The sequence below is a fragment of the Thalassophryne amazonica genome, chromosome 14 (genome assembly GCF_902500255.1).
Source record: "Thalassophryne amazonica chromosome 14, fThaAma1.1, whole genome shotgun sequence".
Taxonomy (NCBI): domain Eukaryota; kingdom Metazoa; phylum Chordata; class Actinopteri; order Batrachoidiformes; family Batrachoididae; genus Thalassophryne; species Thalassophryne amazonica.
In genome coordinates, this window is record NC_047116.1 from 18,017,746 (window position 1) to 18,142,644 (window position 124,899).

The 124,899-nt window shown below is 40.8% G+C and overlaps 1 protein-coding gene and 1 pseudogene across 1 annotated transcript; both read left to right on the plus strand.

Annotated features, from left to right (window-relative positions):
• The first annotated feature begins 18,122 nt into the window (after window positions 1-18,122).
• LOC117524202 lies at window positions 18,123-87,273 on the plus strand (annotated as a pseudogene).
• Window positions 86,564-118,846, plus strand: LOC117525338 (cytoplasmic protein NCK2-like). The gene is made up of 4 exons (XM_034187176.1): window positions 86,564-86,619; window positions 91,896-92,113; window positions 111,378-112,147; window positions 116,004-118,846. Exons 1-4 carry the CDS (start codon window positions 86,564-86,566, stop codon window positions 116,196-116,198), a joined length of 1,239 nt encoding a protein of 412 aa, XP_034043067.1. The 3' UTR covers window positions 116,199-118,846.
• The last annotated feature ends 6,053 nt before the right edge of the window (window positions 118,847-124,899 follow it).

Here is a 124,899-nt window from a genome sequence, read left to right on the forward strand (position 1 = left end):
TCAGTTCAAATCCCTGCCAGATTGGAAAATCACTGAGGCCCCTTGGGCAAAGACTTTAAAACCCCAGTTGCTCCTGGTGTGCAGTTGTTGAGCACCTTACATGGCAACACCCTGACACTGGTGTGTATGGGTGAATGTGAGGCATCAATGTAAAGCACTTTGACATTCAGATGGAAAAGCACTATAGAAAAGCAGTCAATTTATTTATTATTATATTAACAAACACATGATTTTTCTGTGTATAATTAGCATTAAAAATTAAAATTATTTAAAAAACAAAAAGACTCATACTCTGTAAAAATACTGTATTTGTAAACCTATTCGGCTTTAAAGGGGAGTGACATCTGCTGATGCAGCAAATGTTTTTATTTCATGTTTTCTGTTTCTTCAGCTTTGCAAAACTTTGTAAAACTTTGTAACTGTTAGAATGGCCTAAGCAGTGGTTCACCCCTTTGAGTCTGGTCTGCTAGAGGTTTCTTCCTCAGCATCATCAGAGGGAGTTTTTCCTTACCACTGTCGCCTGTGTGCTTGCTCTAGGGGTTGGTAAGGTTAGACCTTACTCATGTGAAGCACCTTGAGGCAGCTGTGTTGTGGTTTGGCACTATATAAAATGAAATAAATTGGAATTGAGTGGCAAAACATCGTGGGCCAGGCCTGTTCGCCTCATCCGCTGACTCCAAGTCCATAGTTTGAATTTAATTCAGAAAGAGATCCAGATCTGGCAGACTGGTGCACGAAAGCCACACAAGCTGCTCATGCAAACCACATACGTACATTCACAGTTTATTATAGATACAGCTGAGTGTGGTTAAACGAATATTCTGGGTTCTCCTAATTTTCCCTGAAAGGTCCTGAAATGTTCCGCAGTGACCCACCAGATTGTAATACGAGAGCTTTGTAACTGGAAAAGGGGTGAGAGGATGAGTGGGATTTCATCAAGGGCGTGCAGAAGAACACTTCACACTGATACGTTTGCTACATCAAGGGATGACACACCAACGTTATCAACAGTGCAAACGTGACGGCTGAATTTAAGAGGGCTCGATGGAGTGTTGGAACAGTCTGAATGTCCTGCGGAATCTCAGTGATAGATGATTGCATTTCAATCAGACAGTTAATACTATTGGAATCTCCTGTCTGAGGGTTGAGAACATTCTGCATATAGAACTTGGAAAATCAAAGGGTTTGGCTCGGTCGGTGTCACATCTTCTGACCCCTGATTTAAACCAGACTTCTCAGGCAAAGGGGCAGTTTAATGAAAACAAGGTCCATGTGCAGGGAACACGATGGCCTCAGCTGTCGTGGATTACGATCTAAAGGTCCAAATCATAAACACTTTATCAGCTTACTTAGGCAGCTACACAATACTGTCAAGACCAAATATTCTGGAAGGCTCATGAAGGAGGTCTTGTTCCAGTTGGACAACACCCCAGCTCACAGGTTGCCATGGCTGCTGTGTGCAGCTGTGGCTTCCACCCAACGTACTCACTCCATCTGGCACGATCTGGACTTCTATCCCTTCCCACACGCAAAAGAAATCAGTGATGGTGCTGCAAACTCGTTTGACCTTCGGAATGAAGGTTGCACGCCAAAGGGATCTGAGCACTGCAGCCACTGCTTCCATGGGGGCCTGCGGCGGTCTCAATCAAACGGATGGTTTGATGTGACCGCTGAGAATACGACGGACACGGGGCTCAAATGGAAGACATCCTGGGTTTAGTCGTGTCACACACAGTGTTGAGGCTCCAGTTGGGTTATTATGTGTGGAAGCTTCATCATGTCAAAGTGAACACAACTCTTACAGAGATGTGCAAAATACACAATACTTTCAATTTATTTGCAATAACTAAACAAAAACAACATGCTAAACTCAAATTACTGAGCTTTTTGGAGCATGTGATCGAGATATTCAGATTAATTAAAAAGTCTGTGAAATTAACGGGTAAATCCGGTGAAATCACAACATAAAAATGATGAAAAGAAAACCAACAGAGTAATGTTTAATTTACAGCAATAATGTATAAAATGTGGAACGAAACTGAACTGTGAATTTAACAGTACAAATATGTTAAAATAATCATATACCATTGTGGAATTTACAAATGATTGTAGTTTAAACACAGAAAATACCAAAAACTGTACAATACAGTTAAACTTTACAGATGAGACGTTTCACAAATACAGTAAAATACTGATAATTAAGGGTTTGAAGAAAAGAGGTGATGTATCTGTTTAAACTACATTTTGGAAGCTTCATCATGTCAAAGTGAACACAACTCATATACAGAGATGTGCAAAATACACAATACTTTTATTTTATTTGCAATAATTAAAAAAAAAACATGCCAAATTCACATTACTGAGCTTTTTGGACCATGTGATTGAGATATTTAGATTAAAATCATTTTTCATTGTAACAGTACTGAAAAAAAAGTCTGTGAAATTAACAAGTAAATCCTGTGAAATCACTATATATATAAAAACTGTAAAAAGAAAACCATTAGAGTAGTGTTTAATTTACAACAGGAATGTGTAAATTGTGGAACGAAACTGAACTGTGAAATTAACAGTAAAAATATGTTAAAATCATCATATACCATTGTGGAATTTACAAATAATTGTAGTTTAAATACAGAAAAACTGGAATACCTAAAACTGTGCAATACAGATAGACTTTACAGATGAGACGTTTCACAAATACGGTAAAATACTGATAATTAAGGGTTTGAAAAAAAGATGATGTGTCTGTTTAAACTACATTTTGGAAGCTTTATCATGTCAAAGTGAACACAACTCATATACAGAGATGTGCGAAATACACAATACTTCCATTTTATCTGCAGTAATTAAAAAAAACATGCTAATTTCAAATTACTGAGCTTTTTGAACCATGTGATTGAGATATTCAGATTAAGATCATTTTTCAAAGTAACAGCACTGAAAAAAAGTCTGTGAAATTAATGAGCAAATCCTGTGAAATCACTATATATATATATATATATATATATATATATATATATATATATATATATAACTGTAAAAAGAAAACCAATAGAGTAATGTTTAATTTGCAACAGTAATATGTAAATTGTGGAACGAAACTGAACTGTGACTTTAACAGTAAAAATATGTTAAAATAATCATATACCATTGTGGCATTTACAAATAATTGTAGTTTAAATACAGAAAAACTGTAATACCAAAAACTGTACAATACAGATAGACTTTACAGATGAGACGTTTCACAAATATGGTAAAATACTGATAATTAAGGGTTTGAAAAAAGAGGTAATGTATCTGTTTAAACTACATTTTGGAAGCTTCATCATGTCAAAGTAAACACAACTCATACAGAGATGTGCGAAATACACAATACTTTCAATTTATTTGCAATAACTAAACAAAAACAACATGCTAAACTCAAATTACTGAGCTTTTTGGAGCATGTGATCGAGATATTCAGATGAAGATCATTTTTCATTATAACAGCACTGTAACAAAAAAAGGCTGTGAAATTAACGGGGAAATCCTGTGAATTCACAACATAAAAAACTGTAAAAAGACAACCAGTTGAGTACTGTTTAATTACAACAGTAATGTGTAAAATGTGGAACAAAACTGAACTGTGAATTTAACAGTACAAATATGTTAAAATAATCATATACCATTGTGGAATTTACAAATGACTGTAGTTGAAATACAGGAAAAACTGTAATACCAAAAACTGTACAGTATAGTTAGACTTTACAGATAAGACGTTTCACAAATACGGTAAAATGCTGATAATTAGGGGTTTGAAAAAAGAGATGATGTGTCTGTTTAAACTACATTTTGAGGATATTTTGCAGAGATTTTAATCTTCTAAATAAACAATAAAATCACAACAGATTTACACTGTAAAATTTATATATTTTCTGTCAAACCATTTGCATATTCACCGTAATTTTTACAGAATTCCCCTAGTAACCACAGCTGCCAGAATTTTTTCTGTAAAAACAAGGGATTTTTCTTTACAGTGAGTAATATACCACAAGAAAATAAAATCCACATGGAATCCCGTTTCCGCCACAGAAAAACAAATGCTGACAATTATGGAATGTGAAAAATAAATAAACAGAAAGTCAAAATGTTGTAATTTAAATTACCATTATAAGATAAAAGTCAAAATCCCAGGTTTTGCCTTAGTTAGTTAGTTAGTTAGTTAGTTAGTTAGTTTAGTTTTGTGTGGCAGAAACAGACTTCCATAAATCAGAATACTGGGCTTTAAATCAACAGATATCTTTCATTTCATCTGTCTCATTGGTGGCACCAGAGTAATTTATTGAAATGTAACAAGAACATTTCATGTTACAATGAAACAAAATTGATATAAAAGCCTGCTTCTACCACTGAACAACAGCAAGCACATTTAATGAATGGTGTGGGGAAAAATACACAAAGTTGAATTGTGGGAGACATTTTGACTTTTCAAGATATTATAAGGCAATAAGTGAATATTCCAGCATTTCTGATTAATTTCAGCATTGTACAGTAGGTGGCAGCAGAAATCGATTCTGTGTGGAAGCTTGTTTCTGCCACAACAAAACTCTCACCATTACAGAACGCTGTAATGCCTTTTTAAGCCATATAATTATGAGAATTAAAAAAAAAATCCCACATTCCACCTTTTAATTTGATTTATTGTATTTATTTATTTGGGAGCTAGTTAGTTAGTTAATTAGATGAGTTGTTTGTTTTGTGTGATTGATGAAGATTCCATAAATCACAGTGGTGGATTTAATATAAACCAATATACTGTCATTTCAGCATTGTACACTAGGTGGCAGCAGAGCACTTTTAAGAAAGGAAGAAGTGACTGAAACTTTGCCTTTCTTCCATTTGGATCAGGACAAATCTATCATTTGTGCAAGTTTTTCTCAGTGTTGTGTTGTTTGAATGCACCAATTAATTTCTGGCAAGTTGTTTTTATTTTATTTTTTCTGCAGCAGGTTTGAATCCCCTCATTTCGGCTCTTTTCAGGTAACTTTTGTCATGTGCAGTTAGTGACAACTAATTAAACTGATTTACCAGAGAAGGTCAAGTCTACTGAGTGGATGCAGAAAAAAAAAAAAAAAAAAGATTTCCAGGAGGTCATTTGAATATTCTGTCATCACAGAAAAGTTCCAGCAAAGACTAGAACTTGTGGCAACCCTGTAAGATGAACAATTAGTCACTCTTTATTTGCGTTTTTGTGATAAATATTCACATTTTGAGTTTGATATGTAGAATTTTGCATTCATAAAATTTATTGTCATAAATATGCTGCTATGAATCTGATCATATATTGTGATAAATATACAAACACTGTTACAATTACAGTGATGAAATGATTGATTAGTCAATCAATTATTACAATTTTACTATTTCTCACCGTTTATATACTAAATAGACCCAAACAACAGGCCATGCACTTGTGTGCAAATTAGTGCATTTCATGTTTTATAACAATAAATAACCGAAATAAATAAATAAACTTTAGGATTAAATTTATTTATTTATTCTGTAAGCTACCTTGAAAATGACAGTGTTATACCAAAGGGTATATTACTCTATTTAGTCCATTGTTTTCGTTTCTATTAATATTATTCTTATTAAATTTATGTAATGTTGGTGAAATTTCCTTTAAAGAGCATGATACTTTAAATTGTGTTTAAAATGCAATTTTTAAATTGTGATGTGACAGAAAAAAAAGTTAAATATGCTAATGAAGGAATGGAATTTTCGGGGGAGCCAAACTTTGACATAAAACACTTGTTTCAATGAGAGAAAACATAAATTGTTTTATTTAATAATTTCGATGTGCATGAAATAAATGAAAATGTATTATGAACCGCAGTGTAGGAACCACAAATGGACGCGAGGAGGCACTGTGGCACAAAGAACAAGTATGATATTAGTGGATTTTCCCAGTCAGGTGTCAAAATGATGAATATTACACAAGAAATACAAGATGAAAAAAAACAAAAACAAAAAAAACAAGAGTTTAGAGGGTTGAAAATGGTCAGACTTGTTTTTACAAGTCAGTTGGAGGAGGATGGGATCTGAAGGTGAAAAGATAAAATGTAAACAAAAAACTAGGAGGAGGTCATGAAATCCTGTCCTTGGGCTACTGCAGCTTTAACGGACAAACAGACATTAATGTCTGTAGCTAAAAACGTATCCAATTTGTAGCTACGGACTTTTATCTAGAGACAGACTTGAAAACAAACAAACAAAAAAACAACACCCCCACCACCACCAGTTTTCAGGTCTTATAGTAAAGTCAAATTTGTACAACGCCGTATCCATGCAGAGCCCTCTGTGTCATTTGGAACTCCCTCCGTGCCCCTTTCTGTGCCCTGAGGTGCACCTCCCAAAATTTGTAACTACACGTTGAGACGACGGAGACTCCACAGGCTGTGATTGGCCCTTTAACTGCATCATTTCCGGAATCTCACTTTTTCGGTTTCAGCCACATGGGGTGTGCAGCCAGTACATTCTGAGTGCCGGTCCCAAGCCCGGATAAATGAGGAGGGTTGCGTCAGGAAGGGCATCCGGCATAAAACAAGCCAACCCAACTATGCAGACTCAGAATCGAATTCCCATACCGGATCGGTCGCGGCCCGGGTTAACAACGTCCGCCATCGGTGCTATTGCCCAACAGGGTGCCGGTGGAAATTGGGCTACTGCTGGGCGAAGACGACGAAGAAGAGGAGGAAAACGTTGCCACAAACAGCGGGAGAAGAAGAAAACTAGAAGGGTGGAAATGAGAGTGGGGACTTTGAATGTTGGTAGTATGACTGGTAAAGGGAGAGAGCTGGCTGATATGATGGAGAGGAGAAAGGTAGACATATTGTGTGTGCAAGAGACCAAGTGGAAGGGAAGTAAGAGCAGGAGCATCGGCGGTGGGTACAAGTTGTTGTACCATGGTGAGGACAGGAAGAGAAATGGTGTTGGGGTCATTTTAAAGGAAGAGTATGTTAAAAGTGTGTTAGAGGTTAAGCGAGTGTCTGACAGGGTGATGAGTGTGAAGTTGGAAATTGAAGGGGTGATGATGAATATCATCAGTGCATATGCCCCACAGGTTGGTTGTGAGATGAAGGAGAAAGAAGATTTCTGGAGTGTGTTAGATGAGGTGGCGGAGAGTGTGCCCAAGCATGAAAGAGTGGTGATAGGAGCAGACTTCAATGGGCATGTTGGTGAAGGGAACAGAGGTGATGAGGAAGTAATGGGTAGATATGGTATCAAGGATAGGAATGGGGAAGGACAGATGGTAGTTGATTTTGCAAAAAGGATGGAAATGGCTGTGGTGAATACCTACTTTAAGAAAAGGAAGGAGCACAGGGTAACATATAAGAGTGGAGGAAGGTGTACACAGGTGGACTACATTCTTTATAGCAGATGCAAGCTAAAAGAAATCACAGACTGTAAGGTGGTAGCAGGAGAGAGTGTTACTAGACAGCATAGGATGGTTGTTTGTAGGATGACTTTAGAGATAAAGAAGAAGAAGAGAGTGAGAGCTCAACAAAGGATCAGATGGTGGAAGCTGAAGGAGGAAGACTGTTGTGTGAAATTTAGCGAGCAGGTGAGAGAAGCACTAGTTGGAGAGGAAGCAATTTTGGACAACTGGAAAAGTACTGCAGATGTGGTGAGGGAGACAGCTAGGGCAGTACTGGGTATGACATCTGGACAGTGGAAGGAAGACAAGGAGACTTGGTGGTGGAATGAAGAGGTCCAGGAAAGCATAAGGAGAAAGAGGTTGGTGAAAAAGTTTTGGGATAGTCGGAGAGATGAAGAAAGTAGACAGGAGTACAAGGAGATGCGGTGTAAGGCGAGAAGAGAAGTGGCAAAAGCAAAGGAAAAGGCATATTGCAAGCTGTACAAGAAGTTGAATAGTAAGGAAGGAGAAACGGACTTGTACCGATTGGCCAGACAAAGGGACAGAGCTGGAAAGGATGTGCAGCAGGTTAGGGTGGTAAAAGATCCACATGGTAATGTGCTGACAAGTGAGGAGTGTGTGCTGAGAAGGTGGAGGGAATATTTTGAAGAGTTGATGAATAAAGAAAATGAGCGAGAGTGTTGTGAAAGTGTAGGTACACGGACCCACAACAGGGGGCGCAATGAACGGACAATAGAGAAAGGTGAATAACAAGTTTTACTGTTGTGAACAGGGCACAACCAATACAACAATTAATACTTTAGAGTTGTAAGTCGAAATCTGCTGGTGTTGTGTGGGCAGGCTCGAAGGTAGGAGACGTCCGTCCCAGTCGAACCGGAACCACCCAGATTTCCTCTGCCACCGAAAACCAGGAGTACTGGAACCGCCAAGTCCCGAATTCCCAGGTGGCCACTGCCTTCGCTCGTCGGATCCGGTACTGCTGGCGGGAAAGAGCACAAACACACAGGTATGGATGCGACAGCACCCAGTAGACGGAGAGGGGAGAAGCCGCCTCCACCTCTTGTAATAATGAAGCAGGAAGGTGAGTACTTATCCGAGCAAGGTGCTTTCTGTAATCAGCTGTCCTGAAATGGTTTAGCAAGGTTTATCAGAGTCCTCAATATATATACTAGCAAAGAAGGTTACCTTAATCTCAAGGCGATATCTCGGCACTGAGGTGGAGACGCTGTCCTGCTGATATACTCCGTCCTGAGTGCAGTCAGCTGTGTCTAGTAATGGGTGACAGCTGTCACCCTGACAGCCTTCGTCGGCGGCAGCGCCCTCTGGTGCCTGGAGCCCGCACTCCAGGCAGGGCGCCCTCTGGTGGTGGTGGGCCAGCAGTACCTCCTCTTCAGCGGCCCACACAACAGGACCCCCCCCTCAACGGGCGCCTCCTGGCGCACGGCCGGGCTTGTCCGGATGGCGTCGGTAGAAGTCGGCCAGGAGGGCCGGGTCCAGGATGAAGCCCTTCTTCACCCAGGAGCGCTCCTCGGGGCCGTACCCCTCCCAGTCCACCAGGTACTGAAAACCCCGGCCCATTCGACGGACATCGAGGAGCCGGCGCACGGTCCAAGCCGGTTCCCCGTCGATGATCCGGGCAGGAGGTGGTGCCGGACCCGGGGTGCAGAGGGGTGAGGTGTGATGGGGCTTTATCCGGGAGACGTGGAATACTGGGTGTATCCGCAGTGAGGCCGGAAGCTGAAGCCTCACTGCGGCGGGATTGATGACTTTGACAACCTTGAAGGGACCGATGTACCGTTCTTGGAGCTTGGGGGAGTCCACTTGAAGGGGAATGTCCTTGGTGGACAACCACACTGCCTGCCCAGGACGGTACGTGGGGGCCGGGGCCCGCCGCCGGTCTGCATGTTTCTTCGCCCTCGTCCGGGCCTTCAACAAAGCAGAGCGGGCAGCACGCCCCACCCGACGGCACTTCCGTAGGTGGGCCTGGACCGAGGGCACACCGACCTCTCCCTCGACCACCGGAAACAAGGGGGGCTGATACCCCAAGCACACCTCAAACGGGGAGAGGCCGGTGGCTGATGACACTTGGCTGTTGTGGGCGTACTCGATCCAGGCCAGGTGGGTACTCCAGGCCGTCGGGTGCGCGGCTGTCACACAGCGTAGTGTCTGCTCCAGTTCTTGGTTGGCCCGCTCTGCTTGCCCGTTGGTCTGGGGGTGGTACCCGGACGAAAGGCTGACCGAGGCCCCCAGTTCCCGGCAGAAGCTCCTCCAGACATGTGAGGTGAACTGGGGACCGCGATCGGAGACGATGTCTGATGGTATGCCATGCAGACGGACGACGTGGTGGACCAGGAGGTCCGCTGTCTCCTGGGCCGTAGGGAGCTTCGGGAGGGCCACGAAGTGGGCCGCCTTGGAGAAACGGTCCACTATCGTGAAGACGACGGTGTTTCCCTGGGACGGCGGGAGACCCGTGACGAAGTCCAGGCCGATATGGGACCAGGGGCGATGAGGCACGGGCAGTGGCTGTAGCTGCCCTGAGGTCTTCTGATGATTGGCCTTGCCCCTGGCACAGGTGGTACAAGCCTGGACGTAGTCCCGGACGTCGGTCTCCAGGGATGCCCACCAGAAGCGTTGCCGGACGACTGCCACGGTCCTTCGCACCCCTGGGTGACAGGAGAGCTTAGAACCGTGACAGAAGTCTAGGACTGCGGCCCTGGCCTCTGGTGGGACATATAGTTTGTTCTTTGGTCCGTCTCCGGGGTCCGGGACACGGGTCAGGGCCTCCCGGACGGTCTTCTCCACGTCCCAGGTGAGGGCGGCCACGATAGCGGACTCCGGGATGATGGGATCCGGGGGATCCGACGGTTCCGTTCTGACCTCCTCTTCGTGCACCCGGGACAATGCATCCGATCGCTGGTTCTTGGTCCCGGGGCGGTAGGTAATCCGGAAGTCAAAACGGCCAAAGAACAATGACCAGCGGGCTTGCCTGGGGTTCAGACGCTTAGCGGTCCTGATGTACTCCAGGTTCCGATGGTCAGTGAAAACCGTGAATGGCACGGCTGTTCCCTCCAACAGATGTCTCCACTCTTCGAGGGCCTCTTTCACAGCAAGGAGTTCCCGATTGCCGACGTCATAATTCCGTTCAGCGGGGGTCTTCCCGCTCTGGGAGAGCACCGCTCCTATCCCTGAGTCCGAGGCATCCACTTCAACCACTAACTGGCGGCTAGGATCGGGCTGCACCAGAACTGGTGCAGACGAGAAGCGCCGTTTCAACTCCTTGAACGCGGCCTCGCACCGGTCCGACCAGGTGAAGGGAACTTTTGGAGAGGTCAGGGCTGTCAGGGGGCTAACTACCTGACTGTAGCCCTTGATGAACCTCCTGTAGAAATTAGCGAAGCCGAGGAACTGTTGCAGCTTCCTACGGCTAGTGGGTTGGGGCCAATCTCTCACCGCCGCAACCTTGGCCGGATCCGGGGCGACGGAGTTAGAGGAGATGATAAACCCCAGGAAGGACAAAGAAGTGCGGTGGAACTCACACTTCTCGCCCTTCACAAACAGACGGTTCTCCAACAACCGCTGCAGGACCTGACGGACATGCCGGACATGAGTCTCAGGATCCGGGGAAAAGATGAGTATATCGTCTAGATATACGAAGACAAACCGGTGCAGGAAGTCCCGCAAGACATCGTTTACCAACGCTTGGAAGGTCGCGGGAGCATTAGTGAGACCGAACGGCATGACCAGGTACTCAAAATGACCTAAGGGGGTGTTGAATGCCGTCTTCCACTCGTCTCCCTTCCGAATCCGAACCAAATGATACGCATTCCTAAGATCCAGCTTGGTGAACATCTTGGCTCCATGCAGGGGGGTGAACACCGAATCTAACAAGGGCAACGGGTATCGATTGCGAACCGTGATCTCGTTCAACCCCCTATAATCAATGCATGGACGAAGCCCGCCATCCTTTTTACCCACAAAAAAGAAACCTGCGCCCATCGGTGAGGTGGAATTCCGGATCAACCCGGCAGCTAAAGAGTCCCGGATGTAGGTCTCCATGGATTCGCGTTCCGGCCGTGAGAGGTTGTACAGCCTACTGGACGGAAACTCACTGCCTGGAACCAAATCAATGGCACAATCATACGGGCGGTGGGGTGGTAGCGTGAGGGCCAGATCCTTGCTGAACACGTCAGCGAGGTCATGGTACTCCGCTGGCACCGCCTTCAGATTGGGCGGGACTCGGACCTCCTCCTTAGCTTGGGAGCCAGGAGGAACCGAGGAACCGAGACACTCCCGATGGCAGGTTTCGCTCCACTGTACCACTACCCCGGACGGCCAATCAATCCGGGGATTGTGCTTCAGCATCCATGGAAACCCTAAAACCACACGGGAGGTGGCCTGAGTCACGAAGAACTCGATCACCTCCCGGTGGTTACCTGACACCACCAGAGTTACTGGAGGTGTCTTGTGCGTGATTGGTGGGAGTAGGGAGCCATCTAGTGCCCGAACCTGCACAGGCGAGGTAAGAGCCACCAGAGGGAGCCCTATCTCCCTGGCCCATCTGCTGTCAAGCAGATTCCCCTCAGAGCCCGTGTCCACCAGTGCTGGGGCTTTCAGGGTTGAATCCTCATATAGGATCGTGACTGGGAGTCGTGTAGCAATGTGGGTGTGTCCCACGTGCATGTTTTGGCCCACCCCTGGCCCAGTCTCTAGGGGCGGGCGTCGGTGTTTAACCGCTCGGGGCAATCGTTTGCCATATGCTCACTCGAGCCACAAACATAACAAGCTCCGTGGGCCCGCCTCCTTTGTGCTTCAGGTGCCCTAAATGTTGCCCTGCTCGTGTCCATAGCTGCGTCAGCAGGGGGAGCCGTAAGCGCACGGAGCGCCGGAACAGAGGAGCGTGGGGACGGCGGAACTCGATCGGACCCGGAAGGGAGAGGGACGACCCGTGCCTGGCCACGCCCTTCGCCTCGCTCCCGGCGACGTTCCTCTAACCGGTTGTCAAGCCGTATGACCAGATCAATGAGCCCGTCTAAATCCCGCGGTTCGTCTTTAGCCACCAGGTGCTCTTTTAGGACCAGAGACAATCCATTTACAAAGGCAGCGCGGAGGGCAGTGCTATTCCAGCCGGATCTCGCTGCCGCGATGCGGAAGGCGACTGCATAGGCAGCTGCGCTCCGACGTCCCTGTCGTATGGACAGTAATGCGGTTGAAGCGGACTCTCCTCTGTTGGGATGATCGAACACCGTTCTGAGCTCCCGTACAAACCCGTCGTATGACTGAAGGAGCCGTGAGCTCTGTTCCCAGAGCGCTGTAGCCCAAGCGCGTGCCTCCCCGCGAAGCAGGTTGATTACATAAGCTACCCTGCTAGCATCAGCTGCGTACATCACGGGACGCTGAGCGAAGACGAGCGAACATTGCATAAGGAAGTCCGCGCACGTCTCCACACAGCCGTCGTACGGTTCTGGAGGGCTTATGTATGCTTCAGGGGACGGAGGAAGGGGCCGTTGAACAACCAGTGGAACGTCATTCTCACACGCAGGGTCCTCGGGAGGGAGAGCCGCAGCGGCGCCCGGAGGGCGCGCTTCCATTTGTGCGGCGAGAGCCTCCACCCTGCGGTTTAGGAGAACGTGCTGCTCGGTCATAAAATCGATCCGAGTGGTGAAAGCGGTGAGGATCCGCTGCAACTCACCGATTACCCCTCCCGAAGCCGCCGCTGCGCCCTGTTCTTCCATTGGCCGTTCAACAGCCGGTTGACGCCCCTCGGGATCCATGACGCTGGCCGAGATATCCTGTTGTGAAAGTGTAGGTACACGGACCCACAACAGGGGGCGCAATGAACGGACAATAGAGAAAGGTGAATAACAAGTTTTACTGTTGTGAACAGGGCACAACCAATACAACAATTAATACTTTAGAGTTGTAAGTCGAAATCTGCTGGTGTTGTGTGGGCAGGCTCGAAGGTAGGAGACGTCCGTCCCAGTCGAACCGGAACCACCCAGATTTCCTCTGCCACCGAAAACCAGGAGTACTGGAACCGCCAAGTCCCGAATTCCCAGGTGGCCACTGCCTTCGCTCGTCGGATCCGGTACTGCTGGCGGGAAAGAGCACAAACACACAGGTATGGATGCGACAGCACCCAGTAGACGGAGAGGGGAGAAGCCGCCTCCACCTCTTGTAATAATGAAGCAGGAAGGTGAGTACTTATCCGAGCAAGGTGCTTTCTGTAATCAGCTGTCCTGAAATGGTTTAGCAAGGTTTATCAGAGTCCTCAATATATATACTAGCAAAGAAGGTTACCTTAATCTCAAGGCGATATCTCGGCACTGAGGTGGAGACGCTGTCCTGCTGATATACTCCGTCCTGAGTGCAGTCAGCTGTGTCTAGTAATGGGTGACAGCTGTCACCCTGACAGCCTTCGTCGGCGGCAGCGCCCTCTGGTGCCTGGAGCCCGCACTCCAGGCAGGGCGCCCTCTGGTGGTGGTGGGCCAGCAGTACCTCCTCTTCAGCGGCCCACACAACAGAGAGAAAAGGCTGGATGATGTGGTGAGAGTAAATCAGGAAGTAAAAGAGATTAGCAAGGAAGAAGTGAGGGCTGCTATGAAGAGGATGAAGAGTGGAAAGGCAGTTGGTCCAGATGACATTCCAATGGAGGCATGGAAATGTCTAGGAGAGATGGCAGTAGAGTTTCTAACCAGATTGTTTAATAAAATCTTGGAAAGTGAGAGGATGCCTGAGGAGTGGAGACGAAGTGTGCTGGTTTCTATTTTCAAGAACAAGGGTGATGTGCAGAGCTGCAGTAACTACAGAGGCATAAAGCTGATCAACCACAGCATGAAGTTATGGGAAAGAGTAGTAGAAGCTAGGCTTAGAAAACAGGTGAAGATCTGTGAGCAGCAATATGGTTTCATGCCGAGAAATAGCACTACAGATGCAATGTTTGCTCTGAGAATACTGTTGGAAAAGTACAGAGAAGGACAGAAAGAGTTACATTGTGTGTTTGTGGACTTAGAAAAAGCTTATGATAGGGTGCCAAGAGAAGAGTTGTGGCATTGTATGATGAAGTCTGCAGTGGCAGAGAAGTATGTTAGGGTAGTGCAGGACATGTACAAAAATAGTGTGACAGCGGTGAGATGCGCAGTCGGAATGACAGACTCATTCAAGGTGGAGGTGGGATTACACCAAGGATCAGCTCTGAGTCCTTTCTTGTTTGCAGTGGTGACGGACAGGTTGACAGATGAGATCAGACAGGAGTCCCCATGGACTATGATGTTTGCAGATGACATTGTGATCTGTAGTGAGAGTAGAGAGCAAGTTGAGTCTAGTCTGGAGAAGTGGAGATATGCTTTGGAGAGAAGGGGAATGAAAGTCAGTAGAAGCAAGACTGAGTACATGTGTGTGAATGGGATGGAGTGCGGTGGAATAGTGCAGTTACAAGGAGTATAAGTGGTGAAAGTAGATGAGTTTAAATATTTGGGGTCAACTGTTCAAAGTAATGGAGAATGTGGTAGAGAGGTGAAGAAGAGAGTGCAGGCAGGGTGGAGTGGGTGGAGAAAGGTGGCAGGAGTGATTTGTGACCGAAGAATATCAGCAAGAGTGAAGGGGAAAGTTTACAAAACAGTAGTGAGACCAGCTATGTTGTATGGTTTAGAGACAGTGGCACTAACAAAAAGACAGGAGGCAGAGCTGGAGGTGGCAGAGCTGAAGATGTTGAGATTCTCTTTGGGAGTGACAAGAATGGACAAGATTAGGAATGAACATATCAGAGGGACAGCTCAGGTGGGACGGTTTGGAGACAAAGTCAGAGAGGCGAGATTGAGATGGTTTGGACATGTGCAGAGGAGGGACCCAGGGTATATAGGGAGAAGGATGCTGAGGATGGAGCCACCAGGCAGGAGGAGAAGAGGGAGAACAAAGAGGAGGTTCATGGATGTGCTGATAGAGGACATGCAGGTGGTTGGTGTGACAGAGGAAGATACAGAGGACAGGGTGAGATGGAAACGATTGATCTGCTGTGGCGACCCCTAACGGGAACAGCCGAAAGACAAAGAAGAAGAAGACGATCAACAGCTTTCATGGGAATGTCTCCATCAGGGTTGGCGAGTGTCGCCATGCAATTCACCAACAGAACAGTAGGGGGCATGATGTTTTTCGTGAAACCAGAAAGTGAGATTCTGGGAAATTAAGTAGTTAGCGGACTAATCACAGACCTTGCGGTGTCCATCATCTCCACGTACAGTTATGATTTTTTGGAGGAGCTCATCAGGCTACGGAGAGGGGCTTAGGGGGGTTCGCAGTGACACAGATGACTACAAATAGCTACAGAGATGCGGATACGGAGTAGCATAAATCGGGCTTTACTGAGTAGTGCCTGTCACTTTAAATGGAAGGAAGCTGCTGCTTGCCACGCCCACCTCATGATATTGAGGGAAGGGCACTTGCTTTCTCCATGTGGGTGTGTCATACAAAGAGAAGGCTCCAAATGTAAAGCGTTTAAAAAAAATCCCCACACTTTATGACCCCTTTAATAAATGGCTGCATGTGCTTTAACTAATTTATCTTGTTGGAAAATCTTTACATCCAGGAAGTACAGTTAGAAAAACTCTTCCACGGTATTTAAGCAAGGATTTTCATTATTCTCCGTGCAGTATTTCTCAAAGATACTAGATGTTTCTCCCTCCGAAGGATCTGTTCAGATCAAGGTTCCCACACGCGGGGGGGTTGGGGGGGTCCGATCTGCCCCGCTGTTGTTCCTTTTTCTCAAGGCGCTGTCCTGCACTGGTCCCGGCGTTGATGACGTCAACAACAGCAACTGCGATCAAGTTAGATCAGGACAGGATTCCATCGAGTACAAGTGAAATCGATTTCAAAATAAAAGTTTTTTTAACGCAGCATCATTTAAATTAAAATATCAGCAAATGATCTTACAAAGATTTTTTTTTAAGTGTTTTAATATATAGGAAAAGTAAAGGGTCATTTACTGTAAGTATTTCTGGTACGTAGGTATGACCAGTATGGTTGTTACGTGCAGTGTGCCAATCTGGAATTTGTTTTTGATAACAAAATTCAGGTACTGTGCAAGACGTCCAGAAGTGGAATTTATTCATTCATTCATTACCAATTCATTTCCGGGTTGGGGTCACAGTGGCAGCTCATTCCACACTTCCATATCCTTGACCAAGTCCTGTAACTCTTCTCGGGGGATTCTAAGGTGTTCCCAAGCCATTTGGAACATATAATCTCTCCAGCGTGTCCTAGGTCGTCCCCGGGCCTCCCCGGTCGGACATCCCTGGAAGACCTCCCCAAGGAGACATCCAGGGGGCATCCTCACCAGGTTCCTGAACCACCTCAACTGGAAGTGCAATTACTGTTCAAATGACCAAAGTTTCAGCTATTTCAGATAAATTCAACCCTAATCCCTATCACACTGTTTTCTAATCTTGGCTCTCTAGACTCAAAGTACAGCACATTTTCCATTTGTTCCTGATTAGTTCAGGAACAAATGGAAGATGTCAAGAGCCTAGTAACTCTGCGATTACTTGATCTTGAGTGGTTTTGGTTAGGATAAGGCAGTGTTTCCCAATTCGGCTTCTTGGGACCCAAAGTAATGCACGTTTTCCATTTGTTCCTGATTAGTTCAGGAACAAATGGAAAATGTGCTGTACTTTGATCTGGAAGTGGAAGTTTCATTTCATTTCAGATAAATGCCATCAGAGCAGATCTGCTCTGATTAGTTCCGGAACAAATGGAATATGTGCATTACTTTAGGTCCCAATGACCCGGATTGGGAAACATTGCCTTATTCTAACCCAAAACCATTCAAGATCAAGTAATTGCAGAGTTACTAGGCTCTTGAAACCCTTTTTCTGATGCAAGAAGCCCTTTCAAAAATGGTGGTCAGTTTCAGGAGAGCAAAAAATTTCACTTTCTTCCAGTTTGTCCACTGTGCAGAACATGATGATGGGTTTAGGGCTGAATGGAAAACAAAGATTTCTGATTTATGTCCTACGTTGTTTGAGAAATATAGTTTAGGAGTACAGCAGGTAGCAGAAGGAGCTGATCTGCCAATATGTAGACCTGGTTTTGAATTCTGCTGATGCTACATGCCTTTGGACAAGACACTTCATTGGACTGGTGATCCGTCCTGGAGGAGTCCTAGAATCTCATCTGTTTTGCACTCTGGCATCCACAGATAAGTGACTGTGTCACGTACTGAGATTGCATTGAGTTTGTAATTGCACATGTGCACTACCGGAAAACTAGCTTCTGCTGTGTTGAGATTGATCAGGTGTATGTTACTAGTTGCAACTGAGAAACAAGCTCAGCATTTGTGAATAAATGTATTTTGCATAAAATACATTTCAGTAAAAAACAACAATATGTTTAAGTACAAGACGATGCTTGGGAATACAAATGAAAACTGGGACATATAAGAAATAAATGTTTGCAATCTCAGTATAACAATCTGTGCTCAGTCTGTAAGTACATGCCACCAGTAAAAAAAATTAATATCTTTATAACATACCAGAAAAAAGCAATTTTTTGTATGTTTATTAAGCATTTGCTCCAAAACTAAGAGAATATGATTACACTTAATCACAGAAATCACTTTTGTCCCTCTGTTTCCGTCCATCCATCCAGCCAACTGAAATTGGTTTTATTTTGAAGGTTAAAGCCGGATGTTGTGTTACGCTGACTAGTTTTACAGCTGACTGAGGTGGAGGGAGGCAGTCAGCCTGCGACAGAAAAACAAGTATGAGTCGAACGTTTGGTATTGTTTTCTTGTTTTAAAAGAAACAGAAAATCACCAAACATAGGGATACGTAGAGTCGACGTAATTTTGTGGCTTTTGGTGGCTTGAGTTAGGTAGTATTTTATTTTTTTATTTATTTTTTTTCGTGTGTCGTTTGGCCGTTCTCGCTGGAGTGAACACTAAGGTAAGCCTCGAAATCACAAATCAACTATTCGAGTTGGTGTTTTCTTTTTTATTTATTTATTTTTGGACGAGATACTTTGTCCTCTCCAAGTACCGTATGTCCATTTACCTTATTAGTTCCGGGAAAATAAATCTCGAACTGTATTTAAAGTTGGGACACAAAAATAAATGTTAGCTTAATTCGCCTGACTTCCAGCATTTGACGCTGCTCTTTGTCCGTTCAGTGACAAATCTGCTCCTGATTCATATAAACTCATTTCTATTAGTTATTCTAATCTGTGTATTGTTGCTGTTCGTGTTTAAGATGTAATTATGTTTGTTCAATCTTACTTATTGTAGTGCTGCTACTGAAGACTTGAGGCTTGTATTTTTATTTTTTGGGCTAATTTTTGTACTATTCTTCTTTGATTGACCATAAAAACACGTTTTTCTCCATTACAAGTCTGCTTGGGAAGTGGATCTGTTAGAAGCACAATAGGCTACACAATGAAACACACTTCAGAAAACACCACACACTGTTGAATGGTGTCACATGTCAGGTTAACTATACAGCATTTAATATCTAGACTTAAAGGGCTTATATTAACGAGCAAGTCACCACACATTTACAAAAAAAAGGCATATTAAACGTATTTAAAAAGTACTCCAACATTATTCCTCCTGAATTAAAAAAAAAAAATCTATTTCAATCTTTGCCTCCTGCTAGCCACGCCTCCTTTCCAAAGGGAGGGACATGCAGTTCTGTCTTTTGTCATTACCCACAATTCAGTGTTGCGCATCCGTGCATGCTTGCGAAATCATTGGAAGAATTGGTGCTGTTATCTTTTATGAAGCAGAAATAAATAAACAAGTATTCTGAACAGAATTCAAGTAGGTTGAGTCAGGTCAGCAGGACTACTTTAGTTCCTTGAAGATGTTTCACTCTTCATCCAGTTGTAGTTGTAGTAATGAGAGACTCAAATATTTATCTTCTGTGGGGTCACCGTGATGTTAAGAAAGTCTTTACATCACTGTGACAACAATAGACTAAGGACTGCCAACATGGCAACACCCAGAGCAGCAATTTTTGGGCTTCATAATGGTTCTTCCGGGGCTCTGTAGAAAAATCTACGGGTGACATTATGAGGGTTTGTCGTGTGTGTGTGTGTGTGTGTTAAGGACCTTGCCCAAGGACCCTTAGTGATTTTTCCAGTCACCACGGAGAAGAGGACACCGGCTACCACAGACTGGAAGAACATTCGCAGGAGTTTATGGCAGATCCTGAAGGACCCTAATCTCCTCAGGAAGTACAGTCTGCTCTGTCCCTTGTATTGAATATAATATAAATTCATTGTGGATCATTACAAATACTTTGATTTGGAAAAAGTACCAAGTATCACACGGTGAGAAGCTGTACTCTTGATGATTGCAGGCAGGGATGGAACCTATGTCCTTGGTGATGTTTGTGTTGGGCTGTTGTGCATGGTGCACAGCAGCTTGTTTGGAAGGACTGAGAGTGATTGTTGGGAGTGTAGGCCATATCAAGGTACAGAGAGTACTGTATGTTGCAGAGCCACACCTATTTTGCAGACACGCCCTCTGCTAAGGGCACCATGGTAACACACTGATTTAGGTCAGACAAGGTTTGCTTAGCAATGACAAGTATGTGAACAAGTGTAACAGATTCCATTACGTGTACTACAGAGTGCTGAACTGTAGGATTCCATTCGGATAAAGTCTTAATTCACTTCTTTTGGTTGTTTAAAAAAATCTGACTAATTGCTGAAATGGAATAAAGTCCATGCTGTAGCAGATATGTGGTTGAGTCCCATTCACTTCAAGCCTGATTTACCGTAATAATCTGACTTCACACCAGGCATTGTGTAGGAGTAGATATTTATCAAGGGCTGACACACAACCTTTCAAGTTCCATCCAAGCTGAGCAGTTAAACATGGTTACAGACTGTAAATTTAAAGGCTAATTGTGTATGGAAAGCATGTTTCATTTACTGGTTTTCTCAAACATTAAATTAAGTTGTTGTGCACCGATACTCATTCAACAACCCTCCTAGTTCGAGTGAAGTCAGTAACTGTTTTTTTACTTCGTGTTTTTTTTTTTTTTTTTGAGATGCTCTGTGGAAGTGGTTGTCAACTCTGGAAGTACAGATTCCTGAAAATCTCCCCGTTTGGTGTTTGAAAATAAAAAAGAAAACTGAGACCTAATTTGAGGAATAGTCTTTTCTTTCTTACATGTACAGTTAAGGGAAATTCAACACTTAATGTCTGCAGCGTGTATTTGCAATATTATTATATACCTTATATTTCTTTATGATCTATGTGTGCTTCTGAGTAACTTCTGATAAGTTTATTTATATACTAAGGATGACTATTTCTGAACAGACTATTAAAGGAATCATCTACTTCATGCCAACTGACAGAAAAGCTTTTAAAATTTTCAAATGAGTTGGCATCAAGTTTATCTGCAGGGTCAGGCCTCGGCTCCCCATGACCCTGAGCAGAAGTAAAGCTCATCTTCAATATTGTTTAAAATGAGAAAGCAAAGTTGTGTTTTTCTCTCTCCTTTTTTGTTTGTTTGTTTTTTTGTGGGATCAATAACTAAAAGCCATGAACCAAACTGAGAGTTTTGGTCGTCTGTTATGACCATAGTTATTTCTGGAACACAACGAGCCTGCTGGTTGGATAAATTTTTGTGGTGTTGCTAAATGTGGAAACTCAGTTGCAAAAAGATTTGGATTTATTAAACTAACTGATGGGGGAATTGTGGCCTGCACCAGGAAACCAAGAGTAATGTTTTGTGCAAAAAACCTATTGTGTACAAAAATGATTTTATTTTTTATGCACACAGACGCCCCCACATAAATGAGTGTAACTTCAAATTGTCTTTCACGCATTACAAAAACAACAAAGGACCTTTTTATGTCTTCAGGCCCCCAGCTTCATTTTTTTTCATGTTCTACACAACTGTTCGTCCCATTGAGAGACTCATTATTTGACACATTTTATCCATGGGAAACTATTCCTGTCACCATCAATCAGATCCTCTGCTAGTCTGTTGAATTACAGTGAAGGACCGCCATATGATGTTGACATCATAAGCGCAACTCCTAAACCGCCTGACGGCACATCATATGAAGATATGCGTGAAGTACAATTCTGGAGACAGTTGGACATTTGTTGTTTTTTGTTTTTTTTTAATATGTATATCGTATTTGTTATTTAAGTGTATAAATAGATTTGTTGGGCTTCTTCAGACAAATGTTGACTACTTAATTAAATGAGATATTTCATCATAAACAATTGAATGTCATGACAGAGTCGGGGGGGGGGGGGGTTGTTTAATCATGGTGTGATCACAGATCTCTCATTTCATATATATCGGGCAAATAACGTACTGTGGTTTGGACCTTTTTAATTATGCCTGTCACGATAACAGTTTTAGCTGGATGATACATTGCCAATACAAACAACATCAATGACAACACCATTTTAAGATGTTTGACATGGTACAAAACTAAAATATAGTAACGTAACTGTAAGGTATATGATACAATGAGTAGTATATTTTATATGCAGTCATTTCGGAATTACTGGCACCCCTTTTTTTTTTTTTGGAGTGTTGTTTGTCCTTCGGCTGCCTCTGTGTGGTCAGCATCCCCTAGTGATGGGTAACAGTTAGTTTATTTTTTAAATTAGAACTGTTTATTTTATTTATTTCTAAAGTTATTGAACAAAAAAGTGCCTTTTTTTAAAGTGAAATTAGGCCTATCATGATAAATTTTGCTAGATGATATATTGTTTCAGAAAATATCACGACAGTAATATCAGCGTCACCTTAAGAAAATTTTATTGTTTTTGTACCACAATACTACATGCACTGGTGGCCTTTTTTTTTTTTTTTTTTTAAGAATTTCTTACTTGCATTTGGTGAAGTCAAGTGTTGTTTCTGTGGAAGGGAACAACCCATGAATTCAAATGCATCTTACGTTATTACTTGTGGTACCACTTTGTCTCATTGATTAGTGCAGATGGAACAAAGTGGTATTGCAGGCCTGGGCTTTGAGTTGCTTGTGAGTGAAACTACATAATGGAAACATATATGACAGTTATTCAACATTCAGAATGTTATTCATACTTGCCAAATACGTACTTAATGTTGTGACTGTGCACATGTCGGTCTTCCTGTGTAACTAAAAAGCAAATTGTTGACTCAGCCATGAGAACTGACCATGAGAACCACTTGTCCTTTGACCAATACTTTACTTCCATTTATAGTTTTGGTTTTCACAGGAATCTGTTACATAACACACTGAACTTCTTCACATTAGCAGATGGCTTTGAGGAATAGGCCTGTTCCTCAGAAGACATTTTTACTTTCTTTAAACACACATGAACAGTAGATCAACACAATAGCTTATCACTTCTTCGGGATTGTGTGGGTGTCTTAGTGGCTTTTCTCTCTAGACATCTTGCTCTCACTCTCTGTTTTTGAAAACTTACTACTCCAGACAGATTGTGGCTGTGATTGGAGAAGTTTTACATAGTTCAAGTTTTGCATTTTCCATCGCCACACACAGTTTTATAGTGGAGAGGAGCAGAGAATGATTATCATACCACAAGACGGATCAAATCTCGGCTTGCATTTCTCATGTGCGTTTTGACAAACAGTAGCTGAACTTTCAAGTGTTCAAGAAAATTCTCTATACCACGTGATCATAAAGCTGTGTAACTGGTAATACAAAATGCAAAGCTTGCACTTTGTACAATTATCTAGTATCAGCCACAGAAGCCTGGAACTTCTTCAGGGTTGTCTGGCTGTCTTGATTGCGTTACTCACTCATCTCTTTTCTTGCACGGTCAGTCAGTTTTTGAGAACTGCCTCCTTTATACTGATTTACTATCGAGTACCACACTGTATTTCTTAAAATTTGTAAATGAGTTCCAAGATGTATTCAGTTTCTTGGAATTGTTCACGCGTCCATCCCCTGATATATTTGTCATGTTGTACAGTTAGTTTTCTCTGAGTTTAACAGGGATAATTTTAGAAATTTTTATATACAGAAGCCTGTTGGTTTTGTTATATATATGATTTATTCTTTTTTTAATGTCATTTTAAAATGAAGACCAGTAATAGTTAAATGGTTCAGATGCTTTTTCTTGCCATTGTATATCCACTGGTTTGCCATTTAGAGTTGTTCTTAAAACCCATTATTTACACTTCTTTAAATCAGCTTCTTATCGAGCCATTTAAAATCAGACTACGTTTAATGTAGCCATTTACTGTAAATATAGTTTACTGGTAAATAATATTTAGTCGATAGTCCATGTAGTAAAGGGGCTTTAAACTGTGATTTTACTGAAAAGACATGCATCACATATTTAGGTTTATTTAATCTCTTCTCTCTGAAGAGGGAAAGAGGGTTTGAGTAATCCTGCAAACAGGCAGACAAACAGAACCACATAATCTACTTGGCGGCGACACTAAATGTTTTGATCTCTCATTTTGAAACATGTAGTTCATGAAGGACATCATGTTGTTGGTGAGATTTGTTATTGTAATCCGAGGAAATTTTGTGTAATAAAATAACAGAACAGTAGTGACTACAGGTGAGGCAGCCTCATTCTTCATCCAAGTGGAACTGCACGAGCACCATGAAATCAGGTCAGAAACATCTTACGTGTAAGGTGGGACGAGCAGCCTGTCCTTATTGAGATGGTTATATCAGAATACTGTTGGATGTTGTCTGGGGGTTTGTTTTTGTTTGTTTGTTTTCTTTTTCTGTGTGTTGTAGTCTTGTGTGCATCTGTAGAAGACTGTGTGACTAAAGGTCACCACAGACAAAAGAGGAAAATGATGCACTCAGACTGTTGATGCCACTGAAAACCTGCAACACACAAGACTGTAGAGGCTGTTGAGATGTCTGTGTGGGAAAGTTGCACCTTTTGTTTATGCCTCCACTTCACCTTTCATTGTTGAAATGATAGATCACTGAAGGATTGGTTTATTTGTCTTTGGATTAATTGAGGCTAGAAAGAGGTTTGATGTTGCAGAAGAGAAGCAGAATGCATCATTTTCAGCTGTTTCTGCCACTTTTTTCTTAAACATTTTTGATTGCTGATGTAATTCTAAATTATTGACATTTCCTTCGTTTGCTCATTCTCTTTTCCTCGTCCTCCATCTTTCTCATCACTTCCCTCCTCGCCACCCGGCTCGAGTTCCTAATTCATGCCTAACAACTGAACTAACAGACTGTTGTCTGCAATGTCCTCATGTCTCCACTGGGCACCAGGCCTAATCCTACTCTGGGATAGCAAGGAAGAAAACGTGATGGGAAGGAGCCGAGAGTGAATAAAGCTGGCCATAGTTTTGTGGTATCTCGGCTATACACTTGTGCCGCAAAGCTCCAGTTGTGGTGTTTGCATTCTGTGGATGATGCACGATGATGTCATTGCCTAAAATTGTTTGGATGGTAATTAAAGATGTTTGGGAGGTAGAGGGCTTAAAATATGATGAGTGGTGTACTTGATGTTTTAACAAGACAGTGACCAGAGTTTCTATATTTATAAATGAAATGGCATATTATGGGATTTAATGTCGGTTGTGCTTTCATTCTTTTGGGGGGGGGAGCAACTATGTTGGGGGTTTTACCTTAGACCATCTAGAAGGACCCGATAGCATGCTCCCCTGAAAGAAAATGTTGTACAATTTAAAGTTAAATGCATTAATTTGATGCACTTTGAGAGCATAATTAAGCTAAGACTATGACTAACTTTGTGTAAACTGGGATTTTTTTTTTTATGCTGTGCTATCTGATTTTTTTTTTGTGTGTGTGTGTGTGTGCTGTTCTTCAGACAGCACAAAATCCCAGTTTACTTTAAACCTGTTAACACCTTGAGACAGAAATTAGTTCACCTTAAGGACAGGATCCCTAGTTAGAAACAGAGCAATGTAGTGTATTCTATCAGATGTCAGGAAAACTGTAACGAACACTACATAGGTGAGACTAAGCAGCTGTTACACAAAAGGCTATACCAGCACCACAGAGAGGCCGCCAGTGGACCTCAGTCTGCAGTTCATCTCCACCTTAAAGACACTAACCACATGTTTGAGGATAAGGAACTTAAAATCTTAGCCAGAGAGGAGTGAAGAAGGCAGTATATGTGAAACCCAGCCTTAACCGAGGAGGGGCTCTGAGATGCACTTTGTCCCATGTTTACAATGGGGTACTCAGGTCCAAGCAGTTTCAGTCTTTTGTTCATGGTAATGAGTCATTCACATCATTGGGAGACTCGTCAGGAGAGGTGTCAGTCCCGTCGTTAGGAGGGACAGCTACCCTGTCATTAGGAGGGTGCTAACTAGAGCACAATAGGTGCTAATTAAAAGCAATTGTTTAGTCACTAGCCAATAGCAGTCTGCCTCTCAGTAGGAGGGGTCTGGTTAGGTTTAAAACTCCAGCTTTTGTGGCTTTTGTTTGTTCTTCTTGACAAGAGTCAAGACAGAAGTCAGACTACCAGAGCAAGAATTTTAGCTGAGGAAGCTTCTGCGATTTGAAGCGGAACATCCTCGTGTCAAGCAACCCAGTCCAGTCGAAGATTCAAGCTTCTCTACTATGGAAACCACCTGGACAACTGAGAGCCTTCACAGAAACTGATTAAAATAGTTTGGTTTAGTGAATAATTGCGGTGGATGTTGTAGTGTTTAACATTGTCAGAATGCAGTGGTGTGTTGAATACAGCCTCCTAGTTCTACTGCATTTGTTTCTAAGAACTTGTGTTCATACAGTGAGGAATGTTGTGGAGATGGAAGAGCAGACTGACATTACTTTAGAGATGGTAGAACTCCTCCTCTTTAGACAGAAAAACATAACTGTTAATTCACAAATGCCCTCAAAACTGCTCGTTAAACTCTAATTAATGGTCAGTAGCGCTCCTACACTGTCCTTATGGGTGTATGGAGCGCCTATTACCTAGCGGAAAATTGCTGGGTAATGTGCGTGAGACAGGGTAGGGAGTGTAACCCAACACTTCATTAGAGGGAGAAACTCTGGACAAAAACGCAGAACTTTTGATGTAGGAAAAGCATCTGTATAAGCAGATAGAAGCATAAACTGCACCTTTACCATGTCTGTGTAGGGAGTTATCTGTTCATTCACAGTCTTTACATTTCAATACCACAGTGTAAACACAAGATGTATTAATACAGTATCAACTTGTGTCAAATGAAGATGCTGATCCATACCAATTCTGGATCCTGAGCTAGCAGTAGTAGCTAAAAAGAAGAGATGTAAGAACAAGAAAAAGAGAGTGACCGAGTAAGTGGCCAGACAAGAGCAAATCTTAAATGGGCTTCTATTCAATGGAGTGACTTTTGCAAAGTAAAACATTACTGAGTAGGGAGTGTGAGTATTTGAGGGCCGATCTGTAATTATGACTGAGTAAACATGAAATGCATTTAGAAACTGTAAAAATGCCACTCACAAAAATAAATAAATAAAACGTTTTTTGTGAAATAAGGCTTTAATGCCAGTAAAAGTGTTGTCACACTATGACGGTTTGAGTAAACTCATTACTAACGAAATAATTTGGTGGTGAATATTGCTTAATCTGCCAGTCTCCAGTGGGTTTGGACCTCTGATGGGCAAATGACTTCACATTTCTACTGGTTATACAAAGTCTCTTTATGATTTAAGGTTGTAGAAGAAACCTTAAAGCATAGTTTTGACTAGACATTGCAGAAAAATGTGTGCCATCTTTATCCTTTTTGAGGTTTGGTATTTAATTGTTTTGAAAACACAAATTACATCTGAAATTGAAAGAATGCTTTAGCTCATGAATCAGTGGAGTTTGTGTGACTCACAATGAGTTGAGCAATTGTTTGCTAGTTTATTTACTATGTCATTGTCAGTAAAGGCGTCAGCAGACCCTTTATGCTCCAATTGATTTAATGAAGTGGACATTTTCCCTTTTGGTTGCGCCAGTGCACAAACATGCACTCTGCAGACAAATGATCAGTTATCTCACTCGGAGCACAAGTACTTTGCTTATCTGTACTTCACAGAATGGTCCACGTTCCAACTTTCCCTTAGAGCATCACAACCCCATTACGTGATGGATCCCTTAGAGATTTTGCCTCATTAACAATTTCTCGGCATGTGTACAAATGTTTCTGAAAGCAATATCATTTTATTCTTAATTTCTTTCCCAGCCCTGTCACAACAGTCATTACTTAATGGTTGTATGCGTGTTGCTGCAACAAAAGATTTTAACCCCTGAGTAATTGTTTTTGGATAAATCAATAATTGTTTTGTTTCATAAACCTTGGTAAATTGAAAAATACCCTCAAACAGCAATTCGTATCTTCTTCATATATGCTACTTTGATACCAACAGCCCAAAACAATTTATGGTGAGATGGCGAAAAGCTGTATTTGTTTTTTCCCCTTGATGAATGGCTTCAAATTAAATTAATTGAATACAATATTTGCTAGTTATTTGTATTATAAATGACTCGATCAACTATTTGTGGGTTGTAAAATTATAAATTTAAGCATGCCATAGTTTGAGGAATGAGACTTCTGGCCCCATCTTATGATTTCATTTTCAAAGAACAAAGGGAAAACCATCTCTCTTTTTATGAAGCTGTCATCTATTTGTGGCAGTAACTGGCACATACTGTGGTATGTGGTCAGTGCATTTTATGAAGGGGGCTGTAAAATTTTGTATGTTCACTAATTTAGAGGCAACAGCATTCCAGAGGAGCTTGTACAAGTGCTGTTCTGCCAGACTGGGGGAAAAAAGTCTATGTTCATATTTCTGTTAACCATCAGTGTTGGGAAGAAAAAGCCTGTCATCTTGGAAAGGGTCAGATTATGTGAGTAAGGTGGTGGATACATTTGGGGGGTATGTGTGTGCGCTCGCTCTCTCTTGTACCTTATTTGCACTTTCAGCAGATTCATGAGGTTTGAATAAGGGTGTATTCATACTGTCTATTCTGGACTGTGCCTAAGCACATTACACCCTTCAAATCTGGTCTGTTTGACTTGTGTGAGCGCTCAGTCTGGCCTGACTTGCAGAGTTGGTGTGGGACACAGTCCAGCAGGACCCGGCTGTTGCCACATGTAGGTTGACCACATAAAACGGTAGAGCATTTACTACTAATATAATATTACTGTTACTACTTGGATAATACAGTCTTCAATGCTTTCAAAAACGTTGGGTTACAAATGGTTCTGGTTACTTACCTTACTGATGAATGTAAATTCTGGTCAGTCCTCAGTCATCATCTGCTACATGCAAAAAAAATTTTTGTCATGCATGCACTATGATTTATTCAGTGTTTCTCAGATTTTTTTTTTTTTCTTTTCAGGACTGGTGGTACACACCAGAAAACCAAACTTGGTTTGCACTGTGCAGAAAAATGTGTAGCACTCTGGAACACAACAGTGAAAGTGTCTACATTAATTAGGAAATCCTACCATAGTCCTACAAATCTTTTATCATTTGTTTAAAAAAAAACCCCTGCAAAAATACAGATGTATTTTTTGATGAAATGAACACTTTTAACAATGAGTGGGTATATTGCATAAAAATGTCACATGTGCATATTAAAAAAATATTTAAAAGACTAGGATCATTCAGTTTCAGCATCACTAAACTCACTTCTGCCAACTGCATGGGTACAAACAGAATATTTTGCTATAAGTAAAATTTAAAGTGCATATTTATTGGTAGAATCTCTTTGTTCATCACTGTCAGATCTCTGGTTGCATGAACTACTTTTTTTTTTTTTTTTTTTTTTGAAGGTTTGACTCCAGAACCCCCTGTTAAACATTTCTCATTATTATTTTATCACCTTGCTGTAGTAACACTGGAAAGTAAGACAAGTAGTTACTTAGTTACGCCTGAATGTTGAGGTCCTAGAGAAGGCCAATGGCACACCCACATTTCATCTGGCTACGGTAGATAAATGGTTATTTTAGAGACGTGGGAGTGGACCGGTGGTTGCCATTGAGGACCCAAAGCTGATCTGTGGTGTTGTGGATGTGGCAATGTGCACCACCTGCACATGTGCCCCGACTTGATGTTTTTTCTTTGTCCTTGTTTGTCAATTGCATGGAGTGGTTGATCAGTTTGTTAATGCAAATTAATTTATCACAAAAGATTTACTACCAAAGGTTTTAAAATGCATGCAAGCTAGTATGGCAGAGTTGGGGGTATACGATTTTGTGAGCTTGCTCACAAGTCTCCATTTACCTTTGTAGTGATTAATATGTTTGAAGCAACCTGGTGTCTTTTGAGGTGTAAGAGCTGCTGAGATGAATTTAAACTATAAGAAAGTGCACTGCAGGGGCTCTAAGCTCCTAGGCTGATTTCACTAATAATTACTTCTTCAGCCAGACAGGGATCACTGAAGTAAGCTTGTTTCAAAATTCTGTCAAATTGAAAATCCTGTGTAGTTTAGAGTCCACATAGGATGGCCGGATTGTGTGTCTTTAGATTGTAATCTTTTTTCCTCCCGTCATTGTGACAGCTCCATGAGAGTATTAATACCTAATGTGATAGAATAGATCATGAGGAATGCTTTTCAAGTCATTCCCTCAAGATAAGTGAGGATTATCTGATTTACTGAATCTGTAAATGCACACAGGGAAAGTCGGTGAGAGCATCTTGAGGCCTGTCGCCATTGCGCACTTTTGCTAGGGCATGGATTATGGGTGGAATTATCAGGATGGAATTCAATGCAAGTGACAACCTGCCAAAGGCATTAGTGCCTCTTTAATGCGCAAGCAAAGAGCAGTGTTGTCAGAATTGCAAAATTAACAGGAAAAGCTCTAACGAGGACGTGCCAAGTGGGCCAGTAGCTATGGACAGCTGGCTCTTAATAAAAGAGGTGTTGTCCTGTGTCTACATTTATAGACATGTCTCAAGCAGAATCACCTGGATGTTTTTAGTGAACATATTTCACCTGTTTTCACCCACATTCGCTATTTCAGGCTTCACTTTCCAACATTTTTACTCTTATCCATGTAACAGTCAAAAAAACAAAGCTGTTTTGTTTTTTTTCCCTCCTCCCACCCTCCCACTCCAAACTACTAAAAACTAGTTTTATAATAAATTTAGTTATTAAAACTTTACCATTTTGTAGTCTTGAAATTGTTCACAAACTACAGTTAGACTGACTGAAAATATTTTCTGTGGAAAACCTAAAGCTTTTTAAACTAGGGATGCACTGATCTACAATTTTTCACTTCTGAGCTGATCCCGATACCTGAATTTGGATATCTGCCAGTATCGATATTTTTCCGACCCCATACCAGAACTCTGTTTGCTTTAATATTATGATTATCATTATTGTTTATTTTATGAGGATTTTCTTAAAAAAAAGGAGACCTGAAAGTTCAGCTACAATTTGCCAGAAGGTGTATTTAAGATGAACGCCTAGATTTGATGTTTTGGTGAAAGAATTAAGTACTTTTATTTTTTTTATAGACTTTTATAGCCTCATTCTTATAGACGTAAAGAGAAAAGACAGCTCTGTCTCTCCTTCTCAATTTTCAATTTCAATGGAGCTTTATTGATATGGGAGACATATGTTTACATTGTCAAAGCAAGTGTTAAGAGTATAAATTAAGTCCTCTGTCTGTCTGTCTCCCTCTGAATGTCTGTCTCTCTCCCCCTCTTTGTCTGTGTCTCTCTCCCTCCTTCTCTCCTTCTCAGTTTTCAATTTCAACGCTTTATTAACATGGGAAATATGTTTACATTGTCAAAGCAAATGTTAAGAGTAAAAATTAAGTTCTCTCACTGTTTTCATGCTGCGCAAACTTTGAACTTTTTGGAAACACGAAGCCTTTCAACTGTAAATTTCTAAATGGGCAATTCTATGGTAATGGAATTACAACAGCAGCAAAATCTGGACATATGGCATCTAACCATGACAGATTAGCTCAGATTGTAATTCTGTTACTGTAGAATTGCCCAAATGTATCATCAGTGACGCCCACGTGCAGGATTTCAGTGGAGATTCTTTTCCCTTTCAGTGGGCAGAATCTCTGTTCGGCTGTCCTCCTGAGCTACGATCTGAGCTGGCGATTCATTGCATTTCACATCCTTGGAACACTGAAGCGGCTAACATTTTAGCATGCATTTTCAGCAACAAGTCGGTTCATTTTTTGGAAAATCCGTGGTCGATGAACAGACAATTTGAAGCTGAGAATTGGGCAGAAATTTGCCGCTGCCCTCAGCTTCAAACACTGCGGAAGAGAGCTCTCTCTCAAACAGCTCAGCATTTAATTCTGATTTGAATTTGGCATGCCAACAAATTTGCAATCTTTCAAATGTGTTCTTAACATGAAAAGTATATCCATTTTCTAAACTTCCTTGTTCCAAAAGTGTCACTGTAGGGCTGGAGCCTATCCTAGTAGTCACTGGGCGAGAGGTGGGGTACACCTTGGACAGGCTGCCAGTCTGTCATAGGGCTGACACAGAGATAGACATCTTCACACTCACTTATACCTTTGGCCAATTTAGAGTTTCCACACAAACACGGGGAGAACATGCAAATCCCACACAGAGGGGATCAGGCCAAATTTGAATCTAGGATCTTCTGTTAGTACAATGTTGTTTTGACTTGGGCTTGCTCAGTGGATCAATATCTGATACACATATTTTGGCAGAAGTTTATGCTGGGTGGTGTTTGAGATACAATTCAAAATGGATACTGGATGACCTTGAACCAGGGCCCTTCTTATGCCATTGTGTATACAGTGTCATTGAGAAATTTTAAATTATTTAGAGGTTATTCCATCATTACTTTCTTTTTTCCTTAGTGTGACATAATTGCTTAGGGTTTGATATTTAACTCTGGTAGAGAACATGTACAATAGCCGTTATGGGCCTTTCACATCGGAAGCCTCAGCCACGGCATAAGCGTCACGGATTGGTCTAAAAAGTATTATTTTCAAAGAGATGCCTTGCGTTTTCAGACAAAAACCAAGCTAAAACGACGCCTCCCAGGAGCGCATGTCGCCGCTTGTCATCAGTTGCCGCGGTCAAAGTTCAACGCAATCCAACTTTTGCTGCTGTGCACTGTGATGTAGCTTCGCCCTGTCCAATAGAAATAAGGCATCAGGCCAAAACACTGAAGACCACAGTGGCAGAAACCACTGATCTGTATAAAACACTGTTATATACAGATCAGTGACAGAAACGTGTCACAGAACTGCTCATTTATACATGGTAGTTTTCTGAAGAAAATCCTCACAAAAAGGTTTGTTTTGTTTTTTTTACCTCAAAATTAATTTCTGATCACTGTAAAAAACCCCCAGAAAAAAACAACTTTAGAACACGTGTAAATAAAATAGTAAAAAAAAAGAAAAAAAAGATTCTTTAGAAACCTTTCTTCATCTGTAAATTAAAACCATAACTTACATGTTATTTCAGATTAGATGATTTCTTGTTTCACATAAGGAAGGTTGGACATTTATTTTTAGATAAATAAAATGGCATGGAAATGTGTACATTTTTAAGTCTGGTAGATTATTCATATTTCATTTCAACCAGAAAACAAATGCTGTAAATAAATACAAATGTTTCTTATAAATGCAACAGGAGGTAATTTATCAATGACTGCAGTGTGATTGTAAAGTAGGATTTCTTAATGTGGCATAAACCTCATGATGAAATCATTTTTTAATTGAGTCATTTCAACTTGTAATTACATCAGAATATGTGATTGCCTTTAATGCTGTGATCAGGACAGAGTAATTTCTAAAATATGAATTTGACTAGTGATTGTGAATGATTTAAAATGTGCACAACAGGCTTCTACCTGTGCAAATGTCTTTTGACTTTGCTTTGATTTTGTGGACATTTTTAATGATCCATTCATTATTGTTAAAATGTAAAATGAAACAGCTTTTTAAAAAATGATAAAATAGTTGCTGTTTAACAAGCCTTTTATTTAGAAGCAGGTGTTGGTTTGCTGGATTCTCGTGACATTTAACCAGATGAATGTGTCTTCAGCAGCTTTGACCTCTGGTGGTGGTGTAGAAGACACTTTTCTCCCATTTTGAAGAGCAGAGATGTTTTCTTCTTGCTGGACTTCATTGTGTTCAACTCATCACTGGACGTTTTTGAAGTGCGTCTGAATTTAGGGGGCCTGCACAGCAAATGTTCCTGATTGTAGGAGAAATAACAAATATTTCTTAAATATATGAAGAAACGCTAAACAGGAAAACCCCCCTGGAAAAAAAAAAGCCCTAAAAAAATCTAAGTTATTTAAAGTTGAGCTTTTGTGGTCTCAGAAGCAACAAAAAAAGCTGTAGCTTTTTTTTTAAATTTTTTTTATTAAAAATAAAAATAGACTGAACCATTTACAAATGAAAGTGTTCACTCAGCTCAACTGTGCTAAAAGGCTAAGCTAACCTTAGCCGAGTAAAACTTCAGCAGTGCAGTAACATTTTATTTTTAAATTATTCTCACCTTAGACTAAGCTGCAGAACTAAGCGCCGTTTATCATACTGGGTGTTTGTATGTATCCAAAAGTGAAGAATTTTGTATTGAGTCGGTCTGCTCCATCATCCAGGCTGCCTGTCTCACTCTGCCCCGGAATGATGCCTGAACTCCGGCTGCTCCATGCGACACTGCACGCTGTCGCGGTTTGATCGATCCTCACTCGGCTCGCATCACTCCGAAAAGTACCTCGGGAAAAAAAAAGCTTCTCTCAGCAGGGTGATGGTAGACTCGTTATTCTGCTGTTTTTTTTTTTTTTTTTTTTAAAGCTTTTTTGTGGTTCTACAGATCCAAGATGGTGATCGCTCAGCTTTTGGAGTTGTGGGAAAATCCAGAGTGTGACATAGCAACCCCTGCCCGCTTGTCGCGTTGAACATGTTAACGCCCCCAAGGCGCCTGACACAACCGGACACATTAACTGTTTACAGTTGCGATGTGAAAGGCCCTTTAGGACATTAACGGTGCCCTGTTGTGTTGTCCCACTTTGACAAGTGCAAATTTGTTGTTTTAAAGTGTTTTGATGTGGAGTTTTCTGAGATAATGAGCTTGAGAACCATGACACCGGTCACAGAAGTTGAATCCTGTTGTGCCTATCCAAATACTTGCAGAGCCTTCTTAACAAGAGGGAATAAAGGAGCATTTTGATTACCTCATCTGAGTTGCATACAATGCCAACAAAATTATCTCTCAGAAGAAGTGTCTTATCACAGGCAAGGAGCTTTCCTCTCTGGTGTGGCTGTGCTTGAGATTGTGTTTTAGTGCTTTTAGATTAATTTGTTACACATTTATCTAAGACAGTCTGACATCTGAAGGCAAAGCTGCAGTAACTTTGTGGAGAGATTCGTCACTAAAAGTCCAAAATCCAACCAACTGAGCCACAGTTCAGCTAACTATATCTATGATAATACAGTGCTGATATAACTTGTGTTGACCATATGTATGATTTAGAACATGTGCATTTTGATATTGCTCTTTTTAATGTTTTTGGGGTATTTATTTTTATGGTGACAAGCATTATACTCTGTCCAGAAATATGTTGCAGTTTACTTTGGCGTTTGTTCTGTTTCTGAACTGAGCAGCGTGATGGCTACTCTAATCCACTCAGGCCTTTTCTGTCTCAAGTGCAAACATCCAGTACCAACACACAACGGTTGTAGGAAATCCTGCTTTATTTATGAGATGCTTTTCTGAAAGTCCCACAGGGTTCTCTAGAGAATACAGGACAGCACACTCACAGTATTTGTAGACTCTGTCCCTGTCTCTTAGACACTTGCATTTGCATGCATATAAATGCAATTATATACACTTGCTGCAGGGGTTCTCTGTGCTTTTTGTGTAGTTTTGATTTGTTAAAAACACAGTTCATTTAAATGTAACCTCAGTCCTCATCAGTAGTGCAGGCAGAGCCCTTGGAAGATTGTTGCTGAATGTGGTGCACCAATGCTCAGTCCACACTGAATCACCTTGTAGCCACCAAAGAATAGGGTTGGGTATCGAGAACCGGTTCTTTTCGGGTATCATTAAGAAATGATTTGATCCACTGACACATAGCCTTTATGCTTAGCGATTCCTTTATCAGTCCTTCAGAGCGGCCGTTGTTTTTGAGAGTGTTTATTAGGAAAACTATAATTTGTCTACATTGACTGCAGACCCTGCAGTGGTTCTGTAATCAACCGCTTCTGGTTGTCAGCTATGCTTGAAGCAACGAAGCAGTGCTCTGACCTGCTGCTTCGTTGGTTCTCTGCTTCGCTGCTTTTCAGAAGCGACAACTCCGCTTCTTAACCCCCCTTAAAGCCATTAAAATGTCAAATGTGTGTCACTTTTATGCGGATTAAAGTCACTAACTGAGCTCTTGTCTTGCTGTGGGCAAGAAATGAGAATCGTCCTCCGTTCTGTTTGTACCGCTCCAAACACTGCACCGCTCTCTGCTGAGTCAAGTTAGAAAGATACGAGGTTTATTAGAAAACTAACCAGTAGTTTTATAAAAAAAACAAAAACTATATGGATTTGAATCATGTGCGATTACACCAGACATGCTTGAACCCTCATGTGCATGCGTGAGTTTTTTCATGCGTGTCGGTGACGTCATCCGCCTGTGGGCAGGCTTTGAGTGAGCACTGGTCCAGCCCTCTCGGCTGAAATCCTTTGAGACGCTGCTGGAGACAGCGCGCGTTGCTTTATCAAAATTTTTTCAGGACCTGTGAGAGATATCCGAGTGGACACTATTCGAGAAATTCACCTGGTTCTCAGTGAAAAGTTTAACGGCTGATGAGAGATTGTGGAGTTTCTTTCACTTTAAGGACAGCTCACAAAGCGGATCGGCGCGGTCAGAGGTGGCGTCCGTCTGGCTGTTTCGAGCTGAAAACATCCTAATTTAAGGCTCTGTTCACCCAGGTCGTCTTCAGAGAACAGAGAAGTTTCAGAAGAAGTCGGCATGAGGAGTTTATGCGGACATTCCACTGTTAAAGTTGATTTTGTAATGAAAGAACGTGCGGGCAAATTCGCCCAGTCGGTTCCATGACGACGCCGCAAATCCATCTGCGCCGCGACAGGAAAAACACCTCCGTGTTGAAAACCATTTGTAAAATTCAGGCAGCTTTTGATGGCTTTCAACAAGTGAGTATCTGAGAAATTGTTAAACAGCTGGGCATGTTCCAACTTGTCCGTTAAGGTTTCCAATGGAGGTGTTTTTCCTGTCGCAACCCCCCCGCGGTCAGGTCCGGCCCGACATGCGAATCTGCCCGCACGTTCTTTCATTACAAAATCTCCTTTAACAGTGGAATGTCCGCATAAACTCCTCATGCTGACCTCTTCTGAAACTTCTCTGACGATGACCTGGGTGAACAGAGCCTGAAATGTGGAAGTTTTCAGCTTGAAACAGCGAGATGCCGCCGCCTCGGAGCGCAGATCGCCGTCAGGCACCGTGGGCCGTCCTTAAAGCGACACTTACAGACCAAAATCTCTCATCAGCCGTTAAAATTTTTACCGAAAACCAGCTGAATTTATCGAACGGTGTCCACTCAGTTGTGCCTTACAGTTTTTGAAAAGTTTGATCAAACAAAGCAGCAGTCTCTGAGCCATTCGTAAACAATGAAAAAATCGACAAGAGGGTGGGCCACTCCTCACTCAAAGACTGCCCACAGGCGAATGATGTAACCGACAGGCGTGAAAAAACTCTCGCATGCCCACGAGGGTTCAAGCATGTCTGATGTAATCACACGTGATTCAAATCCATATGGTTTTTGAAAAAAAATGTCGGATACTTTTCTAATAGACCTCGTAGTCCAGTGTGAAGTAATAACTTCAAAGTGAATCGGCATTTCAAATCAAATGACACCTCCTTTCCAAATGTTGTAATACAGACAACAAACCAAAACATTTATTTTTCTCCCAAAATGAGACGTTGTCCATGTTTTATGAATTACATCCTGACGTGCAGTGCAGCCGGCGAGCTCAGCTTAGAGGCTATGGAGTTACATTTGTGCCATTAATATGTGAAAGTAAATGCTTTTGACAAAAGCTATAGATTTTCTTTACTTCTATTTATGTCTAGAGATCAAGGATCCAGTGACCAATTTCATATTTATTTACTTTAAGACTCAGTAAAATGTTGTTGACATAGAAACCTGTAAAGCCTACTTTTAGTTCACAGAAAATTCACAAGAGGTATCGATAAGGAATCGGATCGATAAGCGGAACCGATAATGTTATCAAGAGCCCTCCATATCAAAGAATACTGTAAAATTTTTAAAAACCTTAAAGTGGAAAGTTTACGAAAGCAGATGAGGTAATGAACTGTTTTGTGTGTCAGTGTAGCTACCTGAATGTGTAAGTTTCCAAGTATTTGTTGGGATCTCAGTGTACTTCAGCAAAAAAGCCTCCAGCTGTGTGCCCATAGCAGCATTCAAGAGTAGACCATGTACTTTAGGGGAGGTGATGGTCTAGTGGTTAAGGTGTTGGGCTTGAGTCCAGAAGCTCATGGGTTGAAATCCCTGCCTGACTGGAAAATCACTAAGGGCCCTTGGGCAAGGCCTTTAATCCCCTATTGCTCCTGGTGTGTAGTGAGCGCCTTGTATGGCAGCACGCTGACATCGGGGTGAATGTGAGGCATAATTGTAATGCGCTTTGAGCGTCTGATGCAGATGGAAAAGCGCTATATAAATGCAGTCCATTTACCATTTATTTACTTTAGCATGTCTGTCTGAAGAGGGAGTGGCTGGGTGCACACGCAGCCAAAATTGCACTGATCAGAATCCTCACCCCTCCATATTTTCAGTAAAATGTCTGTTTTCATCATAAATAACTCACCCGTTTAGTGTCAGATGGTGCCAGATCCGTTCCGCTTTGTGTGCAAGTATCGTACTGCAAACTATCAAATTATCGTCATTGTCATGTGACTGCTACTGATTTAAAAAATCACGGGTAACATGATTAATGATTTAAGAAAAAAAAAAAGGGTTCCCGCTGCAAACAAGTTCTTGTGGGTCACCTGGTACATTTATGGACTCAGGAAAGACCAGCGCACACAGATGACATCACGGGTAAGATGCGGAATCAAAATGAATAGCCACTTTGTTTTTTAAAGGTGAGCACTATGTAAGTGACTTGTGATTGGTTGGGAATATTAAGTTGTCTAAAGTTTATATGCATTTTGTTTTAGGTGTAGCACTCAATCACTGTTTGGTCACCTGGTTCTACTCTCTGCAAGTGTAATATTTAGAAAAATACAAGTGTCTGATCAGGACTCTGTATAAAATATTATCAGGATCTGGGCAAGAAAATTTCATTAGGACATTCCTAGTTTTTATTGTTCTTTGTTTGCCTGCCATCGCCGTGTTTTGAATGGCTGCATGTTCCATCTTGCGCATCAGACTTGCCTTCCGGTTCTAGTTTGAGGAAAAAAAATGTGTATTTGTCTACATCCCTACCTCAGTAATCCACACTGCTGGTTTTGCAAGCCTGCAATGCTTAAAAAAGGAAAAAAAGCAAAGTTTTGCCAAACTGTCAGCCTAACATTGAAACATCTTGTCATAATCATACCATCAAAGTTACATTTGATGTTTTGCAGAAAAAATTTTGAACAACATATTGCATTGGCTATTTGCTGTGCTTGAGATATTGTACTGTCTACCATTATTGAGGCATTCAATACATTTTTGTATGCTATCTTTCTTAATGCTAGGGCACACAATACTGAGATAAAGTACAAAATAAGCTTAAATTCTTTGTGTGCATTCCGAGAAAACATGCAGGGAGCAGATAATTGAGAAAAGAAATTCCCCCAATCTCAGTGTGTAGTTGTTGTTCCACCCTCATTTATTGTCTTGTGGAAAATTCTTGCATCAGACCAGCAAGAGGGCAAGCACACAGGGATGTCATGTATTATTTCAGTGGAATGATACTAAAATTGTGGCACATGGGGAATAAGTAGTTGACATTCAGTGCCGGATGTTCCTTTAACACATGCCATTTTCATCTTTGTCATCCTGTTGTTTAACCTCATGGACATTATATCAACAGTGTTATGTAACTTTCACACACACATGCATGCAACCCCCTGTCAGTTTTACGCCACTTGTTCCCAGCTTCCCATGTGTTCTGAATTCCTGTGTGTGTTGGAAATCCCGGACAAATTTAGATTTTCCGGAAGCAATTAAAATAATCATGTCCTTAAGCACTTTGTTGTCCTAGAAAGTTACTTGTACATTTCTTACCTTAACCCTCTGGAGTCATCTGGACATGGAGAAGCGTCAAAGTCACATGACTGAATTAAGCGGTCGCCCCATAAAATCCACCACACTCTGTTTCCTTTTGAATGTATGTTGAAAGTGCAGACTTCAAACTATATAACAGTTTTTAAAATGTTGTTGTTAGGCCCAGTAAAACTTGAATCATGATTAATAATTTTCTCCAGGCTTTATCCTGAATATTATGATAATGTGTGGGGCGGTGCGTCATGCAACACGGGCGTGAACGGGAGTTTCTCTTCCTCTTTTCTCCTCTTTGGCCGGTGCAATTACAAGGGGAAAAAAAACATGACTTTCCCTTCATCATTGGTGGAAAATGCACAACTTAAAACAATCAAAAATGGTCACCAACCCACGTATTTATTTCTGGAGCGGCACTTTGTGTAGCACGTGCATGAACCAGAGTTTGTCTTTCTCTTTTCTCCTGTCTGGCCAGAACAATTACATGGGGGAGAAAATCACAACTTGCCCTTTATCATTGGTCACTGCTTCAACACACCTGAGTCAGTTAATGAGGTCATTAGCAGCACTCTGGAGAACTTGACTGCATACTGAGGAGGTAATTCAGCTGTTTGATTCATGTGTTTTGGACCAGGGACACATCTAAAAGGTGCAGGACACCAACCCTTGAGAGCTGGAGTTGAAGACTGCAGGTCTAGTGCTAGAAAAAGCAAATGAATCACAAACTAGGTAGGTTTGCATATACCCACCTTATTTCATGCCATTCGGCGATCCCATTATTGAGAAAATGCATCATGAAATAAAAAGCATCGTACATGGTCAAACCCGAAGCCATGAACATTGCAAAAAGAGCATCAAATTAGCAAACCAGAGAACGTTTTGATACTTGTCTGGCTTTTCGACGTCAAAATTCCAGAAACAAGTTTGTTTGGGATAATTTTGCAGTTATTAGTGTTAACACATTGCTATGAATTACAGCTCCACCTAGTGTTTTTCACCAGCCATTTTTTTTCAATACGCTTGTGTTTTTCCTGACATTCAACAACTCCTGGTTTATGCTGCCCAATAACTTTTTGTGCCTCAAGAAAAAATAAAAATCAGCACAAAAACAATAAGGTCCTTACACTAGCTTCGCTGGTGCTTGGACCCTAATAAAACCACACAGCTAAAACATGACAATAAAATGGACTATTGGGATCTGTTAAACACATTGCACTTAACTAAACAAAGGGGCTTCAACCAGAAGTAGACACATTGTCTCGTCTGCTGAATTGCTTCTTTTTCATTCGGTTTAAACCCAAAATGTTCTCACACGAGAGCTGTGGAGTACGGCTTTGAAAAAAGTCCATTTTACTTCCAACTGTCATGAACAGAAGTTGGTCGAGCATGTCCTTATTCACTGCCAAAAGTATTGAGAACAAGAAGCATACATGAGGGACATCAGGAAGCTTGGAGTGAGAGGTACATTTAACAAATGCTTGAAACCAGGACAGAAAGTTTGGTTCACTGTCTGAAATATTCAGTACTTTTCTATAGAATTTAGTCAGCATTAAAAACTAGAGTTTTGTTTTTGTTTAGCCTTTGTGTATTTTAGCGTGAAGAGGACAGATGTCTCTGTCCACACTCCAAAACAGTATGTGGTGGTAATGCACCTAAATGCTGATTGCCACCCAACATAAAACCAAAGAAAAGTATGACTTCTTTCAAACGATCTGACTGGAAATACACAAACACTTTACCAGTTTTGTAACACAGTCTTCGCTTCAGATTTCACCATCGCTGACTCTGTAGCTGTGTGTACAGCCAAACTGTCACAGTGTACCTTCACCATTAAGCTAAAGGAGTTTTTGCATATATTTTCTTTTCATTTATGTATTTTTATTTTTTCCTTGTCATTCAGTTCAGGCATTGCATACATTTTTTTTTTTTTTTTTTTTTTTTATGACAGTGAAAACTCTGCTGTTTATTCTGCCATCATGAAGGTAAAATGTTGGTGACGTTCTTATGTAAACAAGTGTGTATGTGTATGCATGAAATGGCCAATACCAAGCTCAGGAAAACCGGTCAGGCCTGCAAGCTAGTTTAATCTTGTGTTGAATCTTCTGTTGTTGGATTTCTCCATGAAATCTTTATTTGAGATGATATCTGGGTAGAAAGTGTTATATTCTCAGACAGGCAATTTGTGATGCTAATGGAAGTATTTTGCACAGGCTGGGGTCTACATACAACTAATATCTACAGTCTACAACAAATATTTGCAGTTGGTTAATTAGCAGATTTACTGTTGATCATTTTCCAGTTATTGCACAGTTGCTGCCACTCTAACTGAAGTACTCCTGATTGTATCCAGTCAGTAGTATACAAATAATGAATGTTCAATGGTACGAACATTTAATTTGGTGACAGCCGGAACATACCATTCAACGAGGCTGTTCCAGCTTTCACCGAATTAAATATTTGTTAAATTTAAAGACTGTGCAAACATTCATTATTTGTTTTTTTATAATGGCTAAAATAGATTTTTGTCATTTGATATTTTATTAATTTGTAAACAACAGAACAGGAACTTACATTTTGGTGTTCCTCTGCTGCCAAAGTCCAAATTGTGACATGTAGTCCAGTGTTGTTGCACACTGACTTCGGACTTCCATTTAAAAAAAAAAAGAGAAAAAAAAAAAGACTTTGTGTAGTTCCACAGTCCAGCCAAAAATCATGTCAGTTTTTCATCTGAACAGTTGTTCGTTCATTCATTCATTCATTCATTCATTCATTCAACAGGTATACATTTTGTTGCACCAATATTTTGACAATGTTCTTTGCTCATAGCTCTGTTAGTCTATTGTGTCTGAGCCTGAAGGCAGCACCTGATCAAAGGGAATAATTTAGCACCATAGTTGAAGGAGAAGCACATAGGAGGGCTGTGGAGCAGAAGGTACAGAGAGAAGGTAAAAGTCAAGCGGGGAAGAGTCAGCAGCAGTTTGTGTTACACAGGGAAAGAGGAACTGAAAGTTTTCCAAACAAGCTAGTCTTGCTGTACAACAGATTCTTTCAAAATTGAGTGCTGATGTAATTAAAAAATAAACGTAACGGTCCACTGGTTGATTTCTGGATCTTTCCTAGATTCATCTCTGGTACTGCCTAAATAGTTAACATAAACATATTCATTAATAGTCTCACACACAGCTAGCTCTGTTATGATAATAAATATATTGACTTGTTTTACGATATATGAACATGGCTTCATTTTTTTCTGACTTCGTGCAGCATCTGAGCATGTTTTTCTTTGTTTGTTTTTGTAGCAACAAAGCCAAATGAACAGAAAATAAATATGTGTAAGATTCTTTGCTGTAATGTTTGCGCTGCACTGCTGTTGCTCCATGTTTTGGGGTGTGTGTGTGTGTGTGTGTGTGTGTTGGGTGGGCAGGGGTCTCAGACAGTTCAAGCCACACACAGAGTGACAGTGAAGCAGATGAAGTGAAGATATGTTACTCCACACTAATAGGTGTTTGTCTCAACAACTGTATAAGTCCAGCCAGAAGCTTTGGAACAATAAGTCCTAATGAACTTTATTTGATGGGAGCAGTTTAAGTTTAAGCGAAATGAGAGTGGAAGGGAAAGGGGAAACCGTAACAGAGGAGAGCTTATTAACGTGAATGAGCCGGTGTGTTGACTGCTTAAGGCCCCTTTATTTACTTCAGTGCACTCAGTTATTTTAGATGCACATTGCAGCATATTGGAGTTGAAACTTAAGTTTTAATTTGCTGGTATTTGCATCCAAATCAGGTGAATGTTTAGAAACTTAAATCGTACCTCCAATAACCAGAAACCTGGGGCAGGTAGATAGGAAATGACAAAAACACCTCGCTGTGGAAACTCAGTTTGCACATTGATGTGCAAACTAAAAACTGCAGATGTTCTCACACTCATTTCATTTCAGCTGTATAATCGACTTTAAAATCCTTTCGTATAGAGTATAAATGTCCAAAGCTTATTGTGATACATTATTGTAATTGTTTTATCATCAACCCTCAAAGCCACAATTGTCATACAAATGTACTTGTTCCTGTTTTAAAGATTAATGGTGTCACCTATTGTCATAGCTTCCACTTTTACTTTTTACTGAGTAACCCTGCTAATGGACATACAGACTTGAGGGTAAAAAAAATACCGTAGAGTTAAACTGGGTCACTTTGCTTTTTAGATTTATTCACTATTCTTTTCTACTGACATACAGAAATCTTCAGCCAGATCAGGTGTTTTGGCAGACTGTTGGTAGTAATATGGTTTGAAAGTAAACATGCCAATGGTGTTTCCTCTCTGACACTAGATGGGCGTTTAAACACCTCTGTGTTCCTTGAGCAGAAGCAGAAAAGTATTAACTAGTTCACGGAATCAGTGTTGCATTTTCATGTGCTCAGGATTGTTTGTGAACGTGACCCAGATTGGGTTGAAGTATATTGTCTCTGTTGGGAGGTTGTAGTCTGTCACAGCACCTGCTGTACAAAGTTTGGATTTTGCTTCCAGACACAGACGTGAAGGAGATGGGCCTTTAAATGTGTGTTTGGACGGTATGTGCTGCAGATAAGTCTGTCAAAAGCCCTAAAGCTGTTCTGCAGGCAGCAAAAGTGTGAACAAAACAGGAGAGGAAGATTTATGTAACAGGAAAACGGAAGCTTCAGATATCCTCTGTCAACATCTTATTGTATGGTTAAGTCAGTCAAATTGAGGATTGTTTTTTAATATGTCCAGCATGTTGTCATCTTTGCATAATTAACTGTTGAGCATCAAATATTTAACTTGCATACTTGAGTTTTTACAAACACACACACAACAGACGGCTCTCTGCATATTGGTAACTCATGTACAAGATGGGAGATTTATTATATCCATATACAGTGGCTTGCAAAAGTATTCAGCCCCTTGGTATTTCACACATTTTAATTTGTTTATGGCATTTCAAATACAAAAAGTAAATCAGGTTTCTCAGTATAAAAATTTCTAAAATGATCATCCTTAGACTCAGACTCAAAGTAAATCTCTACAACTTGATATCAATTAATTAAAAATGTAAAAGCCTAGATGATGAGTTGTATAAGCAATCAGCCCCTTTGGTATAATGCCTGTAAATAAGCAGTTTAGTTGCCAGTTTTCTTCAGACAAGTCAGGGGATGGATACATGAACATTTCCAAGTCACTGAATATGTCTTGAACGTAATTTACATCAGTTATGAAGAAATACAAACAGTATGGCACTGTATGGTAAGTCTGTGTGGAGTAGACAGTTCTCAAAAACTGAGTGACTGTGCAAGAAGGAGACGAGTGAGGAAAGCCACCAAGACACCCAGACAACCCAGAAAAAGTTACAGGCTTCTGTGACTGTGATTGGAGAAATTTTGCATAGTGAATGTTTTGCATTTTGTATCCCCAGTTCAAAGAGGTTAATAAGAACTACAGTTTGTGGTGGCACTGATTCCACACCTCATTCCCAGGAATGAGGCGTGGTGGCCATTTTAATTACAGGCAAGTCAAGAGGCGGCGCCCATAGACGCTCAGTTAGTCTCATCAAGAAACAGGTGGAATGTCAGTGCTGAGTGCCTTCATTATGAATCGCAGGATTTATTATTAATACATACATGCTAATCTTAGCCTGTTAGCAATGCTAAGGAGCTAGTGTTACCATAAAACCTACTAGCATAACAGGCTAACATTAGCATGAGGTGACAATGTCTCCATTGTGAGCAGTGGGATTTTTAAAGTTACAATTGAGCTTATAAAATTCATACTGCACATCTTCAGGTAATTTTGAATTTTGCCTGGAAAAAATGACAATCTAACTGTAGTTTTTAGTTTTTCGGCAGACAGACGAACTGACATCACCATGCCTCTCTACTCTGATTGGCTGTCGCCCTATGCTTCCCAGCATCCCTCGTGCAAGTCGAGGGAAGCCCCACGTGGTCTCTGACATTGCTATGGTCTCTATCATAGCCTGTATGGGTTGCTACCATTATTACAACCCCTGGCAAAAATTATGGAATCACCGGCCTCGGAGGATGTTCATTCAGTTGTTTAATTTTGTAGAAAAAAAGCAGATCACAGACATGACACAAAACTAAAGTCATTTCAAATGGCAACTTTCTGGCTTTAAGAAACACTATAAGAAATCAAGAAAAAAGATTGTGGCAGTCAGTAACTGTTACTTTTTTAGACCAAGCAGAGGAAAAAAATATGGAATCACTCAATTCTGAGGAAAAAATTATGGAATCACCCTGTAAATTTTCATCCCCAAAACTAACACCTGCATCAAATCACATCTGCTCATTGATATTGACCCTATCCCATGACATTGACCCTATGTGTCTTTTTGCAAGGAATGTTTTCACAGTTTTTGCTCTATGGCAAGATGCATTATCATCTTGAAAAATGATTTCATCATCCCCAAACATCCTTTCAATTGTCCAAAATATCAACGTAAACTTGTGCATTTATTGATGATGTAATGACAGCCATCTCCCCAGTGCCTTTACCTGACATGCAGCCCCATATCATCAATGACTGTGGAAATTTACATGTTCTCTTCAGGCAGTCATCTTTATAAATCCCATTGGAACGGCACCAAACAAAAGTTCCAGCATCATCACCTTGCCCAATGCAGATTCGAGATTCATCACTGAATATGACTTTCATCCAGTCATCCACAGTCCACGATTGCTTTTCCTTAGCCCATTGTAACCTTGTTTTTTTCTGTTTAGGTGTTAATGATGGCTTTCTTTTAACTTTTCTGTATGTAAATCCCATTTCCTTTAGGTGGTTTCTTACAGTTCGGTGACAGACGTTGACTCCAGTTTCCTCCCATTCGTTCCTCATTTGTTTTGTTGTGCATTTTTCGATTTTTGAGACATATTGCTTTAAGTTTTCTGTCTTGACGCTTTGATGTCTTCCTTGGTCTACCAGTATGTTTGCCTTTAACAACCTTCCCATGTTGTTTGTATTTGGTCCAGAGTTTAGACACAGCTGACTGTGAACAACCAACATCTTTTGCAACATTGCGTGATGATTTACCCTCTTTTAAGAGTTTGATAATCCTCTCCTTTGTTTCAATTGACATCTCTTGTGTTGGAGCCATGATTCATGTCAGTCCACTTGGTGCAACAGCTCTCCAAGGTGTGATCACTCCTTTTTAGACGCAGACTAACGAACAGATGTGATTTGATGCAGGTGTTAGTTTTGGGGATGAAAATTTACAGGGTGATTCCATAATTTTTTCCTCAGAATTGAGTGATTCCATATTTTTTTCCTCTGCTTGGTCTAAAAAAGTAACAGTTACTGACTGCCACAATCTTTTTTCTTGATTTCTTATAGTGTTTCTTAAAGCCAGAAAGTTGCCATTTGAAATGACTTTAGTTTTGTGTCATGTCTGTGATCTGCTTTTTTTCTACAAAATTAAACAACTGAATGAACATCCTCCGAGGCCGGTGATTCCATAATTTTTGCCAGGGGTTGTAATAATGGTAGCAACCCATACAGGCTATGATAGAGACCATAGCAATGTCAGAGACCACGTGGGGCTTCCCTCGACTTGCACGAGGGATGCTGGGAAGCATAGGGCGACAGCCAATCAGAGTAGAGAGGCATGGTGATGTCAGTTCATCTGTCTGCCGAAAAACTAAAAACTACAGTTAGATTGTCATTTTTTCCAGGCAAAATTCAAAATTACCTGAAGATGTGCAGTATGAATTTTATAAGCTCAATTGTAACTTTAAAAATCCCACTGCTCACAATGGAGACATTGTCACCTCATGCTAATGTTAGCCTGTTATGCTAGTAGGTTTTATGGTAACACTAGCTCCTTAGCATTGCTAACAGGCTAAGATTAGCATGTATGTATTAATAATAAATCCAGTCAGCTGTGTCTAAACTCTGGACCAAATACAAACAACATGGGAAGGTTGTTAAAGGCAAACATACTGGTAGACCAAGGAAGACATCAAAGCGTCAAGACAGAAAACTTAAAGCAATATGTCTCAAAAATCGAAAAATGCACAACAAAACAAATGAGGAACGAATGGGAGGAAACTGGAGTCAACGTCTGTCACCGAACTGTAAGAAACCGCCTAAAGGAAATGGGATTTACATACAGAAAAGTTAAAAGAAAGCCATCATTAACACCTAAACAGAAAAAAACAAGGTTACAATGGGCTAAGGAAAAGCAATCGTGGACTGTGGATGACTGGATGAAAGTCATATTCAGTGATGAATCTCGAATCTGCATTGGGCAAGGTGATGATGCTGGAACTTTTGTTTGGTGCCGTTCCAATGGGATTTATAAAGATGACTGCCTGAAGAGAACATGTAAATTTCCACAGTCATTGATGATATGGGGCTGCATGTCAGGTAAAGGCACTGGGGAGATGGCTGTCATTACATCATCAATAAATGCACAAGTTTACGTTGATATTTTGGACAATTGAAAGGATGTTTGGGGATGATGAAATCATTTTTCAAGATGATAATGCATCTTGCCATAGAGCAAAAACTGTGAAAACATTCCTTGCAAAAAGACACATAGGGTCAATGTCATGGGATAGGGTCAATATCAACGAGCAGATGTGATTTGATGCAGGTGTTAGTTTTGGGGATGAAAATTTACAGGGTGATTCCATAATTTATTCCTCAGAATTGAGTGATTCCATATTTTTTTTTCCTCTGCTTGGTCTAAAAAAGTAACTGTTACTGACTGCCACAATCTTTTTTTCTTGATTTCTTATAGTGTTTCTTAAAGCCAGAAAGTTGCCATTTGAAATGACTTTAGTTTTGTGTCATGTCTGTGATCTGCTTTTTTTCTACAAAATTAAACTGAATGAACATCCTCTGAGGCCGGTGATTCCATAATTTTTGCCAGGGGTTGTAGTTCAAGGCTGTCTAATTTTTTTCCCTTTAGGGGAACTATTTATTAATTTTTTACAGACAACATGAATTTTGATCATATTGGCAATGTGTTATTTTAAATCCCCCATTTAACGGCTAACAAAATTGTAGTGGTGCCAAAGAAAATTCTTTTTATGACTTAAATCTTAAAAACCCAAAAGCAGTAGGTTCAGGAGTAGACTGCTCTTTAAAGTGTGCTCACAAAAAGCTTAAAATGACTGCAGGATCAGCGTGATGTCACATTTGCTTACACAGTTATGTAGTTAACATCAAGTGTGAATGAGTCCTTGTAACAGACAACAGTGTTCAAGTACAACATTGCAAATTTTGGTTCATGTTGTTAACTCACCAGTGGTGTGGGAGAAAACTTATTTCCTTTCTGTCCAACGTTTGACCGAATACAAATTGGCAAAGTATGGAGGAAAGCATCCTCTGCAAAGGAATAACACCATACATTCTCATTTACAGGGTACAGTACAGTTCACAGCACTTGTGAAGTTTATGGCCGTTGAAACACTTCTTTCACCTGGAAGTGACCCCAATTTTATTTTTCCACCACACAAACACAGTTGTCCTACCTCCTTTCAAATAGACACAGTATCACCTCAGGTTTTCCCTCATCTCCTGCAGTTGTTGGAAAGCAAAGCGAACATCATCATACATCAAAGCCCTTCACTACATTTCCCCACTGTGTTCTACACCGCTTTTGTTGTTGTGCCAAGGGACATGATACCACGCTGTCAGATATGGAGGCGAAAATAGAGGCAGGCCTGCCCTTTGTACTTGTGAACGTGTTGTTAATAGAAGATAGCAAAACTATATTAATTGTGAGAGGATGCTGTGATTAAATATTAATCTGGGTGAACTGTGACAGTTTCCAAACCATAAATGGTAACACAAGGAGCAAATAAATCCTGAACCTTCGCTGCTCAAGGCTGCAGGAACAAGTTTGTTCAGGGTGATGCAGGCGTGGCAGAGCTTGCAGCTCTACTTGTGAGCCACCTTTGACCCCAGACCTTTCCAAGCCGACATAAGAGCAGGTCATGTGCCTGGCTTTGGTAAAATGCATCCAGCGTGTCCAACAGCACCGATTAGCCATCTGTAGCCTGCTGAGCTGAAAATTGAGATTTTTTTGGGGGGGGGGGAGAGGGGGAGGTCAGTCATCTGGGAAGATTTTCTTGTACCGACAGCACTCTGACACCTGACATATTTTCTAAACCAACGTAAGTTTGACCTGGAGCACAGACAGTTCAGACAGTTTAATTGAGTCGAGTGAAACACAGCTGCCTTTTTTCATTTGCAATGAGCTACGATGATTAATAGATTATGGAGTTAATCACCATCTAGTTTGGCAATCGGTTAATCACTGTGGGGCTTTTTTATGTCCACATTGCGATACCAGCTTTTTAAACATGATGTGAATATTCATATTCATCTCTCTCTGACAGTAAAATGAAGAGCTTTGTGTTGTCGCCAAAATAAGACATTGAGGATGTCATCTTGGGTTTTAACAAATGCTGGTTGACATTTTTCATCATGTTTTGGACATTTTGTAGTCCAAACAACTGATAGATTATTCCTGAAAATAATCAGGATGTTGACAGATAATGAAAATAATTAGTTGCAACTCAATAAAATATGTTGGGATTTTATTTTGTCTTTTTGCATCGGGGAGAGGCAAAGCTGTGTGTCAAAGTTAGAGATGTGAATCTTTCAATATATCACATTTCGGTACCAATTCATGGGGTCACGATTCAATTCAAGATTATTTTTGATTCAAAATTCCATTTTCAATTCTAAATCAGTTCAGTATTTTAAACCAAAGTACCACCAACTAATCCAAAAATAATCGATATGGTAATGAAGAATTAATTAATTGATTACAAAAATAGTCATTGGTTACCACCCTAAAGGAAAATATTAGTCACCCCAATTAGGATTACGTAAAATAAATTGTTTTTATATATATATATATATATATATATATATATATATATACACACACACACACACACCAATGTTTCCATATAGAAACAATAACGTTAACATTTTATCAATTACTATCAAATATTTACGCACGTTTCAACCATTTGTGGATGGGTTTGCCTGCGTGTGCATGTCTTTGGGATTATAGCCTTTGTATGACACTCTGGTGGACTGTACCCATGACTGATGCCATGGATGATTCCCAGCATCGCGATGAGCCAGCCTGCCTTGTCGATGAGTGTGAGCTGGCTGTTCTTCAGGCCAAAGTTGATGATGGCGAACTCATGGTCAACACATACCTGTAGGCCTAGCAACGGTGGCAAAGGGGACAGTGACGGAGATGGTGGAAGAGGCCATGGATCCAGCGCCGGAGACAGTTTGGTTTTATACCTGCTTTCAGCCACGTGATCGTGAATGTTTCTTTTGGATTTTGTTTAAGCGTTGAGGTCGACGTTCACTTGGCTTTTCGTTCTTTAGTTTTGGTTTTGTTTTATTCCTTTCATTCATTTCTTTGTTGAAGTCTTTGCAGATGTTGTCAATAAATTTCGTTTTAAGTTCTGTTTTGATTTTGCTTGATTCACAGGTTTTTTGGTGATAGGAAAGGTACGGGATCTTTCAGGAGTAAGAAGTCGGTGATGGGGGGGAGCAGGATCCAGAGTTTGTGTCGGGGGAGCAGCAGGGGGAAATGGGGGAAGAGCAGGGAGGGAGTTGTGAATTGTCCGTCAGTCGATTGGTCCTGGTCCAGATACTCCACAGTCTCCTCCCTGGCAGAAGCATTGAATTGACATGGTATGAATAATAATGACGAAGCCTACACTCAAGGCCTAGAGGCATCTCTGTATCAAATGGAAAAACATGGAAAAACCAAACTGGATAAAATTCCAATTTTTAAGGTAACTCCCCTGTCACACTTAGACCACCCAGTGCCTGTAGTCATGACAACCTTCTCAACAATGTTGGTTGGCTCTGTTCAGCAGAGGAGCTTTGATGGAATGACAAAAAAATGAAAGTGACAAGCGGAAAATTGCTTGTTAACAGAGAGTGGGTGAAGAAAGAATAGACTTCCAGATTTAAGATATATTTGTCGCCATGTTAAATCCACAAATGTTTTGTCTTTTAAGAAGCACCATAAAACTTGTACCAAGTCAACAGATCGATACTGGCTTCATTGAGGTGACCGCAGATAAAATGTGAACAGTCAGTAGAATCATACATGCCAGTGTCACAGCAGCTCATATCTAAATGCTTAAATTAATGAGAAATGCCAAAACAAGAGGAACCGTTTCGATCTCCTGTTAGATTTTAGACCGTCTAAAACCTGTGGTCGACTGAAAACTGTTTTAGCTGGTTTAGTTTGTTTGCCCAAAAACCTATAAAGACCTTTGAGAAAACCTACGAAGTCCTGGTATAAACTTACATTTAAATGTCATATGATCACTGTGTACCCTTTAGTTGATGTACTACCATCTGTACTTGTTGTTTATTATATTGTGATCATTGTAGGTTGGTTTACTGGCTATTTATGCTGTTTGTATTTTGGCAGCCTCTGTTTGTTCAGGATCGCCACGTTGGTGCCAGTACAAATCTGCGTTGGGATTTACTTATCTTCTGAGGTCTGAGAGGATCAGATGTATACAGAGCTGATTAGCTGCAACAAGGAAGATTTACATCCTATTTACAATGTACTAAAAACTTAGATAATACAGCAAAAACATTCGGCCAGTGGCAAAGTATGGAGAATTTGGGTTCTTTCTAAAACACTTGTTTTAGAATGTTTCATTGAACCCCTCTTATAGCAGTAATGCAATCACATCATAATTGCTAACAATCCAGTATGACGCATGATTTCTCTTCGTCATGTGTCGGGCATAAAACTTGTGATATACACAATGACCTTCAAAAAACTGAAAGTACAGTAACTCAGGTCCAAAATGTCAACCACAGAAATCACTCTAAGAGAACAACAACAACAACAAAAAGGTTTCCTCAAAATACAACCGAGAAGTATTCGCTGTTTTAACATTTCCCATAATCCCTCTGGTGGCCTCCTGCGCTTCCCAGAATGCACCGCGACACTGGCAGACTTCCGGCGTTTCAAAGCCATGTAAATAATGGCTAGCGAGGATGTAGATGGCGTTGATTCAGCGAGTTTACGAGCAATTATGATGAAGACACATTGAAGACAAGTTGAGAGGGTTATCTAGAGGAGGTGTAGCACCTGTGATGAACTTCTGCTGTGCCCCGATGTTGTCTTGTTGTCCACACTTCAAGAGGTGTGTTTACATTGTGCCCTAAACTGAAATTCTGCTGAAACTGACCTCTCGCGTAAGTCATGAACCGCGAGGCAGCATGAGATTCACAGCTGTGAAACATCTTAAATCTTAAACTAAACCTTTGTGCGCTAACTAAATATCAAAACAAAGTACAGGAAGTTAGCATGGACTCTGTGCTAAAAGAAAAACTAACCACTCCTGGGATTCACACAGGGGATAAGTAGTGAATTTCTTAGCAGTTACAGTACATTATACACAGATAGTAAGACTAAAAGAGAAATGATGACTTTTTGCAGAAACGGTACATGCTCCCTCACCTTTTTTGAGACAGAATGTAAAATTGCAGTCTAAAAATATCAAAAATCTGCCTAAAGTTGAAGGCAGGATCCCTCTCACACCCACCTGTAAGTACATCATTTTCTTCTTCTTTCGGCTGCTTGATTTGAGGGTCGCCACAGCAGATCATCTGTCTTCATCTCAGCTTGTCCCCTGCCTACTCACCACACTAACTAAATGTCAGTAATTGGTACGTGAAGAAATTCAGTAATGTCGACTGCTCTTTAGCTGTGAAAGGTAGATTAAAAAGACATTTTAAGACTGTCGGAACCCTGAGGTCTGGTTTCATTGTATGAACCACATCATTTCGAGTTCCATTAGATCCCTTTAAACCACACTCTGTGCAGTGGCTGCAGTGCTGTCTGGGTCTGTATTCTCGTATTTCAGTTTATTCAGTCCACTCCAAATGCTTCAGACAGCTAAGGCCACTAGGGAGTAAACTAGTGGCTCTTCCTGTGTGGAGCAGCTACTGTGGGGAGTAACGGACAGAGGAGGAGGGAATGTTCTCCCATTGGCTGACTACCAGCTGTCTTTGACCTGACTGCCAAACACAGAAAGCTCTGAAAGACATTTTTTTAAAAGGGTCCTTTTCTTTTTTTAATAATCCTCTTCTAGTTCCCTTTTTTGTGCATTGTTTGAAAGAGCCTGTGAGCCTCCCCCACCTCAGTGTGGAGCGTAGCGGACTCGGCAATCTGCCGCTCATCTTTCCGGAGGGTCACAAGGACCACGAGCTCTCAGACCATTAAATTTTTAACCCCATCTGTCCTTTTAAAGATTCTTCTGTTGGGTACATGTGACTCTCATGGAAAAGTCTCATATCAGCGTGAGTGTTAATCATATCAAGGAAGCTTTCAGTGTCTCTGATTAAATTAGATAAAAACCTTTACCCTCAGCTGAGTGATTCACACTATTTAAATGTAGAAATTTGCATAAATCGCTTTGAGTTGTATTTTTCTGTTTCACGTTTCTGACAGCTGCCAGCAGCTGACTGTGTTGATGGTGGAGCTGCCACTCGGGCATGTTTGCCCACAAAAGAGGACCAACTTGATTTGTTGTGGCATTTCCATCGCTCTTCCTAATGAGCCGGGTTGTCAAGGAGATGGAGAACTTGCTATCGTTGATGAGTGGGAGCAAAGTATTCATGCTAGGTTGAGAAACTGACCTGTTAGCTTGTCAGTTTGAAAGGAGACACAAGAGAGACAGTGAAGTGGACTCATCTTGTGTTTTCAGTTTTAACATTTTTCTCTGCTTCAGTATCGTACCCTTTTAAGATTAGGCTTAAAACTTTCCTTTTTGCTAGGGCTGGATCAGGTGACCCTGAACCATCCCTTAGTTATGCTGCTATAGACTTAGACTGCTGGGGGGTTCCCATGATGCACTGAGTGTTTCTTTCTCTTTTTGCTCTGTATGCACCACTCTGCATTTAATCATTAGTGATTGATCTCTGCTTCCCTCCACAGCATGTCTTTTTCCTGGTTCTCTCCCTCAGCCCCAACCAGTCCCAGCAGAAGACTGCCCCTCCTTGAGCCTGGTTCTGCTGGAGGTTTCTTCCTGTTAAAAGGGAGTTTTTCCTTCCCACTGTCGCCAAGTGCTTGCTCACAGGGGGTTGTTTTGACCGTTGGGATTTTTATATAATTATTGTATGGCCTTGCCTTACAATATAAAGCGCCTTGGGGCAACTGTTTGTTGTAATTTGGCGCTATATAAATAAAATTGATTGATTGATTTTCCTGCACCAAACCAGAACTTTTGGGTTTTTGTTTTCTTTTCCTTATTGAACCAAGTGTCCAGTTTTAGATTACGTCTGTTATGCTCCTTGTCCAATATGTGGTCCTAACCAGGCCTAACTGGACCCTGCGTGAACGGTTATTGCACTGCTGCTTGTTGATTGCCTGCAACGTTTGGCTACACTGTGGTGGAGTTATTTCTGAATTAATAAGATGTAATACAAATGAAGTGAAGTGTTGGTCTAATGATGATATACACCACAAGCACGTATTGTATGGCTGAGGCAATAAAATGATCATGCTAATGTGTATCACTAAAATTTACATAGATAACGATAAGAATTGGACATTTATAATCCATGTGCAGATTTAACAGCCTATTACACAGCAGACATAATCAGTTTTTAGCTTTCATATCAAAGTGGACAATTATGTTCTACTGCATAGTGTTCTTTGAGCTGTGGGGTGGGAATAAAGCACTGGAAACAGGGCTTACAAAAAGAAAAAAGAGGCATCATCATCTAAAGCTGAGGAAGGGTTTTATTTGCACTAATACTTGCAGCATGATGAAAACATAAAGACACAGAGGCTCCATTCTGTGAACAAAGATTAGCGTTTAGCAAAACTACCCACACTGAAGACCAAGAAACATCTTCTGTCCTGACCTTTCACAGTGAAAGCCCCAGAAATCAAGGTATATTGCAGGACTGGAGCAACGTATTTGGAGGAGGGGAATGGAGTCTCCTGCTCAGTCTCCCTCAACTTTCGCATAATGGAGCGGTACCAGACCCACTCACACCGTGCATCTGAAGCATGACTCTGCCAGAATGTAGCGGCGTATTATTATCCTGCAGCAAGCGTCACGTCAGACACACGCGGTGCATGCAGCAGTCGCACCTGTATGTATTTACAACGGGTTGCATTTCAGCTGTGACATCGCTGCTCAATCTTTCCACATCATTTGTCTGATACTTTTCTTCTACACTCTGTGGCTTTGGACAGGATAGTTTTGGTGTTTGTGTGTTTACATTCATTCATACACTGAAGCAGTGTGAATCAGAATTTAAAATTTTAAACTCTTCTATGAACCTTTTAAACATATATTGGTCATTCTGAACATTTTGAATACCTTGGAAAATCTGGAGCTGCTGCAGTTTAGAAAATACAGCTGCATTTGAAGTAACACTCAGGACGAAAAGGGCCTGGTCATTTTCATGCTATTTGTCCCGGATCGAGATGTTGGCACCTATCCCATTGGGGTCATATTAGCCTAGTTGCGTTATCATCTCCTGAATGATGTGAATACATGTCTCAGCTAGGTCCTAGACTAAATATTGAACATTTAAAAAACATGAGAGAAATTATCGTCATGAAAAACTTTCTAAAGATCTTCTAAAATGATCAAAAATAACAATTTTCTCATCTATCTTTCAGCATGTTTTTACCTTACTGCTCTTTTTTTTTTTTTAAACAGGAACAACAAAATGCCTTGGTGTGTACTCCTAGTAGTCTAGACTAGTTTCCTCCAGCCTGAAGGATAAATATCAGTTTAAAAAAATTAACTCATCTGTTCCCAATCCAGCAGCCGTAGTTTGACAGTCTGCTTTCATGCCTTCGGTCATGTGGAAGTGTTTACGTCACTCACATCTCACCATAAATCTGCCTCAGTGGGTTGTTGTTAATTCTCTGGAACATTCCAGCTGACTTGTTTTTGCTGTTGTTTTGTCTTTGCTGTGGTGGTGGTGTTCACTGGGTAAATGAAGTTTTTGGTAAATCCTGTATCCAGCCTGTGAGGAAATCCAGTTTGACGGCTTTAGCGACGGCAAGCAGAGACACATTCAGAAGTGCAGCGTTCCATTTTGCAAACACTGTACCTGATTTTTGCTCTTTGTTGAAGAGACTGATGAGCTCCTGGTTTTTGTCATCTGATAGTAACTCCAAAAATCTATTCAGTCATGGCTGCACCCTCTCCAAGGTTCTGGCCTAATTAAATGGAATTGTATAATTTCAGTCCAAAGAAAAGGGGGCGTAAAAACCTCACACCCAGTGCCTTGGAGTGTTCCTATTTGCATGCCATAAAACATCGACTGTGCAGAAGATATCAGTCTTTCCAGCCGTAATGGAATCTTTTATGCAGTCTAATTTGTGCGGCTGCATTTCTCATGAGTTGTAATTCTACTCTGTGGTCACGGTTTATCTGTGCTCTGCCCTCTCATTAAACCATCAAATGTAAATGACAACGTGAGCAGCGCAAAATACGCTGTGATGGTTTGCTTGCATCTTTCTGCTTAAGTCTCTGGAAATCTCATAAGTTGTGCCTGCAAACACTCGCTCACATTGTCTTGAACTCAATTATAGGTACTGATGTAAAGAAGGACGAGGTTGAGATCGTTCTGACATACTTTTATGACTAACTTGTAGGGGTGTAACGATACACAAAAATCACGGTTCGATACGTACCTCGGTTTTGAGGTCATGGGTTCGGTTAATTTTCGGTACAGTATGGGAACAAAATGCAAAACCTAAATTTGCTTGTTGTTTAAACCAACAATTTATTGTAACATTATACAAACAGGAAAATAAAATAATTGCAAAGTGCTGCCTGGTAATAAGTTAAATAAAATGTTCTCAAATAAACAACAAATATGTCAGTTGATATGTCAGTTTATTTCCTGAAAGCTGCGCTCCTCAGGCAGTGTGAATTCTCACTCTCACACACACACACACACACACACACACTGTAAATATAAGGTCTTACCTGTGCATTTTAGTGAAGAAAAGTCACTCTGCTGCACTTTGCGCCGTCAGATCAGTTAGCAGAGTGGTGTCTTCACCTTTATCTTGAGAAAAGCTTCGTGTGCTCACTTGCTCCCCACTGTGAAGCTGTGACTGGTGATGCAACATGCAAAATATAAGCTATGCCCCATTTGTCCAGCTTTTTGTTGTTGTTGTTTGTTTTTTCAGTAACTTTAGATATTTTGTTGAATGTTTTGATCTCAATTTTTTTGTAGTTATTTTTGAATATATTGTAAATTCTGTACGTAAAATTCACGGATGCCAGTAATTCTGAGCAGGTCTGTAACTGCATTTAACTCTCAATTTAAGATCCTGCTGCTGATTTGTGTAAATGACTGTGCCCCATGATAATCTCACCAGATTTCAATAAAACAGACTGTTCTGTATGATTATCTTTATTCCACCCCCCCCCCCTTTAATAATCTCTTAAGTGCCACATTGTTGTTTCCTATGTGTCACTGATGTCATTTCCCTTGTAGACACTTAAACTTGGCAGAGTTCAGACATAAACTAGATGACTCAGATGGTTTCCATAGAATCGGTTTCCTTTTGACAATGAAAAGCTTATGACAACACAGCAATAATCCATACCATGTCCAACTTTACTGCTTTATTCATGTTTAGAATAGATACATTTTTATTGGTGTCTTTCCCAAATAGATTCTCAGACCAGGTCCTGCGGACCTGTTTCAGATCAGCTCACCTAAAGCCTGGTGAAATAGAGCATGTAATCACTCACTGTCTGGCTCCTAAACTAATAGGCAAGGGTGTGTGTGTGTGTGTGTGTGTGTGTGTGTGTGTGTGTGTGTGTGTGTGTGTGTGTGTGTGCGCGTGAGCGCACTTTGATTTTCTGTGTTTTGTACTTTCTACCAAATACTAGTACACTTCTTTACCCCCAAGAGAAGAGCATTTGATTTGAGGTCAGAACTTGGCAGCTCTTCCACCCTGAAACTGTTGAACTGGCTTTTGATAAATGTGTTTGATTAAATTAATGTGGCCGACAGTTTTGTATTTTTCTCCTTCTTTTCTTCTTCTTCTTACTTTCCACACCAAAATGCGTGTCCAATTTATTGCCAGTGAGGGCTCTAGGGATGTAGTGATACAATCAAACTACAATTTATTTCAGTATGATGTAACAAATCAGTTAAAGCCATTTTGAATAATTTAGCTTACAAAAGGTCAACGTTGCACTGACAAGTCTCTAATGGGGTATTCCGTGGAGTGTTTTTCCTTCCCAGTTAATTCCAAATAGCAAATCTGGGTACGTTTTGAAACATAGTAAATTCTTGAGCCATCTTTATCTTGGACAAACTTGGTATATGTAGTAATTATAGCCATCATCTGCACCAGGTTTGAAATTGGGATCCAATTTTTGAACTGTTCAAAAAATGTCATCCCGATTCATAAATTGTTGATAGTACGTGGTAACTTCAGGGAATTTGCAGTCTTACCAGTTTCATTCATGTTTGAACTTCGTTAAATGGGGTATTCGTAGTGACTACGGCTTGAAACTTGATCGTGCCCCATCGGGCTGAAAAGTTGAAGACGTAACAGCATTTGTTGCTGTTTTTGTTCCAAGTTGAACAGCTTCTTCATGTCTGGCTGAGGACACAGCTCCTTTCTTTCGTTTTTGGTTTGCCAGGTCTGCACTTTATAAACTAGCCTGCTAAAAGGCAAGCCATATTAAGCCGTTTCATCCCATTTTTGCACTGTTTTGTATTGTGGACAATCGTAGTTGAACAGTGCACTGTGGAATAGCATATGATTTTGTCAAGATTAGTAGCATGGGAGGGTGTGAGCATGGAGGGGTGCATATTTGTAAAACTAATGAAGTTCACCACGTGTGATTAACTATATATGTGTGGGTGTTTTTCACATCAAAAGCATAGGGATCAGAGGATTTCGCTGCAATAGCAGTTTGAATATTTTGTCAAACACACACTTCTTTTCATCTGTGGAAAAAGTCATGATTGCTCCAGTACAGGACTCAAATCCCCACAGTCAAAAAACTGTCTTGAGCATTTTTGTCCATTGAAATGCTTGAGCTTGTTGAGTCCTTTTGTTCCTAAAGGTAGCCCGTTGGGTTAAAAATCAATGCATTTGTTTCATGAACTGTCAAGATTCTCTTGCCACGCTTTGAATGAACTTAATGTTCAGAGTCTCTTATTTGACTTGGGTGAATGGTTTTATGCGGCAGTGATATTTTGGCATGTCACAATAACTGTTTCTGCTGGATAATATATTGTCCCAGAAATAATATCCCTTGTATCAAGTGTAACAGGGCTATTCCACAGGGCACTGTTCTACTACAATCACCCACAGGCCAAAAAAGTGCAAAAATGAAACGGCTTAAGCTGGCTTGTCTCTTAACAGTTTGATTTATAAAGTGCAGACCTGGCAACTGGCTGGCTTATAAAATGCAGATCTGCCAACCCACCTAAAAACAAAACAAATAGCTGCCCTCTCGGCCAGACGTGATCAAATACCACAACAAACGCTGTTTGAATTCAGATTTGTACCTTGATAGAGCACGATCAAACAAGTTCCAAGCCGTAGACACTACGAATAACACCATTTAAAGAAGTTCTAGCATGATTGAAGCAGTTAAGACTGCGAATACCCAGAAGTTACCACATACTATCAACAAGTTCGAGAATTGGGATAAATTTTTTTAACTGGAGCCCAATTTCAAAACTGGTGCCGATGATGGCTGTAACTACTACGTATAACAAGTTTATTCTAGATCAACAAATGGGAAGGAACAGTGCTCTGTGGAATGGCCCCATTACCATCAAATAAAAGGTTATTTTCATTTCAGCTACTTCAGTATCAGTGCATGTGTGTGTCTGTCAGTCATTTGGCTTAAATGATGGAGAAAATAAAGGCTCATGTGCTGCACCCAAGTCTTATATTAACAGTCAGCACATGCTGTCTATTCTGGCATCATATTGGAGAAATTCTTAAATAAACAACTGCATCTAAACACAAATGGCAATGTTGTAATACAAGGTCGGAAAAGTTACAGACAGGCGTACACATAACTGGCACTTGGGGCCTCGTGTGTGTGTGTGTGTGTGTGTGTGTGTGTGTGCGCGCGCGCGCCTTTAAATAATAAAGGCGCAGAGGGAAACACTTTTCCTACAAGTAGTCATCATCGCTTTTCCTCCTGAGAAGCACTTCCCAGTAGAGCTGAAACAACTAATCGAATTAATCGCTTAAAATCGATTATTAAAATAGTTAAGTAAACTAATTTAGTCATCATTAGTTGCTAAATAACTTTGTTTTACCGCAAATGTTTAGTTTCTTCCATATAATCAACCGAGCTTTGCTTTGAATCTTGAACCAATGAAGGAGTACTTCAAGCTGCTGCTTCGTTGGTTTTATTTGTTTTATTTCGCTTTATCTTAATTTTTCTCTACTAAAACCCTAAAGAGCATATGTCTGTGAGCAATAGTTACCTTTTTTATGTTAAACTGACTTGTTATGGTCTTCTGAAACAGTTGATAGATGTATTTTATGCTAACGCCAATGCTAAAGCGCTAGCATGTCTATGGCATTTTCAATGTTAAAGTTAGCATTAAGCTGCTGGCATTTCAGCATGTTTGTGCATTTGTTTTCTGTATAATAATTAATGGCTCAGCGTTTGTTGTCGTAAAAGAGTCAAATGTTACAAATGATAATTTTTTTAATTTTATTTATATATTAATAATAGCAACAATAATAATAGTAATAATAACTAATAATACTACAATACAATTTTAGAGAAAGAGACATGAGTCACATGTGTCACTGTGAAATGACCACATAGTTTACAAGTTATACAGAGAATGTTGCACATATGAGTCAGGCTACAGTTTTTGTTTTAGGTTTTATGGATAACGGGTTATGCTAATTGCTCATTTGCAGCAACAAAAATACCTCTTTTTTCACCATATATTTTATAACATTTATATGTTTCAATGTTTTATGGCAACTCAGCACTTTGATAAAGCAATGCCATTTGAAATAATTATTTTTGTTCTTTATTATAAACTGTTTTATTCTTTATAATTTTATATCTCATCAGCCAAGGGACATTTGACGATTTGTTGATTTTCAAGTATTTTAAGTTTTCAAATAATGTCCTGTTGTTAAATAAAGTTATGGAAGGAGAGAAAAGTTGTTTCCCTGGCACATTTTTAAAAAATTCCCCGCTAATCGATTAATCGTGTCGAAACCCCATCAGATTCATCCATGATCCAAATAATCGTTTGTTGCAGCCCTACTTCCCAGTTATATGCACGCCTGATTATCTGGTTTGTGTCTATATATTGTACAATAAGTCTGTCTTGTAGTTACGATGGGCCTTGTGGTGTTGATTGGGGGGGGGGGGGGACCTGTTTTCTTCTCAGTGCATGCTGGGTTAGACGCCAGTCCACCGTGACCAAGTAGGGTCAGAGCGAGCTACTAAAAATGTGCAAATAAATGCATAAGTGTTTTATTTCTTGGCTCATGTGAGTCCACTTTCTTTCTGCAGGAGGACTCCATGAAAGATGACAGAGGAGGTGATTGTTGTAGCCAAGTGGGACTACACGGCCCAGCAAGACCAGGAACTTGACATCCGTAAAAATGAGCGTCTCTTCCTGCTGGACGACTCAAAGACCTGGTGGCGTGTCCGTAATGCTGCTAACCAAACGGGTTATGTTCCATCGAATTACGTTGAGCGCAAGAACAGCCTGAAGAAAGGCTCTCTGGTGAAGAACATCAAAGACACTCTGGGTAAGCAGAACAGAGTTCTCCGCGCTGTAGCTTGTTTTGTTACATTTTCAGATTTCTTATCAGTGCAACGTCCAGTAGACATTAGTTTTATCTGTTCCTTTGCTGTTCGCGTCCCGAAGCGCTGCACGCTTGGAGCAACGCTTTGGTGGTTACCCACTCATTCCAGTTTTGCCGCTAGACACATTATTTAAATACGTTTTAATCACTTTACTCAATCCATTATAATGTGTCTACACCTTAAGGTAAGCAGGTAACTGTATACTCAATCCTCAACCCTGACGTAAATGTGTAGGTTGAAGTTTGCATGGAAGCTGTCAGAAACTTCTAATCACATTTTCAGTTGTTTAGTGGCGACAAGAAGCGGGTTGCTGATTGACCCATTCAATAACACTAACTGGCCATTTACCCATGGCAGTGTTTGCATTCTAAATCAGTAATGCTCAGATTAAATTAATTTTTCCCCTAAGTGTAAAACAGTGAACCCTAAAATATGTAAAAACAGAGCCTATGTTTAAAAATGCTGCAGTTCTCCTTTAACTTTATCCATACAGCACAGCGGATGCCTCAGATTTGATGGCCACAATACAGAGATGACTGAATTAGGTGACATCGGTTATGGGTGTGTGCTAAATTGGGTTGTGTCAGCACGCTGAATTTCTAATCAGTCTATGTCGCAAATGAAGGGATTAATCTAAACATGATTATTTTGCTCTACTTCCCTGAGGCAGGAAACGAACTCGACAGAGAGTGTCACACAAATTCATCTCATTTGACAGGTTTAATGAGTTACCACTTTTTGTCCAGAGGGAGAGACGGGGAAAATAGAAACATCTGGTGGAAACTCTAAGAAGGAGGAGGGATTAAACTGTCATTTTTAGTGCTGAAGCTAAGTCATCATATTAATATGGTGATGACTTCAGATGGTTTGTTTTCAATAACCGGCAGTTGAAACTCCAAATATATTGAATTTAAAGCTAGAATAGCACTCATTGGAAAATAGAACTCTGCCAAATCCCCGACTCCCGGTCTTGTAATTGTAATGACACATATTCCTGCTAAGGTCAACCCCTTTAACAAAATGTCATGGAAATCAGTTTTAGTTTTTTTCAGGAATCCTGCTCACAATTGAACAGGTAGATGTAGAAAAAAACAAACAGGACAAGACAAACTATGTAACACAGAGAAACCAAGCACCAACTTGACACATTTACCCCCTCTAGAACAGAGTATGCCATTGTCCTCAAATTATTGAAACTATCAGTCTTTGAAGGTGTTGTTTTACTCGAGTAGTTATTTAACCCATTTGTTTTTTTTTTCAGCTATAATGTGAACATTTTATTTGAACGAGTTTCTGTGAGGGCAGCACAGTGGCTTAGTGGTTAGCACTGTCGCCTCACAGCAAGAAGGTCATGTGTTCAAATCCCACCTGTGGCCTTTCTGTATGGAGTTTGCATGTTCTCCCTGTGTTTGCTTGGGTTCTCTTTGGGTGCTCTGGCTTCCACCCACATCCAAAAGACATGCAGGTTAGGTGGATTGGACACTTTAAATTGTCCATAGGTATGTGTGCAGGTGTGAATGTGTTTGTCTATATGTGGCCCTGTGACAGGCTGGTGTCCTGTCCAGGGTGTACCCCGCCTCATGCTTGATGACTGCTGGGATAGGCTCCAGCCCTCCGTGACCCTTAATTGGACTAAGCGGATGAAGATGAGTTTCTGTGATCGGTATCCTATTCAAATCATAGTGTAAATTGCTCCAAGGTGTTACACATGAGCAAGCTTTAAACCTTACCCACCCTGTGAGCAAGCACATCGGTGACTGTGGTCCAAAAAACCCTGAAGCAGTTCAGACTCAGTGTGGCAACCATGAGCTTTAACCATCGTAACAAATAGTAGACCATAGTCTCGTTTGAACCCTCCGTGATATCGTTGGATTTGACCACTTATGGGGACCTCCATTTAATATATACACAACATAACTTCACACAGATAAATGGTGTATGGTTTCATTTTTTTTGGCTGCAATCACAGAGAAAGTCGCAAAAAGTTTTTTTTTTTGTTTTTTTTTTGGTTCCCGGTGGAGAAGAAAAGGCAAGGAGGTAGGAGACATCATGTCGGTTAGTGTTAGCCTACACAGCTAGCCAGAGTAGCTCTGTTCTCTCGACTGCAAAACCGCCTCCACATTTTTGATCATAAACAAACCGCAACACGTCTACTTTCCCACCGTATCGTCACTTTTTCTTTGCATCTTCACTTTGTTTGCCTGTAATTTGCCCAAAAACCCATTGAAACTGCTGTGGTTTGTACCCTGGAAGTAGAGAAATTACATCATATGCGTCATATTTTACCCCTTTAGCGCCCGCCCCAAAGCGGGACTGTGCTGCCCTGTAAAACAATAGCTCAACACAGAATTGTCAAATATTCAGTGATTAAAAATATATTGCAACTAAGTAAGTATATGCGTGTAGAAGGTGCAGGACTGTAGCCTACATGGGCTGGTTCTTAAGTATTTGAACAGTAAACACAATTTTTGTAACTCCATCTTTAAATCACCACAACGAAGTAGAAATTGTAAGGTCAACATGTCCTTGTAGTTTAGACTTTTAGTTTTAATTCAAGGGTTTAACAAAAACATCACATCAGCCATTTTGGAATTACAATCCTCCATTATCAGAGCCTATATTTTATTTGGACAAACTAAATAGGATTATTGTTAATATTAAGCATCACTTTTATAGCCAGTTTTTGTTTGATACATCAGGAGATGGATACATGGACATTTCCAAGTTATTGAATGTATATTTCATTTAAATGTTTTTTTTTTTGTTTTTTGTTTTTTTTTTACTTCATTGTATGGTATATCTCTCTTGAGGCCTTTTCTCAAAAAATGAATGATGCAAACTGAAGGAATCAAAGGATTCTGTAGCTGTGATTGGAGAAACTGTGTAATTTTTGACTGTGTGTGTGTTGTATGTATGTATGTATGTATGGTGTTGCACCAAAAAAAGTTATGATCACAGTTGTCATCTGTCTGTCTCTCTCACTCACACACACACACACACACACACACACACACGCGTTGTGCATCCCTAATACAGACCTTAATTCTTTCTGCATGCACACTCTACATAATGTCACAGAGGTGCTTGGCCTTTTGATAAATGATCTAAATAACAGTTTACTAGAATAACATCCTTTTTTTTCTAATATTTTGACCTCATTTTTTTAGCAGTTTGCTGTAGTCATTTGGACGGCGGCCTCATTCAGATTCAGTTCTGTATCCAAACCCTCGGGGGAATCTCTGCAGCGCTGCGCAGACCAGCATGGCACAGCCTGTCACTGTCGTCCTCACCACGACCCTTTGTGTGCAGAGACAACACGCTTCTCCTCTAAACGTCGTTTCTCTCAGCCCGTCTGTCTGCACGTGCTATCACTGCGTTTCTCTGTTCTCGCTCTGACCGCTGGATTGATTAATGGAAGAATCGGGCGCTCTAATGGTCGCGTTGGAGTGATGGATCCTTCCAGTCGTCGATGGTGACATTATGGCCCGGTTACCCAGCTGGTTTTCACTCACTCACGCTTCACTGTTAAGAGCCTGAGTGATTCTGATTAGGCAGGAACGTTTTTCATGATGAGGTGACGAGCTGTAGGTGAGGTCACGCGTTACTCACACACTTTAATAGAGGAACTACCCAGCAGAGCGCACAGTGACCTCATCCTGTCCCTCGTCTCTGCTTCTCTTTTTCAGCCGTTCATTAGCTCTGCTTTGCAATTATGGATCTTGGTGATAGATCCTGATTACTGTTATCTGAAGGGTTTTTTTTCCTTGTAATTTGCAGCTCTTTAATGTGGATGAGTCCTCAGCACTGTTGCACGTGTGCAGACTCGTACTGAATCCATCCAAGTACACTGCAGTTGTAAATGGATGCCGGCTGGTTTGTGCCCCAGTTTCCTCTCAGAGGCAGTGAAATCTGTGGTATATACGTAATTCAGCAAATGTCCACCTGAAACTATACTCATTTGTCTACTGAATGATGTTGTTTATTCCAGTCTTCATTCTCTTTTGCCAAAAATCTAGTGGAAGCTGTTTTAAGAAACATCCTTGTGCTTAATATCCAAGCTGCTTCCTGTTTTATTTATTTATTTTTTGCTTGGATTTGCAACAGCAGAGCTGACATGGATCAGCATGTTGATATGTTTTTCACCAGTCCTGTCCTGATGCAAACTCCAGAGGTGTATGGTGAATATGGCACAGGTGGTCTTGAATTGGCAACCTTCCATTCTGTAAACAAGTGTACAAAACTCTTGCATCATCGTGCTGATTTTTTTTTTTATTGAGCTGTTTTGTGGCTGTAGGTTTTTGTGTTACAAGTTAACTGCGTTGAAATTTTCAACCAATCTGTTAAATACCTATCTTGATGTTGGTATACAAAATCCTGAAAAAAATCTAATTAGCCATTGTACTGATTTAGTAAATTTGTTATAAACCTTGTATATTAGCCCTGATACTTTGAAAGGTTTTAAATTGGTTCATGTTGCATCTTTACAATATTCATTGAATTCTTCCTCATTTATAATGTTTTCAACACATAATTTGATAAAGTTGCATAAAGTACCTTACTGCACCAAATTCAAGGACTAAAATGCAGCTTCATCTGTGTTAACATAATCTGGATACACCTCTTAGTCCATAAGCCAGTCATCAATTTTGACCTAATCAGTACCACTTAAGGGGACAAAATGACACTTAGAATCCAGCCTCAGTGTATCATGGCCTACACAAAAATGTATGATAGCCATCCAAGGGTAGTAGCTGTAGCCAGGTAGGGGTCAATGAAGAATTACACAGAGGTCAAACTTTAAAAATGCTCCAATCATGTTGAAAACTATATCACATTATTTGTCTGACCATAACAATTCCAAAAAGGTATAGTTTGGACTATCTATGACGGAATGTTCTGGAGTTATGGGGTCAAAACAGCAAAAATAGTGACCAAGGTCAATTTCAGTTTGTACAGGGGTCAAAAGTTAAAGTTGCTCCAATTTCAGCAAAAAAAATGATGCAAATTATTGGGTGAAATAAAAGGATCAATAAATGGAATAGTTTTGACTGTGCTGAATGCTTTGTCTCCAAAGTAAAGGTCAAACAAGGTCAACATCCATTGAATTCTATGGCATGTGACTTATGTTACCCCGTAACATGATACGTAAGCATGACAGATGGTGCAAACTTTTCATTTTTAGAACCCTATTAACCCAAACAATAATTTGCTTTTTTTTTTTTTTTTTTTTTTTTTTTTTTTACTGAAATTGGAGCAGGTTTAACTTTTGACCCCTGTACAAACTGAAATTGACCTTTGTCACCATTTTTGCTCTTTTGACCCCGTAACTCCAGAACATTCCATCATAGATAGTCCAAACTATACCTTTTTGGAATTATGATCAGACAAGTAATGTGATATAGTTTTCAACATGATTGGAGCATTTTTAAAGTTTGACTGCTGTGTAATTCTTCATTGATCCCTACCTGGCTACAGCTACCACCCTGGGATGGCTATCATACATTTTTGTGTAGACCATGATAAACCGAGGCTGGTTTCTAGGTGTCATTTCATCCCCTTAACTGGTACCGAAAACCTACTTGCCCATGGTCTATCTTTAATGGAATTGGATTTCTTCTTTTCCAGGCCAAGCTAAACTTTTTTTTTTTTTTTTATAACCAAGTTTCATGAAATTGTTTGCCTTCATTTTAATGATCCAACACTGGCAAAAACATAGCTTCATAACCACACTGTAATGAAACAGTATGTCACTTAGCACAGCTCTATGACTCCTGTGTGATTTAAAAGGTTTTCTAGCTGCACTGAAACCACAAATGCAACTCATACATCAGGCTGTGGATACACAGGCAATACTTGTTAGCAGGATAAATTCATTGTTTTCTTATTTTCAGGGGAATTGTTGGTAATAACAAAAGACACAGTAGTACAGCCTTATTGTTTTTGCTTTTTTCTTTTTTCTTTTTTTTTTGCTGGATTTATACACGGTGATTTTCAAAGGTTGTTTGCTGTTGAAGTTTCAAGTGCAGTGAAACGGTCAAGTCATCATTAAAGTTAACACGTCTCAGAGTTCAATATTAATTATTCTCCAAGAAGAGTAGAAAGGCTCTTCAGCCAGGAGAGGTACTTTATTACATTGGCCAAATTTATAGTTTAAAGTGTTCAAATTATTTTTTTACTCTTATTGTGGACACTGTACAAATGATGCTTTCGCGCTTGTAATGTGTATTTCTCGGGACAATATGACTTTGCGTGCAGCTGCTGTTGGGAATCTCCAGCTCACTCCGGAGCCGACGGACAAAAAAGAAAACCATATAAAGTCTAAATATTTACAACACTGCAGATGGAGGGTGTACTTGTAACACCTTTCAAAAGATGGACTTTAGCTCAGATATTTCATATTTACAAATGATTTGGAACCATGAACACAGAGTAGTGAGTTGGAGCTTCAACAGTTTGCACCTACTGACCATTGATTCAACAAAGGCTTAATTATGTGAAGCCTCATTTAACAGCTCATTAGAAACTACTGACACCTACAGGTCAACCAATGTATAGCACACTTACTTATAGTGAAATTACAAACTGGATCACACATAGTATGATTTCTGTGGCCATGGAACAAAAAAACAATATAGCAGTGATTATTGAGAGGGAGGTTTTTATTTTTTAATTAAAAATTCATTCGATTTTAATTTAATATGGACATCATGCCATTGCTATCGATCTGTGTTGGGGAAATCTTTTTTGGTGGGGGCAATTTAGAATGATGCCCCATTTTCTGTTAACGTCAAAGCCTGTGTCTGTGTTTCAGTGTCATCTCGAGGTCTGTTGATCACAAGAGTACAAGGTGTGAGCTCCACCCTCAAATTTATTTGCTTCGATTCCTAGCCAGATTCAGCGTTTTCACAAAGTTCTGTGAAAACATATATTTTTTCATTTTACAAATGAATATTTGTTGCTATCAGGTTGCAGGCACTGTTTAATCCATCACTTAAAGTGACTGCAACCTGATTTTATTTATTTTTATATAAATTGAAGGAAATCACTTTAAATTTTTAAATTAAAAGTCAAAGTGGGTCATATATTCTGTTTGTTACTGCGATTACTGAGATATGAATGAGACTATACAAATTCCAAGTTCAGACTGGAAGCCATGGAGCACCCTTCACTTTTTTTTTTTTTTTTTGCCACAAATCTGGCATACTGCTGAGAGAATTCACTATTTTTGAGTTTTTAACTGAGCTGTGGATTAGCTTTAGGGCTAATTTGTTCACGACTGAACCACATTACGTAGTCCTTTAAATCACAGCAGCCGCTGACACGGTGCTAATGAACCATTTGAGGGCCACATTGTGCGTTTTCAATTATGGCACACGATGATGTGGGTGATGAGATGCCGTGAAGGCTTGTTTAAAGTGGCAGCTTCCACGGTAACGGCAAGAGTGAAGCAATGTGCTGCAACACACAGTCAGGTGGGCTTTCATCAGCTCAGACTCGGTCACCTCTGAGTGAAGTCATCTGGGTGTGAAAATCACCATCCACAACATGACGAGGTAGGTGAAGGTTAAGAGGGAATTGGGGGAGGAGAGAACGGAGCTCGTGGCTGCTCTAACCAGAAGGAAAGTGCATTGAAGTGTAAATGAGTGAAAGAGAAAATGGATGTGCCTGAAAGTGTTTTTGCTGAATTCACTGAACATGTTCCTTCTGCTGTCTTGTATCTTGAAGGCTGCAGCTAACGATTATCCATTATTGATCTCTTTTCTCTGATATTAAGCTCTAAATGCACCTTCCCTCAGAAATTGTTTAGTTTATGTGAGTCTGTTGGAAAGTTTACGACCTCACTAAGAAACACAGGCAACTATACACTTTCAGTTTTCAGTTTCATTTAATACACCTGGGAACTCATGTTTGTCTTTATTCATTTGCAGCTGAAGCTCTTTGAATGTCAGTAGATGTGAGGGTTGGACAGTTGATCGCTGAAGACTGACTGACGTCATGATGCCACACCCCCACTCTGCCGCCCACAGACTTATTCCATTGTCCCTGCTATAATGTCGAGATGTGTTAGTTTGTTCGTCTTGTACTTTAAGGAATTTCAGGGGACATAACACACTAAAATATTTTCAAAAGAAAATGTATAGTTATTTGTTTTGGCTTTCGTCCACATTAATTCCCAACCACTGCTTTTTCACAACACCCCCTCGAGGACATAAATCTGACTTTTTTTCTTTGTCTATGGACAGTGAAGGGGCACATGTGCGAGTGGCGACACAGTCTCTGCACGTCTCGTACTTGTACTTGCTTGTTTTAATGTCTGTTTTTATACGCTTTAGTACCATGGATTAATTAAGCCATAAACCACTAACATGTTGGCCCTCACCATGAGGCTGAACCAAGTAATTTTCCTGTCGATCCTGGCCACTTTATTGGCCGACCTCATCCAACACGCTGCTTGCCACAACTTTAAGGCACACGCCAGCCAGATGGCAACACCTTTTTTTTATATGGGACTCCCTTCATCCTGCTCTTGCTTCAAAGACGCGTCGCTGTTACCACCCCAATGTGTCAGAGGCAACAATGCCAAAACAAGGAAATGTGGTAGGAAAACAGAAATCCGGTGTCGCAGACCAAACGGTCCCCCCTAAAAATCGGTCTGACCTGCCTTCACTGTGCATGCATCATCAGCTACGGTTCACAGATATCACCTTGTTTCTGTGTCAAACTGCACTCCAGTCATCATTTATCTCAGCAACAGATATCTGAAGCTTTTGTACAACAATCCTTTCCACATAAATTGAGAATTATTTCATCATAAAAGACAGAGGAAGTGATCAGAGCGACGCGGCTACACAAGCTGCTACCTGATGCGTTCACTGGGTGTCCGTCATTTCAAAGCCTCACAGAATATTGCCTCATTTCTGCGTAAAACTGACTTTAGAATGATTTTTAAGAAGTTTTACCTCGTCATCTGATGGTTAATAATCGCATTAATCCATTTGATTGTGTTGGGTGAAGAGACGGACGTGCTGTTGTGGTCCAAAATGACGCATGCACAGTGGAGGCAGGGCGGACCAATTTTTAGGGGGGGGACCGTTCAGTCTGCAACACCGGGAGTGGATTAAAAGGCAACCCTGCAGACAAATGCTTCCATCAGTCTTGCTTGGTAATGTCCAAACCTTATGTAACAAAGTGGATGACCTGCGAGCCTGTACTCGGTACCTCTCTGACTACCGACAATCTTGCCTTATCTGCCTGACAGAGGGTTGGCTTATGGGGTGGACTTTGATTTGGGAGCCGACCTAGAGGGTTTACATGCTAGTGGGATAGACCACAGCCAAAACTCCAGAAAAAGCAAGGGTGGAGAGGTGTGTGTGCATGCGTGTGTATTAATAAGTACTGTTACTCTGCTCACATTACAATGAAACACCAAATATGCATGGACATTGAATTACTAACACTCACCTTAAGGCCCTATCATCTGCCTACAGAAATATGCCAAATAGACTTTTTGTTGTGTGTATCGCACCATCTGCCGATACACAAGCTGCTGCTTCCACAATTCATGATCTTGTAGTTCCCACATACCAGCTACATGTCACCTGTCCCACTCGCGACACAACCTGCCTCGACCAGTGCTATGGAAATATCCAGGATGCCTTCTACTCTAAAGCACTGCCCCATTTAGGGAACTCGGATCACAACATGATCAAACTGATGCTTGCCTGTGTGTCCAGGCTGCAGTGTGAGAAAATCAGAAAGGTGGAGGTTAAGAACTGGACTACTGCCGCATCTGAGGCACTGCAAGATTGCTAAAGCACACAAATTGGAATGAAGTGACCAACGAGCCCGAAAACGTCAATGATGCGGCGCTTGCTATATCAGTGTACATAACATTCTGCGAGGACATAATTATTCCCAAAAAGACTGTTAAGATGTTTCCCAACAACAAACCCTGGGTAACCCCAGAACTACAACAACTTCTTAACAAAAACAAAAGGGACTGTTCAGATTGGGAGGAAATGGAGAAGAGAAAAGGACTGTGCAGAAAAACACAAAGTATGATTATGGACTGTAAAGCAGCATATAAACGCAAATTGGAGAACCTTTTCAGAAATGATGCTAGGAGAGCATGGCAGAGGGTTCGGGCAATTACAGGATACAAGCCTAAGAAATATCTCATGGAAGTGGAAAACAAACTTGAAATGGCCAATGACTTGCATGATTTTTACTCCAGATTTAATATTCATGACTTTAAAGCTAAGCAGGGATTGGTTTCTAAAGAAATCAGTAGTATGAAGTGTGTGGACATTGACATTTCTATAGATGTTGTCTTACTTTAGACATGTGAACCCCTGTAAAGCTAGTGGGTCTGATGGTATTGGCAGCAGCACATTAAGGGTGTGTTCATATCAGTTGGCACAGCCCTTTCAAAGGCTGTTCCAGGTGTTAATAGACACTGGTGTAATTCCTTATCTATGGAAAAAAAAACATTGATTGTGCCCCTACCCAAAACAATAAACCTAGGGAACTTAATGACCTGCGCCTTGTTGCTCTAATGTGTACACCAGTGAAATGTTTTGAAAAAAATACTCCTGAAACAGCTTTATGTGAGGTCACACCATCCTTAGACCCAAAGCAATTTGCATATCATGCAGAGAGAGGAGTTGAGATGCACTGCTGACTTTGACAAACAGATATATGAGCACCTAGAACAGGCAGATAGTCTTACCAAGATTGTGTTCATAGATTTTCGGTGCCTTGAACACCATCCAACCCCACCTGATGGTACAAAAACTGGTACACCTCTGGACCCAAGATTAATTTTGTGGACCTTTGACTTGTTGATGAACCATAGTTAACAAGTCAAATTTAACTGTGGTGCCCCTATAAATCAGGGGCCCCACAAGTGCACAGTGTCCTCTATTCTGTACACTTATACACTAATAACTGCCAAGCAACCTTCTCAGACCACACCTATTTAAATATGCTGATGAAACAGCATTAGTGGGCTTTGTAAAGTCTACTACAGCATTCCTAGGGGGTTTGAGAGGGAGCTGCAGGGTTTTTTTTTTTTTTAAATGGTGTACAGATAATTTCCTTGTGGTTATTGAGAAGAAAGCAAAGGAGATGGCCATAGATTTTTAATAAAAAAGGGAATTATAGTTCCACCTCAATACAAATGATGTAGTGGTAGATCAGGTCACAACGTACACATATATGTGTGTTGAAATAGACAACAAACTGACATTTAATAAATGTGCACAAAATAAGCCCACAAGTTGCAGGAGAGGATGTTTTTTTGTAAGAAAACTATCATTTTAAAATAGACTGCTGTATTCTTCAGATGTTTTACAAAGTTCTCTTGCAGAGTGTTTTATCATATTGGCCTTATTTGTGCATTTGCTAACCTGTACATCAAGGGCCAGAAGAGGATTGTTCAGTTCAATTACTTATTCGCCCTCACCATGATAGATGGATAAATAGATACTTTATTAAACCTGAAGGAAATTATGTGGTGGTCTGTTGGAACCATTCACACAGATAAAGCACACACATTAAGTGCTATAAATGTAACAATAAATAATACAGCACAATAAAATTAAGTAAAAAAAAAAAAGAAAAAAGTAGGAGTTTAAGGCCTTACATGGGACATTTACGGCTAATTCACGGCTTAATCCACTTGCGGTATAATCTGTATTTGATTTTTCACCCTATTTTATGCTAATGAATGTGTACCTGCTAAAATACATCTCTGCTACAGGTTCTAAATTCCATAATAATACAATAACATGCTTTTGGAGGGCGGTATGCATTTTCAGAAGCCTGGACGTTCATGACCGATATTGGCCCTCGTCTAACTCGGGCAAATATCGGTCATTTTAGGCGACTGGCCATGAACGGAGGGACTCAGAAAATGCATACCGCACGACAACAGCATGTTGTTGTATTTTACTGAGATACACAACATATGGCGTAACAGTATGCAGGTTGCCTTCAATATTGCGCCGCGCTAGCCAGTCACGGAACTTGCGCGTTCCAACCTCGGTAGATTTATCGTGTTAGCTGGTACCGTGCTGCTGTCCAGATCTGCCAGTGCATCCTCGTCAAGCGGCTGCTTTGGCTGCTGTTATTTGTTGGACTGTCCATGAGAAAAGCATCCATATTGGGAGCAAACACGCACTTCTCGCCTTTTTATCTTCCCTCTGCGGATGGTTTTTGGGCTGCGCACGTGCTATGATGTCATTTGTTTACGCACAGCGGGCGGGTATGCCGATACTCGTTCGCTACTGCGGGCGGGTATAGCCAGGTAGCATCGACGTAAATCTACGCTACCGGCCTAGCAACGCCTCGGTAAAGTGATAATAATGACCGTTATTCTTTTTTTTTCACCCACTGATTAGATGTAATGTAATGCTTCCAAATAACTTCTAACCAAAAGGTGCTTATGATTTTTTGGGAACTTTAAACATATTGCTAAACCACAGTAGAGCTGTTAGTTTTTGCCGTTTCGCCAGTAAAGACCTACTGCAATCTCACATTAAATTGCTTTTATTGTGGAAGACGAGCAGGAAATGTGTGGTTTACACGCATGGCTGAACCAGAGCGACAGCAGGGAGGTTATTCTATAGAAGCTCACCCTCTCTGATTCCCCTGACCACCAGATTATGGAGACATCTCAGAGATTATGCCTGAATCTCTAATAGTTTTGAAAAGTACAGCCCTTTGAATTTTGAATTAATTTTATTTGCCAGACGAGCCTCTCTATCCAGTTTCTAACATTCATACGCATTTGCTATGATGTAGAAGCTTTGAAACTGTGGCTATGGCTAACGTCTTATGTAGAATTTTTTTTTTTTTTAAATGCTGTCAAATCAGGTGTATCTTCTGAACAAGGTTTGGAAAAATGCAAATGGCTTGTACTTTTAAAACTGTTAGAATACAGATGTAAGATTTGGGATTTACACATACTTTCGGTGTAGGTGCACCTGTAACTTTTTTTAATCAAAGTTGTTGATTTGATAAACTACAGTATGAAAAAATAAATGTTCCCCATAAGATTTTTATTTATTTATTACACTAACCTGACACAAGTCAAAAGCCCAAACTTCTCACATTTCAGAAGTAAAACCACTTAAAAGTTTTGGCTTGAAAAGCAATGTATTTACAGAATATCTCTCCATGAAGTTTCTGTCAGGTCAACAAACTTCTCTCTGCCTCATTTTTTTTCCTTCGTGTATGTCAGGCCTGGTTTGGTTTTCAAAATACACACCCCACAACACACAACCACCACACACACCACACACATATCCATACACTCGGCTATCAGATACGGATCCACGCTGCTATCCATAAACATGATCTGCTTGTTATTCCCGTCTCAGCCGTCTCCTTTGTGTTTTTGTCAGCTGTGCCCTCTGATGTGTTTGGTTCATTCTGTTTGAGAAACAGCTGCCGAGAGACCCCTTGTCTTTCTCCTCCGCTCCACTCTTCCTCCTCCTCTCTGTCACAAGTTTCATGCTACTCTACGTGAACCCAGAAAATTTTCCAACCGTGTAATTGTAGTATTCAACAGTGACATTTCCTGTGGCATTTCAGGCAGGCTCTGTGGCACTAACTGGGCCATCAGCTGTCAAAAAGAAACTCGGCGAGGCTTTATTAGTTCCACATACAAACGTACAGTGACGGGGTCCACAGAGTAAACGGTTTAAATGTCATCGACGATGTAGAATCCACATGTATTATCGTGATGAATTGTAAGAGGAGGACTTCTCCTCGGCTGTGTTCGAGTCGAGAATCTTTGGGAACGAAAAAAGTGTCAATGCATGTTTTAAAGAAATGCCTTTGAGAAGTCAGACAGGTACACGAGGGCTATCTTTGATCCCGGAAAGCCTGTCATTATCAAACCCATGATGGCCTGCTCCACTTTCTGCTCCCCGTCTGCAGCAGCTATTTTCAGCCTGTTGATTACTATAGATAGACCCTCATACACCACGGAGATGGTGTAGGTGGAATACTAAATAGACAGAGAGGACTTTGATTTCACTGGGATTGTGGAATTGGGTGCAGGTTGAGTCGGTCCAAGTTGACGTGTTGTGTGTCTGAGTCTCTTCTAATAACGGAAAGATTGCGGTCGACTGTCTGTTTCTCTCTGAGTAGAATGTTTCCTGTTCATCTCAGGAAAATTTGGAGCCTCATTTTAGGGTTCTTGCAAATGTGTGAACCTCTTCAGGAACATTTTGTTAATTTGCACCCAGAGACCAGGAACACTGAATTATTTCAATATTCCTGGATAAGTGCTGCTCCAAAATGTGTGAGGGATCTGAGGAAAAACACCCTCCACAGAAACCCAGATGAACATCCAAATCTGGCTCAAAACTGGTATAAACCAGTAGTTGTCACACTTTTCTGCCATGCCCCCTTGTAGTGGATACAGAATCATCCCGACCTTAATGCTCTTTTATATCTTAGGATACCTTAGGATGATTCTGAAAGCAGGTGGTGGTTTCCTGCCTCTTTTTCCCAGATCTTCAGTAAATCTTCCTATGTAGATGTAGAATGCAATCGACGGGTGTCCCGTCACCTGTCCTCCCATCCCACTTTCACTGGGTGGTTAATCCAGGATTTGTCCAGTCTATTATGAACATATTTATGGGCCCAACTTATCCACATCCTCAGGTAAAACTATTCCATGTGTTTAATGTGGAATAGTCCACCTGTCGATGTTGTATCAGCTGGCATTTAAATACAGAATTCTGTCCGTTCATTCAAACGGTATAACGTCGCTGCCCTTATACTTCTGTACGTCCTTGACGTTGCACAGATGTTAAACAGCATGCCCACTAGAGGGCACGTGCAGACCACCTTAAATGTTTCTGACTTCCAGGAGGTCACATGTTGTTAATGCCACAAAAGAAATAAAGTGCTGGCAGCGGAACAGACAAAGGTGGCCTGTTGTGGCCATTAAATACGTAATGACAGGATTTATATATGTGAAGCGCTCACAAAATATTCTGCTGCTGGTAATGGTTTTCTTTGTGCCCTTTTGCTGAGCATCAATCAATTCAATCAATTTTTTTTTATATATAGCGCCAAATCACAACAAACAGTTGCCCCAGGCGCTCTATATTGTAAGGCAAGGCCATACAATAATTATGTAAAACCCCAACGGACAAAACGACCCCCTGTGAGCAAGCACTTGGCTACAGTGGGAAGGAAAAAACTCCCTTTTAACAGGAAGAAACCTCCAGCAGAACCAGGCTCAGGAGGGGCAGTCTTCTGCTGGGACTGGTTGGGGCTGAGGGAGAGAACCAGGAAAAAGACATGCTGTGGAGGGAGCAGAGATCGATCACTATGATTAAATGCAGAGTGGTGCATACAGAGCAAAAAGAGAAAGAAACAGTGCATCATGGGAACCCCCCAGCAGTCTACGTCTATAGCAGCATAACTAAGGGATGGTTCAGGGGTCACCTGATCCAGCCTAACTATAAGCTTTAGCAAAAAGGAAAGTTTTAAGCCTAATCTTAAAAGTAGAGAGGGTGTCTGTCTCCCTGATCTGAATTGGGAGCTGGTCCACAGGAGAGGAGCCTGAAAGCTGAAGGCTCTGCCTCCCATTCTACTCTTACAAACCCTAGGAACTACAAGTAAGCCTGCAGTCTGAGAGCGAAGCGCTCTATTGGGGTGGATATGGTACTACGAGGTCCCTAAGATAAGATGGGACCTGATTATTCAAAACCTTATAAGTAAGAAGAAGAATTTTAAATTCTATTCTAGAATTAACAGGAAGCCAGTGAAGAGAGGCAATATGGGTGAGATATGCCTCTCTCCTTCTAGTCCCGTTAGTACTCTAGCTGCAGCATTTTGAATTAACTGAAGGCTTTTTAGGGAACTTTTAGGACAATCTGATAATAATGAATTACATAGTCCAGCCTAGAGGAATAAATGCATGAATTAGTTTTTCAGCATCACTCTGAGACAAGACCTTCTAATTTTAGAGATATTGCGTAAATGCAAAAAAGCAGTCCTACATATTTGTTTAATATGCGCTTTGAATGACATATCCTGATCAAAATGACTCCAAGATTTCTCACAGTATTACTAGAGGTCAGGGTAATGGCCATCCAGAGTAAGGATCTGATAGACACCATGTTTCTAAGATTTGTGGGGCCAAGTACAATAACTTCAGTTTTATCTGAGTTTAAAAGCAGGAAATTAGAGGTCATCCATGTCTTTATGTCTGTAAGACAATCCTGCAGTTTAGCTAATTGGTGTGTGTCCTCTGGCTTCATGGATAGATAAAGCTGGGTATCATCTGCGTAACAATGAAAATTTAAGCAATACCGTCTAATACTGCCTAAGGGAAACTGTATAAAGTGAATAAAATTGGTCCTAGACCAGAACCTTGTGAACTCCATAATTAACTTTAGTCTGTGAAGAAGATCCCCATTTACATGAACAAATTGTAATCTATTAGACAAATAGATTCAAACCACCGCAGCGCAGTACCTTTATACCTATGGCATGCTCTAATCTCTGTAATAAAATTTTATGGTCAACAAGTATCAAAAGCAGCACTGAGGTCTAACAGAACAAGCACAGAGATGAGTCCACTGTCCGAGGCCATAAGAAGATCATTTGTAACCTTCACTAATGCTGTTTCTGTACTATGATGAATTCTAAACCTGACTGAAACTCTTCAAATAGACCATCCTCTGCAGATGATCAGTTAGCTGTTTACAACTACCCTTTCAGAATTTTTGAGAGAAAAGGAAGGTTGGGAGATTGGCCTATAATTAGCTAAGATAGCTGGGTCAAGTGATGGCTTTTTAAGTAATGGTTTAATTACTGCCACCTTAAAAGCCTGTGGTACATAGCCAACTAACAAAGATAGATTGATCATATTTAAGATCGAAGCATTATAATAATGGTAGGGCTTCCTTGAGCAGCCTGGTAGGAATGGGGTCTAATAAACATGTTGATGGTTTGGATGAAGTAACTAATGAAATAACTCAGACAGAACAATCGGAGAGAAAGAGTCTAACCAAATACCGGCATCACTGAAAGCAGCCAAGATCAACGATACGTTCGTTGGGATGGTTATGAGTAATTTTTTCTCTAATAGTTAAAATTTGTTAGTGAAGAAAGTCATGAAGTCATATACTAGTTAAAGTTAATGGAATACTCAGCTCAATAGAGCTCTGACTCTTTGTCAGCCTGGCTACAGTGCTGAAAAGAAACCTGGGGTTGTTCTTATTTTCTTCAATTAGTGATGAGTAGAAAGATGTCCTAGCTTTACGGAGGGCTTTTTTATAGAGCAACAGACTCTTTTTCCAGGCTAAGTAAAGATCTTCTAAATTAGTGAGACGCCATTTCCTCTCCAACTTACGGTGTATCTGCTTTAAGCTACGAGTTTGTGAGTTATACCACGGAGTCAGGCACTCTGATTTAAAGCTCCTCTTTGTCAGAGGAGCTACAGCATCCAAAGTTGTCTTCAATGAGGATGTAAACTATTGACGAGATTCCTCTATCATCACTTACAGAGTTTAGGTAGGCTACTTCTGCCTGTGTTGGTATATGGCATTAGAGAACATAAAGAGAATCATATCCTTAAACCTAGTTACAGCGCTTTCTGAAGACTCTAGTGTAATGAAACTTATTCCCCACTGCTGGGTAGTCCATCAGAGTAAATGTTATTGAAGAAATGATCAGACAGAAGGGAGTTTTCAGGGAATACTGTTAGTCTTCAATTTCCATACCATAAGTCCGAACAAGATCTAAGATTGATTAAAGTGGTGGTGGACTCATTTACATTTTGAGCAAAGGCCAGTAGAGTCTAATAATAGATTAAATGCAGTGTTGAGGCTGTCATTCTCAGCATCTGTGTGGATGTTAAAATCGCCCACTATAATTATCTTATCTGAGCTAAGCACTAAGTCAGACAAAAGGTCACGACAGGTGGATGATAGATAATAACAAATAAAACTGGTTTTTGGGACTTCCAATTTGGATGGACAAGACTAAGAGTCAAGCTTTCAAATGAATTAAAGCTCTGTCTGGGTTTTTGATTAATTAATAAGCTGGAATGGAAGATTGCTGCTAATCCTCCGCCCCGGCCCGTGCTACGAGCATTCTGTCAGTTAGTGTGACTCGGGGGTGTTGACTCATTTAAACTACATATTCATCCTGCTGTAACCAGGTTTCTGTAAGGCAGAATAAATCAATATGTTGATCAATTATTATATCATTTACCAACAGGGACTTAGAAGAGAGAGACCTAATGTTAATAGACCACATTTAACTGTTTTAGTCTGTGGTGCAGTTGAAGGTGCTATATTATTTTTCTTTTGAATTTTTTATGCTTAAATAGATTTTTGCTGGTTATTGGTGGTCTGGGAGCAGACACCATCTCTACGGGATGGGGTAATGAGGGGATGGCAGGGGGAGAGAAGCTGCAGAGAGGTGTGTAAGACTACAACTCTGCTTCCTGGTCCCAAACCCTGGATAGTCACGGTTTGGAGGATTTAAGAAAATTGGCCAGATTTCTAGAAATGAGAGCTGCTCCATCCAAAGTGGGATGGATGCCGTCTCTCCTAACAAGACCAGGTTTCCCCAGAAGCTTTGCCATTATCTATGAAGCCCACCTAATTTTTTTTTTATGTGTATTTTTTTTTATGAGCATTATGTGTCCTGCGCCGACGATTTAATCTATCTGCAAACTTGAATAAAACGAGACAAATATGGGTTAAATGAACAATTGTGTGAGCAGAAGGCTTTGTCCGTATTCATCATTAATATGAGCATAGATAAACATTGAATTTTCTTTTGTCTTGGATATAATTGTGCATTTAGATTTTTTGTCAACTTCAGTCTTGAGGCTTTATATTACAGCTTTGCCAGTCATTTGTTGTCATGTGAAATAGATTAATTCAACATCTTTACACTTCTTGTTTTCCCATCGTAACAGCAACTCTGGACTTCCACTAAGGGGCCAGCCTCCTATTTAGGAGTCACTCATAAAGTGATTATAAAATGTTAGTTATTACATAATAAAGGGAGAAACAATGAGTAATGACACTGAATCATTAGGTAAAGATGTTGAATAATAGCTATTTTAGTGTGATGAGTTTGTTTGTTGTACTGCCTGAGCCCAGCAACCCTTCATTGACCAGTTTTTTTTTCTTTAGGCCTTGGTAAAACAAAGAGGAAGACGAGCACCCGAGATGCTTCTCCAACACCAAGCTCGGACAAGAGTACCCTACCAATGGCAGTGGTGGAGTCGGAGGAGGAGCTGCCGAGAGAATCTACGACCTCAATATCCCCACTGGGGTGAAGTTTGCCTACACAGCAGAGAGGGACGACGAGCTAACCCTGGTGAAGGGCTCCAGGGTTGTTGTGATGGAAAAGTGCAGCGATGGATGGTGGCGGGGAAGTCAAGGGGGCAGAGTTGGTTGGTTTCCATCCAAATTATGTTCAGGAGGAACTAAGCGGACCAGACGAAAAGGGGTGAGAGAGATTCCTCACGCGGCTTCAATGGAGGTTCTCAAGGGACTACCTAGCCAATGGCCGCCCAGGCTGCCGTGGCGGAGTGCTCCATCTGGTTTCAAACACTTTACCCCTTCGCTCCGTCACAGAGGAGGAGCTGAACTTTGAGAAAGGAGAGGTCATGGAAGTGGTAGAGAAGCCGGAGAATGACCCAGAGTGGTGGAGGTGTAAGAACTCGCGTGTATGGTTGGGTCTGGTCCCCAAGAACTATGTGACCGTGCTGGATGAGCAACCCTGGCCCACCCTCCTCTACAACGAGCTCCCCGCAAAAACGCTTGGTAGCACCAGCATGCTCGGGAAGGTTTGCCGGGAGGGACTGGTACTATGGCGACATCACCCGACACCAAGCTGAGTGTATACTTAATGAGAGGGGAGAGGAGGGTGACTTCCTCATACGAGGACAGTGAATCCTCGGTGAGTCTGACGGCGGAAGTCGTGAATATTAGAATTAAAATAACATTTATTGCTGCAGCCTAAATGTCCATTTCACTTAAACATGTTCTGATCCAGATAGGGATGCAGCAGATCCCAAAGTCACAGCTTGGTCGGATCATTTTTGAGTCATGGTTTGGATCATTTTTGGATCAGCAAAAAAAGAAAGGGAGGGGGGTGGGCAGAACTTTGCTTCTCTGTGTAGCGCTCCACTCAGCAAAAGTCAGGCGGTCTCTTTTGGAGGAGCTCAGCGGCTCACAGTGGCATGGGGCAGGCCTGGCATACACTCCATTCTTACTCCTGGTGTTTCTTAGTGATTCTTTCTGTGCTTAGATCTCAAGACATCAAGAGGCTGTCTCTTATACAACCCCAATTCCATTGAAGTTGTGACGTTTGTGTAAAATGTAAATAAAACAGAATACAATGATTACAAATCTCTTCAACCTATATTCACATTAAATACACCACAAAGACAAGATATGTAATGGTCAAACTGATAACTTATTGTTTTTGTGCACATATTTGCTCATTTGAATGGATGCCTGCAACGCATTTCAAAAACTGGACAGTGGTATGTTTACCACTGTGTTACATCACCTTTCCTTCTAACACACTCAATAAGCGTTGTGGACTGGGAAACTAATTGTTGAAACGTTTAAGGTGGATTCTTTCCCATTCTTGCTTGATGTACGACTTCAGTTGTTCAACGTCCGGGTTCTCCGTGGTTGTATTTTGTGCTTCATAATGCGCCACACATTTTCAATTTGCGACAGGTCTGGACTGCAGGCAGGCCAGTCTCGGCCCGCACTCTTTTACTATGAGCCACGCTGTTGTAACACGTGCAGAATGTGACTTGGCAATATCTTGCTGAAATAAGCCGAGGACGTCCCTGAAAAAGACGGTTGCTTGATGGCAGCGTGTGTTGCTCCAAAACCTGGATGTACCTTTCAGCATTGATGGGGCCATCACAGATGTGTAAGTTGCCCATGTCATGGCCAGAACAAACACACCCCCATACCATCTCAGATGCTGGCTTTTGGACTTGCGCTGGTAACAGTCTGGATGGTTTTTTCCTCTTTTGTCCGGAGGACACAACGTCCATGATTTTCAAAAACAATTTGAAATGTGGACTCTCAGACCACAGCACACTTTTCCACTTTGCGTCTGTCCATTTCAAATGAGCTCAGGCCCAGAGAAGGCGGCGGTGTTTCTGGATGTTGTTGATGTATGGCTTCGCTTTGCATGGTAGAGTAGTTTAACTTGCACTTGTAGATGTAGTGACGAACTGTGTTAACTGACAATGGTTTTTCTGAAGTGTTCCTGAGCCAGGCGGTAAGATCCTTTACACAATATCGGTTTTTTATGCAGTGCTGCCTGAGGAATCAAAGGTCACGAGCATTCAGTGTTGGTTTTCAGCCTTGCCGCTTACGTGTAGAAACTGCTCAAGATTCTCTGAATCTTCTGATTATATTATGGACTGTAGATGATGGAATCCCTGAATTCCTTGCAATTGAACATTGAGAAACATTCTTCTTAAACTTTTGGACCATTTTTTTTCATGCAGTTGTTCACAAAGTGGCGATTCTCACCCCATCTTTGCTTGTGAACGGCTGAGCCTTTGGGGATGCTCCTTTTATACTCAATCATGACACTCACCTGTTTCCAATTAACCTGTTCACCTGTGGAATGTTCCAAACAGGTGTTCTTTGAGCATTCCTCAACTTTCCCAGTCTTTTGTTGCCCTTGTCCTGGGTTTTTAGAAATGAGTTGCAGGCATCCATTTCAAAATGAGCAAATATTTGCACAAAAACAAAAAAGTCTTATCAATTTGAACATTAAACATCGTTGTGGTGTATTCAATTGAAGAAACGTCCCAACTTCATTGGAATTGGGGTCGTAAAGTAAGTTCATATTTTGCATTGAGTGTCTGAATATGAATCATGAACTGGTGGATACACATGTACGAGGTCTGTCCATAAATTAAGGTCCTTTTTATTTTTTCAAAAACTATATGGATTTCATTCATATGTTTTTACGTCAGACATGCTTGAACCCTCGTGCGCATAGCGTGAGTTTTTCCACGCCTGTCAGTGACGTCATTCGCCTGTGAGCACTCCTTGTGGAGAGTCGTCCAGCCCCTCGTCGAATTCCTTTGTCTGTGAAGTTGCTGAGAGACTGGCCCTTTGTTTGATCAAAATTTTTTCTAAACCTGTGAAGCATCGAAGTGGACATGGTTCGAAAAATTAAGCTGGTTTTCAGTGAAAATTTTAACGGCTGATGAGAGATTTTGAGGTGACACTGTCGCTTTAAGGACTTCCCACAGTGCGAGACGTCACGCAGCACTCTCAGGCGGCGTCATCAGCCTGTTTCAAGCTGAAAACCTCCACATTTCAGGCTCTATTGATCCAGGACGTCGTGAGAGAACAGAGAAGTTTCAGAAGAAGTCGGTTTCAGCATTTTATCCGGATATTCCACTGTTAAAGGAGATTTTTTTAATGAAAGACGTGCGGACGGGTCCGCGCGTCGGCTCGCAGCCGCTGCGACGCTCCACCACAGGAAAAACACCTCCGTTGGAAGCCTTAAGGACAAGTTGGAACATGTCCAGCTGTTAAACAATTTCTCATATACTCACTCCACTGAAAGCCATCAAAAGCCGCCTGGATTTTACAAATGGTTATCAACACAGAGGTTTTTTCCTGTGCCGCCGCTCCACGCCGGCTGCGTCCCGACGCGCGGACCCGTCCGCACGTCTTTCATTAAAAAAATCTCCTTTAACAGTGGAATATCCGGATAAAATGCTGAAACCGACTTCTTCTGAAACTTCTCTGTTCTCTCACGACGTCCTGGATCAATAGAGCCTGAAATGTGGAGGTTTTCAGCTTGAAACAGGCTGATGACGCCGCCTGAGAGCGCAGCGCGACGTCTCGCACCATGGGAAGTCCTTAAAATGACAGTGTCACCTCAAAATCTCTCATCAGCCGTTAAAATTTTCACTGAAAACCAGCTTAATTTTTCGAACCATGTCCACTTCGATGTGTCTCACAGGTTTAGAAAAAGTTTTGATCAAACAAAGCGCCAGTCTCTCAGCAACTTCTCAGACAAAGGAATTCCGACGAGGGGCTGGACGACTCCTCCCACAAGGAGTGCTCACAGGCGAATGACGTCACCGACAAGTGTGGAAAAACTCACGCATGCGCACGAGGGTTCATGCATGTCTGTCGTAAAAAACATATGAATGAAATCCATAGTTTTTGAAAAAAATAAAAAGGACCTATACTTTATGGACAGCCCTCATAATTGGTTTTTTTAATTGTTAAAAATTAATATTTCAGCCACATTTTATAGCTCTAACAGTTGCTAACAGAAGTGATTATTTGTAGAATGAAGATTAGAGCTTGAAGAGCAGGAAAATTGTATTAAATGTGTATCATTTTGTCCAGGTGTAAAGAAGATCAGCAAAATATCAGCAAGTTTAAAAGTCTGACGATCTCAAAATATCTTCTCATCTGCTCAGTCTGGATCTTTATCCTGATCCTGACGAAGCTCTTTTATGCACTATTAACTTTTGAAAATCTATGTATTATTTCCCTCAGCAACAACAAAATCTTTTCCCCGCTCCTATAAAATGATTTCTTAAGGATTTCATGAATTTGATCCAGTATTGTTCTCCTACATATCAGTTTCCAGAAGGATAAACTGCATTTTGGAAAGTAGGAGTACCTTCCAAATTTGAAATTGTGGTGATATTCCGTCCACTGCTGTTGGAAAGCATTCAGTGTTTTCTCCTCTGTCTTATTTTCCACAGCCCAGTGATTTCTCTGTGTCGCTGAAGGCGGTCGGTAAGAACAAGCACTTCAAGGTGCAGCTGTCAGATGACATTTACTGTATCGGCCAGCGCAGGTTCAACTCCATGGATGAGCTGGTGGAGCACTACAAGAAAGCGCCCATCTTCACCAGCGAGCACGGGGACAAGCTCTACCTGGTCAAAGCGCTGCTGTGACTCCGCCCACACTGGGTCTCCCTCCATTCCCTCCTCATCTTAACAAGCCTTAGCTCTGGACCCGGTCTCTGTGGGGAGCTCTCAGAACTACAACCACACCTGCAGCCGCTCCTCCCAAGTCTGCCGCCCTCTAGTGGTGACTCCTGTGCCGGGCACTGTGTAAGTAAACATGCAGCTACTGCCCTCATGTGCCGGTGGTGCACAAGCGATGTCCGAACATGCACAGTGAGCACGTCCGCTGCTACCAGAACGCCTGAGGCCTTGTTGGGGAAGGAGCTTTCTTTCTGATGTCATTCATAATCGCAATTCACGTCTGTGTGCACACGCACATGTAAGTTACACTATCACTTTTAACCCACCAGACGGACGATGCAGGACGACGGATGTTCAAAAAAAAAACGTTATGTACTTTATCCTGTTTGATCAGATCACCACCTTTTTGTTTTACTTTCTTTTGTTTTTAAATAAGTTCTTCTTGAGTTTGCATTATTTTTGTTTGTTTTAATTCTGTCTCCAGTAAGGAATTCACAAAGTGACCAGAATAAATCTTTTTGCCTTTTCCCCAGTTTTCAGTACGAAGGCCTTTACACAGTCAGCCATGCTAATAACTGAGACAAACATGGCAATTTTCTCAAAAGCGAATGTCCAGCGATAATCCCATGTTAACCTTTGCCTTTTTTTTAAGTGTTTAAATTGGTTCATCTATCACAAAAAGGGATGCTTTTGGAGGAACGTGACAATTTTCCTTATCAAACATACAAATTAAAAAAAAATTTTGTTGTGAGGATTAATTAATCCATACGAGGGCCGTTTAAAAAAAAAAAGGAAAACTGTTAAATTTTGCTGTCTCTGTATTACTAATGCTAAACCTTTTTCTGATAATTGTGGATTTCTGGAGTTGTGTGTGTACCGCTGTTTACACTATAAGATGTTGCATTGACATGGCGTGTTTGATTGCTGATAGGCTGCTTTAAAGGAAATGCTCACGGGATTCGCGGTCATGCTAAACGTGCTTGATGGTAACAGTTATCAGCCACAGTTAATGTTAACCTGTGATGATGTAAGCCGGTGCTAACGTGTGGCGTTGTATACTCATGCTAGCCATGGTCAACAATAACAGTGCAAGCCACACCTGACATTAATAATTGATTGTGTGTGCCAGCGCTAATGTGTGAATGTATATAATGATGCTAACCGTGGTTGAGATGTTCCGCAATGCAGCCTGTTGGGCCAGAAACACGCAGTGTCAACCTGTCTCTAGTATAGACTGTGCCTCGCACCCGGAAATCCAATGATTCCCAGAAAACTTTCCCAGCTGTATTAATTGTTTCAGCCAGCGTGAAAACCCCCAAAGATACTTAACATTGATGTAAATCTTCAGGAATGAGGAGATCGCTATGTTTGGGAAGCTGGAAGCCGCCAGAATGTACCACCATTCTTTGAAAAGTAACTGAATCAAACTAGCTGATCATTGATAGTTTTGCTTTATTTATTCGTGAGTTTTAAGCCCCATTCTCACGTTCACGGCTTTGTATCCTGGAACCTCATGGTAACAAACCAGTGTGTGAAGATCAAAGTTGCTCATGATGGTGATCTATAACGGGGTTTGGTGACGTGACATGCCGGTGAAAGCGCGGTGTTTGATAGCACAATGCGCTAAGCTATGGTAGCACACCCATGGCACTAACGGAAAAACCTCCCAGTGATGTTACTGCATGCACGTCAACATTAGGGGCTCCTCAGGAACGCGTAGGATGAGCAACATATGTCAAAGCTCACAACAGAGAAATAGACTCCCACGGTGAAAATAAGGCCACAGCACAAAGAGTGAATCACTCGGTTCACAACAGCTACCTGATTGAGGCAAGATTACTAACTGGGACCCTCTGGGATACTTGTCCGTGAAAGTGAGAACGAGGATTTAATGGCTGGATTTAGAGTTTGATGTTAATGCTGTAGTTTTTGCACCTGGAACTCTGATGTTAAGAGGAAATGCTCCATTAACAAAATGTGAATTTGAAAATCACCATTAATATACAGCACGATCAAACAAATTATTGTCTGGTGTGAAAAGGCCTTTACTAAAACCTAGTTTGTGTTTTTTCAAATTTGTTTTTGCCTCCGTGAGTCCTGTTTGTATTAGATGTTGTTGGAAAGTTACGCCCCTTTTAGATGGACTCGCAGCAGAAAGTTTAAAAAGTAGCCCAAGAAACTTTTCAAAGCCCCCTTCGGCGTGCTTACGAGGTTGGACCAAATAAGATTTCTGTCAAATTTGCATAAATGCAGTTATGTTGCCCACAAAGATGCACAAAGGTACATGTGATAATTGTGCTATGACAGACATTGGCCAGCAGGTGGCAGATACAAAATGACACTATTTGTGTGACGGTCCATGAAGAAAATGCATGTTTGGAAGCCAGCATCGCGCGCCGTTGCTCGTCTGAAAAGGGCTTTAATGTCTGTGCGAGCTGTGATTTTTGTGTAAGAATGTTTATCGATGTAGAACCAAATGTGCCATCCTGTAACTACTGTCTCCAGATCTGCACTGCATCATCCATACTGTGTCCCACTCGCACCGACACCTTCCTGTTGGGTTCTGCAGTTTGTAGTTAACTAACCGCATACTGACTGAACAGTTAGAACTGCAAGGTCGCATTTTGCATTCATGACGCTAAACTTTGCAGGCTTTCGCAAAATGCTATATTCTTTGGAAAACCCTAATTCTGCAAATTTATGCAAGTTTAGTCCCAAAACTGATGCTATTCGGAAATGATGGGTGTTTATGTGAGCAGGAGGGGTGCATATTGTGTAAAACTAATGAAGTTCACCACGTGTGATAACTATATATGTGTGGTTTTTCACATCAAAGCATAGGGATCAGAGGATTTCGCTGCAATAGCAGTTTGAATATTTGTCAAACCACACTTCTTTCATCTGTGGAAAATCATGATGCTCCAGTACAGGACTCAAATCCCCACAGTCAAAAAACTGTCTTGAGCATTTTTGTCCATTGAAATGCTTGAGCTTGTTGAGTCCTTTGTTCCTAAAGGTAGCCCGTTGGGTTAAAATCAATGCATTTGTTTCATGAACTGTCAAGATTCTCTTGCCACGCTTTGAATGAACTTAATGTTCAGAGTCTCTTATTTGACTTGGGTGAATGGTTTTATGCGGCAGTGATATTTTGGCATGTCACAATAACTGTTCTGCTGGATAATATATTGTCCCAAATAATATCCCTTGTATCAAGTGTAACAGGGCTATTCCACAGGGCACTGTTCTACTACAATCACCCACAGGCCAAAAAGTGCAAAAATGAAACGCTTAAGCTGGCTTGTCTCTTAACAGTTTGATTTATAAAGTGCAGACCTGGCAACTGGCTGGCTTATAAAATGCAGATCTGCCAACCCACCTAAAAACAAAACAAATAGCTGCCCTCTCGGCCAGACGTGATCAAATACCACAACAAACGCTGTTTGAATTCAGATTTGTACCTTGATAGAGCACGATCAAACAAGTTCCAAGCCGTAGACACTACGAATAACACCATTTAAAGAAGTTCTAGCATGATTGAAGCAGTTAAGACTGCGAATACCCAGAAGTTACCACATACTATCAACAAGTTCGAGAATTGGGATAAATTTTTTTAACTGGAGCCCAATTTCAAAACTGGTGCCGATGATGGCTGTAACTACTACGTATAACAAGTTTATTCTAGATCAACAAATGGGAAGGAACAGTGCTCTGTGGAATGGCCCCATTACCATCAAATAAAAGGTTATTTTCATTTCAGCTACTTCAGTATCAGTGCATGTGTGTGTCTGTCAGTCATTTGGCTTAAATGATGGAGAAAATAAAGGCTCATGTGCTGCACCCAAGTCTTATATTAACAGTCAGCACATGCTGTCTATTCTGGCATCATATTGGAGAAATTCTTAAATAAACAACTGCATCTAAACACAAATGGCAATGTTGTAATACAAGGTCGGAAAAGTTACAGACAGGCGTACACATAACTGGCACTTGGGGCCTCGTGTGTGTGTGTGTGTGTGGTTGTGTGTGTGCGCGCGCGCCTTTAAATAATAAAGGCGCAGAGGGAAACACTTTTCCTACAAGTAGTCATCATCGCTTTTCCTCCTGAGAAGCACTTCCCAGTAGAGCTGAAACAACTAATCGAATTAATCGCTTAAAATCGATTATTAAAATAGTTAAGTAAACTAATTTAGTCATCATTAGTTGCTAAATAACTTTGTTTTACCGCAAATGTTTAGTTTCTTCCATATAATCAACCGAGCTTTGCTTTGAATCTTGAACCAATGAAGGAGTACTTCAAGCTGCTGCTTCGTTGGTTTTATTTGTTTTATTCGCTTTATCTTAATTTTTCTCTACTAAAACCCTAAAGAGCATATGTCTGTGAGCAATAGTTACCTTTTTTATGTTAAACTGACTTGTTATGGTCTTCTGAAACAGTTGATAGATGTATTTTATGCTAACGCCAATGCTAAAGCGCTAGCATGTCTATGGCATTTTCAATGTTAAAGTTAGCATTAAGCTGCTGGCATTTCAGCATGTTTGTGCATTTGTTTTCTGTATAATAATTAATGGCTCAGCGTTTGTTGTCGTAAAAGAGTCAAATGTTACAAATGATAATTTTTTTAATTTTATTTATATTAATAATAGCAACAATAATAATAGTAATAATAACTAATAATACTACAATACAATTTTAGAGAAAGAGACATGAGTCACATGTGTCACTGTGAAATGACCACATAGTTTACAAGTTATACAGAGAATGTTGCACATATGAGTCAGGCTACAGTTTTTGTTTTAGGTTTTATGGATAACGGGTTATGCTAATTGCTCATTTGCAGCAACAAAAATACCTCTTTTTTCACCATATATTTTATAACATTTATATGTTTCAATGTTTTATGGCAACTCAGCACTTTGATAAAGCAATGCCATTTGAAATAATTATTTTTGTTCTTTATTATAAACTGTTTTATTCTTTATAATTTTATATCTCATCAGCCAAGGGACATTTGACGATTTGTTGATTTTCAAGTATTTTAAGTTTTCAAATAATGTCCTGTTGTTAAATAAAGTTATGGAAGGAGAGAAAAGTTGTTTCCCTGGCACATTTTTAAAAAATTCCCCGCTAATCGATTAATCGTGTCGAAACCCCATCAGATTCATCCATGATCCAAATAATCGTTTGTTGCAGCCCTACTTCCCAGTTATATGCACGCCTGATTATCTGGTTTGTGTCTATATATTGTACAATAAGTCTGTCTTGTAGTTACGATGGGCCTTGTGGTGTTGATTGGGGGGGGGGGGGACCTGTTTTCTTCTCAGTGCATGCTGGGTTAGACGCCAGTCCACCGTGACCAAGTAGGGTCAGAGCGAGCTACTAAAAATGTGCAAATAAATGCATAAGTGTTTTATTTCTTGGCTCATGTGAGTCCACTTTCTTTCTGCAGGAGGACTCCATGAAATGACAGAGAGGTGATTGTTGTAGCCAAGTGGGACTACACGGCCCAGCAAGACCAGGAACTTGACATCCGTAAAAATGAGCGTCTCTTCCTGCTGGACGACTCAAAGACCTGGTGGCGTGTCCGTAATGCTGCTAACCAAACGGGTTATGTTCCATCGAATTACGTTGAGCGCAAGAACAGCCTGAAGAAAGGCTCTCTGGTGAAGAACATCAAAGACACTCTGGGTAAGCAGAACAGAGTTCTCCGCGCTGTAGCTTGTTTTGTTACATTTTCAGATTTCTTATCAGTGCAACGTCCAGTAGACATTAGTTTTATCTGTTCCTTTGCTGTTCGCGTCCCGAAGCGCTGCACGCTTGGAGCAACGCTTTGGTGGTTACCCACTCATTCCAGTTTTGCCGCTAGACACATTATTTAAATACGTTTTAATCACTTTACTCAATCCATTATAATGTGTCTACACCTTAAGGTAAGCAGGTAACTGTATACTCAATCCTCAACCCTGACGTAAATGTGTAGGTTGAAGTTTGCATGGAAGCTGTCAGAAACTTCTAATCACATTTTCAGTTGTTTAGTGGCGACAAGAAGCGGGTTGCTGATTGACCCATTCAATAACACTAACTGGCCATTTACCCATGGCAGTGTTTGCATTCTAAATCAGTAATGCTCAGATTAAATTAATTTTTCCCCTAAGTGTAAAACAGTGAACCCTAAAATATGTAAAAACAGAGCCTATGTTTAAAAATGCTGCAGTTCTCCTTTAACTTTATCCATACAGCACAGCGGATGCCTCAGATTTGATGGCCACAATACAGAGATGACTGAATTAGGTGACATCGGTTATGGGTGTGTGCTAAATTGGGTTGTGTCAGCACGCTGAATTTCTAATCAGTCTATGTCGCAAATGAAGGGATTAATCTAAACATGATTATTTTGCTCTACTTCCCTGAGGCAGGAAACGAACTCGACAGAGAGTGTCACACAAATTCATCTCATTTGACAGGTTTAATGAGTTACCACTTTTTGTCCAGAGGGAGAGACGGGGAAAATAGAAACATCTGGTGGAAACTCTAAGAAGGAGGAGGGATTAAACTGTCATTTTTAGTGCTGAAGCTAAGTCATCATATTAATATGGTGATGACTTCAGATGGTTTGTTTTCAATAACCGGCAGTTGAAACTCCAAATATATTGAATTTAAAGCTAGAATAGCACTCATTGGAAAATAACTCTGCCAAATCCCCGACTCCCGGTCTTGTAATTGTAATGACACATATTCCTGCTAAGGTCAACCCCTTTAACAAAATGTCATGGAAATCAGTTTTAGTTTTTTTCAGGAATCCTGCTCACAATTGAACAGGTAGATGTAGAAAAAAACAAACAGGACAAGACAAACTATGTAACACAGAGAAACCAAGCACCAACTTGACACATTTACCCCCTCTAGAACAGAGTATGCCATTGTCCTCAAATTATTGAAACTATCAGTCTTTGAAGGTGTGTTTTACTCGAGTAGTTTTTAACCCATTTGTTTTTTTTTTCAGCTATAATGTGAACATTTTATTTGAACGAGTTTCTGTGAGGGCAGCACAGTGGCTTAGTGGTTAGCACTGTCGCCTCACAGCAAGAAGGTCATGTGTTCAAATCCCACCTGTGGCCTTTCTGTATGGAGTTTGCATGTTCTCCCTGTGTTTGCTTGGGTTCTCTTTGGGTGCTCTGGCTTCCACCCACATCCAAAAGACATGCAGGTTAGGTGGATTGGACACTTTAAATTGTCCATAGGTATGTGTGCAGGTGTGAATGTGTTTGTCTATATGTGGCCCTGTGACAGGCTGGTGTCCTGTCCAGGGTGTACCCCGCCTCATGCTTGATGACTGCTGCTGGGATAGGCTCCAGCCCTCCGTGACCCTTAATTGGACTAAGCGGATGAAGATGAGTTTCTGTGATCGGTATCCTATTCAAATCATAGTGTAAATTGCTCCAAGGTGTTACACATGAGCAAGCTTTAAACCTTACCCACCCTGTGAGCAAGCACATCGGTGACTGTGGTCCAAAAAACCCTGAAGCAGTTCAGACTCAGTGTGGCAACCATGAGCTTTAACCATCGTAACAAATAGTAGACCATAGTCTCGTTTGAACCCTCCGTGATATCGTTGGATTTGACCACTTATGGGGACCTCCATTTAATATATACACAACATAACTTCACACAGATAAATGGTGTATGGTTTCATTTTTTTTGGCTGCAATCACAGAGAAAGTCGCAAAAAGTTTTTTTTTTGTTTTTTTTTTGGTTCCCGGTGGAGAAGAAAAGGCAAGGAGGTAGGAGACATCATGTCGGTTAGTGTTAGCCTACACAGCTAGCCAGAGTAGCTCTGTTCTCTCGACTGCAAAACCGCCTCCACATTTTTGATCATAAACAAACCGCAACACGTCTACTTTCCCACCGTATCGTCACTTTTTCTTTGCATCTTCACTTTGTTTGCCTGTAATTTGCCCAAAAACCCATTGAAACTGCTGTGGTTTGTACCCTGGAAGTAGAGAAATTACATCATATGCGTCATATTTTACCCCTTTAGCGCCCGCCCCAAAGCGGGACTGTGCTGCCCTGTAAAACAATAGCTCAACACAGAATTGTCAAAATATTCAGTGATTAAAATATATTGCAACTAAGTAAGTATATGCGTGTAGAAGGTGCAGGACTGTAGCCTACATGGGCTGGTTCTTAAGTATTTGAACAGTAAACACAATTTTTGTAACTCCATCTTTAAATCACCACAACGAAGTAGAAATTGTAAGGTCAACATGTCCTTGTAGTTTAGACTTTTAGTTTTAATTCAAGGGTTTAACAAAAACATCACATCAGCCATTTTGGAATTACAATCCTCCATTATCAGAGCCTATATTTTATTTGGACAAACTAAATAGGATTATTGTAATATTAAGCATCACTTTTATAGCCAGTTTTTGTTTGATACATCAGGAGATGGATACATGGACATTTCCAAGTTATTGAATGTATATTTCATTTAAATGTTTTTTTTTTTGTTTTTGTTTTTTTTTACTTCATTGTATGGTATATCTCTCTTGAGGCCTTTTCTCAAAAAAATGATGCAAACTGAAGGAATCAAAGGATTCTGTAGCTGTGATTGGAGAAACTGTGTAATTTTTGACTGTGTGTGTGTTGTATGTATGTATGTATGTATGGTGTTGCACCAAAAAAGTTATGATCACAGTTGTCATCTGTCTGTCTCTCTCACTCACACACACCACACACACACACACGCGTTGTGCATCCCTAATACAGACCTTAATTCTTTCTGCATGCACACTCTACATAATGTCACAGAGGTGCTTGGCCTTTGATAAATGATCTAAATAACAGTTTACTAGAATAACATCCTTTTTTTTTCTAATATTTTGACCTCATTTTTTAGCAGTTTGCTGTAGTCATTTGGACGGCGGCCTCATTCAGATTCAGTTCTGTATCCAAACCCTCGGGGGAATCTCTGCAGCGCTGCGCAGACCAGCATGGCACAGCCTGTCACTGTCTTCCTCACCACGACCCTTTGTGTGCAGAGACAACACGCTTCTCCTCTAAACGGTCGTTTCTCTCAGCCCGTCTGTCTGCACGTGCTATCACTGCGTTTCTCTGTTCTCGCTCTGACCGCTGGATTGATTAATGGAAGAATCGGGCGCTCTAATGGTCGCGTTGGAGTGATGGATCCTTCCAGTCGTCGATGGTGACATTATGGCCCGGTTACCCAGCTGGTTTTCACTCACTCACGCTTCACTGTTAAGAGCCTGAGTGATTCTGATTAGGCAGGAACGTTTTCATGTGAGGTGACGAGCTGTAGGTGAGGTCACGCGTTACTCACACACTTTAATAGAGGAACTACCCAGCAGAGCGCACAGTGACCTCATCCTGTCCCTCGTCTCTGCTTCTCTTTTTCAGCCGTTCATTAGCTCTGCTTTGCAATTATGGATCTTGGTGATAGATCCTGATTACTGTTATCTGAAGGGTTTTTTTTCCTTGTAATTTGCAGCTCTTTAATGTGGATGAGTCCTCAGCACTGTTGCACGTGTGCAGACTCGTACTGAATCCATCCAAGTACACTGCAGTTGTAAATGGATGCCGGCTGGTTTGTGCCCCAGTTTCCTCTCAGAGGCAGTGAAATCTGTGGTATATACGTAATTCAGCAAATGTCCACCTGAAACTATACTCATTTGTCTACTGAATGATGTTGTTTATTCCAGTCTTCATTCTCTTTTGCCAAAAATCTAGTGGAAGCTGTTTTAAGAACATCCTTGTGCTTAATATCCAAGCTGCTTCCTGTTTTATTTATTTATTTTTTGCTTGGATTTGCAACAGCAGAGCTGACATGGATCAGCATGTTGATATGTTTTTCACCAGTCCTGTCCTGATGCAAACTCCAGAGGTGTATGGTGAATATGGCACAGGTGGTCTTGAATTGGCAACCTTCCATTCTGTAAACAAGTGTACAAAACTCTTGCATCATCGTGCTGATTTTTTTTTTTTATTGAGCTGTTTTGTGGCTGTAGGTTTTTGTGTTACAAGTTAACTGCGTTGAAATTTTCAACCAATCTGTTAAATACCTATCTTGATGTTGGTATACAAAATCCTGAAAAAAATCTAATTAGCCATTGTACTGATTTAGTAAATTTGTTATAAACCTTGTATATTAGCCCTGATACTTTGAAAGGTTTTAAATTGGTTCATGTTGCATCTTTACAATATTCATTGAATTCTTCCTCATTTATAATGTTTTCAACACATAATTTGATAAAGTTGCATAAAGTACCTTACTGCACCAAATTCAAGGACTAAAATGCAGCTTCATCTGTGTTAACATAATCTGGATCCACCTCTTAGTCCCATAAGCCGTCATCAATTTGGGATGACTAGATCAGTACCACTTAAGGGGACAAAATGACACTTAGAATCCAGCCTCAGTGTATCATGGCCTACACAAAAATGTATGATAGCCATCCAAGGTAGTAGCTGTAGCCAGGTAGGGGTCAATGAAGAATTACACAGAGGTCAAACTTTAAAAATGCTCCAATCATGTTGAAAACTATATCACATATTTGTCTGACCATAACAATTCCAAAAAGGTATAGTTGGACTATCTATGACGGAATGTTCTGGAGTTATGGGGTCAAAACAGCAAAAATAGTGACCAAGGTCAATTTCAGTTTGTACAGGGGTCAAAAGTTAAAGTTGCTCCAATTTCAGCAAAAAAAAATGATGCAAATTATTGGGTGAAATAAAAGGATCAATAAATGGAATAGTTTTGACTGTGCTGAATGCTTTGTCTCCAAAGTAAAGGTCAAAACAAGGTCAACACTCCATTGAATTCTATGGCATGTGACTTATGTTACCACCCGTAACATGATACGTAAGCATGACAGATGGTGCAAACTTTTCATTTTTCGAACCTATTAACCCAACAATAATTTGACTTTTTTTTTTTTTTTTTTTTTTTTTTTTTACTGAAATTGGAGCAGGTTTAACTTTTGACCCCTGTACAAACTGAAATTGACCTTTGTCACCATTTTTGCTCTTTTGACCCCGTAACTCCAGAACATTCCATCATAGATAGTCCAAACTATACCTTTTTGGAATTATGATCAGACAAGTAATGTGATATAGTTTTCAACATGATTGGAGCATTTTTAAAGTTTGACTGCTGTGTAATTCTTCATTGATCCCTACCTGGCTACAGCTACCACCCTGGGATGGCTATCATACATTTTTGTGTAGACCATGATAAACCGAGGCTGGTTTCTAGGTGTCATTTCATCCCCTTAACTGGTACCGAAAAACCTACTTGGCCCATGGTCTATCTTTAATGGAATTGGATTTCTTCTTTTCCAGGCCAAGCTAAACTTTTTTTTTTTTTTTTATAACCAAGTTTCATGAAATTGTTTGCCGTTCATTTTAATGATCCAACACTGGCAAAAACATAGCTTCATAACCACACTGTAATGAAAGTAATGTCCACTTAGCACAGCTCTATGACTCCTGTGTGATTTAAAAGGTTTCTAGCTGCACTGAAACCACAAATGCAACTCATACATCAGGCTGTAGGATACACAGGCAATACTTGTTAGCATGGATAAAATTCATTGTTTTCTTATTTCAGGGGAATTGTTGGTAATAACAAAGACACAGTAGTACAGCTTATTGTTTTTGCTTTTTTCTTTTTTCTTTTATTTTTGCTGGATTTATACACGGTGATTTTCAAAGGTTGTTTGCTGTTGAAGTTTCAAGTGCAGTGAAAACGGTCAAGTCATTCATTAAAGTTAACACGTCTCAGAGTTCACATATTAATTATTCTCCAAGAAGAGTAGAAGGCTCTTCAGCCAGGAGATGGTACTTTATTACATTGGCCAAATTTATAGTTTAAAGTGTTCAAATTATTTTTTTACTCTTATTGTGGACACTGTACAAATGATGCTTTCGCGCTTGTAATGTGTATTTCTCGGGACAATATGACTTTGCGTGCAGCTGCTGTTGGGAATCTCCAGCTCACTCCGGAGCCGACGGACAAAAAAGAAAACCATATAAAGTCTAAATATTTACAACACTGCAGATGGAGGGTGTACTTGTAACACCTTTCAAAAGATGGACTTTAGCTCAGATATTTCATATTTACAAATGATTTGGAACCATGAACACAGAGTAGTGAGTTGGAGCTTCAACAGTTTGCACCTACTGACCATTGATTCAACAAAGGCTTAATTATGTGAAGCCTCATTTAACAGCTCATTAGAAACTACTGACACCTACAGGTCAACCAATGTATAGCACACTTACTTATAGTGAAATTACAAACTGGATCACACATAGTATGATTTCTGTGGCCATGGAACAAAAAACAATATAGCAGTGATTATTGAGAGGGAGGTTTTTATTTTTTAATTAAAAATTCATTCGATTTTAATTTAATATGGACATCATGCCATTGCTATCGATCTGTGTTGGGGAAATCTTTTTTGGTGGGGGCAATTTAGAATGATGCCCCATTTTCTGTTAACGTCAAAGCCTGTGTCTGTGTTTCAGTGTCATCTCGAGGTCTGTTGATCACAAGAGTACAAGGTGTGAGCTCACCCTCAAATTTATTTGCTTCGATTCCTAGCCAGATTCAGCGTTTTCACAAAGTTCTGTGAAAACATATATTTTTTCATTTTACAAATGAATATTTGTTGCTATCAGGTTGCAGGCACTGTTTAATCCATCACTTAAAGTGACTGCAACCTGATTTTATTTATTTTTATATAAATTGAAGGAAATCACTTTAAATTTTTAAATTAAAAGTCAAAGTGGGTCATATATTCTGTTTGTTACTGCGATTACTGAGATATGAATGAGACTATACAAATTCCAAGTTCAGACTGGAAGCCATGGAGCACCCTTCACTTTTTTTTTTTTTTTTGCCACAAAATCTGGCATACTGCTGAGAGAATTCACTATTTTTGAGTTTTTAACTGAGCTGTGGATTAGCTTTAGGGCTAATTTGTTCACGATACTGAACCACATTACGTAGTCCTTTAAATCACAGCAGCCGCTGACACGGTGCTAATGAACCATTTGAGGGCCACATTGTGCGTTTTCAATTATGGCACACGATGATGTGGGTGATGAGATGCCGTGAAGGCTTGTTTAAAGTGGCAGCTTCCACGGTAACGGCAAGAGTGAAGCAATGTGCTGCAACACACAGTCAGGTGGGCTTTCATCAGCTCAGACTCGGTCACCTCTGAGTGAAGTCATCTGGGTGTGAAAATCACCATCCACAACATGACGAGGTAGGTGAAGGTTAAGAGGGAATTGGGGGAGGAGAGAACGGAGCTCGTGGCTGCTCTAACCAGAAGGAAAGTGCATTGAAGTGTAAATGAGTGAAAGAGAAAATGGATGTGCCTGAAAGTGTTTTTGCTGAATTCACTGAACATGTTCCTTCTGCTGTCTTGTATCTTGAAGGCTGCAGCTAACGATTATCCATTATTGATCTCTTTTCTCTGATATTAAGCTCTAAATGCACCTTCCCTCAGAAATTGTTTAGTTTATGTGAGTCTGTTGGAAAGTTTACGACCTCACTAAGAAACACAGGCAACTATACACTTTCAGTTTTCAGTTTCATTTAATACACCTGGGAACTCATGTTTGTCTTTATTCATTTGCAGCTGAAGCTCTTGAATGTCAGTAGATGTGAGGGTTGGACAGTTGATCGCTGAAGACTGACTGACGTCATGATGCACACCCCCACTCTGCCGCCCACAGACTTATTCCATTGTCCCTGCTATAATGTCGAGATGTGTTAGTTTGTTCGTCTTGTACTTTAAGGAATTTCAGGGGACATAACACACTAAAATATTTTCAAAAGAAAATGTATAGTTATTTGTTTTGGCTTTCGTCCACATTAATTCCCAACCACTGCTTTTTCACAACACCCCCTCGAGGACATAAATCTGACTTTTTTTCTTTGTCTATGGACAGTGAAGGGGCACATGTGCGAGTGGCGACACAGTCTCTGCACGTCTCGTACTTGTACTTGCTTGTTTTAATGTCTGTTTTTATACGCTTTAGTACCATGGATTAATTAAGCCATAAACCACTAACATGTTGGCCCTCACCATGAGGCTGAACCAAGTAATTTTCCTTTCGATCCTGGCCACTTTATTGGCCGACCTCATCCAACACGCTGCTTGCCACAACTTTAAGGCACACGCCAGCCAGATGGCAACACCTTTTTTTTATATGGGACTCCCTTCATCCTGCTCTTGCTTCAAAGACGCGTCGCTGTTACCACCCCAATGTGTCAGAGGCAACAATGCCAAAACAAGGAAATGTGGTAGGAAAACAGAAATCCGGTGTCGCAGACCAAACGGTCCCCCCTAAAAATCGGTCTGACCTGCCTTCACTGTGCATGCATCATCAGCTACGGTTCACAGATATCACCTTGTTTCTGTGTCAAACTGCACTCCAGTCATCATTTATCTCAGCAACAGATATCTGAAGCTTTTGTACAACAATCCTTTCCACATAAATTGAGAATTATTTCATCATAAAAGACAGAGGAAGTGATCAGAGCGACGCGGCTACACAAGCTGCTACCTGATGCGTTCACTGGGTGTCCGTCATTTCAAAGCCTCACAGAATATTGCCTCATTTCTGCGTAAAACTGACTTTAGAATGATTTTTAAGAAGTTTTACCTCGTCATCTGATGGTTAATAATCGCATTAATCCATTTGATTGTGTTGGGTGAAGAGACGGACGTGCTGTTGTGGTCCAAAATGACGCATGCACAGTGGAGGCAGGGCGGACCAATTTTTAGGGGGGGACCGTTCAGTCTGCAACACCGGGAGTGGATTAAAAGGCAACCCTGCAGACAAATGCTTCCATCAGTCTTGCTTGGTAATGTCCAAACCTTATGGAACAAAGTGGATGACCTGCGAGCCTGTACTCGGTACCTCTCTGACTACCGACAATCTTGCCTTATCTGCCTGACAGAGGGTTGGCTTATGGGGTGGACTTTGATTTGGGAGCCGACCTAGAGGGTTACATGCTAGTGGGATAGACCACAGCCAAAACTCCAGAAAAAGCAAGGGTGGAGAGGTGTGTGTGCATGCGTGTGTATTAATAAGTACTGTTACTCTGCTCACATTACAATGAAACACCAATATGCATGGACATTGAATTACTAACACTCACCTTAAGGCCCTATCATCTGCCTACAGAAATATGCCAAATAGACTTTTTGTTGTGTGTATCGCACCATCTGCCGATACACAAGCTGCTGCTTCCACAATTCATGATCTTGTAGTTCCCACATACCAGCTACATGTCACCTGTCCCACTCGCGACACAACCTGCCTCGACCAGTGCTATGGAAATATCCAGGATGCCTTCTACTCTAAAGCACTGCCCCATTTAGGGAACTCGGATCACAACATGATCAAACTGATGCTTGCCTGTGTGTCCAGGCTGCAGTGTGAGAAAATCAGAAAGGTGGAGGTTAAGAACTGGACTACTGCCGCATCTGAGGCACTGCAAGATTGCTAAAGCACACAATTGGAATGAAGTGACCAACGAGCCCGAAAACGTCAATGATGCGGCGCTTGCTATATCAGTGTACATAACATTCTGCGAGGACATAATTATTCCCAAAAAGACTGTTAAGATGTTTCCCAACAACAAACCTGGGTAACCCCAGAACTACAACAACTTCTTAACAAAAACAAAAGGGACTGTTCAGATTGGGAGGAAATGGAGAAGAGAAAAGGACTGTGCAGAAAAACACAAAGTATGATTATGGACTGTAAAGCAGCATATAACGCAAATTGGAGAACCTTTTCAGAAATGATGCTAGGAGAGCATGGCAGAGGGTTCGGGCAATTACAGGATACAAGCCTAAGAAATATCTCATGGAAGTGGAAACAAACTTGAAATGGCCAATGACTTGCATGATTTTTACTCCAGATTTAATATTCATGACTTTAAAGCTAAGCAGGGATTGGTTTCTAAAGAAATCAGTAGTATGAAGTGTGTGGACATTGACATTTCTATAGATGTTGTCTTACTTTAGACATGTGAACCCCTGTAAAGCTAGTGGGTCTGATGGTATTGGCAGCAGCACATTAAGGGTGTGTTCATATCAGTTGGCACAGCCCTTTCAAAGGCTGTTCCAGGTGTTAATAGACACTGGTGTAATTCCTTATCTATGGAAAAAAAAAAACATTGATTGTGCCCCTACCCAAAAACAATAAACCTAGGGAACTTAATGACCTGCGCCTTGTTGCTCTAATGTGTACACCAGTGAAATGTTTTGAAAAAAATACTCCTGAAACAGCTTTTATGTGAGGTCACACCATCCTTAGACCCAAAGCAATTTGCATATCATGCAGAGAGAGGAGTTGAAGATGCACTGCTGACTTTGACAAACAGCATATATGAGCACCTAGAACAGGCAGATAGTCTTACCAAGATTGTGTTCATAGATTTCGGTGCCTTGAACACCATCCAACCCCACCTGATGGTACAAAAACTGGTACACCTCTGGACCCAAGATTAATTTTGTGGACCTTTGACTTGTTGATGAACCATAGTTAACAAGTCAAATTTAACTGTGGTGCCCCTATAAATACAGGGGCACCACAAGTGCACAGTGTCCTCTATTCTGTACACTTTATACACTAATAACTGCCAAGCAACCTTCTCAGACCACACCTATTTTAAATATGCTGATGAAACAGCATTAGTGGGCTTTGTAAAGTCTACTACAGCATTCCTAGGGGGTTTTGAGAGGGAGCTGCAGGTTTTTTTTTTTTTTAAATGGTGTACAGATAATTTCCTTGTGGTTATTGAGAAGAAAGCAAAGGAGATGGCCATAGATTTTAATAAAAAAGGGAATTATAGTTCCACCCTCAAATACAAATGATGTAGTGGTAGATCAGGTCACAACGTACACATATATGTGTGTTGAAATAGACAACAAACTGACATTTAATAAATGTGCACAAAATAAGCCCACAAGTTGCAGGAGAGGATGTTTTTTTGTAAGAAAACTATCATTTTAAAATAGACTGCTGTATTCTTCAGATGTTTTACAAAGTTCTCTTGCAGAGTGTTTTATCATTTGGCCTTATTTGTGCATTTGCTAACATGTACATCAAGGGCCAGAAGAGGATTGTTCAGTTTCATTACTTATTCGCCCTCACCATGATAGATGGATAAATAGATACTTTATTAAACCTGAAGGAAATTATGTGGTGGTCTGTTGGAACCATTCACACAGATAAAGCACACACATTAAGTGCATATAAATGTAACAATAAATAATACAGCACAATAAAATTAAGTAAAAAAAAAAAAGAAAAAAGTAGGAGTTTAAGGCCTTACATGGGACATTTACGGCTAATTCACGGCTTAATCCACTTGCGTTTATAATCTGTATTTGATTTTAACCCTATTTTATGCTAATGAATGTGTACCTGCTAAAATACATCTCTGCTACAGGTTCTAAATTCCATAATAATACAATAACATGCTTTTGGAGGGCGGTATGCATTTTCAGAAGCCTGACGTTCATGACCGATATTTGCCCTCGTCTAACTCGGGCAAATATCGGTCATTTTAGGCGACTGGCCATGAACGGAGGGACTCAGAAAATGCATACCGCACGACAACAGCATGTTGTTGTATTTTACTGAGATACACAACATATGGCGTAACAGTATGCAGGTTGCCTTCAATATTGCGCCGCGCTAGCCAGTCACGGAACTTGCGCGTTCCAACCTCGGTAGATTTTATCGTGTTAGCTGGTACCGTGCTGCTGTCCAGATCTGCCAGTGCATCCTCGTCAAGCTGGCTGCTTTGGCTGCTGTTATTTGTTGGACTGTCCATGAGAAAAGCATCCATATTGGGAGCAACACGCACTTCTCGCCTTTTTATCTTTTCCTCTGCGGATGGTTTTTGGGCTGCGCACGTGCTATGATGTCATTTGTTTACGCACAGCGGGCGGGTATGCCGATACTCGTTCGCTACTGCGGGCGGGTATAGCCAGGTAGCATCGACGTAAATCTACGCTACCGGCCTAGCAACGCCTCGGTAAAGTGATAATAATGACCGTTATTCTTTTTTTTTTCACCCACTGATTAGATGTAATGTAATGCTTCCAAATAACTTCTAACCAAAAGGTGCTTATGATTTTTGGGAACTTTAACATATTGCTAAACCACAGTAGAGCTGTTAGTTTTTGCCGTTTCGCAGTAAAGACCTACTGCAATCTTCACATTAAATTGCTTTTATTGTGGAAGACGAGCAGGAAATGTGTGGTTTACACGCATGGCTGAACCAGAGCGACAGCAGGGAGGTTATTCTATAGAAGCTCACCCTCTCTGATTCCCCTGACCACCAGATTTATGGAGAAATCTCAGATATTATGCCTGAATCTCTAATAGTTTTGAAAGTACAGCCCTTTGAATTTTGAATTAATTTTATTTGCCAGACGAGCCTCTCTATCCAGTTTCTAACATTCATACCGCATTTGCTATGATGTATGAAGCTTTGAAACTGTGGCTATGGCTAACGTCTTATGTAGAATTTTTTTTTTTTTTAAATGCTGTCAAATCAGGTGTATCTTCTGAACAAGGTTTGGAAAAATGCAAATGGCTGTACTTTTAAAACTGTTAGAAATACAGATGTAAGATTTGGGATTTACACATACTTTCGGTGTAGGTGCACCTGTAACTTTTTTTAATCAAAGTTGTTGATTTGATAAACTACAGTATGAAAAAATAAATGTTCCCCATAAGATTTTTATTTATTTATTACACTAACCTGACACAAGTCAAAAGCCCAAACTTCTCACATTTCAGAAGTAAAACCACTTAAAAGTTTTTGGCTTGAAAAGCAATGTATTTACAGAATATCTCTCCATGAAGTTTCTGTCAGTCAACAAACTTCTCTCTGCCTCATTTTTTTTCCTTCGTGATTATGTCAGGCCTGGTTTGGTTTTCAAAATACACACACACACACACACACACACACACACACACACACATATCCATACACTCGGCTATCAGATACGGATCCACGCTGCTATCCATAAACATGATCTGCTTGTTATTCCCGTCTCAGCCGTCTCCTTTGTGTTTTTGTCAGCTGTGCCCTCTGATGTGTTTGGTTCATTCTGTTTGAGAAACAGCTGCCGAGAGACCCCTTGTCTTTCTCCTCCGCTCCACTCTTCCTCCTCCTCTCTGTCAACAAGTTTCATGCTACTCTACGTGAACCCAGAAAATTTTCCAACCCATGTAATTGTAGTATTCAACAGTGACATTTCTGTGGCATTTCAGGCAGGCTCTGTGGCACTAACTGGGCCATCAGCTGTCAAAAAGAAACTCGGCGAGGCTTTATTAGTTCCACATACAAGCGTACAGTGACGGGGTCCACAGAGTAAACGGTTTAAATGTCATCGACGATGTAGAATCCACATGTATTATCGTGATGAATTGTAAGAGGAGGACTTCTCCTCGGCTGTGTTCGAGTCGAGAATCTTTGGGAACGAAAAAGTGTCAATGCATGTTTTAAAGAAATGCCTTTGAGAAGTCAGACAGGTACACGAGGAGCTATCTTTGATCCCGGAAAGCCTGTCATTATCAAACCCATGATGCCTGCTCCACTTTCTGCTCCCCGTCTGCAGCAGCTATTTTCAGCCTGTTTGATTACTATAGATAGACCCTCATACACCACGGAGATGGTGTAGGTGGAATACTAAATAGACAGAGAGGACTTTGATTTCACTGGGATTGTGGAATTGGGTGCAGGTTGAGTCGGTCCAAGTTGACGTGTTGTGTGTCTGAGTCTCTTCTAATAACGGAAAGATGCGGTCGACTGTCTGTTTCTCTCTGAGTAGAATGTTTCCTGTTCATCTCAGGAAAATTTGGAGCCTCATTTTAGGGTTCTTGCAAATGTGTGAACCTCTTCAGGAACATTTGTTAATTTGCACCCAGAGACCAGGAACACTGAATTATTTCAATATTCCTGGATAAGTGCTGCTCCAAAATGTGTGAGGGATCTGAGGAAAAACACCTCCACAGAAACCCAGATGAACATCCAAATCTGGCTCAAAACTGGTATAAACCAGTAGTTGTCACACTTTTTCTGCCATGCCCCCTTTGTAGTGGATACAGAATCATCCCGACCTTAATGCTCTTTTATATCTTAGGATACCTTAGGATGATTCTGAAAGCAGGTGGTGGTTTCCTGCCTCTTTTCCCAGATCTTCAGTAAATCTTCCTATGTAGATGTAGAATGCATCGACGGGTGTCCGTCACCTGTCTCCCAGTCCACTTTCACTGGGTGGTTAATCCAGGATTTGTCCAGTCTATTTATGAACATATTTATGGGCCCAACTTATCCAACATCCTCAGGTAAACTATTCCATGTGTTAATGTGGAATAGTCCACCTGTCGATGTTGTATCAGCTGGTCCATTTAAATACAGAATTCTGTCCGTTCATTTCAAACGGTATAACAGTCGCTGCCCTTATACTTCTGTACGTCCTTGACGTTTGCACAGATGTTAAACAGCATGCCCACTAGAGGGCACTGCAGACCACCTTAAATGTTTCTGACTTCCAGGAGGTCACATTGTTGTTAATGCCACAAAAGAAATAAAAGTGCTGGCAGCGGAACAGACAAAGGTGGCCTGTTGTGGCCATTAAATACTTAATGACAGGATTTTATATATGTGAAGCGCTCAACAAAATATTCTGCTGCTGGTAATGGTTTTCTTTGTGCCCTTTTGCTGAGCATCAATCAATTCAATCAATTTTTTTTTATATATAGCGCCAAATCACAACAAACAGTTGCCCCAAGGCGCCTTATATTGTAAGGCAAGGCCATACAATAATTATGTAAAACCCCAACGGTCAAAACGACCCCCTGTGAGCAAGCACTTGGCTACAGTGGGAAGGAAAAACTCCCTTTTAACAGGAAGAAACCTCCAGTAGAACCAGGCTCAGGGAGGGGCAGTCTTCTGCTGGGACTGGTTGGGGCTGAGGGAGAGAACCAGGAAAAAGACATGCTGTGGAGGGGAGCAGAGATCGATCACTAATGATTAAATGCAGAGTGGTGCATACAGAGCAAAAAGAGAAAGAAACAGTGCATCATGGGAACCCCCAGCAGTCTACGTCTATAGCAGCATAACTAAGGGATGGTTCAGGGTCACCTGATCCAGCCCTAACTATAAGCTTTAGCAAAAAGGAAAGTTTTAAGCCTAATCTTAAAAGTAGAGAGGGTGTCTGTCTCCCTGATCTGAATTGGGAGCTGGTTCCACAGGAGAGGAGCCTGAAAGCTGAAGGCTCTGCCTCCCATTCTACTCTTACAAACCCTAGGAACTACAAGTAAGCCTGCAGTCTGAGAGCGAAGCGCTCTATTGGGGTGATATGGTACTACGAGGTCCCTAAGATAAGATGGGACCTGATTATTCAAAACCTTATAAGTAAGAAGAAGAATTTTAAATTCTATTCTAGAATTAACAGGAAGCCAGTGAAGAGAGGCCAATATGGGTGAGATATGCTCTCTCCTTCTAGTCCCCGTTAGTACTCTAGCTGCAGCATTTTGAATTAACTGAAGGCTTTTTAGGGAACTTTTAGGACAATCTGATAATAATGAATTACAATAGTCCAGCCTAGAGGAAATAAATGCATGAATTAGTTTTTCAGCATCACTCTGAGACAAGACCTTTCTAATTTTAGAGATATTGCGTAAATGCAAAAAAGCAGTCCTACATATTTGTTTAATATGCGCTTTGAATGACATATCCTGATCAAAAATGACTCCAAGATTTCTCACAGTATTACTAGAGGTCAGGGTAATGCCATCCAGAGTAAGGATCTGATAGACACCATGTTTCTAAGATTTGTGGGGCCAAGTACAATAACTTCAGTTTTATCTGAGTTTAAAAGCAGGAAATTAGAGGTCATCCATGTCTTTATGTCTGTAAGACAATCCTGCAGTTTAGCTAATTGGTGTGTGTCCTCTGGCTTCATGGATAGATAAAGCTGGGTATCATCTGCGTAACAATGAAAATTTAAGCAATACCGTCTAATAATACTGCCTAAGGGAAACATGTATAAAGTGAATAAAATTGGTCCTAGCACAGAACCTTGTGGAACTCCATAATTAACTTTAGTCTGTGAAGAAGATTCCCCATTTACATGAACAAATTGTAATCTATTAGACAAATATGATTCAAACCACCGCAGCGCAGTACCTTTAATACCTATGGCATGCTCTAATCTCTGTAATAAAATTTTATGGTCAACAGTATCAAAAGCAGCACTGAGGTCTAACAGAACAAGCACAGAGATGAGTCCACTGTCCGAGGCCATAAGAAGATCATTTGTAACCTTCACTAATGCTGTTTCTGTACTATGATGAATTCTAAAACCTGACTGAAACTCTTCAAATAGACCATTCCTCTGCAGATGATCAGTTAGCTGTTTTACAACTACCCTTTCAAGAATTTTTGAGAGAAAAGGAAGGTTGGAGATTGGCCTATAATTAGCTAAGATAGCTGGGTCAAGTGATGGCTTTTTAAGTAATGGTTTAATTACTGCCACCTTAAAAGCCTGTGGTACATAGCCAACTAACAAAGATAGATTGATCATATTTAAGATCGAAGCATTATATAATGGTAGGGCTTCCTTGAGCAGCCTGGTAGGAATGGGGTCTAATAAACATGTTGATGGTTTGGATGAAGTAACTAATGAAAATAACTCAGACAGAACAATCGGAGAGAAAGAGTCTAACCAAATACCGGCATCACTGAAAGCAGCCAAAGATAACGATACGTCTTTGGGATGGTTATGAGTAATTTTTTCTCTAATAGTTAAAATTTTGTTAGTGAAGAAAGTCATGAAGTCATTACTAGTTAAAGTTAATGGAATACTCAGCTCAATAGAGCTCTGACTCTTTGTCAGCCTGGCTACAGTGCTGAAAAGAAACCTGGGGTTGTTCTTATTTTCTTCAATTAGTGATGAGTAGAAAGATGTCCTAGCTTTACGGAGGGCTTTTTTATAGAGCAACAGACTCTTTTTCCAGGCTAAGTAAAGATCTTCTAAATTAGTGAGACGCCATTTCCTCTCCAACTTACGGGTTATCTGCTTTAAGCTACGAGTTTGTGAGTTATACCACGGAGTCAGGCACTTCTGATTTAAAGCTCTCTTTTTCAGAGGAGCTACAGCATCCAAAGTTGTCTTCAATGAGGATGTAAAACTATTGACGAGATACTCTATCTCACTTACAGAGTTTAGGTAGCTACTCTGCACTGTGTTGGTATATGGCATTAGAGAACATAAAGAAGGAATCATATCCTTAAACCTAGTTACAGCGCTTTCTGAAAGACTTCTAGTGTAATGAAACTTATTCCCCACTGCTGGGTAGTCCATCAGAGTAAATGTTATTAAGAAATGATCAGACAGAAGGGAGTTTTCAGGGAATACTGTTAAGTCTTCAATTTCCATACCATAAGTCAGAACAAGATCTAAGATATGATTAAAGTGGTGGGTGGACTCATTTACATTTTGAGCAAAGCCAGTAGAGTCTAATAATAGATTAAATGCAGTGTTGAGGCTGTCATTCTCAGCATCTGTGTGGATGTTAAAATCGCCCACTATAATTATCTTATCTGAGCTAAGCACTAAGTCAGACAAAAGGTCACGACCAGGTGGATGATAGATAATAACAAATAAAACTGGTTTTTGGGACTTCCAATTTGGATGGACAAGACTAAGAGTCAAGCTTTCAAATGAATTAAAGCTCTGTCTGGGTTTTTGATTAATTAATAAGCTGGAATGGAAGATTGCTGCTAATCCTCCGCCCCGGCCCGTGCTACGAGCATTCTGTCAGTTAGTGTGACTCGGGGGTGTTGACTCATTTAAACTAACATATTCATCCTGCTGTAACCAGGTTTCTGTAAGGCAGAATAAATCAATATGTTGATCAATTATTATATCATTTACCAACAGGGACTTAGAAGAGAGAGACCTAATGTTTAATAGACCACATTTAACTGTTTTAGTCTGTGGTGCAGTTGAAGGTGCTATATTATTTTTTCTTTTTGAATTTTTATGCTTAAATAGATTTTTGCTGGTTATTGGTGGTCTGGGAGCAGACACCATCTCTACGGGGATGGGGTAATGAGGGGATGGCAGGGGGAGAGAAGCTGCAGAGAGGTGTGTAAGACTACAACTCTGCTTCCTGGTCCCAACCCTGGATAGTCACGGTTTGGAGGATTTAAGAAAATTGGCCAGATTTCTAGAAATGAGAGCTGCTCCATCCAAAGTGGGATGGATGCCGTCTCTCCTAACAAGACCAGGTTTTCCCCAGAAGCTTTGCCAATTATCTATGAAGCCCACCTAATTTTTTTTTTATGTGTATTTTTTTTATGAGCATTATGTGTCACTGCGCCGACGATTTAATCTATCTGCAAACTTGAATAAAACGAGACAAATATGGGTTAAATGAACAATTGTGTGAGCAGAAGGCTTTGTCCGTATTCATCATTAATATTGAGCATAGATAAACATTGAATTTTCTTTTTGTCTTGGATATAATTGTGCATTTAGATTTTTTGTCAACTTCAGTCTTGAGGCTTTATATTACAGCTTTGCCAGTCATTTGTTGTCATGTGAAATAGATTAATTCAACATTTTTACACTTCTTGTTTTCCCATCGTAACAGCAACTCTGGACTTCCACTAAGGGGCCAGCCTCCTATTTTAGGAGTCACTCATAAAGTGATTATAAAATGTTAGTATGTTACATAATAAAGGGAGAAACAAATGAGTAAATGACACTGAATCATTAGTAAAGATGTTGAATAATAGCTATTTTAGTGTGATGAGTTTGTTTGTTGTACTGCCTGAAGCCCAGCAACCCTTCATTGACCAGTTTTTTTTCTTTAGGCCTTGGTAAAACAAAGAGGAAGACGAGCACCCGAGATGCTTCTCCAACACCAAGCTCGGACACAGAGTACCCTACCAATGGCAGTGGTGGAGTCGGAGGAGGAGCTGCCGAGAGAATCTACGACCTCAATATCCCCACTGTGGTGAAGTTTGCCTACACAGCAGAGAGGGACGACGAGCTAACCCTGGTGAAGGGCTCCAGGGTTGTTGTGATGGAAAAGTGCAGCGATGGATGGTGGCGGGGAAGTCAAGGGGGCAGAGTTGGTTGGTTTCCATCCAATTATGTTCAGGAGGAACTAAGCGGACCAGACGAAAGGGGTGAGAGAGATTCCTCACGCGGCTTCAATGGAGGTTCTCAAGGGACTACACTAGCCAATGGCCGCCCAGGCTGCCGTGGCGGAGTGCTCCATCTGGTTCAAACACTTTACCCCTTCAGCTCCGTCACAGAGGAGGAGCTGAACTTTGAGAAAGGAGAGGTCATGGAAGTGGTAGAGAAGCCGGAGAATGACCCAGAGTGGTGGAGGTGTAAGAACTCGCGTGGTATGGTGGGTCTGGTCCCCAAGAACTATGTGACCGTGCTGGATGAGCAACCCGGCCCACCCTCCTCTACAACGAGCTCCCCGCAAAAACGCTTGGTAGCACCAGCATGCTCGGGAAGGTTTGCCGGGAGGGACTGGTACTATGGCGACATCACCCGACACCAAGCTGAGTGTATACTTAATGAGAGGGGAGAGGAGGGTGACTTCCTCATACGAGACAGTGAATCCTCGGTGAGTCTGACGGCGGAAGTCGTGAATATTAGAATTAAAATAACATTTATTGCTGCAGCCTAAATGTCCAATTTCACTTTAACATGTTCTGATCCAGATAGGGATGCAGCAGATCCCAAAAGTCACAGCTTGGGTCGGATCAGTTTTTGAGTCATGGTTTGGATCATTTTTTGGATCAGCAAAAAAAAGAAAAGGGAGGGGGGTGGGCAGAACTTTGCTTTCTGTGTAGCGCTCCACTCAGCAAAAGTCAGGCGGTCTCTTTTGGAGGAGCTCAGCGGGCTCACAGTGGCATGGGGCAGGCCTGGCATACACTCCATTCTTAACTCCTGGTGTTTCTTAGTGATTCTTTCTGTGCTTAGATCTCAAGACATCAGAGGCTGTCTCTTATTACAACCCCAATTCCATTGAAGTTGGGACGTTGTGTAAAATGTAAATAAAAACAGAATACAATGATTTACAAATGCTCTTCAACCTATATTCAATTAAATACACCACAAAGACAAGATATTTAATGGTCAAACTGATAAACTTTATTGTTTTTTGTGCACATATTTGCTCATTTTGAAATGGATGCCTGCAACGCATTTCAAAAAAACTGGGACAGTGGTATGTTTACCACTGTGTTACATCACCTTTCCTTCTAACAACACTCAATAAGCGTTTGGGAACTGGGGACACTAATTGTTGAAACTTTTAAGGTGGAATTCTTTCCCATTCTTGCTTGATGTACGACTTCAGTTGTTCAACAGTCCGGGGTCTCCGTTGTTGTATTTTGTGCTTCATAATGCGCCACACATTTTCAATTTGCGACAGGTCTGGACTGCAGGCAGGCCAGTCTCGTACCCGCACTCTTTTACTATGAAGCCACGCTGTTGTAACACGTGCAGAATGTGACTTGGCAATATCTTGCTGAAATAAGCAGAGACGTCCCTGAAAAAGACGTTGCTTGGATGGCAGCGTGTGTTGCTCCAAAACCTGGATGTACCTTTCAGCATTGATGGTGCCATCACAGATGTGTAAGTTGCCCATGTCATGGCCACAAACACACCCCCATACCATCTCAGATGCTGGCTTTTGGACTTTGCGCTGGTAACAGTCTGGATGGTGTTTTCCTCTTTTGTCCGGAGGACACAACGTCCATGATTTTCAAAAACAATTTGAAATGTGGACTCATCAGACCACAGCACACTTTTCCACTTTGCGTCTGTCCATTTCAAATGAGCTCAGGCCCAGAGAAGGCGGCGGTGTTTCTGGATGTTGTTGATGTATGGCTTTCGCTTTGCATGGTAGAGTTTTAACTTGCACTTGTAGATGTAGTGACGAACTGTGTTAACTGACAATGGTTTTCTGAAGTGTTCCTGAGCCCATGCGGTAAGATCCTTTACACAATATCGGTTTTTAATGCAGTGCTGCCTGAGGAATCAAAGGTCACGAGCATTCAGTGTTGGTTTTCAGCCTTGCCGCTTACGTGTAGAAACTGCTCAAGATTCTCTGAATCTTCTGATTATATTATGGACTGTAGATGATGGAATCCCTGAATTCCTTGCAATTGAACATTGAGAAACATTCTTCTTAAACTTTTGGACCATTTTTTTTCATGCAGTTGTTCACAAAGTGGCGATTCTCACCCCATCTTTGCTTGTGAACGGCTGAGCCTTTTGGGGATGCTCCTTTTATACTCAATCATGACACTCACCTGTTTCCAATTAACCTGTTCACCTGTGGAATGTTCCAAACAGGTGTTCTTTGAGCATTCCTCAACTTTCCCAGTCTTTTGTTGCCCTTGTCCTGGGTTTTTAGAAATGAGTTGCAGGCATCCATTTCAAAATGAGCAAATATTTGCACAAAAACAAAAAAGTCTTATCAATTTGAACATTAAACATCGTTGTGGTGTATTCAATTGAAGAAACGTCCCAACTTCATTGGAATTGGGGTCGTAAAGTAAGTTCATATTTTGCATTGAGTGTCTGAATATGAATCATGAACTGGTGGATACACATGTACGAGGTCTGTCCATAAAGTATAGGTCCTTTTTATTTTTTTCAAAAACTATATGGATTTCATTCATATGTTTTTACGTCAGACATGCTTGAACCCTCGTGCGCATGCGTGAGTTTTTCCACGCCTGTCAGTGACGTCATTCGCCTGTGAGCACTCCTTGTGGGAGGAGTCGTCCAGCCCCTCGTCCGAATTCCTTTGTCTGTGAAGTTGCTGAGAGACTGGCCCTTTGTTTGATCAAAATTTTTTCTAAACCTGTGAGACGCATCGAAGTGGACATGGTTCGAAAAATTAAGCTGGTTTTCAGTGAAAATTTTAACGGCTGATGAGAGATTTTGAGGTGACACTGTCGCTTTAAGGACTTCCCACAGTGCGAGACGTCACGCAGCACTCTCAGGCGGCGTCATCAGCCTGTTTCAAGCTGAAAACCTCCACATTTCAGGCTCTATTGATCCAGGACGTCGTGAGAGAACAGAGAAGTTTCAGAAGAAGTCGGTTTCAGCATTTTATCCGGATATTCCACTGTTAAAGGAGATTTTTTTAATGAAAGACGTGCGGACGGGTCCGCGCGTCGGCTCGCAGCCGCTGCGACGCTCCACCACAGGAAAAACACCTCCGTTGGAAGCCTTAAGGACAAGTTGGAACATGTCCAGCTGTTAAACAATTTCTCATATACTCACTCCACTGAAAGCCATCAAAAGCCGCCTGGATTTTACAAATGGTTATCAACACAGAGGTGTTTTTCCTGTGCCGCCGCTCCACGCCGGCTGCGTCCCGACGCGCGGACCCGTCCGCACGTCTTTCATTAAAAAAATCTCCTTTAACAGTGGAATATCCGGATAAAATGCTGAAACCGACTTCTTCTGAAACTTCTCTGTTCTCTCACGACGTCCTGGATCAATAGAGCCTGAAATGTGGAGGTTTTCAGCTTGAAACAGGCTGATGACGCCGCCTGAGAGCGCAGCGCGACGTCTCGCACCATGGGAAGTCCTTAAAATGACAGTGTCACCTCAAAATCTCTCATCAGCCGTTAAAATTTTCACTGAAAACCAGCTTAATTTTTCGAACCATGTCCACTTCGATGTGTCTCACAGGTTTAGAAAAAGTTTTGATCAAACAAAGCGCCAGTCTCTCAGCAACTTCTCAGACAAAGGAATTCCGACGAGGGGCTGGACGACTCCTCCCACAAGGAGTGCTCACAGGCGAATGACGTCACCGACAAGTGTGGAAAAACTCACGCATGCGCACGAGGGTTCATGCATGTCTGTCGTAAAAAACATATGAATGAAATCCATATAGTTTTTGAAAAAAATAAAAAGGACCTATACTTTATGGACAGCCCTCATAATTGGTTGTTTTTAATTGTTAAAAATTAATATTTCAGCCACATTTTATAGCTCTAACAGTTGCTAACAGAAGTGATTATTTGTAGAATGAAGATTAGAGCTTGAAGAGCAGGAAAATTGTATTAAATGTGTATCATTTTGTCCAGGTGTAAAGAAGATCAGCAAAATATCAGCAAGTTTAAAAGTCTGACGATCTCAAAATATCTTCTCATCTGCTCAGTCTGGATCTTTATCCTGATCCTGACGAAGCTCTTTTTATGCACTATTAACTTTTGAAAATCTATGTATTATTTCCCTCAGCAACAACAAAATCTTTTCCCCGCTCCTATAAAATGATTTCTTAAGGATTTCATGAATTTGATCCAGTATTGTTCTCCTACATATCAGTTTCCAGAAGGATAAACTGCATTTTGGAAAGTAGGAGTACCTTCCAAATTTGAAATTGTGGTGATATTCCGTCCACTGCTGTTGGAAAGCATTCAGTGTTTTCTCCTCTGTCTTATTTTCCACAGCCCAGTGATTTCTCTGTGTCGCTGAAGGCGGTCGGTAAGAACAAGCACTTCAAGGTGCAGCTGTCAGATGACATTTACTGTATCGGCCAGCGCAGGTTCAACTCCATGGATGAGCTGGTGGAGCACTACAAGAAAGCGCCCATCTTCACCAGCGAGCACGGGGACAAGCTCTACCTGGTCAAAGCGCTGCTGTGACTCCGCCCACACTGGGTCTCCCTCCATTCCCTCCTCATCTTAACAAGCCTTAGCTCTGGACCCGGTCTCTGTGGGGAGCTCTCAGAACTACAACCACACCTGCAGCCGCTCCTCCCAAGTCTGCCGCCCTCTAGTGGTGACTCCTGTGCCGGGCACTGTGTAAGTAAACATGCAGCTACTGCCCTCATGTGCCGGTGGTGCACAAGCGATGTCCGAACATGCACAGTGAGCACGTCCGCTGCTACCAGAACGCCTGAGGCCTTGTTGGGGAAGGAGCTTTCTTTCTGATGTCATTCATAATCGCAATTCACGTCTGTGTGCACACGCACATGTAAGTTACACTATCACTTTTAACCCACCAGACGGACGATGCAGGACGACGGATGTTCAAAAAAAAAACGTTATGTACTTTATCCTGTTTGATCAGATCACCACCTTTTTGTTTTACTTTCTTTTGTTTTTAAATAAGTTCTTCTTGAGTTTGCATTATTTTTGTTTGTTTTAATTCTGTCTCCAGTAAGGAATTCACAAAGTGACCAGAATAAATCTTTTTGCCTTTTCCCCAGTTTTCAGTACGAAGGCCTTTACACAGTCAGCCATGCTAATAACTGAGACAAACATGGCAATTTTCTCAAAAGCGAATGTCCAGCGATAATCCCATGTTAACCTTTGCCTTTTTTTTAAGTGTTTAAATTGGTTCATCTATCACAAAAAGGGATGCTTTTGGAGGAACGTGACAATTTTCCTTATCAAACATACAAATTAAAAAAAAATTTTGTTGTGAGGATTAATTAATCCATACGAGGGCCGTTTAAAAAAAAAAAGGAAAACTGTTAAATTTTGCTGTCTCTGTATTACTAATGCTAAACCTTTTTCTGATAATTGTGGATTTCTGGATGTTGTGTGTGTACCGCTGTTTACACTATAAGATGTTGCATTGACATGGCGTGTTTGATTGCTGATAGGCTGCTTTAAAGGAAATGCTCACGGGATTCGCGGTCATGCTAAACGTGCTTGATGGTAACAGTTATCAGCCACAGTTAATGTTAACCTGTGATGATGTAAGCCGGTGCTAACGTGTGGCGTTGTATACTCATGCTAGCCATGGTCAACAATAACAGTGCAAGCCACACCTGACATTAATAATTGATTGTGTGTGCCAGCGCTAATGTGTGAATGTATATAATGATGCTAACCGTGGTTGAGATGTTCCGCAATGCAGCCTGTTGGGCCAGAAACACGCAGTGTCAACCTGTCTCTAGTATAGACTGTGCCTCGCACCCGGAAATCCAATGATTCCCAGAAAACTTTCCCAGCTGTATTAATTGTTTCAGCCAGCGTGAAAACCCCCAAAGATACTTAACATTGATGTAAATCTTCAGGAATGAGGAGATCGCTATGTTTGGGAAGCTGGAAGCCGCCAGAATGTACCACCATTCTTTGAAAAGTAACTGAATCAAACTAGCTGATCATTGATAGTTTTGCTTTATTTATTCGTGAGTTTTAAGCCCCATTCTCACGTTCACGGCTTTGTATCCTGGAACCTCATGGTAACAAACCAGTGTGTGAAGATCAAAGTTGCTCATGATGGTGATCTATAACGGGGTTTGGTGACGTGACATGCCGGTGAAAGCGCGGTGTTTGATAGCACAATGCGCTAAGCTATGGTAGCACACCCATGGCACTAACGGAAAAACCTCCCAGTGATGTTACTGCATGCACGTCAACATTAGGGGCTCCTCAGGAACGCGTAGGATGAGCAACATATGTCAAAGCTCACAACAGAGAAATAGACTCCCACGGTGAAAATAAGGCCACAGCACAAAGAGTGAATCACTCGGTTCACAACAGCTACCTGATTGAGGCAAGATTACTAACTGGGACCCTCTGGGATACTTGTCCGTGAAAGTGAGAACGAGGATTTAATGGCTGGATTTAGAGTTTGATGTTAATGCTGTAGTTTTTGCACCTGGAACTCTGATGTTAAGAGGAAATGCTCCATTAACAAAATGTGAATTTGAAAATCACCATTAATATACAGCACGATCAAACAAATTATTGTCTGGTGTGAAAAGGCCTTTACTAAAACCTAGTTTGTGTTTTTTCAAATTTGTTTTTGCCTCCGTGAGTCCTGTTTGTATTAGTGATGTTGTTGGAAAGTTACGCCCCTTTTAGATGGACTCGCAGCAGAAAGTTTAAAAAGTAGCCCAAGAAACTTTTCAAAGCCCCCTTCGGCGTGCTTACGAGGTTGGACCAAATAAGATTTCTGTCAAATTTGCATAAATGCAGTTATGTTGCCCACAAAGATGCACAAAGGTACATGTGATAATTGTGCTATGACAGACATTGGCCAGCAGGTGGCAGATACAAAATGACACTATTTGTGTGACGGTCCATGAAGAAAATGCATGTTTGGAAGCCAGCATCGCGCGCCGTTGCTCGTCTGAAAAGGGCTTTAATGTCTGTGCGAGCTGTGATTTTTGTGTAAGAATGTTTTATCGATGTAGAACCAAATGTGCCATCCTGTAACTACTGTCTCCAGATCTGCACTGCATCATCCATACTGTGTCCCACTCGCACCGAACACCTTCCTGTTGGGTTCTGCAGTTTGTAGTTAACTAACCGCATACTGACTGAACAGTTAGAACTGCAAGGTCGCATTTTGCATTCATGACGCTAAACTTTGCAGGCTTTCGCAAAATGCTATATTCTTTGGAAAACCCTAATTCTGCAAATTTATGCAAGTTTAGTCCCAAAACTGATGCTATTCGGAAATGATGGGTGTTTAAGAAATGCCTGGATTTCCAGGTTTGGCGTGTGATGAATCTTACATTGTTCTTTTTGGCATCTCGCGTTGTACTGTTATGTTTCAAGTCCGTCTGAACAACAAAACTCCAAGTGCCCGTGCAAGCCGGCTCTTAAATTCAGTGACAGTGTGATTGGTTTATTTCATGATACGCTAAAAACGCACCCATGACGAATTGACTAAATACAACCAGTTTGCACACTGTGCCTTACAGTGTGCTCAGATTATGCATCCAGTAAATGGTATAATGAAGTTGGGCACGCCCAAAATGCACCATGGATAATAAAAGTCGGGCATCAAATGGCGTTGGCATTTTCTTTAAAATGGGCTGTCAGTGAAACATCTATGTAATGATGGACAGTAAAAATAGCAGTACACTCCAAACCTGCAAATCTGTTGATTTCTGGAAAAACCATCTCGGGATATTCCAGAAGAAGCTCTTTGAGTAGTGTATTTTCTGGTCTCTCTCTCTCTCTATCTATCTATCTATCTCTATCTATCTATCTCTATCTATCTATCTCTATCTCTATCTATCTCTATCTCTCTATCTATCTCTATCTATCTCTATCTCTCTATCTATCTATATCTATCTCTCTCTCTATCTATCTCTCTATCTCTATCTATCTATCTATCTATCTATCTATCTATCTCTATCTATCTATCTCTATCTATCTCTATCTCTCTATCTATCTATCTCTATCTATCTATCTCTATCTCTCTATCTCTATCTCTCTATCTATCTATCTCTATCTCTCTATCTATCTCTATCTATCTCTCTATCTATCTATCTCTATCTATATCTCTCTATCTATCGATCTATCTATCTCTCTATCGATCTATCTATCGATCTATCTATCTCTCTATCTATATATATACACACAAGATGGCACTGTCTATACGTGCACCAAGTTGCTCCTATCTACTGATCTGAAAGAGATGCTGTGACTCACATACCAAAGCAGAAGATGTCTGTAATGTACCATTAAGCTAGATGCCAACTACTGGAAAACAAGACAAAGATCTGAATGAGGCAGATGTGCTGGATCTTACAGAAGGGGTTAAATTAAATCATGTTCTCAAACTGAAAGACCGCACTCTTGAATGAAACAGAATAACCTATTACTTCTGCTGTTTCTACTCGGCACTTGTTTGAACTTTGTGGGGCAGCCAGAACGGCAATGAGGAGGACAGCTAGGGTAAGGTAAGGCTAACTGTCATGTAAAAACCTTCACTTACATTTAGTGATGTAAACGTGCACACGTTTAACTCTGAACAGATATTTTCTGTTCAGAGTTGACAAGAAGCAGTATACTCTTGAGTTCTTTGGGCCTCGTACAATAACAGTTACCCAGTTTGCATCTACCCACTAATGTGGTGTTTGCCTTGTAACGTGCCAATTAAATTAATTTTGCTCCTTGTTGCGTGAAGCAGTAGCAAAACTTTTTTTTTTTTTTTTTTTTTTTGCTCTTCCTCCTTTTTATGATTATTGTATTTGGACAGGTGACAAATACTCCAGTGGGCATAGTCCGGAAAATACGGTAATCCTGCCAACAGAGGCAAATAAAATCATGTCCACTTGGAATAACTTGGACTTTTTGACTGCGGCTAACTGCAGAAAGTGTTTTAACATAAAAAAAAAAAAGACTGAGAACCCAACAGGGGAACCTTCCGTCTGTTAGCAGAATTTTGTAATGTGATTACACTACAATCCAACAATAGACTGTTATAACACAACCGTGGGTTTAGATTAGTATTAATTTTCACTCCCAATAAACCAAATATGTAATAATGTCATCTGTTTTATGGGAAAGAAAAAAAAAATGAACGTCACAGCAAAATCTTTTTTCATCTGTGTGTTTGTTTACCGATGGAAGTGTTGATCATGGGGGTCTCCGCTTTTATATATCTGAATGTTATTGAACATCGTTATTTAATTCTTGTCTCCACTGTATGTATATATTCAAAGTAAGATGAGGTGCATATAAGAATCGCTAAGACCCAACTATGGTACTGTATCACCGACAACATGATGAGAATTGAAATACTTTGGTTCAATAAATTTTTTTTGAAGAATACTAAAACGTGATTTGAAGTCTCATTTTTTGCACTTTTTAAAGTACTTTCATTACAACTTGAAATGCAAAATTGTAGTACAACTGTGCAGGTTTTCCTTCTAAACTCAGCAGGTGGTCTTCTCTGTGGCCCTTCCAGTGTTTGGTTGGAATGATAGAAACTGGTTTTGCTGGTGGAAACAGTCCAATGTTTGAAACCACTCTGGGTCAAACTGCCATCTGTGTCAGCTGGGGCTGCTGGGAAATCTTTAGGAAGGAAACGGACGCAGAGAAGTAAAATTTCAGACATCTTTACTGCCACTAGAACTAAAATAAATGGCAAGAAAAGGTTAATATTACAGAAACTTGGTTTCATCATGTAAGTCAGCTGTCCAAAAAATAATAATAATAATAATGTTACCCATCAACAGGTAAATTACCCATAAGGGCGAGGGACACAACTAAGTAGATTTTTTTTTTTTTTTTTTTTTTTTTTTTTTTTTTTTTTACACAACAGTTGAGACCTTGCTGTACATTTGCGTGTCCTTTGTCACCATCTAGTGGGTGATTTAAGCATTTCAGGGCTTCTGTACATTTCTTATTTGAAACCCAAAGCATTTATAAATGTCAGAAATGCATTTTTTTTTGGGGGGGGGGGGGGGGGTAGAGCTTTAACCTCACATTAATGTGGAAATTTTTTGATTTTGAGAGTTTATAGTTCTTGAGTTTTAAGACACAGAAGGTTTTGCTGTACGGACACGACAGCTATTTCTCTTGACAGAAACAACTTCCAGTTGTGGAACAAATGAAACCAAACAATATTTTTCTTTGCACAGCTTACAACTGCGTCTTGGCCTTTGTGCTGGTTTAAATGGCCAAACTTCAATTTAGCCATTTGTGAAATTCTTAATTTCAGGAACAAATAGTTTTAAACAGTTTTACTGGTTTTAATCAACTGTGATTAAAACAATGAACAATGGATGTTGATAATTACATTCTGGACCTGCATGCTATTGCAGCAGGGGGTGGTAAATCATCTATATATTAAAAAGGAATTGGCCTCTGTGTGTGGGCGCGTGCATGTACCTTAGAACACGGACAAAGAGGGGAGAGCTGACATTTGCCATTTGGTATGTTTATGTATTTTGGGTCAAGAATGAATGGCGCCAAAAACTCAGCCACATGAGGTGTGCAGCCAATACATTCTGAGTGCCAGTCCCAAGCCCGGATAAATGAGGGTTGCGTCAGGAAGGGCATCCGGCGTAAAACAAGCCAACCCAACTATGCAGACTAAGTATCGAATTTCCATACGGGATCGGTCGCGGCCCGGGTTAACAACGTCCGCCACCGGTGCTGTTGCCCAACAGGGTGCCGGTGGAAATTGGGCTACTGCTGGGCAAAGACGATGACGAAGAAGAGGAGGAGACCGTTTCCACAAACAGCGGGAGAAGAAGAAAACTAGAAGGGTGGAAATGAGAGTGGGGACTTTGAATGTTGGTAGTATGACTGCTAAAGGGAGAGAGCTGGCTGATATGATGGAGAGGAGAAAGGTAGACATATTGTATGTGCAAGAGACCAAGTGGAAGGGAAGTAAGAGCAGGAGCATCGGTGGTGGGTACAAGTTGTTGTACCATGGTGAGGACAGGATGAGAAATGGTGTTGGGGTCATTTTAAAGGAAGAGTATGTTAAAAGTGTGTTGGAGGTTAAGTGAGTGTCCAGGGTTGGGAGGGTTACTTGAAAAATGTATTCCAATAGTTACAAGTTACCTGTTGAAAAATGTAATCAGTAATGTAATCCAAGTACCATAATATTAAAGTAATGTAATTTGATTACTTTCAATTACTTCTGGATTAATCCAATATCAAATATGCTAATACAGACAGAAACTAAATAGAAATAGTCTTGACCACATAGTAAAGTTTGTTAAGCAAAAATAAAACTTTCTTTTACATGACATGCTCTGTTTTACTTCACATTATGAATTAAGAGCACCCACAATATTGGTTTAAACACACCCAGTGTTCACCTGCTAAATTTTCAACAAAAAATGCCAAACAAATGAAGGATAATGAAAACTCAGGCATGTGCGGATGAATTTGTAATTAAAAGTGGCTTGCAGAACAACATACAAAAAAAAAAAAGTTCAGTAAACATAAAATTATCTTACTTTAGTTTTTCACATGGTATTCGCACCATGTTTAACATATCAGTCCACTTATTGAACAAAATAAGAACAAAAGCATAATGAAAACCATTAAGTAAATCCTGTCAGTAAGGAGGCGTGATCGCCATTTTAATTCCGGGCAAGTTAGTGATTTGCGTGCATAGAAGTTCAAGAAACAGGTGGAATATGCCGGAAAGCTGCGCATGTTGGCAAAGCCAGAAATGGAGGAACAAGGGAGACAATATTTCCTTCCATAAGTAAGTAGTTTTGGTTCTTCTTGTCACTTTGTCCGTGATATTTGGATGATAAACAGCTGTATGTTTCCTGCCGTACCTGTGTCGCCCAATGACATGGACCATTAACTCTTCACTTATGTCTAGTTGATATTTTCCACTGCTAGACCAATGTCTAGTTAAAATACTTGTCATTAGTGTTTAAAATTGTTCGACGAGACTGGGGATTTTTTTTTTTTTAATTTGCACCTTAAAATAATGAGATTATAATGACCCGCGCTGTGCCGCTCACAGTCACACCCACACATAGAGATGTGTACCCACACCACTGACTTCATGAATGAAACTCGGTCAATAAAGGATAATTGTGTAAAAATATAGTATGTATATAAATGTATTGTAATGGTTTTAGGAGCTGCGCTGAACAGCTGCTGCAGCAGGACGCCTCAGCTCAGCAGCCTGAACAGCACAGATCCGTGTAACTTTCAACACTAATATTTGGGAATGTGTGTGTGTCAGAGTAAGTTTAATACTTTCTTGACATAATTTAATGTAATTTAGTTTTACTGGCTCAATATCCAGGTCAAAATGACATTTTTTAACACGTATTTTGCGAGCATTTTTCTGAGTGTGTCCAGTCACGGATCTCCATTGAAAATGCATTAACATCCGGCACTTCATCAATATTTTTGCCCGGTTAGTGGTAACGTCGAGGGAGCTTTTGAGAATTTAAGCTAAACATTTATTTATTTTTTATTTTATTTATTTATTTTATTTATTTATTTTAATTTTTTATGTTGAACTGTTCTGTGTGAGGCACCTTGAGAGGGCTTTTGTTGTAATTTGGCACTTTATAAGCTGATTAAATTGAAATTGAACAACATTTTATTGAGTCTTAAAGTAAATAAATATGATATTGGTTACTGGATCCTTAAACTCTGGACATAATAAACTCTACATGGTGGATCCTTGATCTCTGGACATAAACAGAAATAAAATCTGTTAGTTTTTGTCAAAAGCATTTCCTTTCAGACATTATTATTGGCATGAATGTCTTTCCATACCTATGAGCTGCAGCTCTTGCAGATGTGCTGCAGATCAGGTTTATAAACAATGCAAGGCGTCTCGTTTTGGGAGGAAAAAACGTTTTAGTCGATTCTAGTTTATTGTCTGTACTGCAACATTTGTAAGAGGTGTCATTTTATTTAAAGTGGCGATTCGTTTTGAAGTTATTAATTCCGAGCGGACTCTATCTCAGCACAGAGCCGTGCAGCATTTAAAGCTGTGACAAAACAGAGGCCGATTCTCGTTTCTCGACTGCAACAAGACCAGAGTCCCAGTTAGTGACTTTAATCCACACAAAAGTGACTCATGATATTTTAATGGCTTTCAGAGGGGTGAAGAAGCGGACTTACCGCTTCTGAAGAGCAGCGAATCAAAGAGCCA

Excerpts from the sequence above, each read along its gene's own strand:
- LOC117525338 (XM_034187176.1), top strand. The coding sequence starts at position 86,564 with ATGCAGCTACTGCCCTCATGTGCCGGTGGTGCACAAGCGATGTCCGAA. Across the intron at positions 86,620-91,895 it reads GCGATGTCCGAACATGCACA|AGAGGTGATTGTTGTAGCCA; the intron begins GTGAGCACGTCC and ends ATGAAATGACAG. Across the intron at positions 112,148-116,003 it reads TACGAGACAGTGAATCCTCG|CCCAGTGATTTCTCTGTGTC; the intron begins GTGAGTCTGACG and ends TATTTTCCACAG.